At 41.8% G+C, this 144,179-nt stretch overlaps 1 protein-coding gene across 1 annotated transcript; it reads left to right on the plus strand.

The window, feature by feature from the left end:
- Positions 1-4,936: 4,936 nt before the first annotated feature.
- On the plus strand, positions 4,937-66,300 carry CFAP58 (cilia and flagella associated protein 58; the record flags this gene model as incomplete). Its single annotated transcript, XM_082002308.1, has 18 exons — positions 4,937-4,945; positions 6,730-7,011; positions 12,091-12,239; positions 14,021-14,177; positions 16,263-16,457; positions 18,681-18,818; positions 20,997-21,156; positions 22,866-22,948; positions 24,092-24,283; positions 28,630-28,791; positions 33,430-33,576; positions 38,004-38,144; positions 38,498-38,721; positions 40,730-40,841; positions 43,175-43,279; positions 60,199-60,318; positions 61,807-61,940; positions 66,180-66,300. 18 exons carry the CDS (start codon positions 4,937-4,939, stop codon positions 66,298-66,300), a joined length of 2,631 nt encoding a protein of 876 aa, XP_081858434.1.
- Positions 66,301-144,179: the final 77,879 nt, after the last annotated feature.

The raw sequence follows: 144,179 nt of genomic DNA on the forward strand, positions 1-144,179 counted from the left end.
GGGATCATGTTAACACGGAGAAAGCAGGAATGATAATCCTGCTGGAGTCAGGCCTTGCTGGGGCCATGCCTTTTATACTGCAAGTGGCTGTGTAAGCCTAAAGGAGACTGCAGCAGGACAGTACTTTAACAGGCACAGCCCAGCATGACCCAGCAGAGCAGGGACACGAGCAGGAGCAGACCGAGGGGAGTGAGGGACTCCCACCCATGAATATTTCACACCTCCTAGCTACCAGGCAAGGAAACGTGCAGGGAGATGAGGTCACCTTACAGCTCACCATATGGTGTCCTCATCTACCCCCTTACACCTGGCCTTATAAACATCTTAAATCTCTGTGATTTCTATAGCCTTCTCTGGGTATTAAGATTTTTTTAATAGCCTCTTCCTCTCAGAGGAATCAAGTGCCAAGTAGTGAATACCAGACAGATTTTCAGTTGAGGAAGATTTGGTGGTTGAGAATTGAAAGGCTGAAGAATAAAATATGAAGGAGGGAAACAGGAATCGGAGATTAGGGCCTGGATTCTGCTGCTGGAACAGAAAGGCTGTTGGAAAGCATGGGGAGGAAGTTGTTTCTGCTAATGAACACATGATGACTATAGACATATTTGAAACTCATTTTTAAATACACCCAAGTGTTTATGATTGGGAAGACAGCCATGGATCAGAACTGGTAAGCAGGTAATGGAAAGTATCCGTTGAAGAAACTGAGTTCTGTGCAGGGCCAGGTGTGTTTGTGTTACCTTGTAGGCTCTTTTTCACAGCCTCTCTAGGGATTAATGGTGCTGGGCAGCCAGGATGGGAGGGGTTCGCTTCTACCAGACTGTTCCTCCAAATACATAGGAAGAAGAGTGCCCCCAATGTCAATCTCCAGAGCTGGAGGTCAGACTGATAGCATAAACCGTAATACTGGTGGTGGTAAGAGCCCGCAGTGGGCAGCGACAGTAGTGAGGATCGGCAGAGCATTGCTTTCCTCTAGCGGTCTTGGGGAATCCCCATGTTTGGCTCGGAGAAGGGTGGAAGAGAAGCATTTTCTAACAAGCATGGCAGGCCATCATAATCCTAGTTGCAGAGCTGGGAGGAAAAACTGGGATGGAAGACTGTTCTGCAGTTTCAAACCATGCTGGGGAATGGCAAGTTCAGTTTAGTTCCAGGTATATTGACTTAATTTTAGTTGCTTTCCATAATTGTAACCTATTTTATTTTTTATGTAGAACATGTAATTGTACGTTATACAGAGCCCATTTGTCAGCTTTAGGTTCTGTCTCAGAACTAACTGAGCTCTTTATTTGGGTGTTTCTATTAATCAAAACATTTCCATGATTTAACTTTTAATGAAAATGGTAATGTTTCTTCCTCTTGAGATCATTGGCTCAACTCTAGTGCCAAACATGATCAAAAGTTACTGCTATTTGAGATCTGTTGTGTGATCTTTATCAACAAAATAGAAAGCCTCAATCCAATTTAAACTGAACTGTTCACATTATAAAACTATCATTTAGTTTGAAAATAACAGGAGGAGAGGGCATTAAAAAAGAATATATGAAAAATATCAGCTGGATAATTAAGTAACTGAGGACCGCATAGCGTTTCCTTGTCACTGGAGAAAAAGAAGTATTTTCAGTAAGCTCTTGTTCCTTTTAATACTGCAAAACTGATGTAACTCTGAGAAGGTAAGATGGCTTCCAGGGTACATCTCAGGTCGTCAGCCCACTGACAGCGTTTGCAGTGTCGTGGTGTTTGATGCCATGAGGTTGTGACGGATTTCCATATTGCTGGGGAAATGACAAGTCCTGCAGTTGGAGAAGTAATACTTATGTAACATATTTGTAATATATATAAAATAATATTTTAATATTTGCAAATTGTTAGACAAATTTTGCTTTCCTTAGTGGTACTCTCCCATTGACTATATTAACTGAGTAAATTGAACGAAATTGTATGCAAATACGGGACCTCATCCATGAACACATGTTCACCCAACCATTGTGTCTCCATGTATTAATTATTATTTGTAACACGTTTCTAAACCAGAAAAGCTTGTCAGGGCTGAAAAGAGCTCTCGGCTGGGGGGGGGCTGTGCGGGCAGTTTATGGAACCACTGTGGTGGTGGAGTGCCACCTGGTGATGGTCTTCCTCCTAACAGCATGGTGTGAAACGAAACCATTTCAACTGCCCCCCTCTCAGGCTTTCCATTATCAAGTCTTTTTATCGTCACCTTCCAGTGGCCACAAGTTTCATTTTACACTTTCCAGAAGACATGTGCTGTCGTGGTCCCTGCCCCAAATTGCTTACATTCTCCTGCGTGATGTTATGATGAGATTTTAGTTTATTTATTTATATCTCTGCAGTAGCCCATAAATCTTTACACTCAGGAAGTGATGGCTTATCATTTTCACATCACTACAGTTTGAAACTTGCATGAAATTAACTGCCTCAAATAAATAGGTGAGCAAATAATTCTTCTCCAGTAACCCTTTCTGCATGCATGCAAACACACCCCACTGATGTGAACCTCTCTTTTATGCAGCTCCTTTATGAATCAGGTGATTCTGCTTATTTACCATAAGGCACAGGTGTCTCTTGAACTAAGACAGATATTCAGGGGAATAAATAACAAAGCTGTCAATGAACTGAAACTTTCTGGGTCTGGCTTGTCCCTGCTGTTAATGGAGATTTATTTTATTTTTTTAAAGCATTTTTTTTTTTTTTTTTGTCTTGTGTGTCGGTGTGAGTTTTTTGCTCTTACTAGCAGAAAGGTTTTCCCACAGCTGGGAACACAGGATCAGCTTAAAAGGGAGCGTTAGTCAAGAGCTCCATCTTGTCGAGAGATTCACTCTATGACATGAGCACATCATTTATAGCCATGACAGACACAACACTATTGCAGGATGGCAGATGTGGTTATTTCCACTTTACTGATTAATATAAATCACAGGGAATTTTAAGTGGCTGGTCCCAAGCTACAGGAAATTCTTGCTAAGGTCAGAAACCCAGATGTCATCTTGAGTGTCAGTCCTGCTCCTCAGTCATGAACCTGCTGAGGCATTCTGTAGGCTTGTTGTAGAATTAATTCAAAGTAAATATTTGAGTCTTGTCACAGATTTGTGTTCTGTTTGCACTTAAAACTATGCACTATGAGTGGTGGTGTTTTAAGGCATGGTGGCTGGCTTATCAAACAGGAGCTTTAACGTGAGTTATCACAGACTCCTAACACAGTCACCCTAACTGTCTCCACTACAGTTAGAAGTGCAGCTACCGTGACAGTGAACTCATCAAATTTGAATGAATTTAGCTCAAATGGTACTTGTCATGAAGATCAGCCTTTACAGTCACCCTCGGAGGGTCTTACACGACACAAATCACCATACATTTGAAAAATGGCAGCTCATGGGAATGCCTCAATAAATGGGTATCACTTTTGGACACGTTTATGCTGTTACCCACAAGTGCAAACATGTACCTAAATCACAAAGGTAATTACCTCCCTTCATACTTTTCTACTCCTGTTCTGTTGTTAGAGCCTTAAGAAAGAGTATGATAAATATCAAGGTTATATATTTAAGATGTAAATTTGAAGGGTATTTTTGTTATATAATTTTTTTGTTGTTGTTTATTCTGAGCGTATCCCCTTCCTCCAGCAGTATTTTGGTAGCAAAATTAAAATAATGTCTTCTGGGATTTCTTTACACATGAAGCTGTTATGTTTCAAAGGTCTAAAAGCTTGGTCCTCTTGAGAATCTGAAATCCTAGAATGAAGGACTTTAGCTAATTATCCTCTCCCTGGCAATTTTATTGCATAAGAAACATCAGTAAAAAAGAAAGCGGGGAAAGAGAAGAGTGCAAAACTTAGAAAAGGAACTTTATTAATTATTAGACGTGTGCTTTGAAATGACTGAAACTATGTTTCAGCACATAGGATATTTTGTAACTTGTCATACATCTAGCGAATACGTTATAAAATGTGTATTATTCTCCAGTTGTAAAGGTAAAATCAGACCATTTGAAAGCATCCATTTGAAGTTGACTATTTTGCCATGTAATCAGTAAAACGAAGCGCTACAATTCAGGCTTCATTTAACCAGGAGAAGTTTTCCATCGTCATGATTCGTTTCAAGCGGTCCTTTAGGGTTACAACCAACATCCGTTCTGCTAGGGAGCGCACACATGCTACAGTACATTCCCTGCCCTAAAAAGCTCCCCGATGGCACAATCCCGCAGAGATGAAAGGCGCTGTTCCAAGGGTTGGCGGGGAGCGGGGCGGACAGCAGCAGCTGATAGCTGAGCGCAGCTCCCGGAGCGCACAGCCACGCTCCTGCCCCCCCGTGCGCTGCACCGTGGTTTGTACAAAACATTCACACGCACAGAGCAGCTGGTGTGAGCAGCCGGGCGCAGTGAAAGGACAGAAGCCAGGCTCCAAACGTGCCCCCAAATCCCCTTTTATCACCTTCCACAGGACCCTGCCTCCCTCCGTGCCTTGAGGGGACGTTTGACTCTTCCTGCTGAGCTCCTGCCCCTCGCTGACGCCCCGGCTCTCCTCAGGGAGCAGCTCCTGGCCTTTCCTGTCCGAGAGGGAACATCCCTCCGTGTCGCTGATTAACATCGCTGGCGGCTGACTTTCAGCAGCAAGACGCACAGATGCGGAAGAAAACCCCGAGGCCGAAGGGCCGCGGCGGTGACCAAGATCTTGCGCAGGGCCGCGGCGGGCCTCGCCGAGTAGCCTCTAGGCCGTGGGCCCTCACAGCGGTGCGGAGCAAACGGGGCCTCCGCGCCCGGCCGGCCGCCACCGCCCCGCCGCGCTCCGGCCCCGCCCGCCGCCGTTGCTACGATACAGCGCGGCGGCCTCTGCACCGCCGCGGTCTGGGGCCGCCACGGCACCGGCACCGGCGCAGGCCCCGGCACCGGCGCAGGCCCCTCCCGCCCCCAGCCCGCCGGCAGCATGGGTGAGGTGAGCTTCCCCCTCCATTCGCCTGTGTTGTGAGCAGGACGAGCGCTGTACCTCAGAAACAGCACGACGACACCACCTATATACTAGCTATACCTATATCCCGTATTTGCGTGTCGAGTTGCTTTTGTGAGCAGAGCTGAGTTAGATCCTTTGTTGAAAGTAGGAGCGATTAGGCTACTTGTACATAGGCAGTAATAACACTTAAATACACCTGCTACTTTTGGGTGTGACTCCCACACTGTATGCCATTACTGCTCGTCTTCTAACTCTGTTTATGATATATTTAAGATGTAAACGAGATCAAACCTGAAAGGTTTGATTTTGGAGAAATAAGAAGAAACCCAAATTAATTATGGTGAGTGCCAGAGCAGGTTTGAAGGGGTTAGGCACCAAACTTCAGCCCCTCTACGCCAGCAGGAGCGTGGGTTCTAATATTCAAGTTGCCTTTGCTGGTTTCCCGTTGAAGTTTCTGACACAGCAAAAAAACCCCACCTCAGATCAGAGCCTTGGCAAGAAGGAGGGGTGTGTTTTGAGCCGGTGCCTTGGTGCATCGCGCGGCCCGACCTTTCTTTCAAGTAGTAAGGTAATCTGGTTTTACCCTTTTAATTTCAGGTTTTCCAGGTAGCATAAACTTATGTACTCCCTCCCCCCCAAAAAAACCCCACCAACAACCAAACCAAAACAATGAAACAAATGAAACATGTCGTTATGCTCTCAGTTTTTTTTTCTTTAGAATTTTGAAAATTCTTGCCTTTAAACTGTTTATGTTCAAATGGTGAGCCTGAACCGTTTTTGAAACAGCTGTCTGTTGGTTTGTGGGGGAGACATGAGGGCAGATTTTTCAGGTTAGGAGAGCTGTGCATCCCATTGCCTCTCCTCTGCAAGGGGGGCTTGCCATACACACACGGCTGGCACTAGCAGGAGAGCTGTTTTCCTATCCAAGTGCATCCACCTCTGAGATGCGATTACAGGGATATACCTAGACTTCAGATTGCAGCATCGAGATGTTCCAGTCAATTTTCAGCAAGCTTGAGTAATGGCAGCAACATATCTGTGACAGTGCAAATCATCCTATCATCCTGTGTGCTGATGTATCTTGCTGCTTAGCAGATCAAGCTAAATCCTGAGAAGTGGCCATACTGCCTCCTCTTGGTATGATTGTGTTCTGTTTGAAGGCTATAGTGGAGGCCTATTTTAAGCTGTCTTGAAAAATATTGGTGGAATTTGGTGTCCAGCAACTGAGCTGGCAAAATTTGGCATCAGAACTGAGCTAGATCAAAAATGTCTCCTGTGAAAGGTTTAAGAGTAGCAGAGGAAGGGTTGACTTGCATTGGCATTACCAGAGCCTTCAGACATGCTTATCTGCAAGTGACTTGCTGGCACTATCTGCATAGAAAGCATAAACTCATCGGACTTTAGAGGTGTAGAGAACTGGGAAAAATGGAGGCTAAAATACTGGGCTTTCTGAATAGTTGATGTATTATTTAAACACTATCACAATGATGATATTTTATAGACCTGTCTTTAAAGTAGTTGTGGTACTCAATTACAGGAACTCTGACTGTTAAAGCACAAGTTATTTCAGTAGAGTCAGGGGATCTGTTTGAAAAATAGCCCGCAATGTGCATATCATATGCTAGCAAGAGAACTGTTATTTCAGAAAATTTTGTTGTGATTTCTCAGTAGTAGTTACACACTCAGTATATTGCTTTTTTATATTCTGGGGTCATAAGTGAGATGTTGAATTCCTCCTGTTTGTTGATTATCTATCTCATTTCATTCAGGAAAAGTCTGGCAAACCATATGTAGAAGAGACTGCATTTGAAGCACTGGAAAAAGACTTCCAAGATGTCATCAATCTACTTAAGGGAGATAAAACTCTGGAAAAATTCCGAATAGAGTATGAGAAGCTCCATGCTGTTATGAAGAAGTCTCATGAAAATGAAAAGCGTCTCATGGAGAAATGCAGGGAGCTGAATGCTGAGCTTGTGGTGAATTCATCTAAAGTAGCTGCACTCACAGAACTCTCTAAAGATGATCGGGGAACTATATCGTCATTGAAGACGGTAAAGTTTTGAATAGAATTAAATAAGATCTGAAATTGTTAGTGAAAAACATGGCAATAAGAAAAGCATCTACAAGAATACTTTATTGTATGTAGAGAACCAGCTGGAGGACTAAATATATAGCTGGCATCCCCAGTTCAACCTCTGCTTTGCTACCCACTGCTTTGTTTCCTCAGCCTGGTATTTTTATAAGTCCCAGTCAAATTCTGTGTTTATTTGCACTAAACCAGCTCCATCAGCTTTCAAGTACTTACTAACAGTTTTTGTTTAAGTTTTCCCTCTGTAAAATAGCACATTTTCCACTTAATATACAGTTTTTGATTAATTAATATTTTTGAAGGGCTGCTTGGTTATTAACTAATGCCAGAACATTAAAAAATATACTTACTTGCTGAAATATGGATTGTAGACCAGAGAAGTGTCATCAACTCATATAAATAAATGTTTCACAGTGTTTTTGAAAAGGAATCCTATATAGCATTTCAATGTAATTTTAGCAATTTAATCTGATGTGTTCTTTTTTATTATTCATTTGAACTCTGTGAAATCAAAGTGCTTGAGACTCACTAAAAATGGTCGATGTTTGTAGCCTTACAGTGAGGTTTGACTAGCAGAAGCCTAAAGCTGCCAAATGATCAGAAGACTGCATTTTGAACTTTTGTCCTTCTGATGGTTTAAAAGCTTAGGCTGTGGTACCTACAGGCTTTAATTTAGCATTTAGTTGAGAAACCTCCATGCCTTACAGTAAAGGAGTACTACAAGTACTACAACTACAGTTCCAGTGAAATAAATTCAGTGTAACAATCCAGAATGATCTATGAGCACTACAGAAACAGATGTTCTTTGAAATGAATTTTCTTGTCCTCAGAATTATGAAGAAGATAGATACACTCAGAGTAAATATAAATAGCAGTGCTGTCATGCTATGGCTGCAACTTGCAAGCCCGTGACACTGCTCAAAGCATCCTCAAGGAGGAGGAAAACTGGGTAGAGAATTTTGTTGATTTTCACTGCTGCTAATCAAAACCTGGTAGGTGGGTGTCAGGAACTGTAATGGTCCTGAGCATTTTCTTTCTGTTATTGCATGGAAGTACTCTGAGCATGAACAGTAGCAGAGGCATTCCTTCAAGGTGTTCTCAAGCCGAGGAGACATTGTCTTAGTAATGACATAAAACTGAGGTGTGGAAGAGTAGGAAAAATAAGAGCCTTTCCAATTTCAGCAGCTAATTTGAAGCTCAGGCAAGGTATGGCTTAACAATACCACCTACTATTGAACCAGCTAAGAGATTTTGTAGTGAAAAAGCTGCTTGACTGTATGATCCTCTTAGAAATGACGTGCAATGCACAACATGTGGTGTTTCAATTTGACTGGTGTGCTGTGGGCCAAGTAAACAGCACCAATACTTTTTTGGTTTAGTTATGAGAATTAGTCTTTCCCTTAAGTGTTCAGGAATTATTTGGATATTGTTTAAAATGTTCATATCATGTTTTGGGATTTTGTTTGGTATACCCTTCATATTTCATGTTATTTTCCTTTCTGAGGGGAAGTTCCATTACAGCTGTAGTATTTCACTACAATTTTACTAACATTCAAAAAATGTGTTTCACAAGTGCCCAAGACAAGTGTTAAGGAAAGTTCAAGTGCTAAAATAGTTGATATTCTTCAGTGCTAAATTAAAAAATCTGTTCCACTGTTTAATTATTTACAAATGGTAGGAGAATCCTGGTGGGGCTGTTCCTGTAAAAATAGTATAGTTGCTTCAAATTAAGACCCTAAATCTTGGTGACTTGATGGGTCATCAGGGTAACAGGTGTACAGCCTTCCTCTTCTAGGTCGTTGTTTCATATACAAATAGAAGTTGCAGAGGCAAAATTTTTCTCCCTGTGAAGCCTGGTTGTAATAAGTAGGATTTGTTTAGGGACAGGGGTTAACTACACAGGTCAGTGGCTGGTAGGACCCAGGTCAATAATAATCAATAGCTGTTAACTCTCTGATGGTCATTCAGTGTTCTGTTTTGTAGTTTTAATAAACCAGACATAATAGTCTGCTGTTTCCAGTGATATGAAAGGAGTAAAGGGCCAAGCTGGACACCAAGGGAATACAATTATCCTTTTCATTGATAGGGTTCCTAATCCACAAGGCTGCACTGGAAGAATGCTGGAAGGGGAATTTATAGGAGCTTTCACTGCCCTGCTTAGAATTACCAAGTTTTCAATTTCCAGGAGTATCAATCCAATATACTAAGAAAGCATTTCAGTAATTCTCAGTTTCTGAGCAGTGAAACTGATGTGATTTGCAGTATTTCATGAAAATAAAGTAAGGCATTCACACTTCATGAATTCTGCTTCACAATTTTCAGAGTTCCAGTACTTCTCCAGAAATTTTTGAATTATTCTAACTGCAGACATACAGTGTACTTCCATCTTTAATTACACAACAGAATGCAATGCATGTTACCTACCTAACAGTGTACTGCAATTATCCCGTGATGCCGACACACTCCATTCTTTCAGTTCCCATCTCCACTGAGTAATAACATGAACATTTTTTCAACGAAGACTTCCACCATTAAAAATTTCCTCCTCTTTACTTTTGATGTTAAAGGAAGCAATCTGTTGATCCGCTATTCAAAGTAAAAAACACAACCAAGAAACGACTACAATGAAGCCCAGTTTTGCTGATGCTGAAGTCTGTAGCAAATTCTTATTTAGATTTTGCTTATTAATGGGGCCATCATGTGTCGCTGCTAACCTTATTGATGAAAATTTGGTTTATTAAAGCAAATTCAATAAAATTGTATTTACACATTCAAAGCAAGATAAAATTCAAAAAGCACAGCTTAGGGTGACCTGAAATCACTGCTTATCTGAATGGCCTTATTGACTTCAGGGGATCCCTTTTAAAATACTCACCAGAACAAAATACTCACTGAAGCCAGTAAGACCTCTCAGAGGACATATTGATTTTATTCACCAATTCTATCCCCCAAAACTCCAATTGTAACAATTTAATTCACCATTTTTAATCACAGTCTAATCAGCCACCAGGAAGCTTTGATTTAAGTAATCAGCTTTAATCTTATTTTCCATTTGCATTTTTCTAGAGAGAGGTTGGCTGCCTCTATTGGTTGGCAAATGTGAAACATGTTTATTCACGTTTATATTTTATGCTTTTCTGCCAATCAAGATGATACACTATGTCTTCATACCATTATTTCAGCCTAGCATGCATTTATTTAAATTTCATAACTGAACATTTTTATGTAAGTTAATAATGAATGAAAAATTTATTATTTACTAGATGATATGTAATACTTTTTTGTGATCATTGCTGCATTTGAATGGAATTTAGAACTCAAAATGTATAGAATGTAAAAATTGACTTTAATATTTAAAACTGTTCAAATATGCTTGATACATAGGTGAAAAGCACAGTTTTCAAACTAAATTTTGAACTAAGTATTTTATTAAGTAATGAAAATACTGTTTGTGGGTAGTGAATTTAATTTAATTGACTATAATCTCCTTCAGAGTTTCTGAACAAGTAAAGCCCACCATTTAACTCTTTATTAATAGGCTGGGTAAAAAAACAGAAGAGCAAACATTTGTGATCTTTAAGCTCCAGATGGTTTCTCAAATTTGGATATGCTGAACTAATTGAATAAATAAAATGAAAATATATTCCCTCTCCAGTTTGAAGAGGCTACAGATGTTATATTTTGTGTTAGCTTTTCAGCAAATTCTGGTAGCCTGTTAATTCTGTTAGTTTGATAGCTTGAATTTTTATTTTAGGCAATAAACAGCTAAGTACTACATTTATTTGATTTAAAAGAGTTCAAGAGATATATTAACAGTATACCATAATACAGGTGTCATCATTTTGAGTTTAGTGTTAAATAGGGTTTTTTTAGAACCAGAGATGTTAATTTCAATAAAGAACTGCTGTAAACAATTTGATATAAATTAAATTATTTGATACTCTTCATTGTGGAGTGTTTTTAAATTTTTTTCCTCTGTCCTATTTTCATATGATACAAGTAGGAGTTGACAGGGATATTATGGCCTGATGTAGCGATGCCTCTGTCTGGCTTTGCTTGGGGAGACTTTAGAGCTAATGTAGAGTTGCACAGCCACATTTGGAGTCTAAATCTGTACAAGTCCATCAAGTCCAGAACTCCACCAGGAGCCAGCTGAGAAAAGAGCACAAGAGAGAGGACATCACACTGTGATTTGCAGCTCAGGGACTTCTAGTGTCAAAAGTAGTGTCTTCATTATTTACTGAGTCTTTGGGAACTTTTCTTCCAGTCTAGTCACTTTCTGAATCTATGCATTTTTTAAGCACAGGATTCCAGAACTGGTTTGAACTTGGCAAGGAATAAGCCTGCTGTGTGATTCTTAAGGATCTGATTCAAAGGAGGGAGATGCAGAGGAAGTTAAAAAATCAAGTGAACCCGCCTCCTCTATCCTGTTTGTGGATATCAAACCCTGGGCTTGTGAGAGGCACATGAGTCTGTTAAAGTAATTCCATGTGCTGAAATTTGGTATGAGAATTGTGGCTTGTCTAAATATATAGTTAAAATCAAAATATACTAGGTCCTCACAGGTGAAAATGAACAAAAAGGGAGAAAAACAGAGGGTAACATCTTTTTCTCATCCAGATCAAATTTGATGTTCATTGTCATAACAGCTAATAAGATTTTTACATACATAAGAGACATATTTAAGTAGATTGTACCTTTGTGGGCACTAAAATTTCAGTAAATTTTTAGGTATTAGTGGGACTCATGTGACCAAAACCTCATAGAGTGAGATTTGATAATGTATAGATCTATGTGTTAAAGACAATGTATTAGAGCTTTTGTGGTGTAAATTGACATAGCCTGAATGGCTCAAAATCTTTTCTATGCCCTTGTCTGAAAGAAAAGACAACCGGTGAAGAAAACTGTTGTGAATCTAAGCATGAAAAGGCATGAAAATCTATTTCCTTAATTAACCAAAATGCAAGGCCATTAATTTTTAATTTGTTGTTAATTTTCAACCCAATTTAATTTATGTAATTGTTTTCCATTTTGTTCCTAGGAGATTGAAAAGGCCTGGAAAATGGTGGATACAGCCTATGAAAAGGAACAGAAAGCAAAGGAAACGATTAATTCACTGCAAGAGGAAGTTGCACGCCTAACTAAATTAGTGGAGCAAGGATCCAGACTACCCCAGGGACAGGAGTACAGGTATGTTTTCCCCAGGGAGGGGGAAAGCCTGATCTGAGTTTCTATCATTCCACACCTTTTTTAGCCATTCGGACACTACAAAGGCACTGGAAAACAGAGAGAGGTGTCTTTTCTGCCTTTTACTTTTCTCATGAGTGCACGTTTATTGGTCTATGTGTTTATGCAGTGAGCAAGTACAGAATTAGGCTCTGAATGAGTTCATTCAGCATTGGATTAAACTGAGAGATCAAATAAAAATCAATATTATGCACTATCTCAGTATCTGTCATATTGTTTTACCTGACTAGCAATTCAACATACACTGTTTTTGAGAACAGGATCCTGTCAACATTTTTACATATGATGACAGCAGGGTCAAGCAGACAAATCAAGGAAGCAGGAGACTTGATATCTCTTTTGTTTCCGGCTTTGTTATAAGGAGTTATCACTGTCTGTATTCTTGTTTGCATTTTATATTTCTACATTTTCAAGACTATGAGGGTTTTTCTACTGAACGCTTATGCAGCCGCTAGCATAGAGGGACCTAGTCTCTGGTGGAGCCTCTAGCTGTTACAGTGTGCACATAATAATAATCCTCAGGAGCTGCTCAAAAGCCCTCCAAAAGCTAGTGTTTTGTAGTATCAGGTCCTCAGACTGTGCTTATGCTGTAAGATTAAGTGTAAACTTAAAGTATCTTGACCCTATGACCTGTGCACTTTCTATCAAGATTGCTGATGGTTGGCCCAGGTGGTTCTGGCTTGAAATTTTCACACTGTGTAAGGTATTTATTTATATTATGCATTCAGGATATGTATGGGTCATGCTCATCTCCCCATGCCCTGTGTATCCAGGCTGCATAAATAAGACTTGTGCCTGTGAGCAAGGCCTTTAGTGTGCTCAGACGTTTCCCCTCCAAGGAAAGTGCCAGCACGTAAACCACCTGGATGCATAAGAAATGCACTCCTCCTCCTTTTGGCCCTGAAATGTTTTGGACCTGTGTAACAGGTTTCCTTGGATCTAAAAGCTTGGTCACTAAGCCTTCCCCTAGTATAACTCTCCCTAAAGGCAGCTCTCTGTGGCTGCTTTTTGCATTTTCCTGCAAGAGCCAGGAGCTCACTCCTGCCATTGCCAGCTGCTGCCCTGGCTGCTGAGACCTGCCTACTAACAATTTCTTCTTAAAGAAGAATTTCCCAGTTTATTGCCCTCCAGTTCCCCGCTTAAATACTCTGTCTCGTAACAAGGCCATGGGACTAGACAACTCCTCCCTATAGTCTTTTAGAACTGTGAGGCTGGTTTTTAAGGTTGAGCTTGAACCCACACTGCTTGGACTTTCTTTCAGTTTGTAAGGGTGTCCAAACAGGGAGTCTGTTTTATTCTTACATTACATAACTGTAAGACTTAACCCAGTTAGGTGCCCAGTCAGGTAAGCTGCAGAGATACTACAATGTAGTATTTTTGGTCCCTGACTAATTTTGCAATGGGTGGAGAAGAAGGAATTTTGTTGCCTGTTACCTTTTTGGGAAACTGAAGGTTTCTTCAGACCCGTGAGGATGTGCAATAACAAGAAAGAGTGATTTACTGGACTAGATTAGCTTTGAAAGCTGCCTATGTCGATGGTGACTACAATCACAGTAGATAGAGCATATAATTCAATTGACCAGCAAAGCTTTAATCCAAGAGGAGTATAAAATAAAACAAATTACTTTTAAACTCCTGTTTCTCACAAAAGATTTTGTTTTGGCATAGGCAGAAGAACAGAAAAGGCCTGTGACTAAGCTTGACTATTATTTCCTTGCTTCCAGTATCCAGGATTTGCTAAAACTTAAAGAAGAGATAACAAAGGAGCGAGACCAACTCTTGTCAGAGGTTGTGAAGTTACGTCAAAGTCTAACTCAAGCCACGGAGCAGCAGCAGGATGCCGAGAGGGCAAAAAACGAGGCAGATCAATCTGTTATGCAGGTCTGTATAGATCACCAGGTGGTGATTTTAGGCTTTGTCCTGAACCATGCTCCACTCTTGCAATTGATCCATTGACTAGTATGTTACTACCTGTTCTTTCACACCTCAAACATCTTTAGGATTGCTCAGAAAGGAGTCTGTTGTGAATGACTTTTATATTTTTCTCTTATTCTAGGCTATGTCCTTTGCAGAGTGTGTTGTCATGTACCAGCTGCTTTCATAGCTTCCCAATACCCTGAATAAGACCAAGGTTCCTTTGCCTGAATCATAGTTCTCTTTCATACTTGAGATGTGTTTCTTTTTCTGCATTGTAAATCCTTATGTCACCGAAGAACCACTTAGAACATAGATCTGGAATGGAGATCCTAGGTCCCTTGCTGTTGGCAGTGGTTGTTATATGATGCCATACCATTGTTTTTAGGAATGTATCAAATTCTGACTTAAAAGCTAATTAAGCTATTTTCTCCCCTACTGCTTATGGGAAGCTTTTCCAGAACCTCACTTTTCTAACCGTTAGAGACCTCCTACTTTCTTCTTCACACCGATCCTGCCTACTGTTTTTCAGCTTAAATAGTTTTTCATCTCACCAGTGTCTGTAGAGCGCAGTCATATTCCATCTCAGCTTTACTTGTTTTGTCTCCTGTTTAAGTTAGGTTCCCTGTTTTTCTGACCGCCTGAGTAGACAGTTCTTTGACTGATCCATATGTATGGATTCTTTTAAATGTGTATAGCAGCCAGATAGATACAGAAAATGGAGGATCAATAGGATATACACTGAATGAAAAGAAAGTAGAAAAGGGTGGAAGATGGGATACAGAACTCTGATACATCAAAATACAAAATCATAATAATAAGGAGTAAAAGAATTTAAAGCAGAATATAAATAGAGGCCGGAGCAAGACAACAGGAGAAAGGAAAAGCAGAAAAGAACACTTACAGAACAGAGAAGAGATGGAAGCAGCATGTAGCTTACAGGTTTTTATTAATCACAAATAGGAAAGTAATGATCAGCCTAGGTTTCATGAATAGAACTTGTTTCTGTTTGTAAAGCTAGTGGTTGGGAGTGTATTGCAAAAGAATATAAACCTTTGCTTTTCTGACAGCATTGTGGCTATGGGAGAAAAGAGAGAGGATTGAAACTCCTGTCAAAACTCATTGAATCTTGCCAGCCTTAATCTTCTGATATTCACTTCATCAGCCCTTAAATTTACCGGATTGTTAGACTTTGTAACTACCTCCCATTCTTCCGTTATGAAATTATTCTCCACTTCAGACTGCTTAAATGACAATGTCTGTTTGAAGATCCTGTTGAAGACCCAGTCAGTTCTGGCAACTTTTCATCTGTAGGCTCAGAGGGAGAGGAATCTTTAAGCTAAGAACATCTTTCAGTTGCTGGTCCCTGACTGAACTGCATATTTCCATGTGGATCACCCTGCTGTGTCTCCTCTCTGCTGATTCTGCTCCATCACATTTTTGGGGAGGGAGAGAGCAGAAGTCATAAGGCAGTGTATTAAATATGAGAGAAAGCTCATCTTTCAAAGTTCCTGCAAAGGAACTTTGAGAGCAGAAAGATTGAGAGCAGCTGTGAAAATGAACACTGGTCTGACATCTCTGTCTTGTTCCTTTACTATCAGTGTAATAAGTGTTTCTGCTGGTGAGATAGAAAAATAAACATAAAAATTATTGCAATATAACATCAAGCCCAAATTAGTTTTAACACTGCATTCAGAAAGTATCACTTTACAAGTAACTCACAACTGAAAAGACATTTGTGCCACTGCATCTCCAGAGGAATGCTTTTATGTCTGAACGGTGTCATCAGACCCTTCTGTGCAGGTGAACTGACTGGTGCTTAACAAATTCTTGTCCTCAGTAAATAGGTTCCCTCATGCAGGACTTTTTGTTCAGCCACTAAAGAACATATTTACTTCTGAGAAGATCTGGCATATTGCATGTAGTAGTGGGTACAGTAGTATAGAAACTGTTGTTTTCAAAATCAAGCATAGTAGAAGCACAGGTGAGAGGCCTTGTTTTCCTGAATAAAAGGCAGCAGAACTTAAACTTTTGTCTTCTCTATTATTATAGCTTCAGCAAGAAATCCAGCTGCATCAGAATGAGGCATCACGAGAGGCTCGAAAGAAGGAAAAAATGGAGAAGGAGCTTAAAAATCTTCTAGCTGAAATGGATAACAAGCAAGCTGAGATCAAGAATTTACAGCAACATATACAGAGGAGCAAAGAGGAACAACTGAAAATGGAACAGCATCTAAAAGAGCAGAAGGTAGAGTACATGGCACACCATATTCATCAGGTCTAAGATTAGGGTCAGATGTCAAAATAAGAACAAACAGGATTTTCCTGAAGGGAGAGAGAGAGAGATTGTTTTAAGTCAATAAATTTTAATAAATATTTATTTTAATAGAAATATTACTTTACTAATAAATAAATATGTAAACCTTGCTGACATTTCAGATGGATTTCCTCACAGAAATCAGTAGTGGATTGCAATGATGTAGTTAGAGATCATCTTGAAAACATCACAGCAAATAAAACAAAGTCTGTGAAGTGCATGGATGATCTGATGACAGTAACAGGAGACTGCCAGGTTGGACTTCTGACATGTATTGCCAGTTTTGCCACTGATTCACTATAGTGGCATTGGTAAAGTCATTTTACCTCCGACCTCCTTCTTTCTTCTCTGTCACAATAGTTTTTATCTACCTCTCAAGCTTGTGGAAGAGTTTCTGTAAAAGAGCAGAGAACTGTCTTTGTAAACCTGTTTGATTGATTTTTCCCATTCTGTTTCTAAAACCTTTATCTGGAAATGTCCTAACATAGTGTTCTGCAGGTGTTTGAATTTTCAGGTTTTCATTCCATTTCCCCTGACTTTCAGAAACTCTCAGAGAAGCAATTTCAGTAAATGGCAGGGAAGATCTCATCACTGTAAAACAGTCCTACCTCAAGGGAAGCTTCCTTGGGAGTTGTGTGTATCTTGTAAATTTATGACTTTAACGGCTTTTTCTTCCCTTCAGGACCCTGAATTTGTGAAGGTAGAGGGGTCTGACAATTTTTTGTCAACATAGAGTCTTAGTAAAATACTTCACATAAAGAGTTACAGAGAAGACTTGGTTATTTCTCTGAATATCACTGATTTGATATAGCTTTTGAGGGCAGCTCGATGATCTGTGAGGACAATCACATTGTTTTTAAATAAGATATCTATAGTTCCTGGTTCTGTTCCATTCTCCCCCCTCCTTTCTATAAACCCTTTCAGCCTTTCTAAGTGCGGATATTAGGGGCATTCAATTGTCCAAACTATCCTGGAAACCAGTATTTCACATAAAGTGCTATGCCTAGGCTAATTAATCAGGCTACTGCACTGTCTTTGTTGCCTGTGCTGGCTTGAAGGTGTTTGTGGAGGCCTTGCATTGTTTTTTTGAAAAAAGTCTGTCCAAAACTCAGGCTATCTAACTGTGCAAGGGTCAGAGTAGAGATCTGCAAGAGAAAGTGACTCAGTTATTGCAATGTCATTGGGTTATCGTTTCTCAGTTGAATTGTAGCTGGCTGTGATGCCTGCTCTTATTCCACTGAGATTTCTAATAAAATATCCTTTCTTGCATGACAGTGAAGATGGTTTGATACAGCTACTATAGATTTCATCCCACCCATGTCCAAGTCTTAATAAAGAATCGCCTGAATCAGTGTCATCCTGACATTTGCAACACAAGAAACAAATTCCTTGGTTTTACATTGTCTTTGTTTCTGCATGCGTTCAGAAGAGGGAGATTCTACTTCTCTTCCTTTAATGTTTGTTAAGGGCATAGCACATACTGACTTAATCAGTTTATCACACGTTAATTCTTGAAGTGAAAAATATGATTGTTCTTTTCTCACTTATGGAGTAATATCTGTTAGGGGAAGTCCCATCAAGCAGAAGAAAAGACTGGCAGCTCCAGTATTGAAGTATATGTTCTCCATAGAAACAATGAAACTGCTGTTTGGGGCTTTTGACTGAAGACAAATTAGAGAGGAAAATGGTTGTGTCCTGGTCTCAGCAAACCATGTGCCCAGAGAAATGTTATCAGCATATTAATGTAGGATTTGCTTGCTAAGCAGCAGAGCTCCCCTGCCCTCTGTTGATTGAAGTAATTTGAATCTCATACTCATTTTCAGTAATTACATGTAGCAAGTTGTTGTGTTACGTGATGCTTGCCAAATGCCTAACAAATAGTACAATATTTATCTACCACCTGCAAAAGAGACCTGCTAAACTCCCGGAAAAAAGATGACATTGGCTGTGTTATTCATTAGAAATTATAATTCCCTGTAGTCAATATGAACATATATCCTATTTCACATCAGTAATTTCATCACCAGTGAAGAGCAGTTTCTAAGCAGACAACAATAGCAGCTTTTATCTCCTGGGGAGATGGAAGGTTTTGTCTTCATGTATATGTAGATTGTAATGAGATTAAAAAGAATTAATAGGATTGTTCTTTAACAGATCTTGAATGAAAGAGCTGGTAAGGAACTTGAGCAATCTCAGATGAGAAATAATAAGCTCATGCAAGAGAGCGAGCAGCATAATGTGATGTTTGAAGAGGTGATGCAGGATATCCAGCAAAAGACAGCAGAACTGAAAGTAAGTGCCAGAAGGTTCATGCATCCTATCAGCTGTATCCCTCTGATGGCAGTCTTACACCTGGGACAAGGATGACCCCAGTTCTTGTACCAGAAGTTTCCTATGGGTAGTTCTGGGGGAAATCTGAGGAGATTTTAGGAATAGATCTGGCTGTCACTGGATGCCTTTTTTTCTGTGGTGGTACCATGGTGCAGTCTCCAACCCTATCACCTGACAGTGTAGCACCTGTCCTGCTGCAGGAGCTGTGTTTCATAAAACACATAAATCCAAATGCTCAACACATTGTGTTCATAAAGGATGCATGGTGCTTTTGACAAGCATAAGGTCTTTTTTCAATTGTGAGATCTTCAGATAAGAGCAACAACTGACTTTCTTATAGTGATTAACATAATCAGAGTGTTGCCAAAACCCCTTGAAAAACATTAATGAATTATAATAACAGTGTCCTGGATAGCTTCCACTGAAGGAAGTTGCTTCCAACACTACAATTTTCCCCTCACAGTATTGGTTGTGGACATTAAATATAAGTAACCAAGATGGTGTTTACTTTCTGATCTAAATGGTTTTCTTGCCTGATTTTACAGTTGGGTTGTACCACTCAGAAGCAGGTGAGTTTCAGCTGGGGAAGGATTAAATGATTTCTGCATATGGTCTTTAGGCTACTTTGAGAGCATTTGTTATAAAGGGTAAGGTATAAGTGTTAGATGTTATTATACTGTCTACCATATCTTGCACTTTGTATCATCATTGGGGTTAAAACACTACATTCGAAAATTCAGGTGTAAAATCATTATCTTATCAAGGTTTAATCCAGTATAACCAATTCACCTGAATAAAAAGGTTATTTGTCAATGGAGAGCTTTTTTTTTGAAATGAGAACTATTAGAATGATAAAAACTAACCACTGACTGATTAAAAGATCAGTTCATAACTAATATGACACAGAAGATTCTGATTTGGATCCTTAATGGGCTGTGTTGTAGGAGCTTGTTTTCTGTTGTGTTTTGTTAGGCAGACTGGAGGATATTTTTCTTACCTATTTGAGAAACAAATTACTCTCTTTTCCAGGTTATCTGGAAAAGGTTATCATTACTTCTAGCAATACCATGGTTCTTTAAAACCTTACAAACAATGTGTTCAAATGTGATTTACATTTGGGGCTCCAGAGTGTCAAAAAGAGGATTTTGATTCTATGATCTTATTCTAACATCAAGAAAAGTTGATGGACCTTGTAGAGTCATACACATGGACTTCTGGGAACAAAAAAATAGACGATACTGCCCAGTTAGTAATTAAGCCAAATCACTAAAGCTTCTAAGAACCCTAGTCATGATCTGAGATGTCCTTTTTGTTGGCACTGTGCTTGCAGTTTCATCCTGCAGTGTGCTGAGTGCCTCCACTACGGTGTTGGGCAACGCGAACTGTCAAAGTACTCATAAATCCCTTGAAGGTTATTGTCAGTAAGAACTGAGGAGATTCACATCCTCCCAGAGGATATTCCCATAGCAGGAATCAAAAACCTTAGAGAATCAGTATCTGAGGATGTAAGTGAAACACTGTAGTCTGTGATGGCTCTGAAACCTAACAGTGGCATTAAATTGTACAAGGGAGCCATAGTTACTTCTTAAAAGGAAAGAGACAAATTTCTGTTGTGATTATTTGTTGTGTTTCCTGGTATCCAGTTCCTTAATTTTTATGCAGTGTTTTGATTGTAAAGCAAATGAAGCACACTCTACATTTTCTTCTTCTTTAAAGCCATAGGCAATAAAAAACATGGGGATAATAGATACCTGCTATTTAGGCACATGCAACCAGACCACACTGCAGATATCTTTCTCATCACAATCACTGTCCCTAATACATCAGAGGATATTAGAGCTGCCCGTGTTTGATATGCAGGACTAACTGAGTAGAGCTGGTTGAGGTTTGCAGCTGGGGATTCTTTATTGATCATCATCAGCCCTAGAGCATAAGATTTGATTATAATTTTCCTTGCCTTAGCTAGCTTTGTTTAAATTATGTTTAATATTGTTCCATTAGCTAATTATCTTCTCTCAGATGACCCACAACACTTATACCTTTGCTTCCTGAATTTCATGGAATAAGTATATACCAAGTACAGAGGCACTTTCTCTCTGTGGATACTTTCTGTCCCCTTTCTTTGTGGCTGTTCTGTAGGCCAGAGAGGATGAATTGACTCAGATGCGCCTTGAAATTTCAAAGCTGAACAAAGTAAGAGATGTTCTCCAGAATAAGCTGCGAGTTGCAGAGGAGCAAAAAGTTGATGCAGGACATGAGAGGAACACCCTAAAAAATCAAATATCTAGACTGGAGAGAGGTAGGTACCTAACCAATGGGTGGATCTGTCTTTTGATTCGTAATTTATTCACTCAGGGTACATCCTCCTGTTAGGATTATTCTCCTTTAGCGCCTAGGATGAGACTGTATAAATGACAGTTGGAATCTACATCAGCATTTTAAAAACCTTGTAGGCTTACAGAATTTTCATAATGTAGCATATGTGGGGTGAAAATATAACAGGCATACCTGAACTTTGTGGTGTGCCAATTTGTGCCATGTCACATGAAGAGTCGTCCCCAATATACCTTCATTGCCCCTGCACTGACCTGTGAGAAAGAAGCAATCTCAGAGCTTATTGAAATCAGACATTGCTAGGACACACTTTTTTTCCTGGTTTGATTCTTCTGAATAGTTACAGCCTGGAAGTGAATATGAGCATGTGAGGACTTCAGTTGGGCAGCGTGGATACTAGAGCTGTCCAAGAATTGACTGACCTGGTACCAGATCTGGAAAACTTTGAGAAGGAACTTTCAACTTTTTTTCCAAATGGAAATTTTGGAAGAAAATGCCTTGGGTCTAACAAAATATTTTGTTTAACTTTAAAAAAGAACTTTTTGGGTATTTTTTAGCATTTAAAATGACTTTTTAAAAAAATCTAAAATGCAAATAAATTTGAAAATCAAATATACTTTGAAATAAAAATAGACAAATTTTCAAAGTGATTTTCAGAAAAAACATTTTTTTTTCCTAAAATAATATTACGAAGTTGGAAAAATATTTGAGTTGGTGAGACTTCACTTTTTGGGGAAGAAAAACCCCTTTAGCTACAAAATTAATCTAGTTCAAGTTGATATATACTGGCATAAATGCCTCTCTGCTCTCGCTTGTTTCTAGCTTGTGTCCTGAAGAGACTGCATGTACGAGATCTGAATCCTTCTGTATAACTGTACTTATGGACAGTTGTGTTTGCTTTTCTTGCATCTCTGTGAGGGTGGAAAAGCTTTCCCACAAGCATTTTGCTAGTACTGCTTAAGGTCATGCTCTGTACTAGAAAGGAGAGGGGAACTTAGGAAATTCAAATCTGTACTGAAATGCCTGAGAATGGCTACTAATAACATGTCTTTTTGCAATACTTGACATATCTTAGCACTCCAGTGTACTGCATTTCCTGAGTTGCAGTGTTAGTGTAGCAGGTTTTAATTAATTTTAAAATATAGTGAAAGCACATGTCTTCAATTTTTAATATCTTTTTAATAGTATATGCGCAGTGTTAATTTTGACCCATAGCAAGTAGTTTTAACTCCACTGAAGCCAGGAGAACCTCACTGCTTCAGAGGAGAGCTGGATTTCACATAGAGGGATTAAAATAATTCCAAAAGTCCCTGTTTTTGTAAGTGCCTTAATTTTTGGATGCTCACACTGAAGCTTCTTAAAAGGCTCTGATTTTCAGTGTGCTTCATGTTTTCTGCAAACACAACTTCTTTGAGGTATCTTGGTTTGAACACCCAAATATAATAAGTTCTTATACCATTAATTACTGTGCCTGAGTTGTTCTAAGTTCTTCTAAGTACCCAAATAAGTATTAGCATCATTAGCTGATAACTGAGGTTGCAAAACCTGGTCACAGCTAATTGAACAGATCGTGTAATGTTAAGGCTTTTTAAAAAGTCCACTAAGTTGTTTGTGCATTTTTAACAGCTGTACAGTTTGAAGCCAGGATTTATTCTTTTTCCTCCTTTTCTCTAGAGTTGGAGGCTGCCAAAAAGCAAGTGGAGATTGACAAGAAAGCTATAGATGAGCTTGTGAGGGAAAGGGATATGCTAAGCAAGGTGAGCTTGCATTGGTAATACTGATAAACAAATTTCATAGCTTGAGAATGAAATGTCTGTAGTTTAAACACTCACAGCGACACAGAAATGTTGTAGAATAAATAATATTAAGTAAAGCATTCAGATTTCCTTAAGCAGAGGCACATAGTGCTTCTTTTCTGTGCATTGAAATAACGTTAGTACTCATAAATACACAAAAGGTTTTTAAGTTTTAACATATAAACCATCAGGGTGTTCAAACAATGCTATATGTGTTCACCTTTATTGCAAACCCGTTGTCTGATAACCAAAGACTTCATTACATCTATGCTTTTACACTCTGTAGCATATTAAGTTTAATATCAATCTAGGCAAACTAAGTCTTTGCTAGTAAAAGAACAAACCAAAATGTTGATGCATCACATAGCAGCTTGGCAGGCTGTGCTAATACTAATCCTTGCTTTTAGGTCCATTTCTCATACTGATCATTTTCCATCAGCCCAAGGTTCTTGTACTGCAGGATAACATCTCATGTTTATGGGCATTCCAGAAGTGTAATCTAGTAAATTCAATGCTAAAAGATGATTTCTGAGGTGCTTTACTTGGTATAGATTCACTGTCCCATGTATTGACTCTAGCAGAGGCTCAGATTTGGCGGTAAACAAATACCTGTTTTGTATAGGGAAATAAATTTCCAAGTGGGAGCAGAAGGCTGATTTTATAAAGATGGTATTTTGGTGTTTTCTGTTTAGTCCTTATGCAGAATTTTAAACCAAGCTTGGTTAATTTCCAGTTTAAACTTGCTTTTTAGGACATGAGAAGGAAGGGCGTTTGGCTTTATTATTTATTTTACTGGTCATTAATATGCTTTACAATCTAAATGCCTTAAAGCTGGTAAGGTTTTTCCAGTCATTACTTATATCCACTTGTAAAGAATCCTATCCATTTTTCTTTTTGTAATGCAGACACTAGTGTTTTAACTTCGAATCAGAAAAAGCACTATTTAGCAGTTCGGTTATGAGGCTTGAGTACTTCAACTGAACAAATTAGATAAGGGGTAATAACTTTGGGAAGTCCATAATCCACTTAGACAATGGCATGTTTTTCTCATAGTGGTTGCAGTGTTGCCCTTTCAGCTCAAGAATCATTTTGTGTTCCCTGTAGAACTTGGTCAAGGCTACCAGTGCCACTCAGAAGCAGATAAATTTGGTGAAGCTCCATGAACAGTCAAAGAAGAACTTGGAAGAAGAAATCCAAAATTATAAGAATGAAGCTCAGAAACAAAGGAAGATTATTTATCAGTTGGAGAAGGAGAGAGATTGTTTCATCAATGAAACCAGTGAGCTCAAACAGAAGGTAGGAATAGCTTTTTGTGCAAGTGGTTCTTCCCTGTCTTACTCTCAAAACTGTAAAGATGATATATTGGTTTCCTAATATGCCAGTGGGAGGGAAGCTTATATCTGTGTTCTTCACACAGTTTACAAAGATTTCTTCTTGTCAGTGTGTATTTCCCTCTACTGTTTCGGTTCTTTCTGGGGGACCCTCATCAATGGGTGTGTATTCTACGAGAGACTTGGAGTCCAGCCATGTATTTTTCTTATTCAGAAATCATTTGAGAAATGAAACTAGGGCTGGAGTTCAAACCAAGGCCTCTGACTTCTTATACCTGAGTCCCACAATTGCAACTCTTGTATGTAGTTGGAAATTACTTTTTGATTGTTCTGTATTATCTGCAAAGGAGCTTATCTTGCATACTACTGATGTCCTCAAATTGAGGCCAGTGAGAGCTGGCAGTACTCGACATCTTTGTAAGGGACTTAGCATTTTGAAGGATTACTCCTAGTATGAAAAACATCTGAACATGTTCAAACTCATCTGCAAAATAGAAGTTTTCCAGGAAGAGCTGCAGAGAAGCACTGCATAAAATTTGTGTTGCCTGCTTTCCATTATTATGTACAACTTTATTCCTGACGGTATACTCAGAAACATGGTTGTAACATGTTCCATTAATTGCTGAAGATCACATTGAAGGGCCTTCAAAGAAGGTCATTGATTTACTGGGATTAGCTTTCAAACTGTTTTAACTTACAAGTTATTTGCTATCTTTTCACTTTAAAATTATTCTTTCCAACTTCATGTGACCAGGTGCTTTTAAATCATTTTTAGAATGGTATATGCTCCCTTGTCTGGAATACCTTTTCTAATTTCCTTGGAATAATATTCCATGAAAGTGAGATTTGTCTTTGTTGCAAAGTCATATTTTGCATCTTTCCCTTATAGTGCATTTCTATCAGTATAGATATGAGTTAAGAACATTGTATACTAGGGGCAGGGAGTAATTCATAACAGTCAGAATTACAAGACTCTTGCTTTCAATTCTGATTAGGGTTGCTCACAATACTTTGAGGGAGAAAATGACAAATGTTTGCTTGTTTACTTTTTCTTTTTTTCCCCTGCCACTTGGGTGCAAATTTTCTGTCACCTCTTATAAGGCAGAGCCTCAGTAAACGGGTTATGACACTTGAGCTGTTTGTATAATGATGCCCGCGTTATGACTGCAAGTTTTTGAAGTACTTGCACACTTCTGTCATTCACTAAAGGGCCAATTCCTGACTCAGCTTGCAGGTGAAGAGCAGCAGGAGCAGTTCTGAGCACAGGAGTATGTGAGACAATAATCGTGTCCCTGCAGAGGTTCCCTACATGAAATTGCTCATTGGTTGGAAGGGCAAAACACAGGGTAGAAGAAAGACATAGGATCACGATTATTATATCCACTAGGTAATATTTAGGTTCACTGTTTAACCTATGCAAACTTTGGAAACTCTTGCAAAACTACAGGAGCCATTTCACAACTGGTGGGGAATAAACTACTGATGGGCAGTAACCACACGGCCAGTCAATGCTCTTCCATCACCTTTTACCATCCAGCCAGCTCTGCAGAAGCTCACTGCACACCTTCTGCATTGTGTAAGATCTGGGAAAGAGCAAAACCCATCTAAGTCCAAAGACTTCTTGGAACTCCTGCAAGGCAGACAGAGCCATGCTGTCTCTGAAAGCTGCCTGGTTATTTATAGCAGGACAGAATCTACAGAGCTGCAGAATTCCTCTTTCAAAATCAACATTTACTACTAACTGATGAACAGAGTCAGCAAAGTAAAATGCACAACAGTAAAAGATTTTAGTGGTGAGAATTCATGCTAGACTTGCTCTTCTAATTTTTGGCCTGTCTGACTGCTCATTTGTACCAGTTTTAAGCTGCCACCACTTGTTGAATAGTCTCATGTCTAGACTAGCCACCACAAATGAGAAAAAAATCTGACTCTTTGTTCTTTGTTGTGTAGTCTGTATTACTGAGCAACAAATGTTAGTAGAATATTTCTTTTTTTAATTGAAATTCTTAGATTATGAAATCTTAGTTTCCCTGTGGAAGGGTTAGGGTACTGAAAAGGAAACAGTGAAGCTCAGTTTCACCTGAAGTGTTCCCTGACTGTGCCCTACGAGAGGTCACAAAACCAGTCTGTAATACGTTGTTTGTTTTTTTTTTTAAAAAAGCCATTTACAATGTTACATTTACAGTTTAACACCAAATACAGGAAAATTAAAGAACATATTTCCTTTTTTAAATTTGCATAATCTTTTGGAAAACCTAATGCTGAACAGGCATATCATTAAGACCACGGCAGCACTTTTGGAGTGGTTAAATAAAAGTAAGCAAATAAGGATGGCGCGGTTACTGAGATCTTGAGTAGGTTCACTGAGCTAAACAGGTAACCAACAGTAGGTGATAGGTAAGTATACAGATAAAAAAACCTGTGAGAGTACAAGAGAAAACTATGAATATCTAATACTTTCTGCTTAGCTTTGGCCCCTCATTGCCAAATCTGAGAGGTGTAGTGTTCTATCAACTAAATCAGAATTGAGGATGTTCAACGTCCCACAGGGCTCTGTTGGGAAACATTGCATATATATTTTCTGTATTTATAAGGAAGAATTATTTGGGTTTAATCATTCCTGAAAAAGCAGAGTCAGCATGCAGCCTATGAGCACAACTCAGAAAACAGTCCACAAGCTTATTGCACTTATATTGTATCAAAACCAAGTAAAAGACTTACAAATGCAGTGACCTACTTTCAAATCTGGCTCCAGCCTATGATTGCCATAGTGCAGATAGAAAACATGCCTTATTGATTTCTTCTCCCTGCTATTACTATTGGCAGGTTGTTTTAACAGAAAAGGAAAAGGCAGGAGTAGGTTATAAACTGTGTTTTTTGTATTGCATTGTAAGCAGTTCCTGGGATCCTCTGCAGTCAGCTACAAATGTGCTGGAATTGTATTCCTGCTGCTGTAATAAAATTTTGTATATTTAGCTATCCCCCATCTTCAAAGTTGGTTGGAGGTGCCTGGTAGAATGATCAATTAATTAAGCTCCTGTCCCATAACTAGACCTCACAAGGCTTTACTGCTAAAACAAGGGACAAGTCAACATTGTTGCCTGCAGATTTTGCAGTTATTGACTATTTGATGTAAACGTTTTTGTTTATCCTTTTGCTTTGACATATCAACATAAATCTTAGTTCAAACTGCTACCTTCAAAAACAGAGTCATACCAGAACTGGGTATGAAATCAGTTGTAAATGGACTTCTCTCCTGGATTTTGTCCGTGTGATTTCTCAGCTTTTTCTTTAATGCTTGATCTTTTCCCAGCTTTAAGGGTGGCATTGTTTTCTCCGCCGGGCAGTGAAGCTGAAAAATTATGTTCTTGATGTGTGTACGCTTTAGTTTTCTTTTTATTTCTTTTAATCTTCTTTCTTTGTAATGCTGGATTCTGTTTAAATACTGCTTGTTTGTGCACCTCAGTTTTCGACTTTGTACAACAGGAGGGAGATTTTTACATTTAAAAGAAATAATTAGGAAGCCCATCAATAGATTAGCAACTATTTGTATTTTTGCTCCTTTAACATAGTAATTCTTAGGTATTGTTATGGTGGAAATTGTTTAATAAAGGTGTCTATAAAATTTTGTACTTTTGTTTATTAATACTGCATGTGATCATCTTCTTTCTACAGTCTACAATACTCCATTCTCTTTAGATAATCTTCACATCATTATTTCTAATCCTTCATGGAAGCAACTAATGGTGATTACCTGTTTGTTTAGATCAAGTGTAAGTTACATTAACTGACTTTCTTATTATTGCAATTATATATCAACAGATTGTGATCCTGTGTTCATTAAAAAAAGTTAGGTTCTTAGAATATATGAGTACATGCAGGTCCTCTTGGAAAAATGTATGTGTGTTTATTCATCTTATCATACAGCTGACATCCAAAACAACACACAAAGTCTAGCTTTGCTCTATAAATAACCTAAGGCTAGTCTTGATGAAAGCTGTTTATGTTGATTTTATTGAACCCACTCAATGGCAATATTTTCAGTAGCTTGTTTTTAAAATAAATATCTGCACATCTATAAGTTTTAGTCTTGAACAAAACCTAGGTATGAGATTAAAATATAACGTTGTGTCATATAAGCAATCCAGAAAGGTTAAACTTGTACTCGGAATGAAGTTATATTTAACTGTAGCCAAAACTTCTTAACACTTCTTGAACTTGTCATCTTAGAATAAAATCACAAACTCTGTCCCATCCTTACAGTCTTGTGATGATGGTTTAATCGTGTTCACGTCCTTCTTTCCACTCCAGGTCCTCCAGCACCTGAAAGATGTTGAAATACAGGAAATGCAGATCTGTGACTATGAGAAGAAAGTAGCAGAGTCTACAATTAAATTAAAACAGCAACAAACCCACTGTGAAGCTGTGAGAACAGAGAGGAACCTGTACAGTAAAAATCTGATTGAAGCTAAGGTAAAAAAGATACATTTTTCCTTGTGTTTTTCTCTCTGCTCTTATTGTTTTTTCTTCCTGATCTAATTTTAATTTGTTAAAAGGAAAGCTCACTGGATAAATGGCAGAAGTGGTTTCTTCATTCCTGTGTGTTTTGGAGAAATGAATGTTTTAGGTCCCTGACATTTTATCTGGACAGTTTGTATTTGGACTGGAAATAGGATCCACAGTCATCATGTGGCAATATCCCTGCTTCAAACCATGCATAAAATAACAGTACACTGGAGTTACAGAATCATAAAACTCAATCAGAGAAGAAACTTCTTCCTTTCCATCCTGACTCCACTCTGGTTTATCCCTTTAGGAGTTGTCTGCATGTATGGGAAATAGGATATAAGGGGAATAAGATTGTCTCCTTAGCTCTGAATGTGTATGCACATTACTGTGAATCATGATTTAGAAAGCAGAGGGAACACTTTCCCAGCTGAAGTGGAGTTTTCTGACAGAACTTAATGCTTCCATCTCGCTTGTTCCTTTCAAGGAGTGTCATTTTCCTCAGATAATGATTCTCTCCGTTCTCTCTTCCTTGAGGATCTCACTAACAATACTAGAGGAAGAGAACAGATCACTTAAGGATGCATTCTTTTATTCTGATGTAACGATCTAAAATACTACACAAATCCTATTGCAATTAGCAGAGATTGGGACCTTGCATAGCTGTGATTTACAGCCTTGGGTTATTTCAGAATAAGGATTTATAATGTAAACATATATAGTAGATTACCATTTTATACTCTGGTTTGAACAGGTAGGTGTTTTGCTTGAGGAGCAGGTGGAAATGAACTGTCCAAGTTCCTACCCAGTTGTGTGCTGAATTTGATTAGGAATGAACAATTTTGCATTTATGTGGGATGTTTTACTTGACCTTTGTCTGCCTCTCATCAGTGGATGCGGTGTTGGGATTCACTGCTCCCAAAAACTCTCACAGGAGAAATAAGGGTGAAAAATTGCAACGCTGGTGATTTTTATTTTTTTAATATACAACATAAATGTGTTTACTTATAAAGAACTGGCATCTATGTGCTGAGTTACAAAATGAACCAATGAACTCATCAGACTTTTCAGGTTTTGAATGTTATATGGTGCTACACACAATGCTGTTCACGGTTACAGTTGCTAGAGGCTGGTGTTCAGACTTCAATAGCTTACTTGGCTTACCATAAAACTTCTTTAGCAAGTCCTGTGTGAGAAGACAGCTGACCCCCAAAAGATGTTTTTGGCCAAGGCAATATTATGTGTAGCAGTGAAAAAATAGCCATTCATAGTTCAGTAACAGGTCAGCCAGCTTTAAAAAAAAAAAAAAAGAAAAAGAGGTTTGTGTTAAAAATTATGGTAAATTCTTTTTCCTTTTGAGAAGTAAAACAAATTTGAAGAAGCTTGTTTAGATAAAGCTAGATGTAAATGTTTTTGGATTGCTTAATGTGGAAAGATCCCCTGTTGTCCACCTAGCTAGTGGTCTCCAGAGTACCATAATGTTCAGCTCAGTAAAATCTCTTGGAAAATACATGCTGGCAGGCTGTTAATATGAGATAAATATCATCCTTGGGGTTTCTTTTGGTGTTAGGAGCTCAATTGTTTAAGCTAGTTGATCAAGAGGCATGTTGGCAGGAATTGTGTGTTCTTACTGTTCTTCATTAAGTACAGAATTAGGAATGTACTTGGGTACTTGTCCGAGCACTGTATTTTAAATCTCTCTCATTGAAGAGATATATAAGTTATTTGGCAAAGGCAGCTTTTACTATGACTTTTGCATTCACAGGAGTGACTGAACATGCAAACAGGTGGGCCTAATGGCATATTGCCACATTTATTTATGGTTTATTTAATTTGCCATGTAAGCGTGGAATCCACAGATTTTGTTTTTGAGGGCTGTCAGCCTACTATCGGGACTTGTGAAGACTACCATGACTCAAGATCTTGCTTAACTATGTGAAGCATTTCATGCAAAAAAAATCACTCATTTGTCAAGTAAATCCACACCTATGATGGACAGTGCTGAAAGGGCTCTAAGCTACCCTGGTTTTGTACTGAAACAGAATGTATTCACATGAAAGGTTATGATGTCTTCTCTGTGAGATGGCAGCCTCTTGCAGAGGAGTAATAGCTTCTAAAGCTACTTTCATTAGATCCAGAAGAGCATGTCTGTCCAAGCATTGAATTTACTAGCTTCCATTCCATTTCACAACATGTGCCATCACTGCAATGAGCAGAACAGTTTCTTAATTTTGTATGGGCAGAACCTTTCTGCTCTGAATAGTGTGTATATATATATATCTCCTCACCCCCCCCCCCAAAAATCATAATATATATATCTCATAATATTATTATATATCTATCTATATATATATCTCCTCATAATCCAACAGGGAACAGTTAAGGACCTGTTAAGCCATCTGGATACCCACAAGTCTATGGGGCCTGATGGGATCCACCCAAGAGTTCTGAGAGAGCTGGCAGAGGAGCTTGCCAAGCCACTATCCATCATTTATCAGCAGTCCTGGTTAATAGGGGAGGTCCCAGACAACTGGAGGCTTGCCAATGTGACACCCATCTACAAGAAAGGCCGGAAGGAGGATCCCGGGAACTACAGGCCTGTCAGCCTGACCTCCGTACCGGGGAAGATTATGGAGCAGTTCATCTTGAGGGTGCTCACAGGGCATGTGGAGGACAGCCAAGGGGTCAGGCCCAGCCAGCATGGGTTCATGAAAGGCAGGTCCTGCTTGACAAACCTGATCTCTTTCTATGACCAAGTGACCTGCCTAGTGGATGAGGGAAAGGCTGGGGATGTTGTCTACCTGGACTTTAGTAAAGCCTTTGACAGCATCTCCCACAGCATTCTCCCGGAGAAACTGGCGGCTCATGGCTTAGACAGGTGTACTCTTCGCTGGGTAAAGAACTGGCTGGATGACTGAACTCAGAGAGTCGTGGTGAATGGTGTTAAATACAGTTGGCAGCCGGTCACAAGCGGTGTTCCCCAGGGCTCAGTTTTGGGGCCGGTCTTCTTCAATGTCTTTATTGATGATCTGGATGAGGGGATCGAGTGCTCCCTCAGTAAGTTTGCAGATGACACCAAGCTGGGTGGGAGTGTTGATCTGCTGGAGGGTAGGAGGGCTCTGCAGAGGGGTCGGGACAGGCTGGATCGATGGGCAGACGCCAACTGCATGAGGTTTAATAAGGCCAAGTGCCGGGTCCTGCACTTTGGCCACAACAACCCCATGCAATGCTACAGCCTTGGGGAGGAGTGGCGGGAGAGCTGCCTGGTAGAAAAGGACCTGGGGGTGCTGGTTGACAGCCGACTAAATATGAGCCGGCAGTGTGCCCAGGTGGCCAAGGCGGCCAACAGCGTCCTGGCCTGTATCAGCAATAGTGTGGCCAGCAGGAGTGGGGAAGTGATTGTGCCCCTGTACTCGGCACTGGTGAGGCCGCACCTTGAATCCTTTGTTCAGTTTTGGGCCCCTCACTACAAGAAGGACGTTGAGGTGCTCAAGCGTGTCCAAAGAAGGGCAACAAAGCTGGTGAGGGATCTGGAGCACAAGTCTTATGAGGAGTGTCAGAGGGAACTGGGGTTGTTCAGTCTGGAGAAGAGGAGGCTGAGGGGAGACCTTATTGCTCTCTACAACTACCTGAAAGGGGGTTGTGGCGGCGTGGGTGTTGGTCTCTTCTCCCAAGTAACTAATGATAGGACTAGAGGAAATGGCCTCAAGCTGTGCCTGGGGAGGTTTAGATTGGATATTTGGAAAAATGTCTTTACTGAGAGGATGGTCAAACATTGGAACAGGCTGCCCAGGGAGGTGGTGGAGTCGTCATCACTGGAAGTGTTCAAAAAATGTGTGGATGTGGCACTTTGGGACATGGTTTAGTGGGCATGGTGGGGTTGGGTTAATGGTTGGACTTGATGATCTTGAAGGTTTTTTCCAACCTTAATGATTCTGTGATTCTGTATTCCTAGTGACCTGACCTCTCTGCAGTGCTACTAGGCTTTTTGCTCTGTATTTTGAGCTTAAAATATCTGCTAAATATTTTCATACCAGGGGCTTCTCAATCTCTGAGCACACTCTTTTCCCCCTTGCAACTCTGTGCAAGCTAGCATACAGGCAAAATGGAGATAAGCATTTCCTATGGTCCCTTGCAGGCATATAGGTATCTTATGGGTATGTTCCTTTGCACAAAAACAGCTTCTCTCCAAACATTGGTGCCCAACTGCATACAACCTTATTGAAAAACACATGATTAGATGTATGAAAACAGATGGATAGGATCAGTATCTTATTAATTTGGATCACCTTCTAGTTATTATCATGTGTCCAGCACTTTAGATTAAATGGCTTATTACATTAATAACTGGTGGTCATTATTTTTGTCAATGTATCTATTAAAGGCTTTTTTTACTGCAATGTCATGCTAGCATAAACAAAAAATTGTCATTTGATGAAACTGTTTTGATCTGTTTGTTTAAAAAATAATGTCTTGCGGTAGGTACAACAGATCTCCTCTCAAGCACCGTGGCTACATTTTCCAACATCAAAGTAGTCTGAACTCCCAGTCACAAACAACTTCTTTTTTGATCCCTCTCTGTGCTCACACTTCCTGTCCTACTAGGATGAGATAGCAGAAATGAAGAAGAAACTGAAAATTGTGACACATCAGGTGGATCAGCTGAAAGAAGAGATCACAGACAAAGAAGCAGCCCTTGTGAAAGCACATCTAGAACATCAGCGAACAGAGAAGGAGAAGGAATCACTGAAAGTAAGAGACTTTACAGATCCACCTTCTTAAAAAGAATGGTTTCCGTGATTTCACAGACTGCATTACGTTCCTGGTGTGTGGTAGTTGTTTTGCTGTATATTAATAAACTGTTCTGTAATTGAAGCACAAGATCACAGTACCCTTTAGAGGTATTAGTTACATAAATCTTCTGTATATCTGACAAATATCTTGTTTAATATCTTTATTGATGATCTGGATGAGGGGATCAAGTGCTCCCTCAGTAACTTTGCAGATGACACCAAGTTGGATGGGAGTATTGATCTGCTGGAGGGTAGGAGGGCTCTGCAGCGGGATCTGGACAGGCTGGATCGATGGGCAGAGGTCAGCTGTATGAGGTTTAATAAGGCCAAGTGCAGGGTCCTACACTTGGGTCACAACAACCCCATGCAACGCTACAGGCTTGGGGAGGAGTGGCTGTAGAGCTGCCTGGCGGAAAGGGACCTGGGGGTGCTGGTTGACAGCCGACTGAATATGAGCCAGCAGTGTGCCCATGTGGCCAACAGCGTCCTGACCTGTATCAGCAAAAGTCTGGTCAGCAGAAGTAGGGAAGTGATCGTGCCCCTGTATTCGGCACTGGTGAAGCCGCACCTTGAATCCTTTGTTCAGTTTTGGGCCCCTCACTACAAGAAGGACGTTGAGGTGCTCAAGCGTGTCCAAAGAAGGGCAACAAAGCTGGTGAGGGATCTGGAGCACAAGTCTTATGAGGAGTGTCAGAGGGAACTGGGGTTGTTCAGTCTGGAGAAGAGGAGGCTGAGGGGAGACCTTATTGCTCTCTACAACTACCTGAAAGGGGGTTGTGGCGGCGTGGGTGTTGGTCTCTTCTCCCAAGTAACTAACGATAGGACTAGAGGAAATGGCCTCAAGCTGTGCCTGGGGAGGTTTAGATTGGATATTTGGAAAAATGTCTTTACTGAGAGGGTGGTCAAACATTGGAACAGGCTGCCCAGGGAGGTGGTGGAGTCGCCATCTCTGGAAGTGTTCAAAAAATGTGTGGATGTGGCACTTCAGGACATGGTTTAGTGGGCATGGTGGGGTTGGGTTAATGGTTGGACTTGATGATCTTGAAGGTTTTTTCCAACCTTAATTATTCTGTGATACTGTGAAATTTAATCTCTGCCTATAATCATAATTGGAAAGGTCCTGGATTGTCTGTTGGAAGCTTTACATCTCTTGGTGACTGAACATTTTTACTAAAAGTTCCGTTTTGCTTGCAGAAATGTGGGTTCTGGGAATAGCCTGATTCTAGCAAACTTTTAAATATAGACACTTATAATTCAAGCTTTTATTTTAAAAAACTTATTTCTCTTTGCTATTTTTAAGTGCAAACCCCATTATATTACACGTCACAGTCATGTGTTTCTGTGTGACTAGCAAGCATTAGTCTTCTGGGAGTTAGTCAGTGCCTTTTAGTAGGTCCCTCTGCATAGAAAGTTATTTTAATATTGTAGTATACAACAGCAAGAATCTGTTTTAAATCACAGGAAATCTGAGCTTGAAGCTCTGGTTCTTCTCAGCACTGGCTGCAGCCCATCCTTAGATAAACTGTTAGATTTGTGGTGATATCTCAACCCAGTTTGCTGTGCTCTCAAAAGATTTAAAGAGTTAGTGTCCACAGCAGCTTATTTTTTCTCTTCGCTAAGCACTAGAAGAAAACCAAAACTAGGAAACAAACAACACCTCCCAAACCCAAAAGTCCCCTGCTGCTTTCCACAATGTTTTCTTTTGTCAGTTTATTGCTATGCTGCAATGACTCCTTGAGTTTTCAGCCCCTCTCAGCACATTACAGTTATGACAAGATGTCAATAGAGCTTTGTAAAAAGGTGATGAATTTGTGTTCTTGTACTTGATCTGTCTCAGAGTTGTTCTATCAGTGATGGAGAAGACAAACAGCATCTCATTTTCTGTGCACAGCTTTCTGCTTTAACTAGTCCCCAATTCTGCCTCATCACCTCAGAACTGTCTGCCATCCATTTGACAAACGTGTGAGTGCTACATGGTTTACCCACTCAATTATTCACTAGCAAGTATGTCCATACACTGACATCACATTACTGACTAGCTTCAGGGCATTCTGGTATTCTACCTGAGTTTCTCTGCTCAGAGAATACTAAGCAGAAGAGAATTCAAAGAGGGAGCTGATTGACACAGGCAGAAAAGAACGCAATTACTTGTGTAGCAACCTGGCTTCAATTTGTCCTGTTTGTGCTGATGTGAAGGAAGCAAGCAAGCTGTTCCGGGGAAAGCAGTTTAAAGAATGTGCTAAATCATGGAGGACTGGGATTCATAGGAACGAGATTATACAGACATTGGATTTATGGTTGCCTCAGCTGGCATAAAGGTCTTAAAAATGTGTAATCGTGGTAAATGAAACAGAGGACGCCTGATCCAAACTCCATTAAAGCCAGTACAATGCCATATTTTGGTTTCAGTTGGCCTTCATACAGGTTTGTGGATCAGACTGGCTTGAACAAAGCATCTGAATGCTGAAAAATACATGTCAGAAAGCTATAAGAACTATGGCCCTCCAGGTTGGAGCTGCTGTTAAGTGCTTTTGTATATTTTTGTAGATGTTCGTGCATGTCTTGTTTTTTTTTTTTTTAATTTATTTAGCATTTTCTAGAAATCTGGATGTAAAACCTCTGACTTGTTATTTCAGCGTTCTGTGTCCAGCCCCAGTTATACCTGTTATAAAATTAATATTTTCCTCCCACCTCTAGAACAAATAAAAAAACCTCTTCACTTACACCAATATTTCAGAAGCTAAACAAGAATTTGGTTTGAGTTTGGTTTGAGATATTGGCATAGGTCTCATATAAATTCTTCTTTCTTGCTGGCTATTCTTCAGTTCTTACAAACTCTCTGAACTAACTTCAGATGAGCTGTGCTGATTTACAGCAGTTTCAGTCCTGGCCATTTTTCTGCTTGCACAGTGACTGTGTTTATTCATTTCCTTTTCTCTTACCTAATGTACACAGACCCTCATACTGTAGTTTTTAGCATATTTAATCTCACTGAAATTCCCGTTAGCTCACGGGGCCTTTGTGTGACTTAAAGTATTTATGTTCTTTAGTACATAAGGCAGTTCAGATTTATTTTAACTTAGTGCGTTCCAGTGAGGAGATTTCTTTATATGAATGTTTGCTGCCAACATCTAATACAACTTCTTGTTTACAACTCATATTTTTCCTGACATAAGGAGAACATAGAATTTTGATATATTAAAAAAATATTATCCAGCAATGCCAAACGCATGAGCAGTTTTACATTTGTAGACGGCTTTTGCACAGTGTTGATTGCATTTCAATATGAAGTGGCTTGCATTTTTATTCAGCTGATGGATTCTGATGAACATCTAACAGGGAGTAAGAGAGATATGAGTGTTGCACATATGGGAAAATGAGAATTTTATTAAAGAAAATAAGAATGGCACAAGCTATTTTATTATTACGATGGAACTGTGTCTGTCTTAAATCAATGTTTTTGCAGGTGCAGCCTTCATCACAGCCTCATTCTTTCAGCATTGGATGATGCTCTTTCCCAAAAGGCAGCTTGAACATCATCCTTTATAAGAGTCAGAGTTGTGGCAAGTTCTTTGCGTCAAGGCTTGAAAGTTTTCCTATCTCTGAAAATGGACTGTAGTCACTTAGTTCCATCTTGGCTCTAACTAATTGCTTAGCGATGATAGAAGTTTCTAATAATCCAAGAAGACCTTATTAGTTTTTATCTGCATACATGCCTTGAATTATAGAGTTCATGACAGTGGGATAGAATTATTTGGCACATTCCAGTGTTAGTTTACATTAGTGGTGTGCAATCTCTGTAACAGTACATTACTTCTTCCACCTTTTCCCAGTCTCCCTCATCTACACACTCACTAAAAAAGTGCTAAGACTCTTTAATTTTGCTGTTCCATGTATGGTTGCCATCTTCTCTACCAATTCTGTTATTCCAGTCTGAAGCCTGACCGAAGTTGATGCTGATTTATATTACGTAGCATAGATGTAATATAGGTGAATACCATTTCTCACATCCGAGACTGGTTTGAACTTTGAATAACAACTCCATTGAAAAGTTTTCCAAGTATGACTTATTTAATTTTTAAAATTTTTTATTAAATGAGGTATCCCTGAATTATAACTTGGACGACTGTCATAGATAAAAATCTGTTCAAATTTCTATTGTGTATAACACAACGATGTTAAAATACTGTTTACAACATTTCTTTATGGGTCTTCATGTATGTTTGTCTTAGTGATTTGTTCTCAAAAACTAACAAAATATGTACCTCTCAGGAAACTAAAAGAATGTGTGAGATTTTAATAAAAAATCCTAATTCTTAATTCCAGGTTTATATAATGGGAAGTTGTTACTAAGTGCAGTTTACCTGTATTCTTTTACTCCATCAGTCTGAACTGCTTAAGATGAAAAAACAGGCTCTGGAAACCAAACACTTTATTGAAAATCAGGAGGCAGAAGAGAGAAAACTCCTAAAAATCATTGCTGAAGCTGATGCTGAGAGACTGAAGCAGAAGAAGGAATTTGACCAGGTAGGAATCTCTAATTTGGCTTTTCAAACACACTGCATTTGGTTCCCTTATTTGTCCAGTATATTTTTAAGATCAAGATCCTCAGCTACAGTAAATGTGGTACTACTGAAGCTTTATAGTGTCATTGAAACAAAAATGTTAAGATACTGAAGTGAATGGAATACATAGTTTAAACTATTCAGGTGACTGAACCCTTACAGGTGAAACTATTAGGCCCTTGCCATATTTCTTTCACTAACTATAGTGAAACCTCTTAATGCACATGATTTTGACTGATGCAACTATAGTCATGATACTTTGGGATTGTACTGAGGAACTGTAACTGAGATTATTGCTTTGCCCTGTGTCCTTAGGTTATCAACGAGAGAGATATCCTAGGGTCCCAGCTTGTTCGGCGCAATGATGAAGTGGCATTGCTCTATGAAAAGATAAAAATCCAGCAGTCCATCTTAAACAAGGGTGAAACCCAATACAGACAAAGAGTGGAAGACATCCGACTTCTCAAACTGGAGATCAAAAAACTTCGGCGTGAGAAGGGAATACTTGGCAAGAGTGTGGCTGATGTGGAAGAGCTCAGGTAGAAAAACTGATTGAATACATTTCCATAGTGACTGCATCCACGATTCTGTGTTTGAGACAGAAAATATGTTTTATACATGGTAAAGATTTGTATTGACAAACGTTATACCTTGGAGAAAGGGATTGTTTGGTTTGACCTCAAACACAGACTGGATTAAATTCACAAAACAACTTACCAGCAATTAAGAAAATTAAAATATAAGAAGGAGGAAAGGAGGAAAAAAGTTATCTTGGCCAAAGTTGAAATAATTTCCATATTTCCCCTTGTACTGTGAGTTACTGTCTACAGAATAAACTTGACAGACAGCAGCAGAAAAGGTGTTCATAGTTCAGTGAGCTACTTAGTAGTAGCCAAGGCCCAAATGAGTGGAACTGCTTTTTATTAGGCAGTCCACAGAGGATGGAGAACACTTGACATATTTATAACAAACCCCTGCACATTTTCAGAGCTCTCTTCTTCCAGGTTTATAAGCAGACTTGCTCTCTGAGAAAGATTTAGTTACATTTTCATTGAATGTTGTGTTTCTTTAAAACAGAAGTTTAACAGCCCCAGCTTGATTTATCTCCTCCTTCTTAATGTTTCCTTTCTTTTTTTAACCCTCCCGTATTTGAGGGGTATTCTTCACTGATGGGAAACTATTGTCATTTTCTATAGAATCAATCTTAGTTTGAAAGGTGAGGCAGCTATGTTTTTAGCAGACAACCATCATACTGATTCTATGTAGCTACCACAGTTTTGGGTGAGATCTTTAGCTTAGCTGTATCAGTATAATTCCATGGCTTTCACCGGGGCAAATGTACTTCAGTTCGTGGCCAGTCCCATTGACTCCAGTGGAATTATGCCAGTTTGATTTGGTGTAACAGAAAAGAGAACTGGGCACAAAACATTAGCAGTTGCAGTTTTCATTGACTGACTGCAGACAGGAATAGGATTTGAACTTGCTGCCCAAATGCATTCAGCTGAAAGTCTGTTACTGGATTGAAACTCAGTGATGGTATTGAAATATAGTACAGTGCATGCCATGATGGGTGGATCAATTCTTCCTAACTGCAGCAGCAATCACATACTTTAATGAAGTCCAAAACCATCATGAAAACTGCCTGTCGAAAGACTCCATTTATCACTTGTGCTGCTAATTAGCTTTCTTGATTTGCCAGTTGGAGATGTGGATTTTTTTCTTCTTCCATAACCTTGTCCAACCTCACAGTTAAAAAAGGCCTTTTTCTCTCCAGTAAGCTAAATGCAACTCTGAGCTTAGCAGGAAAAGATTCAGTGGCAGAGTAGGCACATGGTGATCCTCCACCCCCTTTCCCCTTGGAGAACTTACGGGATCCACCCACTAAAGTGATAAGGGTCTGACCATTGCAAAATATGCCCTTTTTTCCCTGCTCTTCGACCCCTTAATCCCACCATAAGACCCTGGTTGTCAAAGCATCTTGGGAGTGCTCAATTAATTTTAAATTCAGCAACAAATCACCACTGAAATTCCTTGAGGAGAGGTAGTAAAAGAAATCAAACCTGGATTCTCTAAAGAACAGTGTCCGTCATACTTAGGTCCTGGAGTGTGTTTTATTTACTCGATTGTGTGAGCCATGCAGATTTAAAACCTTCTTTCAAACATAAGCTGTTAGATTCAATACAGAGGTAACTGGATATGACTCCATAACTGATTTGTAGGTTACTAGAGATTAACTAACTGTCCTTCTGGCTTTAATGTACATGGAAAGATGTGGCAGTGAGATCCAGTAGGCTGTGGACTAGATTCCCAAGGAACTGATGGAAAGTCACTTTTTTGACCCGTTCTTACTGAAGTGAGTGAAGAGGACTGTGTTATCTTATGGTTCCACTTGTTTAGTAGTATCAGTGTCAACTATTAATCACAAGAGTAATTTTGTCAGTGGTGGAGTGCATGGAGAATGATTTGTTAATGTCTGTATTAGTGCCTTGGTCACATTGATGTGGTTTCAGTGTGGGTTTTTTCTTTTTGTTTTATACTGGTCTTAAGACAGGAGGTTCATCACATGCGGAAAGAACTATTAAGGGAACAGACTCGGTGCAAAGTTTTGGAAGAAGAACTGGAGAATCCCTTGAATGTTCACAGATGGAGAAAATTAGAGGTGATGTCTCAGCATTTCAAGTTCCCAAAGCCCATATTACCAAATCAGTGACACAACACAAAGCCTATTTCGTTTACTGTTATGCAAATTATGTGGAGGGGCAGGCAGACTGAAATTTCCATAGTACCAGTGGAATAGTTAACTGCCGAATGGTTTCTTCACACAATGCAATCAGTGTTATTTTTGTGTCACTTTCTCAATGAAAAATTGCGGAGGGATTTGTAAAGAGACAGTCAAATGCTAAAGGGAGTAAGAATGCATAAGGTGAGTTTAGAAGGGGGTGGTTCCTTAACATGGATGATGGGAAAGGATGATAGGGGAAAGATACAATCCTACCCTCACCACTCAGGGAGATGTGTGTGGGAAGAAAGCCAGAATTAGAAAGGGTCATAGAACAGGTAGACTGGGGAACGGACAGACATGAAGTCAGAAGGTAAGTTACGTTTGTGAGAAAAGGAAAAGGTCTCCACATAAGTGGTGGTGGGCTCTCAAAGATAGACATTCTAGGTAATGTAATTTCAACTGTTACATGAACAGCAAATCTAAATTTTCACACTGTTTGAACCTGCCAAATGAAGGGGGAGAATAAAAAATCCATCAAGCACAGGCCAAATATATGAACATCAATTGGCATTGCTAGTTATTTTCGAAGTAAGTCATAGCCAGCTGAGATTTTCTGTTGCATGGATCTCTGATCTGATGCCAGCCTGGGTTGCTTAGCTGCTTTAATAATGAGTGGTAACATGCTAGTCCCTACAGATGCAGAGATGAATATTTTGTCTGTGCTTACTAGCGTGATAGTTAATTTCTGATCTTTCCATGCTGAGCTTAAAGCTAAATGGTGTGCTTAGCTTTTCTCATGGAAGGGAGATAAAATGCAGGATGTTGAACTAGGTTAAAGACATCTAGGTACAATTTCCAGCAGCACCTTGTAACAAAGGAAAATCAGGCCAGTCAAAACATCCAGAGTTGGGAAAATAAATGTGTGAAAAGACTGATAATGGGAAATGATGTCTTTCACTGGTTTGTATTTGGAACACAGAAAGGCCAGCAGATGGCAAGATCCATGTGAAATAATCCTGATGGGACTTTGGTTCAATTCCTAATGAACAAACATTCTCATATCACTACAGTTGTCACAAATTGGCACCATGTTTGGGCAATGCTATAAAAAAATTAAGGACTGAGTGGGTCATGGGGACTGAACTACTTTTTAGCCTGTTTTCTCAGGAAATGATGATGTGTTGTGAGCACTGCATATGTATCTGTGTTAGTGTCCCAGTTACACTTGAATTGATTAGTCAATTTAGATAAAAATCTGACAAACGATTAAGAGCCATGAGATACCGAGTTCTTTATAAGCTCAAGCAAATATACAGAGAGCAGGACTTTACTGGAGCCTTTGCTGCAATGTGAGTTTAATCCTTATGAGATACCACATGAGAGAGGAGAAACCGTGTGGGAGAGAATTATTGTGAATCCCTGAGTGGGCAAAAGCTTCAGTCAGAGTTTGCTCCTTATTAAAGGATCCAACAAGAATATACAAAATGTTGGGAAAGTAAGCTTTACTGGCTGCTCCTAACAGAATTATTTGTTTGCTCCTTAGAGCTTCCTCCAGATGCAATGAAAAGGGAAGAAGGACAGAGAGGTATCTACTAGCTCCCAGTCTTTACAGGCTATGTAGATAGAGGGTAGCAGTATAGTACCTGTACTCTGTCACCTTTGTAAGCACTTAGTTCCACTAAGAATGAGATTCCACATGTATGGACACTTTAAAACCTCATAATAATTCATCAGTGTACCCCCATAATTTGTTCCTCTTACCTTCTCAACCTGTTTCAAGACCATATTGCAGTTACTCTTTTGTTCAAGAGAAAAATCTTCCTCTCCTTAAAACACGGTTGGCACTGCTTGAAGTTCTTAAAACAGTGGGAAGTACTTGCGCTGCCCTCCATTTTTCAGTGGGCAGTTTCAGTTTCTGCTAAAAAATTATATACTAACCTACTTTTCCTTACCTGCCACATGGTTCTACCAATCTTTGTTGGTTTGGGGGTTAAGCTCTGCAGGACTTTTATTCATATTAGTTGTTTTGAGGAGGATTCATGAGGGTAATAGTGTTAAACATAAACATGCTCCAACTAATCTTCAAGAGGCAGAGATTCCAGTTTCAGGATTGCTTGGATACATACCATTTTAAAAAAAAACAACAATACCTCCCCTGTCCCCATTTTATATTTGTCACTTTTGAATATATATTATGGTTTTCATTTTCAAGCAAGAAGCACTAACTTGTTATAAAGTATAATTTTTGAGACTGCTTTGCTCTTGTCTAGGCCAGTGACCCAAGTACGTATGAACTGATTCAGAAAATACAGAGACTACAAAAGCAGCTTATCAGCAAGACAGGTGAAGTGATAGAGAAAGAATTGCTCCTTCAGGTACTGCAGCATCATTATTTTGTTGTATCCTATTAACATATTTGACTTATCCTGCATTCTCTGTCCACTCAGATGTGCTTCCTGAATGTTATTCAGATGGACGACTTAGAATTTCTTTTGCTTGCCCTTTATATAGCTTTAGGTGGCAGCACTGACTCACTGAAAGAGAACAAATAACATGATTAGTTGATTTTTATATTGTGGTTACTGATACCTGGACAACTCTGGAAAATAATATTAAAGGTTTGCTTTAGTTTAATCATGTCATAGATTAATCTTCAAGTCAGTGTTAGACTTTTGGAAAGGCTTTTTTGTCCTTTTAAACATGCCTTTTATGAGCAGGACATGAAGGAAAATCCTTGTTTTATTCCATTTGTGCTTAGCTTGGTTTTTGGCAGAAGGGATCCTACAGAGTTTGTGTTATTTAGACATGTTGCTGTCTGGCCCATGCTTGACTTCAAGGTCTTTGTGCTGAACTTTGCCAAAAAAATACTTTTTCTGATAGCTTATCTTTTTTTAACTGTATCAGATCTTCCTTAACCCCTGTGATACCAATAAGATCAAGGAGAGACTATATTCCTGTAGTGCAAACATTGTTATCAAACATAACAAAAAAAGACTGTCTTTGGGCTTCAACTATAGGTGTAAAACTGGGAAATTTTTCTCCTCCTCTCTGGTGACTGTAGGGATAGCTACAGTTTGCCAGCTCTAGGTATGATTTTAACATCTTCATCTTAAATACCCTAATAGTCTTGATGCCTATGTTGGATATCACTCAATGGAGAGTAGAATGTGATCTGAATCCCCTTCTGTGTTGAGAAGAAGCTCAGCAGATGTTATCAAGGCAGGATTTGTCTCTCTTTCTTTATTGTTTCGTAGGAAAAAATAGATCTGCAATTTCATTTGAAGGTAATGTATGGTGTATTATGCCTTTGTTTGGAAAAAATGTAATCTTTGTTACATAGCTCTGAAATACTGTCAGTGAAATAGTTTGTTAGCCTAAACAAACCGTAGAAAAAATAGCTTCAAATTTACTGTGCTTTACCCATACACAAACACAATTCTGTTAGATTTTTACATAGTCTCTATTACGTATCTTGCCTTATATTTAGTGTTCTCCCATCTAGCTATTATCCTTATTTAGAAATGAAGAACTGAAATATAGAGTTATTAAGTTGCCTGCCCAAAATAATCTTTGAAAAAATAGGTATTTGAGCCTATGTTACGATACTAACCATTGGCACAATCCTCCATCTGTGCATCAGTCCTTCTATGTCAACTCTATGTTTTTTGTATTATTTTCCTAGATTTAAGTCTGAGTTTGGCTATATAAAATTGAATTATTATATCTAGAAATGTTAATGAGATCCTTTGCATCCTTAATTCAGGCACCAATTTCCTGTGCAACAATCCTGAAATGAAGGTCTTCCTCAGAGAGATTGACGGTAGAGAAAAGGCCAAAAATACCATGCTCCACATTCTGTTCGGGGTTTTACCATCAACATTTCTGGGATCTTTTCTGTTTTGCCACAGTATTTTTGAGTCCTCTACAATGGCTGAAATAGGGCTTTTTCATAGCAGGGTGTGGGTAAGGAGAGGTAACCAGAGATGGAGGAGACATCCTCCAGCTCATTTCCTCAAAGGGCTGTATGTCCTACTGAATAGGTCATTGGTGCAGGGCTTGCAATTTAAGTGTACTAGTTGAGCTTCTTCTGCTAAGTGTCTGGATAACCTTGTACAAGTAATTTTATTATTCTTTAGACTGGTTTTTCTTGGTATGATGGTAATACCTGTTTTGTAAAGTGATACTCTGATACTCACTAAAGCAAAATGCTCGCTAATAACTTGTGAAACTGATGATAGCATATTCCAAACTCCTCTGGTGAAAGAGAGAGCTTGAGGAACACCTGTCAGAAGGAAATGAACGGAGAGCAGTAGTGTTAACTTTCTGGAGGGAGCTGAGCTGTAGGCACCAGGAGGGTTGCTTCACCAGACCCCATTCTGGGTGGTGTATCCTTATTCAATAGGGAGTGTAGGGTTTGATCCTGACTGAAATTTAGAATTATGGGAAACACTAGCAATTTAGCTCCCATTTCTGGAATTTTTAATTTGTTCCCTCAATACAATTTGTCTTATTTAGTGAGCTTGCAGTCTGGTCAATATAACAGCCAGCGTATAAGGCGCTGATAAGGTGCCTTAAGGTCTGATCATTCGTGGCTTTTTGGGTTTTTTTTCTTCCTTCTTTTTTAAAATCCTGGTAAATCTCCTCATGCTTAAAGGCATTCAACATTTTTTTTTTTTTTTTGTGGGTCTCTCCTGGAATTCAGCTCAGTTCAGTTCAGTCTCTGGTCATTTGCAGGAGTGGAGAAGTTGTTGACAACTTCACCTGTGCCTAGTTGGTGTATAATCCCCTGTACTCAGTCAGAGCCTACAGGGGCTGAGGGATAAAAAGTTATTAGGTCAGAGAACTACTGCTTTCCCTGTGTTGTGTTTGCTTGTCTAAGTCACACCTCTTCACTCCTAGTCATCTTCATCCACATCTTTCCCTGTGACAAGGACATAGCCATTGTGTGTATCTGCTTTAAAACGATCTTAATCTCTTGCTTGCCGTACATAACCCTTTTAATGTGTGTGTAGCCATCATATTGGCAAATAGGGTATTTGTTGAAGGTTAAGCTTGCGAGTGTCTGTGTCTATGATTTCTGTGTTCTGCATATTATGTAACTTAAATGCCCTCACATCAAAGTGTAAGTAATAAAATAGAGTGCAAAAAACTATGTTGATTGAATACTGAGTGTTAAAAACACGTTTGGAATTTAGAAATAACCCATGTCTGGAAATGGTTGAGCCCAGTGTCAGCAACCTGCAGTTTTATTTGTAGGGTATTCACCTTGCTGCATCCTCATGCGGAGTCATAATGTTTATATAAGGAAAAAATAATTCAATTTGTATTGTATGCACTATAGTTCTGTCTTCTGATTGTTACCTTTTTTTTTTTTTTTTTGCAAAAGGTCTTTTAAATAAAAGCTGGTTTATGCAGGGAATAATGTTTCAGGATAAGCTGGATATATAAATGGAAATTTTTGCTAAGTAAGGATCACAGTATATGGATTCATGTAGAAAAGCATCTGCTTACTTTACCTGCTCCTGATGTGTATTTGATCATATCCTTTTTATTAGCTTTTTCACTATTTCTCACCTGTTAGTTCTTTAAAAATGATGCAGCTGTAAAAGCATGCTACAATTCATGCTATGTGATTAAAGGAATGATTCACTACATTTCAGTCAGAAAATTTTGATTGCTGACAGTACAGGAAGAACCCAGCTTGACTCTAAAATCCCATACAAATATATCTTTCTTAACCTGTCACCAGGGCACATTTTGTGTATCAGACATTTACTGGGAGGTATTGAACATGCAACATGAGGAATGTTGTTTTTTTAGAATGACTTTGCAGAGTTGAACATTTTAATAAAGGTGTAGAAAGATGTCCCGTGTTATAGAAATTCTTAAACTCTTTTCTTGTTTCTGATTTATCTGTGCCCTGTAGCCACAGCATCTTGGGTTATAACCTGTCAGCTTTCATACACCAAAGAAGTGTGGACATCCCAAGACTTTGAAGAGTAGCTGCAAAGCAGGCAGTCATACTTTTTCCTTTAACTCAGACATTCTCACAGTTGTAAGCTGCTGTGCTGATGAAAAATGCTGTCTTAAAAACCGGATCCAAAACCAAGGTCTTGAATACTTAACAGTCAATAAAAATCCAACGGCATTTTTGCCAACTTAGGAAATGTTGCTTCAGGGTTAGCCAACTTCCATGTTTGAGTCATTACCTTCCTTCTGAATTTGTGCAGTTGAAAAATACGGCATTTTTTCATTCTTTTCTGAACCGTTGAGTAATACTGCAAGGCTGTGTGAAGGAATATGTTGTGTTAACCAAGGGATTTCAATGATGGGTGAAGGTCTTTGTGAACACATGTGGTATGAACAAAATGTGTTGTATAGCCATAAGGTATAATTATTAATAAACAGAAGTGCTCTGCTGAACAAATTCTGACTGAAAAAAAAAATACTTGCTCACTCTATATGTGGGGCAAATCCCTCATGTGACTGAAGCTCCTACTGCTCTGCTGCACACTGAACAGTGATGTGGTAAACTCACAATGTAATGTATTGCCTTGTTAGGATTATGATTAGTGTGGTTTTAGGAACTTATCCCATTAAAAGTGAATTATGCACTGCTTTATTTATTTCAAATTTAGCTCTTTTTCTTCAGAGTGAACTACTCTAATTTGATTTTATGTCTGACTGAGCGGAATTTTATTCAGCTGCACGTCTTGAATGGATAACAGTGGGAAGATTCACATTATTATGTCAGTTACCTCTGTTGTCAGTCATCTCAGAAGATTGTTCATAAATGTAAAAGAGAGATGTGCAACCAAGATTATTTGTGGAGAGAGGCAAAGGCAAATGTGTCTCATTTAAACCTTGCATGTAGTAGTGAAAATATTGTTCTTCTGTGTATATATATTTTTAATCACTATTGCTTTAAGTCATCAGCAATCAAAGACCAGGACTGGGCAGTCAGATTGTGATGCTTCCAGGCTGTTAGCATCTTGAGCTCATAGTGTCAAAGAGCGCAAGGGCAAAAGGCATGATTAGCTCATATATCTGACTCAGAGATTACAGCCAGATAACACCCACATGTCCTTGTATTGAGCCAAGTTTTGAGTAAGTTTCAACCCCCCCAAAGAACTGATGGTCCCAGTGACAGAGAGTAGGAGGAGCAGAGAGGATGCTGCTGTCTCCAATATAAATTAGCAGAGTTTCATTTTGGGTGTTGTAAGATACAGGGAAGAGAAAGCGAAAGGGACTTTCTCTGTGACCTTGGCAAGTTACTTAGCTTTTGCATATCTCACATCAAGTAAAAAGGGAATAAAATAATTTCCACTGTTATAGTGGTGTGTGAATGAATATATTGGAGACATGACTCGATTCAGTAGTAACAATAACTAGCTAAACACTCAAAATAGGCAGATGTTTTATTTCATTTGCGCTAACTTGGTAGTAGAGCTGTTCTATCCAATTTGAGGGTCTTGTTGCTGTAGTGTCTGAACATAGCCATCTTTATTTCTCAGAGTTGGTACTACAGTTTCATGAAGAAATCTGCTTTAGAGCAGTGTGTTACCATGTGGGTTTATGCAGGCTGGTAGCTACTCAAATCAAAGTTTTTTCTCAACTAATGAAGGAGCTTTGGGATTTGCTTACATGTATTTGTTATACAAAAAGTTTCTGCTCATTTATTATCTAAATAATGTTTTTTTCATTCTTCTATCATTTTTTTTCAGCCTTATTCGTGATAGCCTGGTCCTCTTAAAAGTAATTTCCCTAGCTTGGCAGTTTCATGAAGCATACTTCTGCTAGGTTCTTCATTGCTCTCACAGTGCCCATGTAGCTTCCATTACACAGTACGTAATGCGGAAAAGTGGGCTCAAATGTTGAGTAAGAGGTTTTCTCCTTGGACAGCCTGCTAGGGAAAATAGGAGAATACACTCCTTTTACGTGCCTTTATTTTGGTATTCTTAAGGCTCAGTTCAATTTTATTTTAGGTAGTATATGTACATCTTCAAAATGTCTGAGATTTAATTTACCCTCTCAAATTTGGTATTTATATATTTTTGGTGCCAAGTGTAAATTCTACTTAGATTTGAGAGTATAACCTACTTACATGTTACATGTAGGGTAGAAAGTCTGAGTTGGGGATTTTTTTTGGCAGAATTGTCTATTTTCATAAAAATAACCGCAATTCACTTCAGGAAACTAATGACTGTAGAATCTCTAAGAGTCTCTTTTGACCTGCCCGTTATTGTTTCTCTGTCATCTTGCCTTTAGAGAGTTTTTAGCAGAGGTAGTTTGGGAGAGTGCTTTGTGCACACTGAAACTTACAGGTGAACTGCAAAATCCACTGCCAAAATACAGTCCTTTCTTTACTGCTCCTTTATTATTATATATAAAAGTCAGCCTTTTGAAAGGATTTTTCCATCCAAAAATGAAAAGGGAAATTTTCTTTTTGGCTTTTTGTACTTTACTAGGACTTGGCTCTTTTCTGTCTCTATTTCCTGAAGGATTTAACTTCCTCTGGAAGCACTGGATTAATGCCCTATCTTGTGGATGAAGCTAGCCCTCAATTAAAGGAGTGAGTATATTGAGCTTTAGGCCTTTTCTATGCTTAAAAGTACCATTCCTACTGGCAAAAAAGTCACTTTTCTGATTTAGCTTATACCAACTCTCAAATGGCAGAGGACTTTCTTGCCAGTATAATTGCATCTAATTGCATCGCCAGTAGCTGGCATAGCCGTGTCAGCACAAAGAAATTGCACGACTAACCGAGAAAGCTAAGCTGGCAAAACTTCTAACCATTGATCAAATGGTTCCCGACATGGAAAAAAAAAAAGCAGAAAAATGCTTTCTTGTCCTTATAAAAACGTAAGCGTTGTTATGTGTTTTAAGGAGGAGCAGAGAGAGAAAACAGTACCTTGGTAGAGTGTGGTTTTTGAGTTCATGACTCCCATTCTAAGTTGGTGGCCAGAATTTAAAGGGATTTATATTGGAATATAGACATGAGAAATACAGTAAGGACTCAGGCCCAACATTACTTTTTGGCTTTCGGCTGTGTATGAATCTTTAAAAAAAAGGTTTGCTTCCCCAGTGCTGTGCAGAATTAGGCACTAGTGTGTCAACGGCGCACTGTAAGAATTGCCATGATTTAGAATTGAACTCCAAAGAGAATCTCTGTTCTTTTTTCAAATTAAAAAATAATATATTCCCATGAACTCTGACTGTAACCCAGTTCTAACTAGTGACGAACAAAAAATATCTAATTATCAGCACAATATTTTGATGCACAACAGTCTACTGAGTTAGTACCATCAAGTTAATTTCAGTCCAGTGCCTTGTAGCTGATTTGAACTGGAGTCTCCAATGCAGTATGAAGTGACATATGGAAGTACTTAATGCATTGAGTCACCCTTCAGGACTACTCTGTCAGGTTCTTTCCTTCTTGTGCCTTTTATTTTCCTTTTGTTGTCCTTGAAATATTAATTGCTGAACTAGGACTTTGGGGATTTTTACTTTGACTGTAAGTGGAAATGTTTTGTATTTTAGTATTGGTGTTAAGTTGAAGGATTAGTGTCTTTTAGTGATTCTATGTTTGGCATGATTTCTCCATACAATTACAATTTCTCTAGTGCCTTTTGTTCTACCACTGATATTATTTTTCCAATTAATTTAATTATGTATTTTTAAAACCTGGTTGTGTATACAGTAGGATTCTGTGAGCAAGGTAGAACCATGCACACTGAACAGATTGTAGCATCATTGTGCTAATTCTCAGTGCAACTTACCTGGGCTCGTATGAAATCCTGTAATCACGTCTCATAAACAAGAAAGGTAAGAATCACTCGTGTGAAGGTCTATTGAGCATCTACATACTTACCTGAACATTTTGTGTAAGCCTTAAGAATTCAATAGGGATTTGAGGGAGGTTCAGTTCTTGCCCTAGCTCTCCTCAAAAAGCAGTTGATTTCTATTTCTGCGTAATTTGAATATGCTTCTTGGTGCATTATTTTATTTTAGCCCTTCTAATCTCAGTCTGTCTAGAATTAGATGATGTTCTATGGTATAGAAACTTACAGCATGATAAACTGCTCTTGAAAACACACTGACATTTACATTCTTTCCTTCCTCCCACATATGTTGCAATTTAAATGGAGGAGAATAAAGTTTTCCCAGGAAAATAGCCTTTTTGGTTTTTTTGTTTAGGATCTGTTTGTTTAAACAGGGTTTTGAGAAAACAGACAGGAAAGGTGCCTATCACTTTAATTTCATCAGGTGAAGATAACCAGCTGCTCTTTAGAGTAAGAAAATAATTTTCCTACAAAAATAGTGCAAATATTTCTGGCACTGGGAAATGGGAAGCAAAGCTGATTACTTAGCAATCAAACAAAACATTTTTGTGAAGAATTTTCTTAGTGGAAGAGTTTAATTTTTACTGAATCTTTGTGGAACTACATTGCCCTCATAAATAAAACAGATTTCCCATGATAAATGGTTTTGGACAGAAGCAAGGTGCAAATTTATCTGAGAAATTAGATGACAACAGATCAAAATATCTACTAGGAATCCACCATTTTTAGCTGCTCTAATGGTATTTTAACCAGAAATATTCAGATGCCATTTACAACGATGAGGAAGTTGCAGGTGGAGTAAAAATCTCTTAGGGTTTGTAGGTGGCAAATGTACATGAATGCATAATCTGTTTTTAAAGTTTTTTAGGAGAATTGATATATTTACTTCAGTTTGAGCTTGAAAGAGTACTCTAGTGGGTCATCAGATGCCATCCCTCCACATCATGCAAGATTGATTTAATTACACAAATACGATCCTTGATAGATTAATGTCAAGTATAGATTTGTTTCCTGTGTTCTAATACATGTACTCCTGTCCATGAATTTTAGCATGCATGAGAGATACTGTTGGCTTGAAGTATACTGTGGTTTATGGTTGTGACTTTCCTCCCAAGCTTCTAACCTGCTGCTGTAGTCTAGCCTTGTTGTTTCTGAAAAGCAAGGAGCAGATATATCGGCTTACTCAGCATGGTGGTCCTGGGAGCTTGGGAGACTGAGTTTCATTTCCTCCAGGAGTTCTAGTGAATTTTGGTGATTCATGTAGCAACTCTTTGTGTCCAGACTCTTTTGTAGAATGAGAAGAAGATCACTGCCCTGGCTGGAAGCAGTACTTCAGCATAAGTGCATTAAAGATTTAACAACATTCGGATACTGAAAGGAGGAGGCTATATAAGTACCCAGGGAGGTACTTACTGTTATCTGTAATATGTATCAGAAAAGCAGAAACAGTCATCACCAAAGTATTTTATTCAAATGCATTACATCTTGTTTGAAACCATAAATCCTGAGCATGGATACCTTGTGTCAGTAGACATTCCTAAAGTTCTTACTCAGTCAAAATTGCCATTAGCTTCAACCATAGTTTGTTAGAATAAAGCTTGAGTAAAAAGTTCAGGAATTGTTCCAGTAAATAACAAATAAATGAAAACAATCTTGTTTACTCCTCATTCCTGTCTTCAGCATGTATCTGGGAAGGAAATAAATCTGCCGCGCACCCCAGGGTAAAGTATATTAATCAACCAGTTATCTTGTTAAGGGAAAGTAAATGACTCGCTGTGCTGACTGAATACATTGCGATGCACAAACTTTGCAGTGCTGTTAGCAATCCGATACTGACTGTCAGCCATCCAGAAGCTGCTAGAGAAGTTAAAATACCGGAAGAGTGCAACAGCGGTGTAGCAATATGTTCACAAGCCCATATTATATAGTTTGGCCCAGAGCCGGCTGCAAATCTTTATTATTCAGTTGTACCCTTTGGCAGGTGCTCTTCCATTGAGGCAAGGGTATTCTGCTCCTCCCTCAGGAGCAAGATATGGACAATATACAGCATCCCTTTCAGTCATGGATTATCATTTTGTATGATGGTTGAACACCAACAACAAAACGCAACAAAAAAAGACATTCCACAGGGACAGACTAGATTTTATCTATTTCATATCACTTATTTTTGTTCTTGCAGATGACACATGCAGAAAGATGCAGCAGTGCTAAGGCTGTTTTGGAGCAGTTAGGGGCAGGCAGGCAGAGTCACTGTGGTGTTGTTTTTAAAAAAGGTAACTTAAAATTTTACACAAGGACACAAACAGGTGCAGAAAGAACCCTGTTCCTTGTTCTTCACACTGAGACAGCCAGACACAAGCTGTGAAGTGCACAGGAGCCACAGGTTCTCTGAAAAGTAGGGGCCATCGGTCAGCCAGTTGCTCCACATCCTCTAGGCTCAGAGCTCAAGTCTTCCCGTGCCTGTCTTAGTAGATACAGCTTTAATCTTAAACGGGATGGCACGCTTGGGCACAGCAGTTGTTTTTACACGAACATTAGGATTCGCTCTCTTTCGCTTTCTTTTAGTCCTGTTTTTGTTTCTTTGAATTTTAAGAAGCAGGCAGGGGGAGCTGAAACAGAACTCCTCGAAAGATAGCAGAGGGTCAGCTCTAATTACAGTGAGTCTGAAGGAAGCCATGTATTAAAGCATTGATATTTCAGAATTGCTGTGTGTGTTTCTTGGATGCACTGTTATTTCTTAATAGGTTCCAAAGTGTAACAGGGGACCACTCTTTCTTCCTTGAGGTACTTGACATAGGCAGGGAAACTCTGCTATCCTGTCAGAAAGATGTATGTAGGCTTTACTGCCTTGTTAGACAGGTATTTGTGGATTTAAGTGGTGGCTTGACTTTGAGACAGCTGTTCAGAGGTAGCAATTCCAGAACACCAAAGGACTTGAAGCTAAGTGCTCTCATCTTTCAGGGAGATCTAAAGGGCTAAGTGAAGCAGGTGATTAAAGAGATGTGGGTGCCTAACTTACAGATAGGTATTTCTAGAAGCAGCTCTGCAGTTTCTCTGACCCTTAGAGGTCATCTGTCAGGTCAGTCAGAAGTAAAGGAAGAAGCTGGGTCAGCTGGGAATCCCCATTCTAAGCCTCCACCTGCAGTAACAGCTAATAACTAACAGCAGAGTTGTGATAATTCTCCTTTGATTCATCTGATATTTGAAAATCTAAATGGCTATCAAATAGCTTAAATACATGCTGTTACATTGACATTAAAATATGGAGGTTTTAAGTCAAATAGTCTACATTTGAAGAAGATACTTTTTTTTTTTTGCTTGAAACCCTGTATATAGTAATGATTAGTCAGTAAAAGGTGCCCCTTTGTTTGCTTTGTAGGTTTATTCACTTAGAATATTTAGATTCCTTGTTGATAAGATTTGTATCAACCTCCTAATCTCCTCCAGAACACTTTAAGACAAGCCACTACTAGAATGTGAAACAAAGGTTTGTTTAGAGATCTCTTCAGTCCAACTGTCAAGCTGCAGGCACTGTGGAAATAGCTGGAATATTTACATCAATCCATGCTGTTCAAGGGTATTTCTCACCTTCAAGGAACAGCTCGCTTTGCTTTTGTGTGTACGTATCTGCATGTGTGTTTTTGTTCGCACATATAGAAGAACAAGGGATAATTAATTGATCATGTTCTGCCATGTAAAGTGATTAAATGAGCCAGTCTGGTTAATGATTTTATAAACTCTTGTATAACGTCAGTAGTAAAAAGGGAATTGCAGCTCTTATTTCAGCAAGAGGCATCTATGCCATTTTCTTCTGATAGATAGTTATCCTTGTGTCTCAGAGTTCAGGAGTTGAAAAGAGAGGATATGTAACCTATTTGTTTGTCCATTGGAAAAAAACCTCTGTTTTCCCACACACTTCCTGAGAAAGATACAATAGTACCAGTACCTAGCAATAATAATAAAAATAATAATAAGTTGCAATTGCACTTTAGCTGGAAATGTTTGTACTTTGTTGTTCCTGGAAGATGGTAATAATGCAGCATTCAGCTCTTACTGTTACAAAAAAGAGTCAAGGGTGAAGACTTTAGAAGATGCTCCAAGGTGTTTTTACCTCTCTCATTAAGCTGTTTTGAAAATGCCAGTCAATTTGGTGCAGTCTGCTCTATGCCAAAGGAAACAGATTTGCTCTTGAGAAGCATTATCATCAACTGGAGGGAAAAGCCGTAAGACGGGTTTAATTTAACTCCATCTAGAGTGGTGCAAATTTTACCAAAGACAGGGAAATGATCCCAGCCTTTCCTTCAAGTTGGTGGCAGCATTCTGACAAGAAAACCCCCAGCATCTCATGCAGTATTAGTGTTGCCACATTGTGAAAGGACTTCAGAGCCCCGTTTCAAATCTGAGTTAATTTGCCCAATAAAAAAACCTCAGAGTGGTCAGTTAAAGGAGAGTCTAGATGATGAAGACACAAACTATTCCAGGAATCTGCATGCTTGCAAAGGTGTCTGCTGATGGATGAGGAATAGACAAGAAAGAGCAGGAGCTTTTGAGAAGTGTTTATTGTGAAAGTTTATATTGCACATTTCTCACAGTGCTGGAGGCAACTTTCTTCTGTTGTTATAAAATTCATGAAGGTTACTGTATGCTCATTTTTTCTACACCTCATAAAACTTTTAATCATAGATGTCCTGAGCCAACAGCTACTCTGTTAGGTATAAACATACACACAAATAAGTGTGCAACCTACACAGGTAAAATTACTATGACTAGATATGTATGTCTATGTATTTAATGCAGATTTCAGTGTCCTGTTTTAACACTTCTAAAAATGGATCGCAACCCCTTAAGGATGCTCCGCTGCTGCCTGGCATCATAAACAAAATGGCTCCAGAGTTCAGCATAGTGCTGACATTTTGGTTATAATGCCAATAAACAAGAATCCCCCCATGGCATGTTGACTGACTTGTTTTCCTCACCAAAGTCATGAGGAACTGTAGTGTGCTTACAGAGTTACTGTGTTGCTTTCTCCATCTTACTAATTAAAATTAGGATTTTTAGCTAGGTTAAATGTTTTGGGCTTTGCTGCCATACATTACATTGCACTTTTGCTCTTCATCTTTATCTTGTTGGGTTTTTTTCTTCAGCTCAGTTGCTGGAGACCGGAGCTAACATAAATGAAATTTACTCTGAGTCAAAGGGTTTGGGATTTTTTGTGTGTAGGTTTTTTAATAATTTGTGTGATAGCAAGCTTTTGATGTACAATAGGATTTTTGTGGGTCTGGTGGAGAAGGCTGTTGGTGTGCTGCTGTGCTAGGTAAATTTGTTGAATTATCCACTTGGAAAGACAAGCTGGTAAAAAACGACAAAGCTGGGACTTCATGACCTATTTCTGCTGTGAATACATCTTCATTAAATGTACAGTCACCCATTGTCTCTGGCTCAGAATGATACCCTGGGCTAACTAACAAGATGAGTCATTTCAGGAGTTTCCTAGTGTCATGATGAGGGAGAAGATGATATAAAATGGAGTCTCATCTTTAGAGCTAATTCCAGGTGCATTGGTCTATCCCAGCATTGTGGACTGCCTCCCGCTCCTTATCAAAGCAGTGAACTGTCTTGGTGTCATTTTGGGAATGTGTCTGATGGGGCTGATGGTCACTCCGGCAGGGAACAATGAGCAAATTGGACTGTGCTGGTCAGCAGCAATAGCTTCTTTTGAAGTACGATTGTGCTGGCAAAAGTGATTCTTCTTGCTGTAGACTGAGCCAACTCATGACCACCAAGTCCTGAAGAATCAATTGATATGTGACAAACACCCACCAGTCCTCTGCAGAAGAAAATTATTTTTTCTCAATTAGCCATAGAGCAAGCAGGCCAGGAGAACTCTGGATTCTGGCTGACCCAGCAGATGATAGTTAAATTTAGGGGAAAGCAACAATCCCCACCCTCTCCAAATTAATAGGTGAGAGACTTAGGGATGCAGAAACATATTGTCATGGCCGAGCCTAAAGGCAGATCTGTGGGCTCCTTGGAGTTCCCCTGGAAAACAAATTTAAGACAGGAAGGGCTGTTCTAAAAATAATGTGGACTCTTATTTACACAATTTTTATGGCAGGTATTCACAGAGGTGCTGAAATTCTCTTTGGAATGCCTGAAATTTGACTGTAACCCTTAATCTGAGTCTCCCAGTGTGCTACATACACAAAATATATGTACCCTCATCTCTCCACCATTGGCTTGGCTTAGTTTATGCCATAAACCAATGAAGCTGGTTGACATTACGGGCTCAGTCCTACAGTCAAACACCTGCTGAATTTCATGGAATTTTGTCATGGGAAGGATCACTAAACCTACTAAAAAGCTTTGGTACTGGCCTAGACCTGATCTGAAGACATGAACAGTACTCTTACCCGTGAAGGCTTAACAGCATGGAGTTACAGAGAGATCTGATGGATTTTCCTTCACCTCCTCAAGAAGAGTAGTGCCTTGCAGCATGTTTGTGACTAACTTCTTTTCATCTCAAGAACGCATAACTCTGGCAAGATGTATGTTGTGATTGCAGCTTGGCATGAGGACGGAGGGGAATGTGAGTGGAGACAGTTTGGGACAAGCCAAAGAAACCCATCTTACACATGCTATAATGAATTGACTTATTCCTGCCCAATGGGTGTAGGATTTCAGGTAGCTTTTTCTCCAGCATCATCTGTACAGCCACTAACAGAAATAAATGGAGTTTACTGACATCTACTTTGGACAAAATCGTGTTAAATGACTTCCCACAGGCACCAAACAGATCAGCTTACCCTCTTGTTTTTGAATTACTGCTACACCACTGATCATAATTGCCGACATGATTTTCTTGTCAGTGTCAGGATATCTTCTCTTTGTCATACCCCATTGGGTTCTCAGATGTTTTAAAGACTGTACATGCATTTTACTTGTTTCCAAACAAAAAAAGCAACATAGATCCATCCTCTGGGGGTATTAATTTATGCACTACAACTGAAAACTGCTCTGAATACAACTCACACACCAGACAACCCTACAGGTCTTTCTACATGTTCTATGCTGCATTGATAGCTGGCAATTTATAAGATATCTGCATGTAATACACATTGTGCAGCTTGTCTGTCCTTTGAATATAACTAGAGTATTGTGGAAGACAAAATTTTTCTTCATTATTTTGTGCTGATTTTTTTCCCTGGGCATTCCTGATTTCTTATGTGTAGAGATAAAAGTACCTGCTGTAAGCAATGCATTTTTGTTGGTAGTGTTACATGTACCTTGTGACTGACTTAGATTTACTCTGGTGGTTGCTGGTTTAAAGCTAATTGAAATTGATTGATTTTTTTTTTTCTGGGGTAAAATGTCAGAAATTATAGAAATGCCAACCTGTGAATATAAACTTTTTCTGATGAGGAAAGAAGTATCCATGATTTTCTTTTAATGTTTTGCTGACATATGGTGCTTCTAACCCAGTGACAAATTGATTGACTAGACATAAAAGAGATGGACACCACTTAGCAAGGAAGGACAGGATACGCATTATAAGACAGCTGGTTCTGCCTCTGTTGGATTATGGAGACAATATACATTGGACAACTAATGAGTCTCTGTTGCATAAGATAGATTCTCCTTATAATAGAATTGCACGCTTTGTCTCTAAATGGGGTTATTATACACAACATTGCACAATGTTTGAAGATCTTGGTTGGCCATTGTAGAGGGTTAGGAGAGAAATAAATTGGAAAACAATTGCACATAAGGCCTTCAATCTATCAACAGCTCCGTATTTATCCAAATTACCATTACACTCTTCCAAAATACAAATCTGTGATACTTTCAGGGGTGGAATGTTAATACTGACTGGTGAGATTTTGACAAGGCAGATTTTTCTTTTGCTGTTGTTTTTAACTTGCAGTAAAATCTTGCTTCCACAGGAAGCAAAGGTAGTAGTGGAAACTGGTAGTGACATACGTAGTGACGTAACAACTCTCTGCTGAGAATGAATTCTCAATTTAATTTTTGCCACTATGCAAACTTCAGTCTGAATCTCAGGAGGTTTCTATTTTTTCAGAGGTAAACTGTGAACAACTTACTTTATAAGGAACTCTTTCTCAGTAATATTTAGAGTTTAAAAGCAATGCTTGCAAAAGTAATTTATGATTTTAAGTGCTTCCATTTTTGGGTCCCAACTTGAGACCATTATAGGGCATGGTTTTCAGAAAATGCTGAGGTCTAAAAACTCTGGATTCCTTATGCACTTGAAGACTGGACACCTAGAATTTTACATCTTCAAAATAACAAGCACCTTTTGAAACTCCTGGCTCAACCACTGAGAAAGACCAAATGTAGCAATTCTAGGTGATGTGATGGCACCGTGTCCCACACTGACAGAAGAATTCTGTGGTAAGAGTTGTAGACAGAGCTTATAAAAAAGACAGCAAAAAGGGGTTTTGTCAAAACCGGTGTAAATACTCACCTATCCTACCTCGTACTTGACATTTTTGTCTTCTTAAATCTTTTGCCTGCTAGTCCGAATTCCAGCCAAATAACCCGCCTTTTTAATTCCAACTCTCCAGTACTAGACAAGGATGGGATCTTACTAAATAATAACAGTCTTAGTCTGACAGGGTAGATACTAAAAGTGTTATAATGTGCAAAGATATGAAGGTGGCTTTGTTCAGTGCTTTATTCCTCAGACTAGAAACAAGTACATCCTCAAAACACAGTAGAAAGCAACCTTTCAGTACAGTGGGTCCATGGTGTGGTTTCTGTTTGGGCATGGCTATATCCAATTCCCACAAGTGTGCTGTTCCAACATGAAAGAAGAGGAAACACATGACAAAGAGAAATTACTTGGTGGTAGTTGTTGCTGTTTATACTTTTTTGCCCTTTCCCAATGCCCCTGCAGTTAAACTGAAAGGTTGTATATATATGTATGTATGTATATGTGTGTGTGCACATGTGGTTTGCAGGATTTTCTTTGGAAGAAGAAGTTATTCTTTTGTACAGTCTTTCCCTGACGCTTCTATAGCCTGCTCACATCCTGTTGGGTGAAGGTATGATCCTTAATGTAAGGCAATGTGGCTCATAAGAAGAGAGATTACAATAAGCACAGTTACTAGTAGTTGATTTCCCATCCCTGGATACTTTTCTAGAGACTATTTTATGTTCTCTGTGGTAGAGCATGCTTACTGATGACAGTGTTTAAGAGTATTTCATTCGTGGTTCGAAGCAGCTGGATGTTTCTCTTAATGAGCTCTCCCACTGCTATCACAACAACTTTAAATACCTTATGGCTAGTGGGGAAAGACTGACACACAGGCAGATTTGTTTCTGCAAATATCTTCCTGATTGAGTTGCATTTTTCAGTGAGGTTGATTTCGTCACAGGTTGTACTGCTGCTGTATTAGTTTTTGTAAGAGCTCTTCCTCTTGACATTTTCTTAGGAAAAGGAGAAGCTGTATGTGGAATTGAAGCATGTCTTGGCCCGGCAGCCTGGGCCTGAAGCCGCAGAACAGTTGCAGCTCTACCAGCACACTCTCCGAGAGAAGACTAAACAGCTGAAAGTAAGAGATGCCTTTTATCTCTGGCTGAGGGTCTGCCAGGATTGCAGAATGGCTTCCCCAGTGATCCTGGGGGATCTGTACACATGACTTAATATGTTAGATCAGGAAAATAAGATTAATACTGCATCTCCCCAAGGGAGAACCTATAGCAGTAGAAGAGCTTTATTTCACACTATGCTAGTTTGTTTCAGTAAAGTAGAGGAAAAGTCTTATTAGAATATGAGTGTGCAGCACAATGCTGTAAATGCTTTTTGTGCATGGGCATTCTGGGACATCATCAGTTTTCCATTAAGCTTATTCTCCTTCCCTTTTCTTGAAATGTTAAGATTTTTAATAAGCAAATTAAAGCCATTTCATTTTCTTTTTAACAAAGTAGTGGGAATATATTGATAATCCAGTCTTAAATTCTTCTTATTTCTCTTGCAATGTGTACATGTATATTAGACTAGCAACTTTTATAGGGATGATAGGAGTAACCTGTCCTAAGGCCTTGTCACTAGAAGAGAGGATTTCCTAGTTCTGAAGGAATCTTCTGGGAAACTTTGAAAGCATGATATTAAAAAGTGATTCTTTGATAGAAAAGGATGATCTTCCCTTGTTCTGGCCTGCATGAAAGATCAGTCTCCCTAGGAGTTCATCTACATCTACAGCTCCTCTCTCTGTTGAAGTCATCATCTCCTGTTCACTGCATCATAATCATGTCTATACTAACCATGAGGAAAAAAATGCAGGAGCAGATGGGCCCTTAGAAAACAAGAGGCTGTTATGCAAATCTTAGCTTTCCATGGAGAAGAAAAACAATGTAGAAATGTAAAATAGAAACCAAAGTTTAGCTAAACTGAATGTGATTTGAAGTTTTCCATACGGTTCCCATTTATCTTTAATGCAGTCAATTGCTACTGTGTATTCCAGGCACAGTATGCTGTAGCCTACTGGCTTGCATGCCATTTTGTCATGCCAGGTCAAGCTATTTTCATTCTTAAAGAAGGAAAACACAGTGTGCATGCTCCTACTTTTTTTAAAGTTTACTGATTCACATGAAAGTGTCATTGTATTGCTGCCTGGTACTACTTTGCCTGTGTGGTTTTAATTACTTCATGTAACAAAGTGGATCCCTGTGAAAAAAAAACATTGTTATTAAATAAATCCTGCTTTATTATTTTTTAAGACCTTCATTTTGGGTTTTCACCCAGATTTGTGTCCCAGAACATTAAGAGCTAATGTATGTATTAATATCATTCCCATAATGCTTGGGGCATATTTTACATACTTTATTGTGGTTAAATGGCATAACCTTAATTATGTAAATTGTCCTTAGGTAAGCAAAGGTGATCAAATGAAACATCATGATAGAAAATGAGATGTGGTGGAAAGTAGTGATGTCTTATATCGCCAAATGTGAAAGGAAATAGTGCTTGTAAAAGTACTAACTTATGTGTTAGTGAAACCAACATCTCCTGTTTCTGCTTTTTGCTTTTTGTTTGTTAGGTTTTGTCCTCAGAATTGAATATGTATGAATCACAGAGCCAAGAATACAAATATGAAATTGAGAGACTTGCCAACGAGCTTCTGAATGTGAAAAAGAAATATCTGGCTCAGAAACGCAAGGAACAACAGGCCAAGTATGGGAAAATAACAGCTTTGTCTAAACCACTTTCTGCATAAACCAGATTTTTTTTTAGACTCTGCTTTAGCCTTTTGATCAAATTGTGGCCAAATTTGACTGAGGTGATAGAATATTGTTGCCTAACTTTCCTGAATGTCATCCGTCATATTATTTCATTCTGATCTAGATTTACCATCATCTATGGCTAGGGCAAGAACATCCAGCAGAGATGTTGCTGACATGTTTTGCAGTCCAGTTAAATTATTCATACTAATGGGATGGTGCCTAGAGGACACAGATCAGTGTCTGGTCTCTCACGTTGAATGAGAGACCCTCGAGCATTATGAAGACCTCAATGCACTTTACAAGTTATAATTATAATGAAACAGCATGGGGGACAACGTTTCTTCATGTGGCAACTACATAATCCTTGTTTAAGAACAATGTTATTGTTGTTTTCAAAATGTGGTAGTTGTGACTGATAACTATCCCCTTCTGGAGGCAGATATCATTGCCGATGGTTGCAGAGAAGAGCATTCCCTGTCTGCTTCTTGTCCTCTTCCTACATCCAGGTGGAGGAAAGTGAGCAATGCTCAGAGTTTGGCTTTGTCTTACCCTTTTGATGGTAAAGTCTAAGAACTTTCCTGCGGGCAGTTGTTGTCGCTCCTTAGCCAATAGCAGTTTGATGACACCTCCTGGCTACTCTCAGTCCACAACTGAGCATTCAGCTGCTCCTCTTGATTAAAAGAAAATGACTAGGATCTTAGTTGCTCAATTTCTGGCCCATTAAAGTGACCTAATTTGCAGAGGCTGAGAGATGAGACTATTCTGATAATGAATTTCCAAGCTGGGACACCAAAACTATTAGTCATTTCTGAAAATGGAGTTACTGGACTTTCCTTTTAAAGAGAAGTTTCTTAGATTTCTGCAGTCAGATGACATGACCTGTTATCAAGTTTTTCTGTGCATGCCTTTTGTCTTTCCGCCCCTTTCCCTCCTTAGCCTGTCCCTTCATCACACACCAAAGCCAACAGTTCTCTATGTTGCTGAATATAATTCAAAGCTGCCTGTATCTATTTCTTCCTTAATCATATTTCATCCAGCAAATAGTTTTGATGACTAAATTAGCAAAATAGTCCATGATAAACAGTGACTTTTGTTCATCTGCAAATTGCATAATGTTACCTTAATGTCTGGAATTAGCAACAATTGTGCAGTGCTAATGGCCTTCCTGGAGCTTTAGGATCAATATGTGAGGCTACCATAATGCCTGATAATCCATTTCCAGCAGCTAAGTATCCTCTTCACAATAGTTTTTATGTTTCCGTTTTGGACACTGGCATCATATTTCTTTCTGTTCTTCAGATGGGAAGAAATTCACCCATGTTTTGTTGTTATATCCTACCTAGAATTAATTCCTGTCATAACTATTGAAAAAATCCAATTTATTAGGGGCATAACTGCTTTAAAGTAAAACAAAAATATTGTGCGAGGTGATGGTGACTGAACTTGGGTCTGTTCATCATACAAAGTGAATGGAATTTCGTGGTGCAGGTCAATTAGTGACTGACTCATTACACTGTTTATAAGTTCAGGATAGATATCTGCCATTAGTGCAGCTTGTCAGGTTGTTGTTCATGTGGGCAGGCATGACTGTAGGCCAGTGAGCATGGTGTCTTTGTGACATCTGTATTTTGGAAGTACATTCAGGTGCTGTTAGTGGTGCTTCTGCAGGATGATAGCATCTCATTGCTCCTACCTCAGGATCAGAAACTACCAGCACTGTAGTGTCAACCCTGACTTACACTTCTCTTGTCTTTGTGGCAGCTGAGAGGTGGCCAGGTGCTGGGCTTGGCTCTTCTCTGTCCCTCATTGTTTTGTTCCCCAGTCAAACCTGTTGGACCACATCCTGCTTTGAAGGATATGCACACCCCAAAGCATACCTGAGCATATCAGTCCTGGATAACTGCAGCTTCTGTAGTCTCTAGACTGTGCTTTGCATTGCCCAGCAGCAGTGCAAAGGAAACAACCTTGTTGTGCAGCCTTCCTTCTCCGAGCTGCCAATTGTGCATGACACGTCTTTTGCTTTCTGCAATAGAGAGAACCTGTTGTGCAGCCAGATCCTTCCCCAAGAATTCCTTCACCCATGACATACAGCCATTCCGCACTCCGACTGGGCTGGACAGGCACTGCCTGGTGTGTAGATGCTAGCCAAAGAGCCAGGGCCATTTGATTAGTACAACCTAAGGTTGCTCTAAATCTCAGCTGACACAAAACCACTGACTTGATCTCTGTCATGCTGGCTAATGTTAACATCATGTCTGAAATAAATGTGGCTGGTTTGCTAATAAAAAGAGGATCCTGTCAGAACAATAGCATTATTGACTACCCTGCTATGAAAGAGAATTAATACTCTCAGATAACCTCACACAAAGGTATCATCTAAAGCTTTTATTGATTTGCACAAGACAGTTCGGGTTTGTGATTTAAAGTCTTGATACTGAACTAATGCAGCTTTCCGTGTGATGCTGGGGGAATATAATGAGTGACAACAGGAATTTAGCTTTGTTTTGTGTTCAAGCTGAAAATTCAATGTTTAAGATTTTGGTTGCGAATTTGAAATTCTCTTTTTCTGCTCTCAGATTCTGCATGTTGTCTTTCTCAGATGTCTTAGGCTTTCTTTTTCTCACTCTTCCCCTTCTCTCCTTCTGTTTCTTGCACCTTTTCTGCTTCAATACTTTTCTTACTTGCTTCTAGCACCAGGGTTCTAGTTTGATCTTGATAAGGATCGGTGAGAAAATATGAAGCTTAAATCCACACCAGAGACCTGATCCTGAAGTCCTATATATGTAAATAATTGCACTGAGGGATGTCAGTAGTAACTGGAAGCTTTTGCACGTGGTTGCTTGCACATTAATTCTGCATAATATATTACAGTATTCAGCTGCACAGAGTTTTCCATACTGATGAGCACATCTGTTGGCTGTCTCCATGGGAGCATGAAGAAAGAATGAGCATGGACTCTGCATAATTTTTTCTCCCCAAAGTTGGAAGCCCAATAGTGGGATAGGATGAGCCATGTAAATGTAGTATGTTAGTTTTTAGTGCTGTCAACTGGCACATCCATTGGTGTTACACTGATATAATTAAAAACAATTATAAATGGTTTTCATGGTTAAATTCACCTGTGCCATCTTTTGCCTATTATCCCACCTCCATGTGGGTAAATTTGGAAAAGGAAGCATAACTAGTCATCCTAGAGGGTTTCTCTGAACTACTTCCTCTCCTGAACAGATATTTAGGGGCAAAGAGAAAAATATTAATTCCAGGAAATGTTTTTCTCTACTGAGTACTGAGAAAGGGTGCTAATGTGACAAGGCTAGATTTTGCAAAAGCCTGGTTGAACTCATATTTGTTTCACAGTCTCAATGACTATAAAATAAATGTAATGGCACTGACCTTCTTTGTAAAGCCTTGAGACCTCTGCTGCTATGATAAACTAGTACTTCATAAAGCTCCACTCGGTTAATTTTAAATACCTCAGGACCTTTCTCTGAAGCCTCCAGGTATATCACAGCGAGTTTGAAACACTGCCCTTTGTATTTGTTCTGCTGTGCTTACCTCCCCAACCTCATAAGACTGGAACCAGCTAACCCTTATTCCCTCCTCTTAAGGCCATCAAATTCAAGCCTTCCTGGATCCTCAGATGAAGCAACTTCCTGGGACTATCAGTGCACCCACAACACACTGTTAGTTTTCTGCAAATGTCACAGACAGGGTAATAATCACTAGAGCTTTGTTAAAACGTGAAGACAGATAACATCATTCATTAAAATTTAACAAAGAAAAAATATCTCTCCATTGTGCCTTTGATGAACATAGCTGTTTGTTTGAAAACAGGCATATACCTGCTAGAATGGGATGGTGATTAGAAATCTGAAGTCACAGAGCTCATGTACAAACTTTCTCTAATGAGGTGCTCCGACCATTTTGGAGAGTAGCACGAAGAGAGCTCATTTCTTTCTAAATTTTAATAATTCCAAAACCCATCAGTAGGCTTGTAATTAGATCCAAACAGACACCTAGTCTCAGCAGTTTAGCCTAACAGGCTTTAATCAACAGTTATTTTTAATGATCTCTTGATACATGGTTGCATCAAAGAAACTTTGGAGGACATAGATTTCCTTAGTTTGTAAACATCACTGGGCTGCAGAATGAAATATGTATTTTCCTTTTCTTTGTTTCTATTTTAAAGGGAGAAGGAGCGATCCTTGATTGACACGGAGCCCGAGTTTCCACAGCACAGGTCTGATGTTCCTCGCTTCACCGGAGGGGGCTTTGCTCTCAGCAGACCCCTTCCCAAAGTTACAGCTTAGGAATGGACTGATCACATTCCCATTCCCGGTTTCTTGCTGAAGTCTATTTGTGCTGGGTTGTTTGAGAAACTGTAATTTTAAAAGAAATTCAGAATCAACTTTCCCGCTGAAATCACTGTATTTTTTTCAGTAAAAGGCATTTTATAGTAGAATTAATGTCATTTTAGTTTACAAACTGTGGACCAAATCTGCCCATATGATGCCAGCAGAAGGCTGCACTGGTGTGACTGAATATTGGAGACCATGCAGATATTTCTTCTTCAATACTGTGTCTCTATTTAGCCCTGCAACACCACGAAATGCTTTAATATGTAGTTATTTCCCCTTTACCTACCTCTGTTGTAAGCACTGACTCCATTTATCTTCTTACTCAAAGCACCTGAAAGAAATGAGAAAACAGAAGAGAAGAAGAATTAATAGGCTGCTGTTTCAAGCCCTGCTGAGCAAATGCAAAATTAACAAGTCTTTACTTAGATGTACACATGTAGCAGTTCTTTGTGCAGGTAGTATATAATAGGGTTGATGCAGTGTTTGCTACAGTTGTTCATAAGATCAAGGAAGTTTGTGGCCACAATGTGCATTATTAAGAATGCGATTCTGTTTACTCTGGTAGACACAAAGTGACAGAATTATGTCTGTTCAACTGTGGAGACTGTACACACTGACTGGGACATGCTGTTCTCCCACATAAATCCTTCCAAGAGATTCAAACTTTGACTCAAAACATAGCAAACTTTGCTCTTTAATTTCTAGACATTTGGGCATTTTTGTAACTTTCAGAAATTGTTTTTATAATACAGCAGGAGCCCTCCAACCTTTTCAGCCAAAAGAGATTTAATTACCATTCATTAACAAGTGAAATAACAAAGTCACGGCATGAGGTGCTGAAGTATAGAAAACTTTCAGGCTGTAAAATAAAATGTTTTGAAACTGATTTGTACATGGAAGCTTTTTCCCAGCCTGGGGGATAAAAATACTTGTCCAAAGAGATATGCTGATAAATATTTCACATGCACAAAAAACCACTCTTTGCAAAGATTTTGTTCTTTCCTTTGGTGGAATACATAATTAAATATTAAAGCTACTGTGGGAAACTTTTAATGGAAGTGTTTAATTCAAAGGAATCAAGTTAAATACGACAGGGATCTACTTTGCTTTTACACTGGGGACCAGAACACTTAGTCATCAGATCCATTGTATTTTTCTTTTGTTCCCAAAATACCTATTATTGCTTTTTCTCTGTCAAGTACATTATGCTAAAGTTATCATTTTAGGGCAGTCATGCTGTGTGAATCATGTCTTTTGTGTACCTGATATGTCCTTATAGTTAGAATAATTGAGGATAGCTGACATGGGTGCTGGAGTTTGATGGGATCCCAAGTAGGTTTTACTGAAGCTTTTAAAAGCTGGTATTTGTTAAGGTCCTGAGTATCCAGCCTGGAGCTGGACTCTGCTATGCTTACTGACAGTGGGAAGTAGTTTGTACTGAAACAAATCATCGAAGTCACATGTGTTAATTCACATGAATGAGAGAGGCACAGTTAGACTGCCAGAATACCATCCCACTGTAGAGAAGCAACCTATTTGTTACACTCTGAACAGGACCGCATACCCCCAACTTATCCAGAGGTAGTCCAAGCCTGTGTACATCTTTCCCTCTGTTATCAGGGTTTAGGAGACAAGGTGTTACAGCGGTCAGAGCAAAGGAAGAGGAGCCAGGCAGCTGGAATCTGTTCCCTAATTGCATACCTTTTTATGAATACACTAATAGATTATTTTCCATCTTTAAATGTACTTAATAGTAGCTTGCATTGCACAGATTGGGCTATTTTTAGGGTAAGAAGCTCCATCCCTGAATGATTCTTGACCTGAGTTTTCCAGTCTCTAAAATGGGTGGGATAGTATTTCTCTAATGACTTGCAAATCTGAATTCATTTATGTCTAAAAAGTGGTTAGTTTTCTAGATTAAAAAAAACACAGAAGAGTGCAAAAAATCGTGATTTTTCTCATACAACATGTTCTTCCAGTTTGAAGGGCTGGGAAGTGAGTGCAGTAAATTCCACCTACAAAGTAGAGAAGATTTTACTATGTTCATCCACAGTTTCAGGCATCTACATGTGAATGAGTTGGCTATCTCCAGTTTTATCGCATTATCTACTTACTACCAGGGAAACTAAAGTCACAGGTTAATTTGGAAAAGAAGAAAAAGAAAAGAGCAAGAAAATACAGTCATCAAATTATTGCCAGTAACTTTCAGCGTAATCAGGAATAGAATAACTGCAGCCAGCTTAATTTGTAATGCCAGAGAGTCAAAACCATTTCTGAGTTCATATAATAGAATGGATTAAAGCACACCAAATCCCCCCCTCCTCCAGTCTATAAAAGTCAGGAAGCTTGAAAAATTGCTCTGGATGTCTGTGAACCCAACTGATGCTGAGGTGCTTTTAGTGTTCAAGGATTTGGCTTGCACAGCAGGGAAAGGCAGAGCGTTAATGAGAGTATCATTTGTTCAGTCGCTTCTGCATTGTGAGCAGAAGCTCTGAAGTGCTTCTCCAAGTTTTGTTGCAGAATAATGCTAATTGAATTCCAGTCTGTGCAAGATGTAAGCCTAGAACTAGCAAGCATATCTTTTAACTTCTTGTTCCTGTAAAGATGTGTGAAAAGATGGAGGCAAAGGGCTACGATCCGTGGCACTTAAGGTAGAAGAAATCTTTCTTCACTTTAATTGGTTCAGATTGGAGCTGTAGTAGCTTGCACAGTAAATCCATCCTGCAAACTTCTTTCAGTGAACAAAGTATGTAATACTGTTCATTTTCAGACCTCTTGCAATATGTAGATAATATTTTAAGTAACTTCCCATCTAACTTAAGATCTGATCTTGTCTGGCAGTGTGTTGTACAAACAAAACAGTGTATATTGAACTACCAAGCTCAAAAGCAGGAGCATGACCCTTCTGAGATCCCATCAGCTACCAAAGACACGGCACAAGAATCCAGTCCTTAATCTACACTCGCTTTGCAAATTCAGAGCAGCAGGAGCACACACTACACACCCAGTGCCATGTCCTGCTGCTGTAAATCTGGGAACCCTTTGAGGCAACAACAGTAAAAAACAGGCCGTGGCCTGGGCTTTGTTGGCTGCGAGCCACAAATTCTGGGGAGGCCAAAGGGAAGGGGGTACTCAGCACCCACAGACGAGAGCTTTTACCAGCACCACAGAGCAGAGGCTTTGCAGTCAGTGGAGCAGCACTAATGGGCCTTAACAATGCTGATCAGCTCCACCTGGGCCCAGGGACTCCATTTAACAAGCTCAGCCCTGCAGGTGAGTTTTTGTAGTCTCCTGCCCGTCACGGAGCAGCTAGCTCTTGCTGCACCCTAACAGCAGGACCTAAGAGCAATTTTAGTGCCATTTTCTAAGTACTTTTGAAGCGTGAGCTGCTGCAGGACGCAGAGGAGTGGATTGTACAGGAAAGAGGGCTCTGGGTGGCGAAAGCCCGGGTGAGGAGGAGGAAAGGGTTCCGGCCCGGCCGCTGCAGGTGAGGAGCCGCCATGGAGGCGCTCAGCTGTGTGTCCCGGTGCGCTGCCTGTGGCGGGGTTGCCTGTAGCTGTGTGAGTCCATGGTGCCAGGTCTCAGGCTGCTGTTTCATATCCTTGTGTTGGGGTGAAACTGTTGTGCCCTAAATAAGTTGTGAGAAAGAGTAGAGAGAAATAGATCCTTCATCTATTCCCTGTACCCCATGACAAGTTACCAAAGGGTAAAGTTAGCAGGAGAGTCAAAAAGAGCAGGCAGGCAGCAAACCCTGTGCCTGCCATCCCTGAGGCGTTAATGGCTCTTCCTGAAAGCGGGCCCATCCCAACTATCTTTACCCAAAATTAGAGTCTCTAAATCATGTACGTTTGTATTTAGGCACTTTTGCAATTGAGTATTATTTTCCTAGCAGGTGGTTTAGCTGTTGTGCCATCTCCTCTAGCAGAGTGTATTTTTAGTGCGTTTCTAAAAGCAGGAGCTTGATTTTGATGCTCTTTCTGTTCCCTGCTTGGGTGCTTTTTGAGCAGCCCCACACAGATCAGCTACTTATGCTGTTCAGCCTACAGAAAGATGGCAGGGTCTCATCTCATGGGCATGCTTGAGGAGCCTCATTTTCCAAAGGGAAGGTGAAGCTGTGCCCATGGCACACAGGGGTGTGAGGGAGTGGGGCAGGGTCCACAGGATGTGCTGCATGTGGCTGAGGCCAAAGCAGCTGCCGGCTTCTCCGCTCAGCCTCACGTGTCAGCTTGCTTCCTCCCTCAGTTGGAGCACCTGCGTAGGTTTATTGAACCCATGCACTTTATAATCCCTCTGCTGACCTCAGTGGGTTTATATACAGCACCACAGGCTCATAGAGCCACTCGGACAAGTCAGTATGAGTGAGGCTGTGGGAATGCAGCTCTGGGGCTGGAACAGGCTCTAAACCTGCTGAGACCCTCCCTACTTTACTACCTCTCTGCTGGGGGTGCTCATCTTTCTCTCAGGGCCTGCTCTGTCTTCAGCAACCGGGTCTGTGCAGACAGCCACAGGAGCAGGGCAGCTTGGAGGTGAAGCTGCAGTCTTGCCCTTGCCTCACCCTGATGTGAAGACACTGAGTCTTCAAATACCGCGCAACTATCATAAAGTGGCCACCCCCAGGGTAGGGGCTATGCCACTGCCATCTCCCGATGCAGCTCAGGAGGTGGTCATCCCACTGAGCCTTAACTGGGACCTTCTGCAGGTTGGCTGCTGTTGGCCAAGGCTGTGGCAGTATGGGGTGGGGGGGCTCACCCACAGAGATGGTTTTAACTTGGTTTTCAAGAGGAATTGGTATTGTCAGTTCTTTTGTGCAATAGCACAATATTAGCAATAGCACAAAAGACCCAATAGCCCTTGCTCTACTTGCTGCTGGGGCTCCTAGTTTCTCTGCTGGCTTGTGCGGTGTTCATCTCTCCTGCAGTGCCTCCTCTGAGAGGGCAACTATGAACCCAAATCTGTAAGTCAGGGGCAAATCGTGGAACTGTTTCTTAAGGAGGGTGTGTCTGGATTTTCTATTTGGGATCCTTGTTGTCTTACAGCCTGAGAGCTTTCAAGGAGACTCCACAGTTTCAAGGAGGTACCCCATCCTCCAGGGGTGATGACAGGCTGGCCAGGCTGATCTTGTCACGGCTGGTCAGAGCTTTCTCCTAACAGTGAATTTCCTGTTGCATATCCTATGCTGGCTTTAAGGGCAGTCTTGCTCCCTTTCTGTGAATCCCAGAGCAACCATTTTGTTCAACTTTAATATTCTTTGGTTTTTTTACAGATATTGTCAGTATTTTTTCTCCTTTTTTCCCCACCTTGTGCTCTTCAGCTTACCTAACATCCAGAGAGAAAAAAGGGTGTAAAGGTTGTTTTGAAGATGTTATTTTTGCAGGCTGGATTTTGGCAGATCTGAGTTTCCGTCCAAGGCTCCAGGAGCCTCCCTTTCTGATGGTGGGCACTTTAATCTGCCCAGGTGTGAAGTGGATAGAACAACTATGCTTTCAGCTAGTCTTGACTATTTAAACTTCACAGTTCTTCACAGCAAGAACCATTTCTCAGGGCTCTTTCTTGGCAGAAGACTAAGCAGTAATTTAAAGCCATTTTAATCTGAAATGAGAATCTCTACATGGGGTTTGAATGCACTTCAAGTGAAGTATGTATTTGCAACTTTTATTGATCCCTCTTAATTTTCCAAGTGTCCCTGCAGAAACAAGGTATGTTTGTGTAGTGGCAAAACACCCTGATCACTCAGCCTTATTGAGATCTGTAGGTTGATAAAAGCAAAAATAGGAAGGGACTGGTGTATTTGGGATCAGCACTGGAATGCAGGTGATTGATTGATTAACCATTCTTCCCTACAGAAATTATAAACTGGTCAACATGTGCTCCTGTCTCTCCTCCCTGGGCCCACCCTGAAATTTTATCCTGAGCACAGAGCATTTCTGGAGGCAAAACACGTCTTTTGTTTAAAAAGTAAAATAAATAAGTAAATAATTCTAGTGCTGTGCTCAGCTCCTGTGGGAAAGGACAATTTTCTAGGACTGCTTTGACGTTCCTGTGATCACAAGTGATCATGCCAGAAGCTACCCCATGGCAGTTGCGCTGCAGGGATCGACCACAGGTACACTCTTAGTTGGCCCCAATTGCAGAGTAAAATGTGTTTGCTTAAACCATCTTTGTCACTTCAGATGAAAAGGTGCCTGAAGCAGCAGTTTAAATAAGCCTGTTTTACTTTGCAATCAGGGTGGGCTGCGAGCAAACACATGTTCAGTTACTGCATCTCACCTGAAGGGTGGTAACTTGCAAATTTGTGAACATCCTCAGAATTGATTGGTTTTGCTCTGCAAAAGCTGTGCCTCTTCACAGCCCCCGTTGATGAAGGGTATGCAGAGGCATGTGGTGTGGCTGAAGGGCAGGGCAGATTCTGGGGGCTGGCTGGGTAATAAATGTTCTTGCTTCCAAGTCCCTGTTTGAGCTGCCTCATCCTCTGCAAGTTCTGTGTTATTGTTCAGATGTATTCCCTCTTGGCAGGTTAGGGAAACTCATCACTGGAGTTTTATTTTAACTGAGTGTACACAAGTCTTCCAGAAATTACCAAGTCCCTTGCTGATTCAGATGCTGTAGAGATCTAGGCAGACCTGAAATGTCTCAGACCAGCCTTCTTTAACAATCCTGCATTGCTTTATTTGCTTAGTGGTGAGCTATTTGCTAAGTCCTGATGCTTGCACCAGTCCTGAATTTGGAGCAGTTTCAACAGTCAGCTTTTCTTGCCAAAGTTACCTTCAAAATTCCTTAAAGCAACCTCTGTTGTGGTTTGGTTTTGGAGTGGCTCCTGCTGTCCTTGTTGCAGAAATGAGTGTTTCAATTGGTATGCGGCACAGCAGACGCATTAGAGCTGCGTGTATTAACTGGAAGAAGTGAGCAATTAAGTGAACTTTGGTTACACAAGTCAACAGATCTCTGCTTGAGTACATTAGCGGAGGGTTTACCGTATTTCCATTTGCATCTACTCGGGTGCAATTCCTTCTTTGCTTTTAATATGATGTGTGCTTACTGGATCCAAGTCTGATTTTATTTTATTCTTTTCTCTGACTCTTACCATTGATACTGAATGTTGATGGCACCCAAACCATTGCCAGGCCAATTGCTGTCCCATGGTCAGTAATACAGGACAAGCAGCCTGATGCTTTGGATGATACATTGGAGGTTGTCCTCAAAAATGAGACGTTTCTATCTTACAAGGGTGTGGGGGCTCCAGTGGTGGAGGTGTTTCTGGTGGGTTTAGCTGTTGGTAGATGCCGTGGTGGATCCTGCAGTGAGGATGCGCTTGGGGAACATGGATGTCTAAGAGACTACTTCTTTGGTACTGGGCCAATGTTTGAACACACGCTCCCCTTGACCTCTGCAGCTTCACCCAGCTCTTGTGATGTGTGGAATTGTCAGAAGGATCTGATTCATAACTCTGGGAGATCTATATTTCCGGTGGCAAACCTGATTTTTGCCTGTCTAATATGGGGCAGATGACTGTCCCCACAAGGCACTAGCTGGGCCCTGTGTGCCCAGCTGTGGGTGGGGTGTGCAAGGGCTGGATGGAGCAGGGGAGGAACTCTGTCCTCCTGCCCGAGGTCTGCTCTCCCTGCAGCACCGGCCAGCAGCAGAGATGGCACGGGGATGTTCGTGCCCAGGACGGTGTGCTCCTCTCCTTCTGCACAGGAACAGACACCTGCGGTTTCCAGAGCTGTCAGTCATGTACCCTTCACAAGCACTAAAATTCAAATCAGGCGATATCAAGGGGAATTACATGCCAGCATCGCTTGTCTGATCAAGAACTTCACCTTGTGCTCTTGAGGGATGCGTCTTGTAATTTACTTCAGGCTGAGGGATAACTGAATTTTTTTTTTTTCTTTTCTTCCCCCTTATCTGCTTTAGTGCAAGCTAAAGCTGGCAGCAAGCTACCCAAGCCCTCTGCCACCTGCTGTGTCTCCCTTGCCTCTCCTTTGCTAACAGTGTGCAGATTTCTGCAGGGCTTTGAGCTAGCTTTGCAGATGGGGCCTTGGCTTTCTTCACGCTTTTATTCCATGTGCTGGCAAGTCTGGTTTCCCCATCACCATCCCATGTCCCAGGACTGTACCTGCTTTGCCCTTCGTTGCCTCCAGCCCCTAAGCTGATGCATCCAAACAGCCTGGGGTCTGCCTGGGGAAAAGCGGTGGCTCTTGCTGCTGTACCACAGGACCTGGCCTCTGCTTCCATCCAGACACCTGCACTGCCCAGGTTTAAGCTGAATTTGAGGAAAGGAGAGACGCAGGACGTAGTGGCCATGTGCTGCCTTTGGTTCTCTGCAGGCACTATGGGCAAGACGGGTCACAAAGGCTTTTTTTGCTGGTGTTGCGGATAGGAGCCTGAGACTTTTATTGCCGAAGTTTGAGCTAAAGCTCACCTGAGCACAGCACAGAGGAGTATCAGGGTCTGTGTTACAGCCATGCTTCCTGACATCAGACAAAATGACTTTCCCCTGCTCTTGTGACACTGTAACCTGCCCGATTCCCTCCCGTCACCTCTGCCTGCAGCCTGGTGCGTGCATGGACAAATCCCCCAGGTGAGGCAGAGTGCCTCTCTCCTCCCGCTTCCCCCAGCTCAGCGGGAGCAGCCGCGTTTGAGCGGCCGGTGGGGTTAGATTAAACACGCCATGAAGTGGAGCCCAGGGAAAGGCTTCCCCAAGGCTGCAGTAGCGCAGGCTGGTGGCCTCGGGAAGCTGCCTTGGGCAGCCGCCTGATGGGAGAGCCCTCAATTGGAAATCCTAGGGGGAAAGATCACCCCTTCCATGGGTTTTACTTGACTCTGGAAAAAAAAAACCAAGACAACTGGGTTTGCTGACCAAAGTTTCCACTAGGAAATGCTGCCATTTAAAGCACGGTCCATATAGCGATGTGCTGTGGGCAAAACATTGCGCAGGGAGCAGGTGAGCATTGGGAGCAGAGATCCTCAGGACGGATGAGAGGCTGAAGCGTTGTCCCTAATTTGAGTGTGTGGTGCCTTCATCCCTCTCCTCTCCGAGAACCTGCAAGGCAGAGAAAGGCAAAAGTGTGTTACCATGCAAAGCTTCCAGACCATGGCTTACATCTTCCCTGATCTTGCCCTGGGCTCACACTGAGGCTGAAGGAGAAGGGAATTGGCAATAAGAGCATTGGGTTAATTGCCTGCTCGGGGAATGACTCTTGCCTAGGATCACAACATGTCATTACCACCAAGCTGCTCACCTGGCCATTGAGAAGCTCTTGAGCTCTACTGAGCTTTATGTGCCCCTTGGGGTGCTCAGGGAAACCTCCTCACCCCACTGTCCTCTGGTTCAGTGGTGCTGTGGTAGATGGTGGATTTCACAGAGCATGTTTGGCTCCAGACATGGTGAGGCGTGTAACAGTATTTCACCTTTCTCTAGCACCTTCCAGATGAAGACTACAAGGAACGGTGCCAACACTAACCATATCATAACAGCCCTGGTCAGGAGAGATACCTGCATCACGTCTCAGGCAGCTGGAAGCACGAGGTGATTTCTTCCCAGTCAAGTCTATGGTAGAGTCCCTCAGAGAAGTGTTTAAGGTGTGTAGGACCTTTGCGTCAGGATCCAAACCTCTCCCAGTTTCTAAGGGGCACAGCAGCAATGGGGACAGACCTCCTAGCCCCGGCACACAGACGGGGCAGTGAGGCAGAGCTGGGAAGGGCAGCTGGAAGATGCTTCGCAGCCAAGACCTGAACCAGGTCCCCCATGCCGAGCAACCTAGCCCTGGGCATTTTTCCTCTTTGATTTGCTCATCAAAAAGAACCCAGTTCCAGCACCAAGCCTCGGGCAATCCCTTGCTGGATTAGGATATTACAAGCGTAGCTGCAAATCTACCAAGAAGTTTTTCAAGTCACTGCTTTCCCTGTGGAGTCAGCACAGCAAAAGCCATGTCTAGGTGAGATGCTTCATTCCTTTTTTGAATTTTTTCATCTAATACCCTCGTCAAAGACTTGCAGGCAGCTCAAATCATCCTGCATTTTTCTTGTGATTGCTTTGCCTGATATTGTGGTGAGTATTTGTATCGAGTTGGTGCATGATAGATGGTTATATTTATGATGTATGTTGTGATCTGGGTATATAAATGTATTTAAGTGACTTATTCAGCTTAGACACCAGCACTGTCTGCTGCTCCCTCGTCAGCACTACAGGCGGAGAGAGATAAAATAGCAGTGGTAACTGGTGATGGAGTGTCACTGGCAAGTAATATGAGCACAAAGACCATTTCCAGAGACAGATGGAGTATAATTCCTCTGTAATGTCTCCTGAATTATTTTTAGAGTGGGACAGACTGAAAGCCCCTTGAGGAGAAGGGTAGCATCGAGGGTGTGAAGAGTCGGGAGTCTGAGCAAACATTGGGACTTCCTAAGACTTTGATGCTTACTAGAAAAACAAAGGCAAAGAGAGAAGAAACCTAAAAGCAAAAGATGTGGCAATCCCTGAAGGACAAGCTGTTTTCCAGGGAAACAGCTCCCAGAACTGGAGCAGGGTTTAGCAAGAGCCGTGTGAATGCAGCCGGGTGGATCACAGGTTTGTAACCACAGCTGAGAGCTGGGGCTGTGCATAAACCACTGTGGTGCATTTATGGCCCTTTAATGCCATCTCCTTTAAACTTAAATTACTGTGTAGATCAGGTGCCAAAGTCCCTTTGCCCCCAGCTTCCCAGTCTTTCCTGTTCTGCTTGTGAAGTTTAGGGCTGGCAGAGGCTGCTAGTCCCCCAAAAGGATTTCACCCCGGTTCTCACCTTGCCTCCAGGCTGGTGTGTCTGCCAGAGGGTTTTGACAGCCTTCTACTGGCAGAAACAACAACAGAGAACAAATAACCCCCCAAATCCAAATGGCGTCAACTGGGGAAATTAAAATAATGAATGAGAAGGATGGGTGCAGTCAGTCTTTCTGGCACATAGAATGAACATGAGGGAGCAAACATGTTTCTGTGATATGTAGTAGCTTTTGACAACAGGATGACATTTTGGCTTGCTTGGTGAGCAGGGGATAGAGAGAGACTAATGAGGAGCAAGGATAATTTGGGAGGCAAAGCCAAGAACTCCTGAGAGACCCACAAGGAACATTTGCATAATCTTAACAACTTAGTTTGGCTGAAATCCCCAAAGTCTCCTTCCTGGGAACTTCACAAACTTTTCCTCTGAACACTGCTGTTACAACACCCTCCCCATATTTTCTTGTAGTAGTTCTTATGGGGCTATTATTAAAGATTTGGTCCAAGCTGCCAGTCCCTGAGGAGATGGTTAAGGGTGTTTCCAATACAGAACTGTACTCCTCTTTTATAGTGTAATGTGTGAGTGTAATGATTGTATACTGCAGCGAAATTTGTTGCGGGAGAAAAGGAAGGAGGAAAGAGGTGTGCAGCAGGTCTAGTGCAAAGCATGGAGCATCTTTCTTTTGTGCTGGGGCTGCAAAGCCTTATCCCCTTTGCGATGTATTGGCCAAATGTACAGCCAAGAGGCAATCTCCCTTGTGAGGACCTTACTGTCTCAAAGATTTAAAATGATGCTCAGGAGGGCACGGGCTAAAGAGAATGAGCGGTGGCTGGCTCTGTCATGTGCAGTGACTGAGCCACCAGGACAGACTTTCCCCAGCCACAAACAAGTCTGAAGTGTCCAGATGAGCTGCAAGGACTCTGCTTTTTGAGTTGGATGAGAAGAGGATCACATTGCCCTTTTCTTCCAGAGCACCAGGCTCTGGTGAGGGCTGACTTGCAGAATTTTGGTAGGAATCGGATACCTCCATCCCATATGGCCCTTTGCCACTGTGTCCTGGCTCCCTTTCTGTGCCAGGAGGCCTCTGGTCCCACAGAGGATCTGTGTGGGTGGTTGGACTTTGAGTTATGGATCATCATCATGGATCTGCTCTACCATCTCAAGGCAGCGGTACAGAAGGATTCACTGCTTTGGAGGCCTCTGCAGGTAAGAACAAGTTGGTCTTTTAACACCACTTGTCTTTATTACTGATACACAAATGCTGTGATCCTCTCCTAGAGGATTCTCTCTCCATCCTCATTCAAGAGTGTCCCTACATGTAACCAGATGTTATGGTATGGGAAATAATAGAGAAGTTGATCCTTGAAGATAATAGCATCATTCTTTTATCATTAGAGAAACAATATTAGAGAGTCCTAAATTCTCTCATATGAAAGCTGCTGTGCCAGGGCAGCCTCTTCCTTAGCCCTGGGGTGCTCATCTCCCTGGTTCTTGCATGTGGGTGAATGGTGGCAGCTGGGGACTTTAAGGCACCCAGGACCACCATACAGTCTCAGATGAGAAATGACTGCACCATGTTGCCACTAGCAGGACTCCTCCTTCCCGGCTGCTAGGGCAGGGGCACAGCCCACACTTACCCTGAATGTCACTTTTCTTAATTTAACCGAAAGTGGTGTTAGGAATGCAGGAAAAATAGTGCAGCTGTGCCAATGTGCTGCTCCTTCAGCACTGCTGCATGTTCAGAATGGGAAGGCTGCTCTGACTTACAGATCTGAAGGTATATTTTCCCCCTTTTTCCTGATTTTATTTTATTTTGTTACATTTTTGCAATTATCCCCTCTGGGTCTATAATTTTTGTTTAATATCTAATTCATTTTTAAAGGCAAAGTCATTACTGTCTTGGAACTATGTGTAGGTTTTATTTTTATTTTTTTAATATAGCAGCCGCAAGCAATTTTAAAGCACTGATTTACTATATAAAATGATCTTCCCTTATGATTTGATGTTGATACTGCAGTTTGATTTATTTTGAAGGACTGCAGCAAGTGGCATAAATGCTTAGAAGATAATCGTGTTGGTGATGGACGTATGGGTAGCATACACACAGCACATATTTAAAATACAGGATGGCAAGGCTAGTATTGTTCTGCAGCCAAGATTTCCTGGTGTATACAGGGAACAGTGGTAACTCCTTCAGCCTGGAAGCATCGTGATCTTCCAGCCTTGATGTGGGTGCTTGACCCTGGGTCAGCCTGGCACCAGGTTGGGCATCTTTTGCCACCAGATGGGCAAAAATATTTGGATCCTGTCTCAGTAATGGGTTGTGCAGGTGGCTGGAAGGGTTTAGCTCAAGCCCAGATGTGGAGGATTTTGGGGAAGAAATGGCAAAGACAGGGCTGCAGGAGCACAGAGGAACAGTGGTAGACATTCAGGGCCTGTGGCAGGAGCAGGGGCTTGGTCCCCCGTGTCCTCCTCCATTGCCCATCTTCTACTCTGCCATCACTGTGCCACCTCCTGTGCAGCAAGACTGTCCCAGGGATGCTATATGAGGATCCCCACCTGTCCCCAGGCTATGTGTGGCCGCTTTGTGCCAGGCTCTTTGCGAGGTGCCTGTGCCGAACGTGATATATTTCAGTACTGGGACCTCAGCATGTTCCTTCTCTAATACAAAATTGGAATTTGACTTAGGAAGGTGAGTCTCTATCTAAGCATCAAAACCAATGAGGACAACCAAACAGGTAGTAGGAAAGCTTGCTGAAGCTCACCTAAAACTATTCAGAAACCAAATCCTGAAATCCAAAAGGAAGCAGCAGGTCTGGCTGGGCAACAGTGGTTTGGTTCAGGAGCCTTCCCACTTGATTCATCCCCATGCCTGTGGTGCCTGCTGCCTGATACCCACCTCCACAGCCTCCTCCAAGGCTCCTGTGCCCTCTTCCATCCCCAAGCAGTTGTGTCTCTGATGTGCTTTGCCAGTGCAATGGGTTATGACCCCTGCTTTCCTGCCAACCAGGGCATGGGGTGCCTCTGGGCTAGGTAGCCTGGACCACGGTGAAACACAGAAGTGTCAAAACCTGGATGGGTCTGAGGGTGCAGGAGGAACTGATTGAAGGTGATGCTCCTGTACGAGGTGGGTTGAGGCTTTTTGCCACGGTCCTCTCCAGCACACGTTATCTGAATGGCATCAGGCAGGACCTGAGTCCTTGTAACAACAGATTATTTGTTCTCCCTTCAGTTTTCTGATTTGCAGTGGAGGCAAACCGGGTTATGCTGTCTGGCTCTGCTGCAGTCCTGCTGCCCTTGCCCAGCCCTGTGCCTAGAGTCCACCTTCAACCATCGCCACCAGCCCTGTGCCACTTCTCTGACGGAGAGAAACGTGGGTGCAGTTGTGGTAGGGGTAGAAGAACAAAGAGGAGCATCAGGGGAAGAGAAGGGGGATGAAGACGTATTTAAGCCAGCAGGAAGGCTGCTTTGTGTCTTCACAGTCTGACTGGAGGGATGGTGAAGCAGACCAGACCTCCGAGGTAGGGCTGCTGTCCCTCACAGCGTAGGGTCGTGCCACCACTGCAAGCTGGGAGATGGCTGTGGACCAGCTCCGAAGGGTTTCACGGTATTGTGTTGCCCCTGATTGGAAGATCTGTGCAAGGAATTGGATGCGTCTCCTGCTGCTGACATAACCCTGGGCAAAATCTGTTTTATAGTCAAAGGGCACCTTTAAAAACTTTTTAAGTATGTATTCAGGGCTTCTCCATTGGAAAGAGGGAATTTGCATAGGACAGTAATGGACACTTCCCTGTCTTTGTAGAGAATTTATTTTTTTGTAACGCTTCAGAGTTTTACACTATGATAAGAGGAAGGACTATCGAAACAGAAGGACGAATTCTTGGCTGCCTCCCTGTGAGGTACTTCAGGTTCAGTACAAACCGTTTAAGTAATGGGACATCTCACACAACTGCTTCATTTTCCTGACTCCCAATGAGATGAGACAGCAAATACCTCACCAACCATGGAGGCTGTGTCAGTCTAACGCAAAGTATCTAAGGATGATTAATCTGGAGAAATAGCCTGGCTATTTAGCTAGCTCAGGTTCCAGTTGCTGTATTGGTTTGTCTGGGGTGTGCAAAATGTAGTGCAATGCCACTGTAGGCAGGGCAGGATGCTCAGCGCTGGTGTCAGCACCGCTCTGCTGACTCGCACTGGTGTAAACTCTAGAGCAGAAGGATGCTGGCCAAAGAGCAGGGAATAAGGGTGTTGCAGTGCAAGGTGGGCAATGTGCCCAATGTCCTGTCTGAAGACCAAGTCCAAGTCCAGGAGCTGGGGCAAAAAGTCAGGAGCAGCCCTTATACAGCCAAGGGGAAGCTTTTCTCCATCCTCTATCAAGCAGTGCCAAGGTGTGTCAGCACATCACTGTCCAGCTCTTCCAAATGCCTGATTTAGCTCAAGGGACTTATTTAACCCTTATCAGACTGAAGTAAAGCCTGTAGCTCTCCCTTGTATTGTCTTTCCCCCCTCTTTCTCCTGACTTGGTGCAACTGTACCATCCTTTCTTGTGATCTGCCCTGTATGTCTCCCTGAAAGCAGCATCCAGACAGAGGTGAACAACACTTTCTAAACGAGGCACCCTGAGCCCAGGCAGATCATGAGCTCTCTCCTGAAGCTGCTGTGTGCACACTGAGTGAACCGTTCACTGGAGCCCTGGCATGATCCTTCTTTGCCCAGTATGGCAGAAAGGCTGTGACACAGGAGATGCCCAGTATCTTGCTGTGGCTTCTGTGGAGGGTGGCTCATGGAGGGTTGCTGGAGCACCCTGAAGCCTGAGGTTGCTGCAGGAGTAAGAGGCACAGGCACAATTCGTGTTGTCCCCAGATGCTCTAGTTTTTTTTCCCTCCAGTGACACTGTGCACAAGCAGAGCAGACTGATGCCACAACAGATCTGCCTGTCCCCAGGCTCAAGGCAGGTGCTGATCCCACTGCTCCAGCAGGATCAGAGCCTGCGGTGCTGCTTTTGATGTTAAAGATGTGACAGGACTCATCACGGGGAGCCTGGGTGCTGCGAGCATGGCAGGCGGGGAACGGCTGGGGAAAGCCACGTGCTGGTAAAGAAAATAGCTGCTCTCTGTGCAGCAGCTGCTTTTCCCCTCAGCGTCTGGCTCGGGAGCTGCTCCCCATTACCACGCAGGGCAGTGGACACGCTCTGAGCTCACGTGCTGCGCTCACCCCACGTGCACGAAGGGCCGAGCCCTTCTCGGTCTGGCTGATGGGGAAAGCAAACTCCAAGAAGGCTCCCATCTTCTCCTAACTTTATTCTCTTATGTGCGTTGTGAGGGAGCTGTTAGCAGATTAAGACTGAGCTGCTAAAGCCGACAATTTTGTAACTTCTACAGGATCTTGCTCTTTACTTTGCCTTCCTCCACCTGAAATGGCTGTGTGGGGAGAGGCTATTCGAACCAGTGTTTTGTTCTGTTGTGCCAATGCCTCTGCTGGTACCTGTTATTTCTGTGATACGAGTTCAGAGAGAAAGCAGAACCACTCCTCTGCTTCCCTCTGCAACTGACTGAAGGAAGCAAAACGCCTCCATATAATTGCTAGATTATATGGAGGGTTTATTCTGGGTACTTGTGGGGGGTCTGTAAGCTTCTGAACAGTCCCCCAAATGTCTGTGCACTCGCAGAGACAGGGGAAGCTTAAAGCGAAATGGGAGCTGGGGTAAATGGAGTGTGAATCACAGCAACCCGCAAATGTGGGCAAACTCTGGAGAGGAGGCTTTGCCACTAAGCTGTGTGCTGGGGTATGAAGAAGGACAAAGCTGCTTTCTCCGAGCAGCTGGACTGTGTTGCTTCATTACTGGCTTCTCTGGAAGAGCCCACAGAAAACATTTGGGTGCAGACGGGAGCTAATTGTGCTGTTTTTCTCCCCAGCCCACCTAATCTTCTCCATTGATGTTTCTGCAGCCTTCCCCTTCTCTTTTAAAATTAAGGCTATTGTTTTTTTCTTATTGAGGAGCTGCCACTAAAGAATGCAATCTTAGAGGCATATAAGCTTTTCTCCATCACTTTCTAACTTACAAATACCGACAGTCTTTATGAATGAAAAAAATTTCATAGAAACATTGAATGCTATTAAAGCTGGATGGAAGTTTTCTAACTAGATGCTCTTTAGTGGAATATGCAGACTTGTTGAAACTGAAACTCTTCAAATACACATGCTTTTTTTCACAAAACTTGCGATGGCAAAATGCTTTCGGCTCCATGACAAAATTTCTGGCTAGAAATGGAGGAGCTGGGGCAGCCAGTAACACCCTGGTGCTGGGGTGTTTGCTTGTGATGGGGGATGCTCCAGCCAGGCCAACCACTGTAAATCTGGATGCCTTGAGAAACTGGTTTGGTGGTGGGAGAGGAATGTCGCCTTCAGCTGTCATTGAGCCTCAGTCCTGTCTCATGACTTGTCTCTTATGCGCAGCACCCATTGCAAGGTAACGCTGAACCAGGATACATCAGTCCCTGGAGTCCTCACGGGTCTTGTGGAGGGAGCAATCAGCGGGTCACGTGCAGCTGCTTTGCTTGTTTCTATAAAACAAAGACGCTTTTTTAAGTCCAAACTAGATCCCCTTGTGAAGGAGGGGTGAAAAGGAGGCAGGGGGCAGCTGCAGAGAGAATGCCACCGGAAAGGCTATTCTTTGATTCAGGGTCAAAAGCAGATTTCAGCGCATTTTGGATATAAGCCCTGTTAAGTGCAGCTCTAGGCAGTCTGGAGCTCTGAGACAAGCACTAATTTTGAGAGATTGTTCTTTGCTGGTGGACAATTACACACCAATCACAGCAGGAATCTGAGCATGGCTAATCTAAATGGCCTGGCATTTTGCTATTCAGGAAGTAATGTTTTTTGATTTGTTAATGTTATAGAGCATTTACCCTGTACAATAAAAGTTCAAATGTTCTCCCCAGGTTTCATTATTTCTCAGGTTTACCCAGTAAAAGCAGGAATGAAATACACGGGGACCAACCTTGTTTGCGATTAGAAGAAAATTGCCATTTTACTGTAGCTAACCACTCCTGTGCATGCCACCTATAGCACTTGGAAGCAGACAGGCTCTTGTCTGAGACCTGTTCCTGATGCATCTTGAATTGCTAAATCCCTGTGCTGAGCTCTGCTGGGTCCCACAGACCAACAGGACCCGCTGATGGTCGGGAGCCCAAGGGACCTGCATCTCAAACAACAAACTCTTTGGGAGCACGGTGTCCTTGGGACTGTACATTTGTCATCGTCAGATGGAAACTGTAGGGTAGGCAGTGAAAAGAGAAATTAGCATATACTGAGGCATATTGCCCAAAGGCCAGTGCCATCCACCATGAGTGCAAGACCTCATCCAACTTACGATGTCACTGGTCAGTGCTGTGAATTCAGCTACAGAGAGATTGTTGGTATTTGGGAGGTATTTGGCTGGACAGTTGCCTGGAAATCGGTCCCTCTTCTCTCTCCAGGGAATTGGTGCTTGGATCAAATGTCTGAGAGCTTGGTTTGAATTGCTCCTGGTCCTGCTGAAGGCGATGATGACACTCGGCTGTGTCCCACTGCTGAATTGTCCCTGGATCCTCTGGTGGCAAGTGCAGGAGAAATGTCGGAAGTGTCTCAGGGTGGCCGCTGTTGTGCTGTGCAACATGGTACCTTGTTTCTATTGTTGCTGCATCCCAGTGCTGGATGAACTGGGATCCAGCATCACCATGCGCAATTAAGTGGGCTAGTCAGTAAATCTTTAGTTAGTGTAAAACAGCTGACTTCAAGGGAGTTGCACTTCCTCACACCAAAGGATTCAGCCATGAACATCCAAATCCATCTGAGAGCAGCTTGTTAGTAACACCTAGATACTACAGTAAATGGTGAGCTATAAATACCAAAGGCAGACATAATATTAAACAGGCTGTGTCATCAATTAGCTAATGACAGAAGCATAGAAATGTTGGATAAAAATAACCTGTAATAGCACAATCCTTTCTTCTTGCACCCCTCCTACTCTCCCTCGCCCAGAAATGAGCAGCTCTGGGACACCTCCTTTTCTCCTATTAATAATGTAGGAGCTGTAACATTTTGTGATGAGCAGTGTCTGATCTGCAAAACATTCACTTTTTCAGATTGCTTTACACTTCCAGTCATTTGCAAGAAGCAAAGCTGGTAAAAACAAGAGGATTTGATGCACAAGACTCTTTCAGGTAATGAGGTGGAGCATGTGGCGCATCTTCTAAATGAAGTTTGTTTAGTTCAGTGACATTATTGTGATGGCAACCGCTGCCCATTGTGCCTCAACGTGGAACAACAAAGAGTGTACACAGGCACAAGGCATGGAGGGAGCTCCCAGAAAAGAAATCTAGCGTGATGTTCATTCCTGGGCTTGGATTTGCAGCTGTGGATCAGGCCCTACAAATGCAACTCAGGTCCATAAAAACCTGGACTAACCCTGTCAGAGACGATACAGCGTCAGAGTCTGCCTCGTGCTTTCACCGCACGCTGCGCAGCAGGGCCCCGATCCACCACCTGGTGCTATAAGCGAGCGGGCAGATGTTGTTACAGGTGGAGAAATCTGGCTCCCTGCAGAGCACCAACAGTAGCCCCTGTGTTTTTCCTTGCTCATGCCCATGCCCCTGGGCAGAGGACGAGGCTGCAGTCCCCACGGCAGCCCCGAGCAGCCCCGTGGCAGTTTCTTGGTCCATAGAAGTGCAGAGGGGTTGAGCAGACCACCCTGCCCACCACTAAGGAACAAAGCCCCTTTCCCTCTTGGCATGCCCGTGGTAGCTGAGCACGGGCTTTGTGTGGGGCACGGGTAACCGCCGTCATAACTGCACAGCTCTGGTAAGGGCAGAGAGCAGATGTCCTTCATCAGTTTTGTTCAAAACTGACTGCCAAGCTTAAAAGGTTGTGGAGGAGGAGGATACAAGGAAAGGGGGGTGCAGACAGGCTGACCCGCAGTAAGTATGAGCATGCAAACCCTGCTCCTGAAGTCTATCAGCCTGAGAAAAACCCTTGGCAGGTTTCCAGAAAAAAATGGAAACACGGAGCGCTCTCCTGAGTCCCAGCCATTAACCCCCTTATCAAGCTTTTTCTTTTTGTCAGGGAAATGTTCTGGATGTGAGAGGCTGACCTGAGAGCTGGAGTCTGGGAACCTTTTTTCTCTCTAAGTTTCTCTCTGTGATTTAATAATAACTGAGGATCCTTTATATAAAAAAGCAAGACAAATGAGCCCTGAGTTTCCATAGGTTTTTAAGTGGGCACGGAGCTGAGTGGCAGGTTGCGAGGTTGCTCCCTGCCTCTGAAAGCCTTGGTGCTGCTGCGTGACTATGCCATGCCGAGCTTGTCCCCGAATTTCACCTGCAGCCTGGGCCCCCCGGGGCAGGGAGCGCAGGCGGCTCTGCGGGGCACAGAGGGCTGCTTCTAATGATGCTTTAACTCAGATGGTGCCTGGCACTGTAAGGAAAGCAGTTCCTGCTACTCCCTGCTCTGCCCCAGCTATTTTTGCTTTGTTTGCTTGACAGTGCTTGCAGCAACGGTCTAAGATTTGGGCTACGTGGATTAAACCCTGAAGCAGACTGTGGGAATGGGGATTCACAGAGGAAAACTTTCTGATAATCTTTCCAGTTCCTTTTGTAGTCAGAGAGCAGCCATCTCCTCTGCAGGGTGATTCAGAGAGGCTAAATTAAGCTCTTTCTCTGAATCATCCTCCTGGGCAACTCACTTTGCAGTTCCCATCTTTACAACAGCCTCAAGCACTACAGCTGGGCCAGGCTCAAAGCCCAGAGCTGGCCAGAGACAGCTGTGAGAAAGAGTGGTCTTGGGGTGCTCTGTCTCCATGGGATTGGGGCTGGACTAGCCCAGGGAGGCAGCTGCCCCCCAAGGGGGAAGGTCTCTCCACTGCCGTTGTCCACGTCGCATGCTGGTGATTTGGGGAATCTGGAATTCCCAGAAAATCTGTGATTTGGGGAACCTCCTGATAATCCTGCTTTATACCTGGGAGTAGTTACGAGTTGGGAAACCCCTGCATAGCCAGTTGCATGGTCTACGCTCCCCTGAGCTTAGCAACTCAAGAGCCAAATGATGGCAGGAGGGAGAAATGATGAATCTGATCTTGAGCAGAGAAGAGAAACTGTCACGATGCAGCTCTTGTCTCCACTGAAACTTCCTGCTGTTTTTTAACACAGTCAAAACCAGTTTGTTTCTATTTAGATAACAAAATTGTATTGCAAATGTTGAAATTCAAACATTTTGACTTTTCCGATTTTTTCAGGTTCATTTCCTACCTTTTTCTTCACCTCATTTTCTCTCTTCCAGGTTGTGAAGATTAGAATAGGGTTTGATGGTGATATCCTGAAATACATCAGCTTTTGAAAATGGAAACAAAATGGATTTATTGTTTGTTTGTTTCCTTGCTTCTTTGGGAACTTTTGTTAGTCTTTAGAGAAAAAAGAAAAAAAAGTAACTTCCAAATATTCCACATTAAATGTTCTGTTTCTTCTTTTTCCTCGGCTGTAACACATTCCTGTGTGCAAGAAACAATGCCCTTGTCTAGTTGCGGGGAGCTTGTGCTCACTGATGGGCAGGCTGGAAAAGCCTTTAAAGAAAGGCTCTGGCTAACTTGTGCTGTTGGGAATACCCAGGCTCGCAGCGGATCAAACCAAGACAGTGAAAACAGCGGTGGATAAGCAGGAGGAAAGAGCTGTGATGGGCACCGGCAGTGAGGATGAGGGGATGGAGCCAGCCTGGGGATAAGGCTGGGAGGGGGGCGAGGGGCCGCCGGGACTCACCTGGTGGCAGTGGGAGCTGCAGCTCCTTCCCAGGTGAGCTGGCGGTGACGCCTCTCTCTGCATCTCCTTCCCACTCCGGGCTTCTGTGAGGCTCTAGAAATGGCAAGCCGGGGTAATTTAGCATGTCACTGCCGAATGCGGGAGGATTTGTGGTAATTAGCTTACTGCTAATTAGGAATATCTTTGGGTATTTCTTTGGAAGAAAACGCTGATCCATTTATAACAAGCCACCACTTGCAAAGCAGTTACCTGAAAAATGTTTTTCCCTTTCTACATAAAGAATTAACTTGTTTTAATTTTTAAATCCAAATATGTCAAAGATGCCTGTTAAGAATGATTGGTCTTTGTAATTTAAGCGTTGTGAATGTATCCTGTGAGATGTCTGCAATAGGTCTTGGTTTTACTAGTTTTAAAAAAACCACAAAACCACAAAACCAAGCATGGCTAACTCTGAGACACGTTTTATTTTTCTAAAACAGTGACAAACTTCTGAAACCTGAAGGCCTCTGTGCACACACACTTCCATGTAAATACTGTAATACTCATGGATTTCTGCCTCGTTCTTTTTTACTGTTGACTTCCCTGACTGGCTGCATGTACCAGTGATGGAGGTGACTCTGGTCTCTTCCTTGCTTGGTTACGAGAAACAGGTTTAAGACAGGAGTTGCTCAGGTGTGATACCTGTGACCTGTGGGTGCTCAGCTTGCTGCCTGCTATGAATGCTGGGCTGCTAAACCATGGATGCTTTATATGGAGCCAAAAGATGGAAATAGAGCTAGTGCCAAAACGATCTTATATGCAGTGAGTAGAAATTATTTCAGTGAACTCTTACGGTGAAGCAGGAAGCAACGGCTGAAGTGAAGGACCAAGACAGACTTTAAGCAACAGAGATTCACAGTAGCGCTGAAAACTGATCTGAGATGCCGTGTGCAGAGTGTCTGACCCTTATTTATTCTCAGATATCTCGGTTATATTACAAATGTCCTAATCACAGAGGTCTCTGCCTTGCAAGTCAGCGCGGTGTGAGGGCAGCCACGCTGCTGTGGCCACTGCCAGTCCGTGCTGCCTCCTGTTTTCTGCGCATTCACAACCCACCTGATTGTGGCACCAGGTTACTATTTCTCATTTTGTTCGTGGGCTGCTGAGCCAGTCGGAGCAAGGACCGAGTCTTAGGTGCCACCACCCACCCTCTGCACACTAAGCTGAGCACGAGAGTATGAGGTGTGATGGGGTCAGAGAGGTGTACCGTGCTTCAAGCTCTGCACTGGAAATGCTGCTCCCTGAGACTTGAAGGGAGGAAGCTAAATGCCATCTTGTTTTCCAAACCTTTCTAACAGTGATGATGGTCAGTTTGGCTGAATAAATTAAGAGACTTGAGAGGGGGATGAAATGTTACTTGTGTTTATTTTAAAAAATACATACTACTTTATACAATATTTTCATGGCTCATTAAGTTCTCTTTTATTTTAATTTCCTTCCTAGAAACTGTATGATGTGCTACTCATTGCTCAAACTCAAAATGGGATTTTTATCATTGGTACTATCTGCTTAAAATATGTTTGACAGATAAGTTCCTCTTATTTCCCCTTTTCTATTCACCCCAAGGCTTAAATAGCTCATAAACAACAACAACAACATCAACAAAAATTGTTTTGTTATTCAAATGAGACTTCTTTTCCCCACTGCAAATTTCTTCCTCCCTGCAAACTGTGTTTTTAACAATAACAATTGCCTAAAGCCTTATAATTTTTCTTCATAGGCAATCTTTCTGGCCAAAACCAAACAAAATAGGGACCCCATTAAGCTAGAACCTTTTGTGCATACACCTGCAATAATTATATAGATATGCACATCATCATGAATAAGCTGTTGCACAACATAACTGGTTAATTTTAATTATGCAGGAGCATCATCTTGCTGCATTGATAAAGGAAGCTCTTGCTTGTAGGCTGGACAGTCACTAATTAGAGATGGGCAGGATATTTCCCAAATACAGGACAGGTACCTGTGAGGATGGAGGGGCTTTGCCATCTGTCCACAGATACTTTTGGTACTTTCCTGCTTGCTAACCATCTGCCAGTTGCTAGAGACTTCTTGACATACTCAATCAATGTCTGGCACTCACAGAATTACTGATGTTTTACCTACGTGTGAGCATATAACACAAATCTAGAAATCTTCAAGTGCATTAAAATAATTAACTAAGCCTCACTGCAACTTAGTGAGATATTATCAACCTCATTTGACAGATTGTTGAATGAGGTGTGGAGAGTTCAACTGATTTGACCAATGCTGACTTGCTCTTGCAGCAGACTTGGGCTCAGAGCTGCAGTGTGTTATCGAGACATCTGCCATCCCACAGCATATTTCTGTGCTTCTAGAGCAGAAAAAAATGAAACAGTAATGTGAACCTTTTGCAGATGGGCTCTTCTGGTGGCCAGTTGGTGCCGTGGCAGCTGAGAAATGGTGTAGGAGAGGGGAGGTCCTTGCAGGCAGCACTGAGGAGAGCAGGCAGATGGGCTGGCTGCTCTGCTCGCTTGGCCTCTGCAATGGTGTTTTTTGAGGGGTAGTGGGTGGCACAGAACTGGTGTTCCCAAAGGGAAGACCCTGTTGATGTTATGCTGTCCACACTGCTCTGGTCCCAGGTTGTCATCAGAAGCTGGGGTATGGCACCAGGTGGCATAAGAGGTGTCCTCAGGTGGTAGTTGTTGGTGTTAGAGGTGGGGAATACAAGATGTTGATGTGGGTCTGCATGGGGATATGGCCATGGGGAGGCTTTGTACCACAGTCACAGGCAGCAGAGAGTGAATGGGTTTCATCACAGCCAGTAGTCTGAGGAGGGCCTGAGTCATTGTTTTCCAAACTGCTTGAGGAGTTCAAAGTGTCCTCTGAATAGGGAAATGCTTTCCTTTACATCTGCTAGTCTGAGTGGAAGATGCTACCCACCTTGTTGTCTGCCCTTTGGAGGGATGTGACTGCCCTAGCCCTGATGATGGAAGGGCTCACTTGAGCCCTTGCTGATCTGCTCCATGGAAAGTCTACCAGCCTGAGTAGTAAATCAGGCTGATGATTTTCCATCAATTGAACTAAGGAAAACTGCAGAGACCTCTCCGCTGGCAGTATTGCGCAGGTGGGAGAGCTGGCAAGCAGCAACTTGGCCATGGGATGGAAACCTTTATAATCAGCACATCTGCCTGCAGAGAGCACCTCTGTCTTTCCCCTCCATATCTCCTATAACCACCACAACTGATTTCTTGGCAGCTGGAAACTTTTGAACTCAAGTTCTTAACAAGCCAAAGGAGAGCACAGCATCCAGTAAGTGCTGTTGATTGACCAAACTATCCTTGGGCTTGCTATAAGAACAGCAGTCATTCAGGTCTGGCCATAAAAGCAACCCGATTACCAAGGGGTGAGGGGAGCCCAATCCCCAACAAAGTTAAGGCAGTTGATAAAAAGGCAGCAATGCTAAAACAGGCAGTGAAATCAGTGACTATAGTTCACTGATGTTTGTCAAGTGAATAGAGTTTCCCATCACAGACCCATCTCCTGGGATGGAGCTGTTTGATGGGGTTAGGTGCTGGCTGGTCCAAGGGTGTCGTGCTGAAGCCCAGCTCTGGGCAAGGTTTTGGCTGCTGTTGGGCAGAGGAGCAGGTGACTTCTTTGTACCTGTGAGGGAGGTCTGGAGGCTCGGATTGAGCAGATCCTGAGCAGGGAGAGCTGAAGTACATAGTTCACTTTTCCATGCATTTACACCCTTTTCCCTTTCTTTGATCTGTTTTTTGCAGAAGAGGTGTCTCACTCTGTGGGCAAATGACTACAGCTGCACACGAACCCAGGGACTTTTGGGTATCCATTGCCAAGGCCTTCCGGAATTGTGGGATGTGGGGACAGGCAAACACACACAATCAAGTGACTGATTTACCAGCACAGTGATTTTCACTGTATCTTTATGTTCCCACCCGCAGTGGGTGTTATGAGCTGGGACACATGGAAAGCCTTTTCCCTAGAGCCAAGGGGCGTGTTTTGGCCCCCCAAAAAAGTAATGGCATTGCTGAAGGGATGGAGAAAGGGAAATCTTGCTCTGACTTGCTGTATGTGTTGTCTCAGCTGTGAGGGACATGAGACAGTCCTTTTAGTCTGGGCTAATCTGTGAGAAGAAAGTCATGTTCTGCGTCTCTGTAAGGTACTATTTTTGCCCCAGTTGTCAGTGGCATGAAGGGGAGGCCTGGTTAATGAGAGAGGAGGGCTTTTTGATGGCAACCCAGAAGGCAACTGCTGACTCATGCCATCTTTTGTGTTTTGGTTCTTAAAGCCACGTGTGGCAGTGGGGTGGATTGTGAAGAGGATGAGCATCTGGGAAGAGAGCTTCCATCGGATGTTGCACCAGCTGCTGTTGAATGCACACTGTGGAATTTGGGAAACAAGAACTGGGAAAGGGAACTGAAATTCACCAGGGTGCATGCTGACCCCACAGCATAAGCATCTCTACGCAGTGCTTTGAGATTTCTCTATTGACTATTAGCACAGCCCTGGACCTTGTTATAACTCTCTTTGAGCTATTCTGTGTAAAGTACCTTGATCTATGGCTAAAAAGCACTATTTAAGAGCTAGGTATTAGCATGATTTGGTTTTTTTTTAATGTGCTTTAATCTTCTCATGCTGAAGTGTAAGATTTGAAGTGTGACATGAGAAGTGGTACTGCAGGAATTACTCTCAACACGTCTGGATTTGCAGAAGAGAGCATATCTGGACAGCTGAGCCCTGTGGGCTTCTCCAAGGGGAACTTTTAGGCTGTCTGAGGTTTTCCCACCACTCTCTTGTTGGACTCTTGTTCACTGCATGGTTAATGCAGCAAAGATGAGTCTTTTCTTGCAGTTTTGATCATTGTGCTTCCCTGTGAATTTTGGGGTGGGGTGAGGGGGATAAGACTTGAAAAACCTGCAATAAAGGTGTGTAACAGGAATCAGACTCTGTCCTGGGAAAGCAGAGCTGGCTCTGAGGTATAAGGGATCATGGGTGTGCGATCCTTGGGGGCATTGCCCCTGGGAGTTAGATGGGTTTTGCAGTCTGGCAGGGAGAAATGGCTATTTTCTCTCTGCCTCAGCTGATCCTACCACTGACTCTGTTGCAGGAGTTGTCCTTATGTTTTCTTGAAGGGGCTGGCTAGTCTATCTAATTGGCACAGTGGGAAAATGGCACAGCCCATGACTACTGAAAGAAAAGGTCTCAGGTCAGGCAGTGGAGTTTCATGGCCTGGGAAATGGAGCCCTTTGCCTTTATCCGTGCCAGCTGGCATCTTTTCCACTGCTCCTTTTCTCTTTAGTGTCCCAAATCCACAAAGCAAGCCAGCCTGTCCATTGTCCCATAGCCTCTAACAACTGGCATGTGCGCTCAAAGCGATACATGAAGCCTGGTGTGACTTGAGGATGTGGAGCTACATGTGCACTGAAGGGCTTTGATGGAGCTGTGAGTCCCAAATGGCAAATTCTAGTCCGCTGCTTGGCAGCTCTCTAGATTGACTGTAGCATTCAAGGAGGGGGTAGTGAAAGGAGAAACAAGCCCGGTGTTTATTCCAGAATTGCAGAGAATAGGGCTGGAAGGGGCCTTGAGGGTCATCTAACTTTTCCTGTGCAGGATCAGTGTGACCTAAAGCATCAGCTATATCTGAACTGAAACCAAATCATGTTTGCATATAAAGAAGCTTGCTGAGAGCCAGAATTTCATTGTCTGAAAGTAGGCAGAGACCCAGATCTACTTTGCTGAAAAAGGCAAACTGTATTTAAAAAGATGTTCTTGGAAATTTAGGCAATTTTCTCAATGCTGTGCAATGTCTCAGTCAGTGTTACTTCAAAAATCAATTACTTTCTTTTACACTAAACAATGATTAAGCTGTTCAAACCACTTGGCAAACAAACAGCTGCAACATCCAGGGAGTGAGAACTTCTGGAAAGGTCCATAGTGGTTGCTTAGATACTTGCCTTTGATTAAATTAGAAATACAGGTTGGGGTTTTTTTTCCTCCTCCTTTCCTCCAGTTCTGAGACGGGTTATGCAGGAGGCTCTGAACTTATATTTTACATTCTTGTGCCTACCTCTGAACCCATCTTGTAATAAATATTTGAAAGTTTGACTTAAACGGCTCCAAATGGTTTCTAGATTCCCAGATGAAACGCTAAATTGCCTAAAAAAGGAGCCTGAAGATGAAACAAACTCTGCAATAGCAAAGCAGACCTGAAGATTACACATTTCGGTAATTGATAAAAGTGCCACCTTTTCAGACCTTTCATAAAAGAAAGAATCTGTGTATTAAAGTCCCATATTATCTGGGCAGACTCTGTAGCCATAGAAATCAAAGGCAAACTGTCAGTTCTCCCTCTGTTTCCCTCTCCTTTCCAGGTGGTGAACCTCTCTTCAAAAGGAAAAATTTTTCTATGGGAACCTGGAAGGAAATCCTGTAAAACAGGTGGAGGTTAGTATCCTTGATGTGCAACAGAAAAAGTGGGGGCAGAAAGCAAGGTATTTAACTCATGCAAGGCTGAGTAGTCTGCAGGCAGCAGGGTGATGGTTTGCCCAGACATCAGGAAAGTAACTCTTAATTCTTGACCGTTTAGGAGAGGACCTGTGTCTCTTTTCCTTGTGCAAGAAGCTTGACTCCCTGCATAAATCAACTCTATCCCTCTTTGTAATGGATTGGTTTTTATGAGCACCATGGTTGTGTTCATTACATACTGGGCTACAAACTTGGGTTGAAAATTTAGGTAAAGCAGCTGCACATATAGGAGACCCAACAGCAAGTAAAAGTGCTGCCACTGAGGGGCCAGGGCAAGGCCTGGGCTGAGGGATTTATTTGGAGTAACCAAGAGGGGATGTGTAAGTTGGCATTTGTGTGACAGGACTTGTCATTTTTAACACGCAATATGGTCTCACCCACGGGCTTAATTCTTGCTAAGGTGCAGGGTCTGCTTTAGTCTGGGCATTTTGAAAGCCCTGTTGCTGCATACAATCTTCCTACAGAAATGTTTGGGAGTGGTTTTCTGTTATTTTTATGATCTTGCTGGTCTCTAGCTGCATGGGATGTCCTGGCTGTGGGCAGCAGGGGGTCACTTAATGCTCAGCATCCAGAGGGGCCAGTATCCCTGTGGGGCTGGCTGCTGGGGACAGCCAGATACCTATGCTTTGCACATGGCAACCCACCTGGTCCTCACGCTCAGCCCGTTTGTGGATTCAGGACACCTTTGTGCCTTCCCTGCCCCGGCGTCAGCTGGAGGGCTGTCTGCCCTTCTGAGCAATTCAGAGCAACCTTAGTAGCAGAGCACGGCCGCGGTAGGGACCTGGGACGGTGTAGGAGACCCAGACCCTGCACCGTGGCTCAGCAGAGCGGTGCCTGATATCTGCGAAAGGCAAACGTGGTCTGATTGTGCATCCTGTGATGGTGAATAGCCCCCGAAAGCTTATTCTTTTTGTCAGTTCTTTTTTCCCTCTGGGTTTTAACTTTCTGCTGCTACTTAACTGTGTAAAATAATAAATGGTAAAAAATATGTTCTTAGAAATTCATGCCTGAGGCTGGGGGTTTTTCTAAGTAGTTTTGACTCTTCAGAGGGAAGCTACTACTAGGCAAAAATTACCATAATTAACTATAGTAAACTGCCTGCCATTTGATGTCTGAGACTTAAAAGCTTCTGTTGGGATCCAGACAGTTTTTGAAAACAAGGCCTCAATGGCCTAATTAAAAAAGAAAGGGGGGAGAGAGAGAGGGGAGCAGGAAAGACTGGTGATAAATCTAAACAAATCACAATGAGCTGACAAGAGGAAAAGTAAATGCAGCCTCACGTCTTGGCCCAAAAATATAGCTTGGGAAGTCTGGATTTCATCTTTTTTCATCAACATGCCTTTCCTCTGAAGTGAATGGTCCCTGTTGCTCTGGATTTCATATAGGACTTCAGTGGAAGGGAATTTTGGACCAGGGTGCAATGTTTCTCTAAGCGTGCAAAACGGACACATCCCCTTTAAGATTTCCAATCTTGGGAAAACACATTAGATTTTGAGTAAGTTCACCCCAACGCAAGAGCATCCTTGTGATGAATGTGGGCAAGATGAATATTTGTATAGCAATTATCTGTGCAGTGCAATGATAATAACACAAATATGCTTTTAGTAAGATAGTGCTCATAGCAGTTTAAATCAAGGGCTGTAAATACATTGGTTTCCTGGGAAGCAAGGGGATTTACACCAGCAGCTGTCTCTGAGCTTGTAAGCTGTTATACTGCTTCTGAGGCAGGTTTCAAAGGGGCAGTGCTGATCACACAGGCACATCTGCAGCACGGCAGAGGTCAGGCAGATTGCACCAGGGAAGGGTCTTCCCTTGCTCTTCTGCATGCTGGGACTGCTTAGCTGCCCAATGAAATGTGAGGAGATGAGGCTGTATTTCATCATCCGGTGCTGGAAGAAGCCTGGAAAATGAGTCTATGTGGACAGCAAGCCCTAGAAGTGAGTGTGGTGGATTCCTGTTGCCTTCTAGATGCTTTCCAAGGGCTCTGACTGATGAAACCAGTTTGTGTTCTGGTGTCGGAGGGGGTTTCCATCCCAAGGCAAATGGAAAAGCTTGCGGAGTGCTTCCTGAACTTGGCTCTCAGCCCCACAAGGCAACACCAGCTGCATCCTGGTGTATGTCTGTGCATGGTGGGAAGCATCCCTCGAGGCCCTGAATTGAAGTGTCACTACAGTAACATTTTGCACCTCCCCCAAGAATGTGGCCAGCTTTCCAGCAACAGGGCTGCTGGAGAAGCTTTTCTGCTGGGATATTTGGTGCTGAGGAGATTTGGCAGTGCTGTACAGCTGTAGTATGGGTGCATGTCTGGCTGCTTTGCAGGCAAAGTGCATCACAGTGGGAGTTACCACAAAAAACAAGGGTGTTCAATGGCTGGGGACCTCGTGGTACCTGCTCATACTGCTGTGTGTGAAGGGAGCGCATTTACGGACTCCTGCCTCAGGAGAGCAGCCTGTATCTAGCCCTACATGTGTACCAGCACGGGCTGATGGCAGTGACCTTGCAAGGATGAACAGAGCCACTGGCTGCTGTTGAAGGGGAAGCACTCCCCAACGGGGCAGCCAGGACATGGCTGCCCTTCTCAGCTGCTGCACCTTGTACTTGGTCATGCAGCACATGCAGGGTTGTGCTGTGAGTGTGTCATGTCACCCTTGTGAGCTGAAGGTTGACACAGGTGAGCTGTGTATCGCAGGCTGAGCTCTACCTTGAGACCCTCTTGCAGCCTCCTTCAGTGCTGCTGCAAGCAGAGATGCCAGGAGGCAGGCAGGGCCCTGCCTTCAGCCTCGCAACTTCTGGCTGGAGAAAAGTAAGGAGCAAAGGGAGAGAGTTTGCACTTCTAAAAGAATATCAGACTTTGCCCTCAAGGAGGAAGTTCACAGGATTGCAACTGCCTGCGTGCTCTGACGGTAGCTAGGTACTTCCCTAAGCCTTTTAATGAGAGTAATTGTGCCCACCGTTCTCAAAGCCCTGATGCGATGCTGGGTTTCCTGCCTGTCCCTTTTGGCATTTTGTGCGGTGAGAGAAGAAATTTCTTTTCCTTCTGATGTCGTCTCATCTCCATGTGTGGCTGTCTGATGTACAAGTGAGTGTTTGAGTTTGGCTCCATGAATCCTGCTGTTCTCCCTAAGCCCACGAATGAGGCTGTAACCATGGCAATTCTGTTGCCGCTCAGACAAACCATCAGTGTGGAATACTTTTGGTCTGACATCCTTAAAGGGAAAAGCAAAGCTTGCTTTGCTCTGAGAACTTAAAGCAGAAGAGAAGGAAGGAGTCAATAAAGACTTCTGGCCACGGTTTGCCTGTGGCTGCAGTGTGTCTAGGCTAGACGTTGTCGGCCCTGGTGGGTCAGAGCAGACATCTGTGACAATGCTGTGCTGTCACCAGCAGTGACCAGCAGCAAACACCTGTGCAAGAACAGGGTGAGCAAAGAGTGATCTGCTCTCCTCACCTCTGTACTGTGCTTCTGGTGATCTCAGAAGCTTCCAGAACAAGATGTGGTGTCTCTGTGAGCAATAGCCCTATAATATGGGCTAAGTCCCATTCCAACTACAGCCAGTTTGCAAAAGCTTTGACAAATGCTTTCAAGCCTCCATTTATTTATATGCTAAAATCCTGGGCCAGATTATGGTTTCATTAAGGCTGTGTAAGTCCAGTGTAATTCCACTTACTAAAACAGGATCTCCTTGGCAGTCCTTTCCCATGCTGCTACCGTTACAGATGTCATAGCTACGTCCTGCCAAACTTCCTCAGGGCAAACTCCAAGTACAAATGAGAAAAAAGCTACTTGGCCAGTAGAGCCAAGCTATCCAGCAACTAGAATAAACTAGATGAGTGAAAATATAATTTCTTATATCCTGTGGGCTATAGCAGAGAAATCACCTACTTATCTAATACAAAGAAGTCTACAATAAGATGCTCCTTGTTTAATGGAGGGTGCAGTTCAGTAGTGCAGCTGAGCTGATCCAATGTCTTCCTGATCCTGAACATTTTTACTTTCTATTTGTATGTTCATTTGTATGTCATATAGGTACAGCTATTGTCAGCTTTGATTTTGGTTTTGCTAGTCAGCTCCTGCTGAGATGATGCAACTCACTAAGTTGGCAGAAAAATAAACTTGGGGCCAAAAGTTTTCCCCCAAGGATGGAATAAAGAACTTTCTGTCAGATTAGTGAGCTGAACTGGCTCTATGAAGGGTCTGATACAAGGACAAGGGAGGAAGTGGGACCATGTGGCTGATAATCAGGTTGGGGAAAGGGAGGAGGAGGAGGAGGAAAACTAGGGCTGACTTCTGGTGGCAGAAAACTTTTACAAAATCTTGTGTGTGGCTGAAGCATGCCGTTAACTGTGACACCTAGATTTACAAGAGATTAATCCTGTCCACAGATTTTCAGCCACAGTGATTGGGTCTGACAGTCTGTGTTAAATACAGTGCAAAAGCCCAGCATGAAGACATCATCTCTGCTTTCTGGGAGATGGATGTGCTTAGAGTTATGAATGATTTTGTCTAAAATTTCTCCCAGAAAGCCTCTACAAGATTGTTTACATGATTGTGCCTTCTTTAACCTAATTATTCATCAGGAGCCCCACGTGGAGCTGCAGCGTATGCTAGCAGAAGCAGAGGCACTGCTGGTAGACCTATTTTACCTCCCCAAACAGCATTAGACGTGGCAAAGAAAGCAGCTGTCTATGCTACAGTTGTTACAAGCTATTATTCCCGCCTCCTACCTACTCTTTGAGATGATAATGTCTGCAAAAAGCTGCAGTATATATACAGTATTTATGTAGTGCTTACTGTGGTGATGGAACTCCCTTTTCTCATTCCTTGTCTATCTGGGAGATGTATTGCACAGCTTACACCTGCAGCAGAAATTTCTCCCAGGAAGCCAGACACAGCTTTAGCTTCCGTTACAAGTGACTTGGTAGCTGGAGAAAGTACTTTGGGGTGATGGTGGTAGTGGGAACCACTGGAACCTTGTAATGGCCCTGGGTCTTGGAGACCACTCATCTTTTTATTTGGATGGGTCAATCCTCCGGACCTGTCCCTAGCATTGCATGGAAAAAAAAAAAAAGTGGTCTCCTTGTTGCATTCATGCTTCTTTGTGGTCCTAACAAACTGTCTGGTCAAGAAGGCCCTTCCATGAATAGTAAAGTTAGTGCTTCTCATTCTGATCCCCCTTGCTTGCTGCAGAAATGAAGTAATAAGGAGACCTTGCAGTGTGATGCTATTGCCTGAGGAAGGATGAAGGGAGGGATATAGGCTGGTAAAACAGTGGGCCAGGGAGCTGTACAGGCAGAAGAGGTTTAGTGTAGTTGTATCTACAATCTGGGATGATTTGGGCATTTTTATCTGATGAGCTCCTTGATGTTGGAGGGAATTGGATATGGGAGTCGGCACGGGTCTTGCTTTCTCCTACCATCTTCTGGGGGCTGATTACATTTCTGTGGCTTTTAGTTTCGCATACTAACAGTCACAAGCTGCCCAGCAGGTGATGGGCAGTGTCGTGGGCCCTGTGTGATGTCTGTGTGTGTGATCTTGCAGGCTAGATGTTATGCGGACCTGTTCATAAAACCCAAACAAGGTGCCCAGAAGTGGAAATGTGGTTACCACAGGCTCCATATATAGGCAATGGTGGGAAAGGGCCATACTTTCAGCACTTTGGTCAGGCATCTAGACCTGAACAGGCATCGTATGACTGCTCAGTATAGCAGTGTTGGATGTTCCTGCAAATGCAGTGCTTACTCTGTGCCTTACTGTTATGTCCTGCCCATGCCTTGCCTTGGAAGAGGGACCTGTCTTGTGCTTCATGCCAGCAAGCCCCCAATTACAGCACTAACACAACATAAACTGGAGGTTATTAATGTCAGCTGGCTGCAATTTCACCAAATTTGAAATTTCAGGAGCCAGGTGGTGGGCTGCCTTCTCCACATCACTCTGCCAAAGCACCTGTTTCTGAGCACCGTCTCCTGTCTTCCCAGGCACCTCATGCCAAAGGCCATGCTGTCTGCAACCCCTGCAGCAGCTCCCTAAGGCACAGACTGTATGTGGTTCTGTCCTGACACTTCCTCTTGCTCCTCTTCTAGCTTTATGCAACTCCCTACCCTCATCTCCTTTCACATGGCAGCTCCTCTCAGCAGCTGAAATAGCAGGAGCGAGTGGTTTGTGAACTCTGGCTGAACTGATGGGATCTCTCCATAACACTCCACAATTTGTTTGTTTTGTTTTGTTGGTTTTTTTTGTTTTAATTTAATTTTATTTATTTTTAATAGGCTCTGCTCCCAGATTTACTGAGCTGAATGCAATTTCTTAGCTTCATTATTCTGTTGCAATAGGTCTGCTAGCAAGTTTATTAAGCAATAAAGGAATGAAAGGCAACAAGTTTCTAGGTGGTTATAGTGTGCATTGTGTAGTGTTGATAAGGTACAAGGTCAAAGGCTCATAGCTTTAATCACTGGAGAAAAATACCCTGGAGAGACAGGATCTTATTGGTATAATGACATGGAAGTGAGTCATAAAAAAGGAACTGCTATAAAAACTGCCCATTCCTCTTTGCCTGGAGAAACTGATGCTTAGGAGAGATTGTTTGTAGAATTGCTCTAATGTCACATCTAAGCCTATCTTTCCCCTCAAGGATTATGGACCAGGTGTGAACTTGAGATGGAAATCCCCTGAACCAGCTCCTTTCTCCACCTGCTAGTCAGAGAGTGCTCCAGGTTTGTTGATGAAATTCATGCTGAGGGGCTTTCTCTCCCTGCAGAAACCCTGGAGCTCTCTGTGTCTGTAGGAGACTTGTCAGATCTTGTGAAGTCTGGCAAGATGCAGCTGGTGGCCCTGCCGGTGTGGTTGTGGCTTCACCCAGTGGTGCTGCTGCTTCTCACCCGCTGGAATCCCATGGGTGTCCTACATGATTGTAAAGAAACAGCACCTTCTTTGGGCCTGAATATAGGTGAAGCCACACCATTTTGTGCATGAGGACTTTGTTTTCCCTAAACAAGCAGGTCATGTACTGCTGTCTCTAATTCTGTCTTATCTTTGCCTACTGGTGTGAAATCCAACTTTAAAATAGCTGCTCGTGCGTCTACTTTGTCATTGGTCATCACTGGGTTGTTTGGCAAGTCGCGTCATTGCTACCAGACTCCTGGCCTTACACACGCCCTGTAAATCTGGGCTAATACTACATCCCAACACAATACAGTAATTTCAGGGTGAATTAAAACATTTTGGAGGATTAGAGACATATTCTTTAGAAATGCTAAGTAATAATATCGTCTCCCTGTGGAGGCTATTAGAAATTGAAAGATGATGTCTGAGGGAAAGATACCATTATAACAACGTAGAGAAGCCAGATGGGCAAGTGATCCACACAGCTTATGTCAGGAAAACAGGAAGCATCTTCCTCTGTGGGGACTGGAAGAAATAATTAATGTATCCGTGTACAGCCTGGAAGATTGATAGCTGTAATTTAGCAGTGGCTGTTCAGCGCTTCTATCAGCAACGACAAAGTGGCCTGCAGTTGTTACCTGTTTCTTAATCAATCTCTTGATTGCAGTATGGAAGGGGCTGGAGTTACTCTCTGAAGAGAGAGATCTTATAAAGTGAAGCAGCAGTGACACACAACCATATGGGAGACCATATGTGAGGACAACATCTGCAGAGGGTTTCACCTTTTTTTCTCTTTTTCCCCCACCCTGTCTCATCTTATTTAATTGCAAAGGGTTTTTGGATTAATATGTGCATCAGCTCAACAGCCATAGCTGAAGAACCCAGTACTGTGAATCTGACTCCTGTGGCAGGGAAACCTGAGCAGTAGAGCCCCGTGACGTCAGAGAAGTAGTAGATTGCTGATTTAACGCCCCAGTGCACAAAGCCTGCCCCTGTCACAGGGGATGGAGGCTAGAGGGGAGCTGTGAATTGCCTGGTCTCCAGGATTAATGCTGGGTTAATGCTGAATGTTGTTGTGGGTCACCACTTCGGGTCAATGTAAACTGCTGGCTTTACAGGACACCGTAAAGTCAAAGTGCTTGTCCTCATTTTGTAGTTCTCTGTCAGACGTGTTGTAGCAGCAATGCTCTGGTGGCTGGAACAGCATAAGCCTTTTGTAGGTGGAGTGATGTGACAAGGGTCAACATGCTCAAAACCTCAACTGTTCCCCCCACCTTACATCCCAAATGATTTAATATGAGAGATTACCTCCGTCTGCTAGCGTTGCCCCATCTGTACAACACCTTGCAGTGGACCAAGCTGCCTACAACATGCTGCTTGCTCAGAAAGCAGAGCTCCCAGAATTTTCGTCCTCCTAGGCTGCAGGAGGAAGCAGGATATGGCAGAGCTGGGTATCAGCAATAAGGAGTTGTAAGTCTGGTCTTGACCCCGGTTGCCTGTGGCAGGGCCCTCAGGGCGGGGGGTTTCCAGCGATGCAATGGAGAGAGGCAGAGCAGGAAGATGAGAGAGGGGTGGCCAGGAGGGAAGCACCCAGTGCCATGAGGCCCAGTCCCTGGACCTCAACTGAGGATATTTTTTCCACAGATATTCCCTGATATAAGTGCAAGGTAGTCCTGAAGGCTGACTGGTTAAGACACAACCTAAAAGCCCTGCCGAGGAGTAGCTGTAGTAGAAGCAAGGGTGGACCCCAGGCCTCTGAAATCCCATACCTGTTCTGCAGTCTGTGGAGCCAGCTTTGCATCTGGAGAAAGGCCGTAAATGATGGGCTGAGGTGACGGGGGGGTTAGGCCCATCCATCTATGAGCCATGCCTCCTGATACAGCAAGCGGGTTATACCCGACAGGGCTCATCATGCTACGTCCCTGTTTTTTTGTGTAAGTCAGCAAACAGGGGGCCTTGCTTTTCACATGGCATGGCCCTCAGACTTGAAATCCAGTGTGGGAGAGAGATTTACTGTAAGGACAGAAGATTGTGTTTTACTGTTTTGTAAGTCTGATTCTGTTTATAGCCCTTTCTTGTTCTGTTCAACTCACTGAAACAGATTTTCATCTAGAGTAAATAATGTAAGCGTTCCCTCCGGTGGAACTGTGATGATTCATACCAGGTTGGGTTTGGTTCCACTACCTTTAACTCCTCAATGTAACTAACTAACATAATTGACCTCTCATACCCATATTTCACATCGTTGAGACTACTGTGAAGATTTTATGTAACCTGGGATAAATTCAACCCTGATAAAACTTTTTAAAGGTCACCTTGCTTTTGTAAGGGATGGAGATGCTCCTTTGCATGATGATCCTCATGATTTGTCAAGCATGATTTTCATGAGTCAAACTGGCCGAGTGCGTAAGTTTTTTAGTAGCACAGTGGGTACCTGACATCTCTTTGCTTTAGGAGCCCTGATGCCACTGGTAGTTTAGTGTGGCGCCTAGGCTTAGCACCATTCCTCCAGTGAGAAGCCCAAGGGAGGGCCGTGGTGATAGCTCTCTGGCTGAGCTGTACTGGAGACAGTTGGGTGGAAGGCAGTTTGGAAACCATTTCAGCACCTGCATCTTTTCCTTCAGTATAACACTTTGCTGCTGTGGTTAAACTGCAGGGATTTCTGGACAGGGGTTATACAGGAATGTGGTCATTCACCCTGCACCAATCACAGCAAGATAGCTGGAGCTAACAGAGGGTAATGGGGAAACATGGTATTTTCTGGCTGCAGCTTGAACAGCAGCTGAACTGTGTGAACAGTGAACCATCAGTTCACTTTTCTTTAATGTCCTGAGTCACTAGGGAGGAAGGAATATGAAAGAAAGAGGGAGTGAATTGACATTATTGCAATAGATACTTTATTGCCCCATCATCTGGTTCCTGCATCCTCCTCAAGGTCTGGTTGCTCATCACACAGCCCTTTAACTGAAAGCTCTCTCTTGCCACATCCTGGTGTGACGGCTTTGTTGTACAGTGAGGAGGTACAAGGAATCCTTCCATGGCTGCTGCAGTGGCTCTGGCCAAGGACCCTTGCCATGGGCCCCTCACCCCCAGAAAAGATTAGAGTGAGCCAGGGAGAGGCAATGAGCCCCAGTAAACTGAGCCTGTGATGCGCTACAGAGCTCTCTTCTCTGAACATCCTCCCTTCACTGAGGAAGGCAAAATGGTTTGGTGATGGATTTTGTGGAATGGGACACCTGAGAACAAGAGCTATTTGAGTACAGAGGTGTGCCTTATGGAGAGATTATATTTTTGTTTAAGCTTGCTTGAATGTCGAGATGACAGCTGTGTAGAGACTGTGTGGACAAATGAAGTGAGAGCTAATGCTCAGCAAGAGGGATGCAAGCTTCCCAGGGGTATGGATTTGCAGTACAACACAAAATCAGATTTCAGAGATCAGCCGTGCTGAAATGATATCAACTGAAGATAAAATGCAAGTACTTACCTGCTCATTTTCTGCACTGCTTTATTGCTCACTTTTGTTTAGTTTTGCACTATGAAAAGGGATCTTTGTCTTCTTTCTCAGGCAAGGCTACTCTTTGCAGGCCCACAGAGATCATCACTCTTTCCTCATAAAGGAAAACCTGAAATACAAAGGAGAAGGCAAGGCTTCATTTTCTGAGTATACTAATGAACAAAAATATTCATGATTTGGTCATATCTGCTGTGGGTTGATGTGACCCCCTTCACCTGTTGAGGATTTTTGGCCTTATATCCCATTATGGGGTGAGAGAAGAAATGAGGACAAGGAAATGATGTGAGCATGTACTACCAGCTGTACCATCCCTGGCAGTGTAGGGGACCGTCTGGTCCCTCACCCACAGTTCTGACCCTGGGCAGGTGCTGCAAAGGGAGCTGTGCGTGTGCAAGCTGTTCTTGCCATGTAGGCCCTAAATGTTTAAGTTGGTTAAAATGAAAATCCAAATATCAGGAATTCTCCATAGGGCCCCAGGACGATCTGCTGAGGAACCTTTCTTATGCCATGAGCAACCACAGACATGTGGCTGTTAGCCATGGACCACCCAGTTGGTAGAGGCTGGATTGCTGGAGATCCAGAAACCAGGAGAAATGGACTGACAGAGGGACTGGGGAATTTGGGCTCTCAGGTTTTTAGCCCCTCATTAATACTCAGGTGGGTGAAAACCAGAAAGTTTTTGAGATCTTCCCTGTTCCCATCACAATTTATCTGAAAATAGAAAAAGTGAACTGTCTGGTTGTGATGAGCAGATATATCTTCTGGCCCTATGCTGCTGGATTGCATGAATTCAGAAGCAAAAGTCACTGTGTTTTAAAGCTTTTCTACAACCTATATGGTTCCAGTTCAATTCCTTGTAATGAAAGTTTCATTTCCAAACACTCTGGGGGTTGAATGGGCATGGAAATTGAGGTTGTCCCCATCAGTCAGGGTGGATGGACAGCATGGACTAAGGTTGACCCGTACCCTTGTTGTGAGGACAGGGTCTGATTCCCCATGCTTTCAGCAGGTATCTTCCACTGACAATGAATTCCCTTTGTGAAACACTGGAGAAATGCAGGCTGGTTGCCCCTTCCTACGGGCTATGAAATCAAACTGACTCCGCTGTAAAGGAAAGCAAAGATATGGGCACAGGTGTTCAGGTGGCTGAAACCTGCTCCCTGTCTCTCCCAAGGACTCTAGGTGAGAAATACGCCAGAAGAACTGCAGAAATCCAGAGCTGCTGAAGCAGCTACAAAGGAAAATTTGTGTCTGTGTGTGTCTGCATTTATCTCTCTGCATGTCTGTTTCTCTGGATTTGTCCTTCTCTTTCTGTGTTCAGAGCCGCTTGATTAATTTAAAAAAAAAAATTACAAATTATTTATCTTAAGAATGTTATTTGTCTCTTTGTGGAGCTAGACAAATTGCTGGAAAATGGATTTCCCATGAAATTAGTGACCTATCAACAGTCTAAATGCAAGTGGGGACACCACTGGTGAGTGCCAGCAGGCAAGATGTTGTGCACTGCTGGTGAAAGGAGGGTAAGAGCAAAGTAAAAAAGAATCAGGTGAGAGGGTGTATGATGATGTGCTTAATAAGTGATTCTCTCACTATTATTCTTCCTGATCTTTTTAATGATTCCTTTGTTTATTTAGTATATAATCCTAAGGTACCAGATATATATAAATGAATGCTTGGAAAAACAATATTAAGCTGTAGGAATCTGCCTGCAAAAACTGTGGACAAGTTGCATCTGGCATGTTGAGCAGACCTCTGCCTGCTAGAAGTGTGGCAGGCAAGGCCACATTATCACATAAATGTGGCTGTTCCTAGTAATGTATTAGCTTATACTGTACAAGGGACCCGTAAATCACAAAATGCCTGGGACAGTGGTATCTGCTGGTAGCGTTCCTGTCTGGGACATGGCGAAGTCGTGGCTGAGTCTCGTTATCAGCAGCATCCTGCCATTGATGGCAAAGCTAATGAGTGGCTTTAGGTCTTTTCCCCTCTCCCCTTTGCTTTCCTTCCCCGGGGACCAAAAATGCGTTCATGAGGACTATATCACGGGACACGGTCTTGCTTTGTGCAGGGAGGGAAGCCTCTATGTCTGTCTGGACCATGATATCTCTCACATCAGGGTTGCTTCACAGTAAGAGCTATAAGGTGTTCTGGGTAGCCTAAAAGATGGGTCATCCTCGACATGCTCACCTGGGAAATGTAAGATCCTGCCTACGTTTCTGCATTTGTTGGTCCCCTTTAAATCCCAACGGAGCCGACAGGAAAAGAGGGCCATGACTCTATTTCCCTTGAAGCTGAAGGAAGGCTCCTGCTAACCCTGGTAATTGTGGATCAGGTACTTCTTTGTTCTGTCCCTGCAATCAGGGCTTCCATCTGCTTTTCCGTAAATAGAAAGCACCAACCAGCTCAGAACCCCCTGTCCCCACTCCTGACAGCTGGGGTCATGCAGGACTCATTAAAGAAAGTCAATAAAGGATGTGGGCAGGCCTAGCAGCAGCAGCAGCTTTCTTGTTTCCAGAGCAGGACCTCTGCCAGGTGAAGCTGGGCTCCCAGTGAGAGGTTCTCAGAGCGCCTTTGGGATGTGTACAGAAGAGTGCTGTGGTGAGATGAAATATTTAAAACCGCTTTGGGTGGAAGAGAGGTGGGGAAGCAGCAGCCTCTTTAATCTCTGCACAGTTTAAGACTGTGTGTGAATCATTGATGAGGAGGGCAGGGAGTGTTTCTAAAGCTCTGGCAGGTCATTAAACCTGGTGATGGACTCATTAAACAGGGAGCTGCATGGAAAGCCCTGGACAAAAGTACTGGAGTATTTCACAGGTGTTGCCCTGTGGAGCGCCAGCACTTTTTATGTGTGACTTTCAGGGTATTATTGCAATATTTATTAATAAAGGAAAATGTTTTGGGCCAGTGGATTGTGTTGCATAAGAGGAAATGTATGAAAGAAACTCTTTGATCTGTCAGGCAAAAGCATAAGAAGATACAATAGTTGGAATTTGGGACTTGGGGTGTTTCTAACCATCAGATCGTATTGCACATGGGGGTTGGGTAAATCACCACTGTGAATTTTCTTTAACTGGGATTTAAATGGGGAAGGGGGGGCGAGTGTTGTAGTGTTAAAGTTCCCATGGCTGCAGTGGAAGACAAGTAGAAAATGCCACTTTGCCAAGCAGTGTTTTCAAACCCCTGTGTGTTGGCAGCTTCTGCTGGCCTCAGTGCACACAGCATGATGCTGTTTGACCTCTACTGTACCTGCTGTTCTGTGCCTTAGGCTTTTTCTGACCCACCTGCAAAGATTGTACATGCTGTTCAACGGGTTGGATAATTTTCCAGCCATTGCAACGACAAATGTAGTGTCAGGTGATCCCTTCAACTGGTTTGGATTTTGTTTTCTTCTGAGAGAATTTTGCTTTTCAGTAAAACTGCTTACAGAATTTTATTTTTCAGTAAAACTGTGCTTATGTGCCGGTCATAGACCTGAGTAAACCTGGCCTTATTGCTTATGGTCCCTGTGCTTCATCTCTAATTGTTAATTACACAGACCTAGATACTTGGATCGTGTAAACTGGCATTACCCTCTTGGCTTCAGATAAGTTTACAGGATTTGAACAATATCCCCTGTTTGTCCTACATTTACATAGCTGCATTACAACACACTGTGCAAATGTTACGCGGAGGAGATGCCTTCCGCAGGGTGCTGGACATTGTGCCTCAGCTGGCAAGTAACTAGCAAATGCCCTTTTCTGCAGAAAGGCCACAGCTGTCTGCCCTTGCTTCCCTGGCCCTCGAAAGAGAGTGGAAACAGCTGCAAAAGAAAAGATCCTTCAAATTTGCAATGTGGAGGAGGAGCAAGGGCTTAGCAATGTGGAGGGTGCTTCTGAGCTGAGAGCTCTGAGTTCCTCTTCCGTCTGTCTCTTGGTTGGGCTGAGACTAGGAAGGAGCTGGAGGCAGCCTGGAGGAAGGTCTTGTCCAGCATGGCAGAAGTGTGGGGATTTTTTGCTCAGGTAAGTCCATACGTTGCTTGAAGCCATAGGTGGTGGTGAGGTGGTGAAAGCGAACTATCTCCCTTTCTGGGTGTGGGAGGTGCATCTTGATGTTTATTCTTTCTACTTAAACTTTTGTTGGGATATCTTACTTCTAAAGTGCAATTGCTTCTGGCGGAGTAGAGAGCTGATTACTACTTACTATTGCTTAGGAATCCAGAAGAGAAAGAGAAGAATAATTAAATAGGAAGTTTGCCTTCTGCTGCACGCAAAGGTAACAAAGATGCTCTAGTTTTGTCCTCAAGTAAACAGTAATTGAGCTGTTCCTTTTGCTTGCTTTGGTTTATTGCTTGAAACAAATAAGCTCTCCCTTGAATGATCCATTTCCAGAAATTCTATAAGCAGTGTGCTCAGTGGAGGTGGGATGAGGAGTGTGTGCGAGTTCTTGGGAATGCACAATTGGGAACAGGGAGTGCAGTGGGAAAGAACAAATGAATTCTGACACTGTAAGTGAAGATTAAGCAGTGAAGAAAGTGAGGCTTCTGTTGACAGTCATTACATTAACAGCTTGGATACTTCAATAATTAGTTTAAAGTTGAGTTTATCACGCATGCAAAAAGCTCAGCTCTTCAAGGTGTGCAGTTGTAGCTCAAAGCCGTTGAAAGTCAAGAGAGGTTATGATGGTGTGGTGTTAAAATACATTAATGAGATGTCTTCCACCCGTTGGAAGAAGAGACAGAGCTGGCATAGTCAGGAGCAGATTTCTGTTGCTCATGATCCCAATCTCCTGTTCAACTAGGAGCAGAGAAGGAGGGAGCTGTTATTTAACCTCTGTAGAAAGACCAGTCACCACCTGAGACTGGACCACCTCTGGACTTTCCCAGTAGCCTGTGGCTTTTCAGTCACATGAAATGTGCCTCTGTTGTCTGTTCCCCTCCAGCTGAACAAGGTGGCCTGCAGTGGACATACACAGCTGCACGAGTCCATTATCCTGCTTGTCCTTGCCCAGATGTGCTCTGACTGGTGCACACCAGTCCCTCTGAAATCAGTGGGTCTGTGGGAATAACCTCTGTGTTTGTGGTCTCCTGGACAGACTTCATCAGATATAAATCTGCACAAGCTTCTGGCTTCAGCGAGGCTGCACTAATTTGTAGTGTGTTTTGCAATGTTTCTACTTGGGCAAGTCAGCGGGCAATTGCCTTGAGAATAACTGGCTACCTTAGGAACCTCCACCTGGGGATATCCAGTGGCTGTGCTGTCTGTGGTGCTCCACTGCCTGTAATTACAGACAGCGACTCTGTTAGATGCTGCACTCAGAAATTACTCTTTATACCCCACTTAAGCAAAAACATCTTGTAAGAACTGCTAATCCCTTTTTGGGGCTCTGTGCTGTGTGAGCCCTCTCCTGTCTTCAGTTCCTCTCTGAGTTCCAGCCCTCAGATTGGAAGGGACTCTGTCTCTGATGGTTCCTCCAGTGTGTAGCCAGTATTTGGCTGTGCTTTTTGGCATCTAGCAAAGGGCAGCCCAGGCCCTGACTGCTGTCAGCTGTCCCACAAGCAATTACTGCAGCTGCTCTCCACTTCAGCGCATGGGGAGGTTGAGACTTGATCCAGAGGCAGGAGTGGTGTTTTCAGATCCAAACCTCTGCTGTGGCTGGATGTAGTACTACTGTCAATATGGGACATGCTTGCCTGGGATTGTTTTTTCTGTGCTCATGCTTGCCTTTTTTTGCTGTGCCAGAGGTTAGCCTGGTGCTTCTGCTGGGCAGGTAAAGCTGCATTCGAAGGATCGTTCTTACAGTTAAGAGGAGTAAATAGCCAGCCAATCTCCCACCCTATTGCTTCACCAGCAAAGAAAAATATTTGTGTTTATATTTTCCCCTCTGGAAGGAATTTGCTGCAATTGATATAATTCCATAGTCTGCTGTGTCTTTTTTTGGTCCTATTTCTTTCAGCAGATCAGTGTGCCCGTCTGAGCTTTTCAAATGCAGTGGGACAACAGAACATAGAGACAAGTGGGAGGGAAGTTCAGGGGGGGAAAAAAAAATCCCAGAAGCAGCTACTACTTTTCCCCAAATCTAAAGGGCTGGAAGAAGTTGTGTTTGGAAAAGATAGAAATGCTGAATATACTTTACATGGATAGGGGATAAGGAAGGATGCATGCACACGTACAGAATGCGTGCTGGGGAATGGCCTACAAAGCAGGCCACAAAAGGTTGCTGAGAGCAGTAACATCAAATTAAGAGAAGGGGAAACTGTAGGCTGGAAAGAATTGAAATTGTCCTGGTGAGAGATCTTTAACAAGCTGTGGGTAATTTCCTCAAGGGAAGTGAAAGGTTCTCCATTGCTGGGGTTGTTTAAAAAGTAAACTGGATGAAACAGTAAGAAATATGCTCTAAGGACTAATCTTCTGTCAACTTGATGGATTAATGACCTAATTGGTCCATTGGTTTCCTTCCATCTCTCATGCCTATTGTTCTGTGAGTAGCAGCTTCTAGTAATTAGGAATAAGACTAAGTGAAAAGAGGAGTGTTACTGGAAATATTCATTTACTTTCAGTGATTTGGTCTTCTTCCAGACCTCTTGGCCATGAGAAAGCTTTGGTGCTGTATGGTAGAATGGGTGCAGGGCTTAGAGTCCCAAACTGAAACTTGCTTCCTACTTTGCCTATAATGCCTTGAGTTGTTCCTGTCTCTCAGACAGCATATTCTAAGACCTGGCCCAAAGCAAGCTATTCTCACAAAGCTATGGTAATTCATTGTCACTCCTACATCTAGGTTGTGGCACTGCTCTTTCTGCATGCTCCTTGGGGCTTTTTCAAGGCACAAATAGGCAGAGAGATTGTTTTCACATCAGATCTCATGGTTTTGAGCTATCTGGTGATGCAAAACATGACAGGAAGTTTTGTGAGCATCCTTCTCCCTTCCCCATGTATTTTCCAGCTACCAAGTTTCCTGTGCTGCTTAACTTCCCAAATGTCCCACCTAGGAATTGGGCACATGATCAGGGAAAGAGGAAGGGCATGATGGCTGTGTTTTGGTATTCTTTGTGCCCGGAAAATACTTTCCATGCATTGGAGGAAACTTCAGGATACTCAAGAGACCAGAATATGCCCTGCATTGAGAGAACATGAAGGTGGTTGGAGGTAAACACAGTAAGACACAAATACAGCTGGGCTGAGTCTTGCATCCATCTCATTTCATCCCAGTAATGAAGGGTATACTTTTTTCTTCCCATTCTCCTTCACTGTTTACCCTTCCCTTTGCTTCTTTCTGTACCATTTAGGAGATGTGGATCATAGCTACATCTACTGTGCTGTTATACTCAGGATATCAAGTGCTGAGAAAACTGTCTTGCTGTAGTTTGCTTGTCATCCTTTCCCCTTTGTACATCTGCTGGTAACATCTTTAAATACATTAGAGATGCATTTGAAGAAGGAAATAAAATATGCATGTTTCATCATAATTCAGACTTGCAGACTGTTTCCACATTACCCTCCTGCAATCAAAATTTGACTTTTTAAAGCAAATTTAATCACTGTAGGTTTGGGGTTTTTTTTGAGGTTTAAATGGTGGAGTTCCCAGGGCATTCAATGAAAACTTCCTCAATTGATAGAGGTGATATCTGGATTTCATGATTTCTTTTTGGAGTATTCAGATCTGGTCCCCCTGAACTTCAGTTCCTCTAACCTTGCATGGGGTTACATAGGCTGAGCCTTAGTTGGAATTGGTCCCAGTATTTTCTGTGTGCCTGAACTCAGTCCAGCCATATTTTATTTCTTACCTTATTTTCAATGGCTTCTCTTCTCAAACTGCCTACAGGTGTCTGTTCTCTTGGAGCTTCTTAGCAGATTGCATTTACTGCTTTTAACATGGTCAGCACAATCTTGGCAAATGATACTTAAAGCTGCAGATCCTATGACCCCCTCCCCTTGTGTTTTACGTTATTTCAGTGCTTACATGTTCTGTTCAGTATTATTCAGTTGTAAAATTAACAGAAGGAAACAGTACTGGAGAAGGACTGCTGATCTTCTGCCTACAGTTCAGGCTAAACTTAAGTTCATTGGCACATAGAGCACAAACTTTATGCCGAATGGAGATTTCTGCAGACTGCATCCCTAGGTTTTTCAGTGCAACACAGTATTTATGCACATGTGGGAAGGGATGTGACCACACACATGAAGACTAGAGTGGGTCTTGGAGTCTTTTGAGAGAAACAGTAGTGGGGTTTTTAGCCAGTTAGGATGAATGATGGAGGGAGATGAAACTGGTGAATGAGTGATCTGCTAATATCAAATGCTGGAATATTAGAAAAATCACAATGTCTTCTGGGGAAAAAAAAAGAGTCACTTGGAGGGGAACGGTACATACACTGGCTGTGGGCAGTAATCCCAGTCTTTGTTATCTCCAAGTGACTGGGAGGGAAATTGAGGAAAGAGGTCCTATTGAGGGATGAAAAAAGCTACTTTAATAAATCTGGAAATGTTTTGAACACCCAGGTATTCAGTGCCCATATGCAGTCCTTTCTCCAGCTGCTAAAACTGAGGGGTGGGAAAAAGAGTAGGAAGGCTTTCAGCAGATGTTCATTGGCAATTAGAAGGGAAATATCCACTGTGCTGTGTCTGTTTCTGTTTCTCTTGGCCAATTCCACTGAATGAATGCCCTTAGAATAGCATCTTTGCATTTGAGCCAAAGCAAATTCTGCACCATGTCGGTTAGTTATGTGTGTCCTGAGGACAGAGAACAAAAGTGCTAATGCATGATTTATGTATCAAACCAGCACCGCAATATTAACTAGCGAAGCCATGCAATGTGCCTGTTGAATAGAGACTGCATCTCCATAGGCTAAAGCGCTTCTTGCAGCAAGTGGTTGTCACCTTTCTCTGGCTGGCAAGGCGTGGCAACAGGATAAAAGTCAGGAATGATCATCTGTATTGATTTAACATCTGTTTAGCAGAGAGCACCATTAAATATAGATATACAGCTCTTCCTGGCTGCTTGGTCCTGCCACCACTTCACATGGGTGATAATGAATAGGAATATCAATCCTAGCTGTCAGATTGCTTTCTCTTTTCAACCTGTGCCATTGTGCCATGTTTTAAGTGCAAAGGCTGTTCTTTAGTGTCTCTGGTACTGTGTTGGCTCAGCTGGAAATCCTGTCTTTGGGAGTTAGCCCACCTGTAAATGGAGAGATTGCAGGAGAAGGGAATACCTACAAAACACCTTCCTCTTGTGGTTTGAAGATGTTCTCTGCTGTGCTGACTTACCACCCAGGATTAAGTAGTAGACTTGTTCCCAGCTGAGCTGAAATGGGACAGCATTGTGCAGAGCTGCTTTATCAAGCAGATCTTCTTTGTATCAGTCAGTGTTGGGATGTTATGTTTTGAATCTCCTCAGTTTTATTTCCTAATGCCCTTATGGCTGTCCCTGCATAAAATAAAAAAGCTGTGGTGTGTTTGGAACTGGTACAGTGCTTTTCATGATCTTAAGTGTGTCTATTAAAATAAAAAAAGGCCATATTGAAAATCAATTTTCTCCTTGCAGGTCTTGGACAATTTTGTAAGATATAACAAGATGAGCAATCTGGTTCTGGCAGTGAAAAGAACAGATGCCAAGCTATAATTTCCCTCACCAGAAAATGCTGTGGAGTCACTTTGTGTTGCAGAAAGAAGAATCTGTGTTATTAATAGAGGACAGTTAAAATTTGGAGTCCTGAAAGCACACACTTCATCTGGTCTGTGCCATATGGAGGATGGTAGGCAGGGATACAACCTGGTCAGCCAGGAGAGAGATGACAATGTCTTGGAGCAGAAGAGGTTGTCTGTACCTTGACTGAGTAGCAGAAACTGTTGGGTAATGCATCCCATAACACCAAGGGGTCATGTTTCTGATTGTAGGAAATCTTGTTTGTAAATTTTTTTTTTTTGCAGGGCCAGCCTCCATGGAAAATGCCAGAGCAAATCTGGCATTGCCCATTTGCACAGAGCTGGTAGCTGTGGGGCCCTGACCGGGTCTTTTGCATACTTCTCAGCTGGGACAGATTAAAGGAATGGGCAAAAAAAAAAAAAAATCTGAGTGCTGAAATTTGCCTATGTGAATATATTCCTTAGCTCTTATCTCTAGAAATATCCTGGATCTGTTACCGCCACCTCCTTGGCAAGGTCAGACATCAACCAGATTCTGGAACACCCTTGCTCACTTAATCTGTGAATTCAGATGGGCATCAGTTTTAAAGCAGCTGCTGGTTTGTGCAGGGTCACAGGGGTAAATTCACACCTGAATTTACTGTGTTTTTAGGCCCCTGGGAGAGCAAGCCCTAACTCATCTAAACAGTCTTTGACTTGTTCCCTATTCTGGCCAGCTCTCCCATCTCCTTATTAGAATTAATTGTGTTAAGTATTGGATCACAACAAACTTTTTTTTCTGGAGGCTGTGGCAGAGGTAATATTGCATTCTCAGCATCATCAGATTTGTTCTTCTCCATTAACTGATGGGCTTATGGTTTTCTTTGCTCTTCTCTTACTTTAATATATTTATAGAGCCTTCTTTTTTGCCTTTATGTCCTTGTTAGTTGTAATTCATCTTATGGCTCAGCCTTTCCGATTTATCCCTGCATGCTTGTGCTATTCCTTTATACTCTTAGTTGGCTGTCCTTGTTCCCACTTTCTATAGAGTTGCTTTTTGATTGTTTGGGCTTTAAAGCGCTCCGAATGTAACCATGTTGGTTTCAAGCTGTTCACTATCTTCTGTACTGGGATAGACTGCTCATTGTGCTTTTGATACAGTCCCTTTCAGCACTACCAGATCTCCTGCATTCCTCTCTACCTTAGATTATGCCATGCCTCACGGTTCTGAATGTGTTGAAGTCTGCTTCCCCCCCAGCCCTTTTCTGAAGTCCGTTGTCCTCATTCTCCTGGTCTCCTTTCCCTTCCTCTGCTGTCTCACGATCACTTCCACCTGCACTGCCTTCCACCTTTCAGTCCTTAATGGCTTCTCCTTATTGGAATAAAATCTAAAATGCTCACCTACTTCCTATAGTTTTCTTCACGTTTTAAAACAAAGACCTTTCACTGTCACAAAGAACTTAGACTCTCTGTGTCCTGCTGTACTGTTTCGAGTAATCAAAATCCTTCAGGAAAAGTGATATTTCTGCTATTTACCCAGAAAAGACTCATCAACATGCTTCTCTTTGGATCATCCCCTCCTCCTCACTTTCTCTAGAGCAAGAGATCTGGCATAGGGACAGATATTTCTCCTGTTTATGAGCTTCAAGCAAGCACTTTTGCCATGAAGTGCAGCAGCACACCCTCCCTTTTTCTATGTTGTTATTACCTTGAATATGTGTATTTATAACTTTCCTTTTTTTTCTGTGTGGCCCTATTTCTGATAACATTATTTTAAGTATGGAAAGGACTCAAAGTTACACACCAAGTAAGTGACAGCAGAGTAGGATCCTTTATAATCTATTCCTGAAATTGCTCAAAGCTCACGGTGAAGGAAAAAGCTACTGTGAAACATCTCTACTTGTTATTGGGAACCAATACGAAAGCTGGTAAATTAATGCTGGCCTATTACAGCTTTTCTTTGAATGCTGACTTCCCTTCTCCTTCTTAACACACTGAGTCAAAGGGTGTGTTTACCGTGCAGTTTGAGGTCTCTGATGCTGCTTGTTTCTCCAGAGCAGAACTACCTGGTCAGATAACTCTGGGAATAAAGAAACTTCATCAATTTTCACTTGTCTGTTCCCCTCACAGTGTCTACAGCTGGGCCTTTCCTGGCTCTCTGCAAGGATAGACTCAGTCCCTTTTCCAAAGAAGATGTATTTACAAGCTTGGCTTGTCTCAAGTGAAGACTTATTGCCACTGGTTTAGCAACAGGAACAGATAAAGGTGGATGTTGAGGTGAGCATTTGCAGTAGAACTGATGCACAGTTAAACGAAGGAAATACTACAAATGCAGAACAATAACAATGTTTCTTGGACCTACAACCCCCTCCGCTATTTGTTATATTTGTAAGTGCTACCCACTGGCATATGACCTATCAGCTAGGTATTTACATATATAAGACCCAAGAGTGTTTGTGTAACATCTAGAATTTTTACCACCAGAGCAGGAACGTCTACTGTTACCATCTTTGGTAGAAATAGTAAGTGATTATTCTGGACCAGTAACAAAGGGCGGCATGATGCACACCTTACTAATGAGAGCAAATGTATTAAAATAGGAGAGATGAGATGCTTAAAAGCCTCCTATTGCCCTGTGGTTAGGGCTGAATGCTGGTGTTGTACTTCATTTTTTTAATGAGTCAATTTTCAAAATTATTCTACCGATAGGAAAGTATATACAACACAGTTCGGACTTGGGTCTGGAAGGTTTACATGCAGAGTTTCCTTTTTTTTCTGGTTCCCCTCCAGAGTTGCTTCCACTTGTAAGTCAATTGCCAGAAAGTGAGGGTAAAAATGTTTTTCCACCCTCTGCTCCAAATAGCAGAGTTTACAGATCTGCCCTGTTAGTAAAAAATTGTATTTCTAGGAATTTAAACACTTTACATATTTCATAATCTTAACAAAACATAAAGCCATAAACACATGTTGTTTCAGTGCTGTTTATTACAGTGCCTTTGAAACAGCAGAACATTTAATTCGGTGTTTTGCTCATTTTGCACAATTTCAGAAAGAATCGTCTGTCATAGGTCGTGTGCTATGGTTTCTTACTATCTAATTGTGAGTCATAAAGCACCCAGAATGGGTTGGTTATATAAGTGTTTTGGCTTTTGTTTCATTTGGCAAAAAACAAAAAATCACAGATGCACAGAGAAGCTTGAAATTAAGAATTCTAACAGGTTCAGAAGTCAAAGTGTAACAAGGAAGTTGGGTGCATTATCAATTTTTAATCCCATTACTTTTGAAAACCACTTTTTTTTTGCATTCTTAAGCTGTAAGTATTAACTCATAATATTAGATGCTGCTGCAGTCTTGCTGACTTAGGATGGCTTCCAGAAGGTTGTTTGCCTAAAGTGAGAAAGAAATGCTTCCATCATAAAAAGCTTAGCAGATCATTTGCCATTCATATAGGTTCATTGATTCAGTTAGTGCAGACCACAGATGAGCAAATGATTTGACTACCAGCTGGGATAAGAGTGGTAGGTTCAAGTTTCTACTCTGTTCTAGAGTTAATCTATTACCAAAATCAGAGGCGTTCAGTAGCATAACTCTGAAGAAAGGCGAGAGATGCAGGTATTAGTTTGGATACTATGGTCTCTGAAGTCCCCTCTTGTGAAAGGTGTATGTAAATGCCTCTTTCTAGTGTTTGGAGGCTAGAAACTTTGAAGGTTCTTTAGTAATAAGTAGCTGGGGCAGAGCTTGTCTACAGAAGTAAACTCGGGAGGTACAATGTATCAACCAATGGAATAAATTAGCCTCCTAAGATCCCATGAATGCCCTCATTCAAAAATAAAGTGGCCTTAGATTAGAGGAATGAGTGGCAGGGCTTGAAAAACTTCCAGAATGATGTTGTCCATTTGGGAGTTTAAAGATATGTGTTGCCTCCCTGCCACTTGCTGATTCACCTCATTTTTTCCTCAGCATTCCCATGATGAAACAGGCCACAGTTGAGTCTCATACTCAATTATCTAAGCGTAATCCTAAGGCTTAGGTTTCCTTTGCAAACACTGGTGGCAACAAATTCAAAACTTGTTCTCCGCAACTGTAACCATTATCAATATTTCCCCCTCTTTGGCAGCATTCCTGCCCGAAATCTTATTCCCTCCAGCTGTGCTATGCAGCTGTCTGTGTCAAGTTAAGAGGAATTCTTTGCATCTCGCTCTATCTGTATGTCTCTGCCATGCTGACATATTTTGAGCCTCATGCCCTGTTTCACAGGGTGATCCCAGTGGTGCTGCATACCTAGGCTGAGAACTGCAGCAGTAGGTTGCATAGATGTTGAACTGAAGTGCAAGGCGTATGGATTGGCCTGTTCCTATGGAAAAATTAAGCGAACTGCTCTTCATATTGCCTTTTGCAGACCTGGTAATTTTTAACCTAGACGTGAAAACAAAAGCTGCTTTCACACACACCCTGAACAAACTGAGGTCAGCATTCAGCTCTGGGGGAAATAATTCTCTGTTAATGCTACAAGTTATTAGGCCTGTATCATCACATGAAGTATAAGCCTGCCTTCTGTGTGCAACAAGATAACAACCAACCATCCTGAGATCTTTAACCTCCAGAGTTGACAGCATGAGGATGAAAACAGAAAAGCCTTCCTGTTGGAGCAGAGGGATCAGAGGAGGCCTGTGTAATTACTAGCCATTAAATAAAGTATGCTCCTATGTCTTCAAATGCCAAGGCACATGTATAATTAACTGATAAACTGCAAATGAATAATTATCCAGCAGCAAAAGCCTGAGGGATGCTATTCGCCTTCTCTCTCTTCTTGCAGGGAAGAGTGCTATGTAAATGCCTTTATTTTAGCGAAAAGTTGGTTATTTGATGTTAAATGGCACAACGACTCTGAACTGGGAGACAGCATGTCACAGCTGGCCCCAGGATTTGCTGTTTTATGAACTGCTGGTGAGACTTACATAGCTTGGAGATGTGTGGCGGTTGTAACTTCAGTTATTTCGTGTGGGCTGTGTTTGCCCACAGCCTGAGGGATCTGAAACAGAAGTGATTGCTGGGCTAGCTGGTAGTCGCTCTGCCCAGGGAGGTTAGCAGCTTGGGGGTGTTTGCAGGGCTGGAGATCAGGTCCAGGTATGCAGGATGGAGGCTGGATTCTCAGCTGCTTTGTGCTGGTGCAGTGCTGATGATGTGAGGATTGCTCTAGTTGACACCACCTGTGATGTGGCTGTGAGGTGTGATCCTCACTCAGGTTACTGTGTTGAGTTACTACACATCAGCTGAGCTGCAGTAACTGTCCCTGACTGCTGGGTCAAAAGAAAAATAATGCAATTCATTTTCATCTCCTTTCATTGCAGTCTAAACTGTGCCAGATAGTTTCACCCTTTCTGTGACGTAAGAGTGTTTCCATGGATGTTTACATTACCTCAGATATGTCATCACTTGGATGCCTGTATGACCCTCTCCTATCTTCATAATTACTGAATCTCTAAAAATAGTTTCCTTATAGACACGTCAATGTTTCTAGATTTGGCAAAAGTGGGAATAAAACAAATAGAATCAAACACAAGGAACTGAAATTAGATTTTCTTCCAACTAGCTCCCCAATTCAGGAATTTTCAAATCAAAGAATATGGATAAAAAGATATTGATTGTCCTGAGTACTTCCAAACCTCAACAGGTTTAGTAATGTAAATCTGTGCCTGATGACCTGAAGCATACTTACTGTTTTCTGTTCAAGGAGTGGGCTGCTGAATGGAATTACATGTTTGCTTGCAGTATGTTACTCAGCCTTTAGATGTCTCCTGCTGCTGAAAACAGTTGGAAAAAGGGGCACTCCATGGTTAACAAGAACAGGAAATTTAGAGCATAAGTTTTGCTGAAGCCTCTTTCTGTTACCTTTGATGGGTGGCTTTAAGTGTTTTTTGAGAAAACCTCTAATTCCATATACCATGGCAGCTAACAAGGGTGGGTAGTGATGCTTATAGTTTCCAAATCAGTTCACCCATTTCTTCCTATAGCAGCTTTTTTGAATTTTGAAGCATACAATTAAGTCTAAATATAACACTTCAAATAAAGTGTGTGTGTGTATATATATATATATATGTATTTCTGAAGTTTGAACACACAGAAAGTGATTCATGATCGTAGAATAGCAAAGGTGGTTTTTAGCATTAGTTTAATTTATGCTCTGGAAGAAATAGCATTGACATGCTGGAAGTGACTTTAGAATTTGCTTCTTTAATAAGTATGTACATAAAAATGATTTTCTATGCATAAGCTTTTCCTCTCAAATAATCCCACAGCATTTTGCAGATGGATGTACTAACTAGAGATAGTGAAAAATCAAACATTGAAATGCCATCTTGGAAGTGCTAGGTTTCAGAAAAGTTTTCAGATTTTGAAAAAATCGAAGGATTGCTCCAGCAATTGTTTTAAAATGAAGTGTTTTTTTATTTTCCTGTCTCTCTGGTTCGCATAAAACTATTCCCACCAAAAATACACTTTTTTTTTTCTACAAAAGTTTTTTGAGAATCTGTTTTGTTTGATTTTTTTTTTTTTCTTCAGAAATACACCAAATATGAGATAATGTAAAGCTGATAGTGTTGGATATGGCAGCAGCTGAACAGTGAGCACCTCCATCATATACATTTAATTCTGGGAAAAAAGGCTAAGAAATAACAAGTCAAAATTGGAAGAGATTGAGAGCTGTGGTTTGGAGGGTTAAAATCTGTTCGGGAAAGAAAGGTTTATGCCCTGTTTCTTTCAATCTGTGCACTGCTGTCTTGATTATCAGGATTAATGATCTTGACTTTTAACTCTCAATCAAAGGGCAATGTCTGCAGTGCAATTAATTTCTCCTACCAAATAGTTGTTTTAGAAGCCATTAAATTACCTTCAGAATCTCCAGTGTTGCTAGAAGCAGCTATGATCGAAGTTGGGAGATAGTTTCTGGTTGGAGTTGACTAGATAACTTCCTCATCCTTCTACATTTTTAGAAAGTTCAAAAGCTTTTTGCTTTGAGAATTTCTGGATCTTTTGGTGACCCTTTTCTACAACAGAATGACCAGTGTAACTTGATGGAAAGAGGTGTGTGTGATGGGTAGCTGAGAAAGTTCCTCCTTGCAAATCATTGTAGAGTGTGTGACTGGAGCCCGTGAGGCTTTAGGTCAAAGGCTTCAGCTGCCACAAGGAATTTGGGTTCAGCATCCCCCATACATGATTCACTTGTGAGGACATAGTTTCCATGTCTCTGCTTCTCACACTCTTCTTCTTTGTACAAAGAATTAGGCAATCCCTATACTAATTCTACAGGCCAGTAGTTGAAGTATTTACCTGCAACAAAGATGGCAGAGGTCCAGGTCTGAAATGGACACAGAAGAGACCTCAGCACAGATTTCCCACACATTCCTCCACTGGTAGGTTATGAGATGTGTTGCGTTGCATGCACATCCATATCTAGACACTGACCAGAAATCCCAGCCTTGTCAAGATACGTTCCTTCTTAAAAGAAAAAAGTTTGTACTGACAATTTCTTGTGACATACAGGTTTTCACTCAGACTCCTGCCCTGCTCTAGTTTTAACCCTGCTTAGCTTGTGATATTTGATTCGATCAAAGTATGTACCGACATGGCTGCAAGCACAATATACTCTGTGACAAACCTTAAAGCGTACAAAAGAAAGGGAAGTGAAATTCATTTTCTTCTCAATAGGCTTCCTGGAACACTTTAGTATGTAAAACACAACATTGTTCACAGTCATTTCTTATCCTCAGGGTGTCAGCTCTTAGATTCTGGAGGCCTTCAGAGACACTGCACAGCAGTGTTTGATAAGAGACACCTCCTTAAAGTTTTAGCTTGGGCTCCTCTTAATTCTCATTTCCATTATCAAGTAAAATAAAAGGAAGGGGGGAAAATCCAAGCACTGAATTTACTGGGGCCAGAGATGAAGTAATTGGGGAGAGCTTTACTGTGAAGCCTTTTGCAACTTTTTGAACTGTGCCCAAATAGGATGGAGAATACTTGGTCTTACTCAAAAGTATCTAAATTAATGTTCTCTCTATGCTAGCATTCAGTATGGAAGAAGAATATTCCAGAGAATAAGGGGAATAGAAATAAGACTGTAGTACACTGAATAATTTCACAAATTAAGAATTGTGTTTTTTGGATGGTACAAAATAGCATTGTCTGCTTTGTATCCACAGCACTGCAGTGAGAATTGGCTGTCACTTATTCTCCTGTCTGTTACTCTTCTTTGGCTTTGTTCAGTGCTAAATGTCTCTATTTATATGGGGAAGTTAGGGATGGTACAAGGGAAGTTTCTAATGAACCTTGGTGAAAAAAACAAGAAGAAATGTTTGTAATGAACAGAGGAATCATTCACTCTTACAATCTTTCATATGATGTTTCCACTATCGGTTGAACCTCTGAGTCTTTACGAACCACTGAAACCACTCCACCCTCCTTTATTTTATAGAATAAGGGACTTCTTCAAGGTCATGAACTGAATGCTCTATATTCTGACTTGGTTTTGAAGAAAGCTCTTTTTTCAAAATGCCAATCTTCCCTAGAAGTATAAAATCTTACTGGAGGGACAGTTTTTTAAAGGTCTCTGATCTAACTTTTAACTTCTAAAAGCTTTGGAAGAAGACCTGTTTTTAAACAATTTAAAGGATGAGATTTTTAACACACTTAAGAAAAATTAAGATCTGTTGGGATTGGTTTAGACCAAAGTGGTCTTTCCTGAGGGTGTCAAAATAGATTAGACAAAGTCTTTGGCTGGCTGTATCTTCTGTAATTGTTTGATTACCTCTCATTTCATACTGTATCCTGGAATGTGAAAATATTGGAATGTTTGGATCTTCTCAGTGATGTTTTGCTCATTTGTGCTATGACAAAATTAGTACTAAGACACACGTTGTTGGAGCATGTTACATTGAGATGTTAATCAGCTGACCTCTACAGAAGACACAACACATGTTATTCCTATTACACTGTTGAAGTTATGCCTAAGTTTTAATTTGACTGATTTATTATGTCTTAATGTCTCTTTAGATTGTTCTAAAATTAAATGCTAATTTTTAATTACAGAAGCAGAGATGAAAGTGCTTAAGTATTCAAAGAGTAGCTAGCTTATCCTCATGACAGCTTGATCTTTTCTCTCAGATAGTACTGTCTTCCTAGTAGCTTTGACTATACTGGAAAACTATTGTTGATTCACTTGCTGAGTTTTTTTTCTTATCGAATTGCTCTGCACAGCTTGGGGGGAGAGAGAGAGAGAGAGAGAGAGAAGGCTTCATGTTTAGAAAAGTTCCCTTTAAGAACTTTGGTTTACACTTGCCTTAAGGACTTGCAGGCCAGCATTTTCAGCCCAAGGCTCCTAAGATCATCGAGTGTGTGAGACTTGTGACTATGAATAACATCAGAAAAAAATTAGGGAGTTAAAAGTGAAGTTGGGACTGTATTATTCTCTGAAGTCATAAAAAGGGAAAGCTTAACAGATCTTTCAGGATTTTACTCTCAGATCAAAGTGACACCAAATCGTTGCATAAACAAAGTGGCGGGACAACCAGGTGCTTGATGGATATGGTGAGCTGTATCAGGTCAACACAATTGTTTCTTCTTTGGTGTCATGCAGAAGTGAGAATTAGTGTAAACATTTTTGCCACTGGTTTTCTGCATGATGCTGGACTAGTCATTTAAGCTTTCCCTCTCCTAATGTGGAGAACTGAAACTGCCCTCTGTGTCTCAGCTCTTTGGCTAGAAAATAGAGGTTTGAGTTCAGATCTTGACCACATTCATGAATGTTCCATACTGATTCCTATGTAATTCTCTTGAAGCAAAGATGCTTCATCTGTTGGTAGATTACCTTTCTGTGTCAAAATGGTGGACAGAAAATTATCACAAAACAAGCTCAGTCAGTTCTGGTCTCTTCAGGATCAAGTTTCATTCAGGGCAATAATAAACTTTGTTGTCTTCAGCTGCAGAGAGTCATACTCTAGCTGAATCGTAGCAAACAATAGGATTGCTTGGGCAGTAGAGAGAAGGATGTGGAAATTTTGGTGTTACCTGTGTGTAATGCATTGATTCCATCCTTAAAAGGAAGCACTTCAGAGTTTGATTTAGGGGAAGGCATGAATAATTGGGAGAGGATGATGTCCCTCCTGAGCAAAGTCAAGAAAGCTTGGCAACCACAGGCAGTCTGAGTGGGAGTGCAAACAGCTTGTAGGCAAGCGTCAGGGCACTAATGAATATTATATGTGCAGATATGCCAACAACAGTACTCCAGAAGTTGATGGGGGCAGACTCTCACCTTTGACAGGTAATGGTCCACAGTTTTTTGTAGACCAAGTAATACTTAAATCAGCAGTGGGAGCAGGACTGGATTCTAAATATCTGGCCTCCTGTAGACCCCAAATTATGAAGGATGAGAGGAAGATAAGGTTTTATGTTGGTCTTATCTCACCCTAGCTTTGTGCCATAGCTAACTCCCCAGTTTCCTTAGTGTACCTTGTCAGTTTGGTTATGCACCACTTCACAGGCTTCGGGTCTCCTAATCTCATTTTCTGACTAGAAGAAAATCCCATATTACTATTTTGTTCCTCGCTCCCTTATCTGCCTAGCTGTATGGACAATCAGGCAAGCCTTAGGTAGAGCTCAGCCTATGGTTGCTATGATTTGCCTTAAAACTACTTTTCCTTTTAACCCCATCCTGGGCATCTCAGATTGGCAGTAAACAAAAGTTCCCAGGTGAGGATGAAAGTCCTTGGAAGACTTGAAATGACTTCTTGTCAGTCTACACTAGGATGTCTTTAAAAATTAGGCCTCATGAGGAAAGCAGGCTGAGAGATCCAACATATTAATCTAAGCAAGTGCCATGCTTAGGGAATATGAGTTCTCTGCAAATGGTTCTACTGGGGACTGAGAAACTAGTTGCAGATCACATAATGCATCATACATACACTCTGCTGTTTGGCAACACAGCAGTTCACAGGGATGGCCCTTCTCTGCCTGTCCTCCAGAGAGGCACAAACAGGATAGAAAAGCACTGCATCACGAGCTACTTAACAGAGGCCCAAAGCTCCAGCTGCCGAAGGAGATTGCTCATCTTTGCATTGCAGCAGAGTGAGATTTGTATTACAAGGAAAGCTCTCAGAGGCTTCAAAAGATGTGCTTCCATGGAGCTCCTTACAGCGTTTCCAAAGCAAGTTGTCCTAGGCTATTTCATGGGTGCTCATCAGCCCACAGAAAGGTTCTGGAGAAAGATTTCTGCCTAAATTGCTGCTTTTGTTAGTCTTTCAGTTGCAAAAGTCTTGTAAGAATCTCCTTGGAAGGCTTTTCTGGAGACAAATGAGGCTTTAAAATCTCAAAGAAAATGTACAAATTTGTAAATGAAAAAAACTACCAAAGACTTCAGATAGCTTATGTGATTGGACCTTATAAATACACTTTATAACAAACCCCTGTGGTGGCAACAATCCATCATGTAATTTTCTTCATGAATTTCTGAGGCTGTCTTTGGAGCTTGGTGGGCACCTATCTGGTGGCTGAATCCCTTCTGAGAGACTTCAGTGACTTGTTTTGTGTCCACAAGCTTTTGACTGCTACTAATGGTCAGACAGCAGGGAGTTAAGAGTAGAATGGTGAGGAGGGTGCAGAGGAAACGTCTTTCACCCTGTGTTCCTGAGGTTGTCTTAATTAAAGCATAAAGGGCAAGCAGGTTTTTTTCCTCTTATGCACATTGAAAACAACTGTTTGTGTGTGTCAAACATTTCATTTCCTTCATGGCCTTATCTAGGTATCGATTTACTCAATTAGTGGTGCTTGGCATGTTTCTCTTTTTAACAAAACCATGTGGGTTTTTTGACATTTAAAAGGGTTGGACAAAGCACATGAAACAGATGCTGTTTAAGACAGTCTTTGGTGTACAGATCCCTAGGTCTTTTTTCACCAAATACAGCTTCTACAAAGCATCCCACCCTTCCTGTTTTTACAAAGTATTTATGGTGACAGAAACATACTTTTTTTCCTGTAATTGATGAGACCCTTATAATGCCACTATCTGCAAGGAAAATAATGAATTATATAGAGAAAGGGGGAAAAAAAAAAACCAAAACAACTGTAGTTGTCTTTTTTTTTTTTCCCCTGAAGTGTTGATATTAAATACCAGAGATCAAATGAAGTGAAACAAAGGCCCTAATGTCTTGGGGTTTTTTCCAAAAAATATAATGATCTCTCCCTCTCTAACAGGCAGTTTATTTTTGGTCACCTTCAAAGCTCTGTTTCCTCTGCTCCTGGTAATGGGAGGATGTGCCCCTGAAATGTGTCTGTATGGAACAAGGCTGGATTTTGAACTGAACATTTTAAGAAGGATAATCAAACACTTGTGCTGTGTGCTGCTGTGTTTTTCCCACTCTGCCAATTGCGAGCCAGAGACACTGCTTGATCAGGGCACAAGGGTTGAGGTCTGGCCTGCTTGCCGACTTAGAGTGCACTGCCGTACTGACTGTACCTTACTATCACTTTGTGCCTCTCTTTTCTCTTGTAACGCTGGGCTGCAATTTGCCAAATTCCAGAGAAGCTTTCTGCCTTCCTCTGTTTCATTTTCATTGCCCAGAGCTAGATGCTTTATAGGATTAGTGTGGTTTCAAGCTGGAATGGGCAAAACGTTTAAAGAAGCTGTAACAAATGTTGGTCACTCACTTTTTCCCTGTTGCCTTGCTGTATACGTTGCTCACTTGGAAACTCATGTTAGTGGAGGAATGGAATCTGGATGTTTTGTCTCTGAGATGGCAGGCACTCTATCAGGCTAAAGCAGAAACTAATACATCTCTTAACAATATGAGGGCTGTGATATTGTTGGCTGTAGGAAACCACGCTGACACTTGTCAGCTTGGCATAACTCAGTGGGACAGGCCTTGTGTAGTTAAAAGTCCATGCAACTTGCTAAGCAAATTTTGCCTTAAGGTTAAAGTGCTGAATTCCAGTAGAATTTAAATATCTCTGTGTGGGCATCTTTGAAAATCTCAGCCTCTGTGACCTGCTGGGTAGCTTCCATTTATTGTACATTGTTCTACCTGACCTTCTACTCTAGGTTTGTGTTTTTTTTTTTTTAAACAAACTAGGCTGATGCTCATCAGAAATGAAATATCCAATATCCAGTTTCTCGATGGAGACATTATGGTCAGTGTTTCATACATTTTCATTGAAAGGTGGGTGGGGGAAAACCATTTTAAAATTTAGTAAGCCTTTGTTAAACACAACACAAAAATACAGGTGTTGGGGGAACTTAGCTAGTCTGATTTGAGTCCTGAAGAGCTCATAAGATGTTTACTTAGTTCAGATTAGTCTACACCTGGGTTGCTAGTTCCTGATTTGATCAGTGTTTAGTCAGTATTTTAAAGATTGTTTAGATTAGGTGAAGAAAATGCTAGTGAAACCAAGCACTTTCCTAATATAATTACATTCATCCACAGTGGCTGTATTCAAGCCTTTCATTCAGTCAGCAGTCTGCCCCAAAGCTCCCTCCTTCTGGCATACATATTCACTTGCAGAGCCTCCCTTGGTGGATATACAGTCAGTCTAGTTTCCAGGTCATGACTTCCATATCTTTCACTCTCACTAAACAAAGGAACATTTCATGGTTCCCTCATTCCACTCAAATGGAAGAAAGCTACCAAACCAGTCTCCTGGAAAGTCATGTGAGCACCTATAGAGCAAAACAAGATAACAGTGGGACAGAGTATCTCAAATATAACGATATTTGGACCTTTGCATGCAGAAAATTAACTTATTTCTAAGGCTTTACTTAGATGGCATATAACAAATATTCCTTTAGAATACATTTTGTCTCATCCATTTTTTAATGGATTTAATTTAATTTTTAAGCCTCTGCTTTTTGTCACAACGCCTTGAATAATACACAGTCCCCAGCAGAACACAGGACAGAGTTCTGTTGTCATATGAGCTGTGAAGGAGCCCTGAAATTAAATTATACAGTTAGGGCTGTTGCTGACTGCTGATTGATTTCTGACAGCTTGCTCAGGAAAGGAGTAAATTTACTGAGATGCATTAAACTCTTCATCTCTACCTTCCCCCTCTGTTCTTTGAAAGGGTGGTCCCCTTATGACTGCTGGAACACAGCACTGTGAAATGAGGGTTTTGGGTGGGTGAGGCAGATATGTGCCCCGGCTGTCCACCTGACAGCAGCAGAGCTGCTTGGATGGGGTTCTCTCCTGCTGCACATCCCACGTCTCAAGGGGGTTCCCTTGTGAATTTGAATGCCAGCAGCTATTGGTTTAAAGCAGAAGGGCTGAAATCCTATACCTGCCACTGCTAGGGTGCTTGTAGCAGGACTCTGGTCTGTGTGCAGGACTAAAGTGGCCGTCGGCATCTTACAAGGGTCATAATCCCAAACTGCTGTAACTTTTTGAGAGTCGCTGGGTCTATCTGACTTATGAGGATCCAGCCCACTCTGTTACCTGAGGATATTTTTAGCCTGGTGAATGTTCAGAACATGGCAAATTCATACAGAAGCCATGAACTGTTTCACCAGAACAAGTCACGTTCTAAAAACCAGGCTGTCCCCTCTTTAAGTGGCAGACCTGATATAACACAATGATCCTGGTCCTCTTGGGAAGCTTCACTCAATCTTCTGCTAAAGGTGACTATTCATTCACTCTGCAGCATAATTGCGCTATTCAAGGCTAGAGCTACCTTCCCTTGGGACAGGTTTCACCTTTGCTCAGCTGAGCATGTGTAGGAGTGATCCACAGGAGCACATGGGAAGTAATTTAAAGCAGCAAACTCCCTGCTGCTTTCAGAAGCTGTTAAATCAGGTAGTTCTGGAGTGAAGAGAGGGTACAATGCAAGAAATTCTCCCATTCTGAATAGGCTTTTTGTTATTGTGAGCTGACATGGCTATTTTTCTCCAATGCTAAGTTCTTCCAGCATAAATTTTACACGGATTTTCTTTTTTCCTTAACAGCATTAAAAACAAAACAAACCAAAAAACCCACCTGTGATAAAAGTGGGAATTTTTATGAATATGCTGTGTATTTGTAGCATGGTATTTCCTCTAGCTCAATAGATCTACGATTAAAAAAAAAAAAAGAGGTATGGATACAGAGGACTAATATTTTTCCCACTTTTTTGGCACTGATTGATGGGAAGGCTACATCTGGCTGTATGTTCTGTCTGGAATGACAGAAATAGGTTATGAGACTGTATGAAGTTAATAAACGATAAAGAGTACTGGTCAAATTTCTACATGTCTCCTCCCCAGTAAAAGAGTTCTAATTCAGGCAATAAACAACCCCCTTTTATTTGCCTTTGGCTTCAGTGGGCTGTGCTGATGCTTGACCTACAGAATCGGGCAGCTTATACTACAGAAATGAAGGTCTTTGTTCTGGAGCCTGCTATATGGTCCAGTGGAAGTGGTCCTCAAACAATGCTATGGTGAACTCTTTCCATCCCTTCAACTGACAGAGAAATTTTTAACCACTTTGATGGCTTCAGCATCCTTCACTTTGGGGTTCTTGTGCAGCTGAGATTCTAATTGCTCTTAGTCCTTCACAACACCAAATAAAACAGACCTGGGTAAAACACCTTTCAGTTAAAAATTGTCTTGCTACCTGCTGCATGTGCAGAAAAGCCACAGAGCTGATTTTTATGGCCTGGTGCGTTTAATTGGTTTGACTTTCTGGGTATCTTTGAAAATTTTTACCAACATGAAGTACCTCTTTCTGCTCTCTGAGATTCACCACTGTTTGTGCTTGGGAGAAACACCCCAAATAATTTGAAAACAGCTATTCATGGAGGACCAGTTTTGGACTGGTTAATATTGTTCATCTGTGATCAAAGGCTAGACAGCATTTTGCAAGTGAGTACACCCTGTGCTACTTCTAGAAGGCTGTAGAAATCATCTGTTGGATTTTTTTGTTTGACCTATTTTACATAAAATTCCCAGGCAATTTAACAAATATTAAACCAATAAAGTTCTGTGAAAATAAAATACCATAAATTTCTCCCAACTTTAATACAGAAGAGAATAATCTTTGGATTTTTAATTTTATATTTTGTTAGCTGATAGCACTTATTACCAATGTCTCTTTGCTCTAAAATTGGAGAGAAAGATCTTTTCTTTCAATTATTTTTTAGTCACACTTTAAGTTGCCACTTGCAAACAGTTCATAAACAATTTGTTTTAATTAAATGGTTATTAAAATGTTATCTTCCTCTCCAGCAGATCAATAGGACCTTCTCCAGAGATGTGTGTAGCCAGCTGTAACACACAATGTTCATGTTCATAATAAGCTTGTGCTGTCCATGGCTCAGCTAGTGGTTAAAACCTACAGCAAAGATACCAGATAAAATCTGACTTCTGTTCTCTAACCTATTTCTGGTCTCCCGTTTATGCCATAATTTTCCTCATCTTCATTTCGGAGATAATCATATTAATTAACCCTTTATAAAGAAAGCATTAGTAGAAAACTAAGAATTATTATAATAAATTACATATGGAACATTAAGAAATACTGTGTGATCTTAATCTTAATGAATTTTATATTTCTCACTGAGTCATTTCTCTCTCTAATACTAGTTTCAATGATTAATATACTCAAGTCATCAGCATCTTGTAGTATGACAGAAGGATTAGCTTGAAAAACTCCTAGCTACCAGGGAGTGGAAAGAGACAGGCACAAGACTTTAATTAAGGCCTACAGTAGGTTCTTGTTCATCATTCTTTCAATTTCAAGAAACTTCAAGGCTTGCTTTGGTGCCAGGGGAGATAGTATGAACAGGGGCCTGTGTGACCCACTTACAAAATGCCCATGTTAGAGCAAGGAGGTGAAACTTGAGAGATCAAGTCCTTGACTGATGGGCTAACAACTGGGAACTTGCACGCATTTGTGTCCACAGCCAGCTTGGGTTCCTTTTTCCATCTTACAGACAGCAAAAAGGGAGTTTCACAAAGCAAAAGTAATTGCCCCAAAACACTTAAAACGTCAATGGCAGAGCTGGCACCAGCCGCCAGCCTCAGAGAGCTTTTGATGGGAGGTGTTGCCTTGCTGTTTTTAAACAATTAAATCTGCCTTGAGCTTAGCACACTTCTTTTTGCCTCCATTACGTGCAGCTTTCCACTGTAACTGCTATACAAACTGTCAGCCTGACCTCTTCCAGAAGCTGCTCTATGTGGAGGACATTTTCAAAAAACCAGCCTGTAAATTCCTGCTTGCAAAGCCCTTGGAAGCAATAATGGAGTGATACCTGCCCACCTGTCTTCCAGACACTCAAACCAGGCAGCTTGCTGCGAGAAGCCCATGTGCGTTTGAGTGTGCTCATTCCTCTGCGTACTCAAATCCCAGGCTGAAGTTGCGCCTCTGCAATAACTCATGCTGAAGGTGTCTAACTGTCAAGAAGTTGCACCAGTTGCAGAAGGAATGAAGACCACTTTCTGCCTTTTTCATCCATATGACTGGGGCCAAGGAGAGGAAGGGCTCCATTTTCTGATGTCTAATAGAAAACATTTCCCAGGAGGAGACATTAGTTTGGGGACCTCTCATCTGTCCTATTGCTTGTACTGAAATTCTTTTGAGGGAGTTCATATGTCTGAAGCCTCCATTGATTTGTGAAACTGGTTTGAAAATGACCAGATAATTCAAAAGCCATAGGGTGGGTGGGAGAGACAGCTGGCCAGGTACTCCCTAAGGGATTTCCAAATTGTAATGAGCGTGTCAGAGTGCACGTAGGTGAGTGACTTACTCCAGGCAGTGCAGGTTAATGGTATTAAGACTTGTATGTAAAGATTACGTTCAGAACCAGGGAATTTTCTGCAGATATACTGGTATTGGACTGCACACTTAGACTGGAGATGCTGGGATTTACTGTAGCTGTGTTTGCTTGACACTTGGGTTGCTGCAATGCATTTGCTGCAGACATGTTACAATAAATTAAATTGAATTCTTGAGAGCCTCTGCTTGCTGGGATGACATGAAAGTCAACCCTGGCTGTTGTCCCAGGAGATATATGTGGGAGCAAGTTTGTCTGTATGCTTTTACTCGTTTACTTTGAATTAAGCACTGGAATTCTGTTCATTTTGCTAAAAGCAGAACATGTTGTAGCACTGCTTTAACTTGAGGTAATAAACAGGCTAGCTCTCAACACTGATTGATTGGGAGGTCTCTTCTCTGAAAAAGCAGTCTTTTACTGTGCTGATCTGGCTGCCTTGCACCAGAGGGGTCCTTGTTGGACTGTTAGACTGACTCTATTATCCCGGAGTAATTCGCCAGCCAGCCAGTGATGAGTTTGCTTTTGTGTGTAGTATTGGTGGAAACAGTGGAAGCTGGGAGACAGGAAGGACTTAGCGGAAATATGCTATGCACAGGACTAAACCTTCCCCTTAAATATAGGGTTTTGATTATGGTCTAAGTAGTAACTCGATTCAACTCAGACACTACGTAGATGATATGAGTACAATGGTGATATTTATAGATTACTCCAAATGTTCAGTGGATGCAATAAAAATGAGGCCCAACCCCTTCCAAAAATTTGGTCCTGCCAATTTTTTAAGAGTTGTCTGTACTTTGACAGCAGATGTCATTATAAGAATTTCATTTATCTCTATATATTCACTTTACAACTGACACCCAAGATAGACCAGGCTGTACACATAATCTACTCACAGGTTTTTAAAAGACTTGTTAAAAAAAAAAAGCTTTTGGTTCTTGAGGTTCTCATGCAGAGCAGAAAGGCACTTCTCACTTGTCTTATTCTCTGAGATTTGTTTCTCCGAGCTTTCAGAGTGCTTTTCCATTCTCTACTCACTTGATATGGAATGGAGTAAGCTTGTGTTAACTAGTCATCGGTTTTTTTAATCTTTTCCTCCTCATCTGTGTTACTTTAATGTGGACTCTCTCCATTTCAGTTATTCAACATTGTTTTATAGTGATACAACTGTTAATCAGCTGTTTAACCAGGGGAACCAGTTCATCATTTTCCTCCTGTATCTTTAGGGGATAAGCAACCTGGTTTGTGTTCTCTGCTCCAAATTTCCTACAGCAGGCTTCTCTCTCAGTAAATTTTTGCTGTGTTTTCACTACATGACTGCTTTTTTTCTAAATTTTATTAAATTTTATGTTTAATGGGCATTCTTTTATTATCAGCACTGAGAATTGGGCTGCTTTACCCTAGGTTAGGGACAGCATTTATTAAAAACAAAAAAATTATCCAAGCAGAAGAGAAGTGACATATTCACCCTCAAAGAGCAGAGACAGTTGGCTAACTAGTTTTGCTTGGCACATGGAGTCCTTCTGCCTGCCACCAGCCTGTACCCTGCCCAGAAATAATGATCTTGCTCCCAGGTTGCATCCTGATTTGGCTCTGTGGCTCGATTTGGTAAGATACTGCTGGAATATCTGATGCCACTGTTGAGCCTGGGACATAACACTCCTGTGTGAAATCGCTCTTATTCCCAACTCTTGCTGGGCCTGGTCTTTGCTGCCAACCTATGTGCCTGTATTCTGCAATTCACTACTAAGATTTGTTAATAAATATAGAACTTTCTGCTTATTATCCTTCACATAATTATCTTCTGAACTGTTTTTTCTTCAGTGTGTCTCATAAATTACATGCCATAAAAGATTAGGGGGACAAGTTTTAATCTCTCCCTGACTTAAAAGCGAAGGGTGATGCACCCGGTGGTGAACAGTCCTGACTCTATTAAATTGATCCTATTTTACTTCCTACTGTGTACCCAATGGGTAATAAGCACCACTTCTTGATCGGCAAAGCTGAAACTTTTATGATCATACCCTGGAGGCGTGGTGCTCTTTAGTTTCCCATTAAGAGTGGTGTGGTTATTGTGCCAAGTGCATGTAGAGTCTTGTGGTTTCAGAATAGAGGACTTTATGAGGTATCTCAGCAGCTGTGTGTGTCTAACCAGAGGAAGCAGGAGCTACTGTAGCAGTGGGGTTTGCTGAAGTAGGGCAAAACACATTGAGGGCAATGGTTCCTTCTAGTCATGGCAAAGGTGTTATAGCTATGTGGTATTCAAGGATGATGGAAGACCCGCTGCTCCTCACCACCACATCTCCACAATGACTCTAGTTCATTACAAAACACTTCTGATACTAAATACCTAATTTTTTGAGTGACAAATTACCACAGAACACAGGAGACATCAAGGGCTTTGCTAAAATTCTATGTCCCTGGAAAAGCCAGGAATTGAAATTGTTCAGAGGACTTCAGGATGAGGACTGAACCTCTTATTTATTGGGGATTCTTTCTGGCAAGGGCCTGAGGAAAGTGGAACATTCAAGGGCTGAAGACCATAAGTTTCAAAGACTTCCTTTCTGTGTACTTCAGCAGATTCTAAAAAGTTTCTACCTGGACTATTTTAAATATTGTGTAGGACTGGGCCTGGGTCAGCAGTTCTTCTCCTGCTTTGTTGCTTTGTACAGTTTGAGGAGCATGCAACTTGATCCATTTTCCAGGGTATATTTTTCATTCTCAAACTACCTCTTAATTTCTTAGTTTTGGAGTGTTTTTGAGGAAACTCCCTAATTCTAACTCGTGTAGCCAGTCACCAGTTAAAGGACATGGATGCAAAATCTATATGGAAATTGTCTGCCAGCTGACTCCTTCCTTTCAGGCACTTCATTAAGACTCCAGTTCTCCTACAGATATGGTCTGCACCTCTGAATTGCTCAGATTTGTGTGAGGGTATGTTGTGAATTCTGTGAAGCTGGAAAGCAGCTAGTAAGGGAATATAAAATAGAAATATGTTTGTAATTAAGTGTTTCCAGTGTAACCAGAATCTCAAAAGTGATCACATGCATTCAGTGCAGAATTTGTCTGTATCTGTAACAGCTGAAAGTTGCTTTTGCAGTTCAGGTTCCAGCCGGGGCATTCTTTAACTGTACGAAACTCTTCAAAGCAAATAGGAATGGAAACATTACATCCTGGCTTAAAAAATTCATTCAAAATGGGTTTCTACTTGTAAAATATTTAAACAATTGCCTGCAGTCATAGGAATACAAGCAAAATTGCGCTACTGCATGAAAATCTTATGAACTAGCACAGAAATGGAGGTCTAGATGCAACTGCAGTTTAGTAGATGACTCATATATATAACAATAAATTATTCTCCAGAAGAATTACTTACTGACAAACATTTTATGCCAATTCCATAATGGTCACATAGGAAAGAAATGCATGTTTCTATACACATGCATATTATCATATGAAATATCCTACAGCAGATTTTTCAACCTGCCAAAAGCAGACCAGGGCTCTGCTTTCACTAACCCTCTCTTTGCCTTTCCATCCTCCTTTGTTTATCTTTTCATCCTTCCATCCACCCCTGCCCCTTTGACCAGGACTGTAGCCTGTGTGCTTTTGTGATGTGTAAAATCTATGATTTCTGTGCTGCCAGCAAATGAAGACATTTTGTGTTCAGGAAATTCTCTATGTACTGTCTGCCCAAACCCCTTTGCAAAAGTTTTTTTTGACCTGTCTGGGTTTTCTTCCAGCTGCTTTCTTGCTGCCTAACATGAACACAAGGGAGCACCAGGGCATTTTTTTGTTTGTTTGGATTTTTTTTTTTTTTTTCAGGGTGGTAGTGGTGTTTGGTTTTGGTTTGTTCTGTGTTGTGTGAATTTTTTTGGTTTTTTTTTTAAGGAAAAGAAAAAAAAAATCAGTAAATGGGTGTGTTGAGGCAGGGAGTATGCTTTGAAGAAGGGATGATCTGGAGGGGAAGTGTGGCCAAGGCAGACAGTTAAAGACTATTTGTTATGGTCAGTCCTCTTCAGATCCTGGTGACCTGGGCCATATTACTGCCCCGCTGCCCTCCAAAAGCGATGGCACCCCTTGAGGGACATCTCCGCAGCTGCCACCACATCCATTGGCCTCATGCAGTTTAGTGTTGGCCTCATGTGGTTTAGTGGTGGCCCAGGGTGCATTAAGAGTTATTGTGTGGCTGTTGCATTGATGCCAGACGTGTGATTGTGGTCCTCAGGGAAGGCAGAGCAGGAACCCTTTCCACCAAGGTGTGTGTGTATTTGAAGCTGAGAGCCAAGACTGCTGTGAAGCTCTGCAGGGCAAGGAGCAGAGCAGAGCTAGGTGCATTAACATATTTATGTTGTTCTACAGCCCAAAGAAGTGAAACTATGATGTGCTAAATCTACTTATCTGTTGCTTGTGACTACTGTACTACTGTGTAACCAGCCAGAAAAGTATATTAGGAAGCCCTATTTTGCTCTTCTTGATGTTGAGAAGAAAAATTCCATTTACAGCAGCGATACAGAAATAGGAAGGAGCAGATGCTGGAAAAAAAAAATCATTTGAAAACTACCTTAGGGAGGGAGGGCACAGAAGAGACTATAGAATAAACTTACCAGGTTTGATTAGGTATGTGACATAAAAAGAGCAGAAAATAAAGCAGCTTGTTAAGAGGGGTGCCTATATAGGACTGTAAACACTGAAGATTAATTCCTGAGGACTGACATTACGTAGAGGTCTGAAATGTAATGAATCTGGGTCCTCTAGCAGGTGTTGCTGTGAATCTGGTGATTGTTCAGTAATGTTTGTCCATATAAAGGTGCCACAAGGCTTAACGTCGTCTTCTCCCAATGCACGCGGTGATCCCGTGTGTGAAGTGGCCAGTGAGCTCCACTAAGGACTATAGCAGGGCGTTTCGAACTTCAGCCGCTTCAGCCCTGGACTGAAAGCTTTGGGATGGAGGCAGCCCCGTGCACAGCTGTTGGGGGTGCCTATGCAGTTGTCTGCTATTTGTCTCCTAGCAGGTAGGTCACTCTGGAGTGGCTCGCTGACCTTAGTGCTGTAGGCAGCGGTGGGGCTTCTGGAAGAACAGCTCTTGTTATGCAGACAGGTCAGCTTCCAGGCCGTGTGGGGAATGCTACACTTGTCCTCACGTGGCTCCAGGAGAGCCTCACTTCTCAGGAGCTGCAGCACACTGCTGCAGATCTGCATTGTGTTGATACTGTTGTTTCTGTCTGGGAGGAGGCAATAGGAAGGGGCCCTGGTGAACAGCACCAGATCTGTAACCCTTAGTGTGGGTATCTGTAAGCAAGTCTGCAGCTTTTAAAGAAAACTCCTGTGTTCTAGGTTCAGCCCCTCCAGTCAATGCTCCCATGAAAGGGGGTGTTACTTGAACAGCATCCAAACAGGGTGGTTAGTGAGGATGCATTGCAGTCCAACTGTCTGCAACTAATGCAATTCTCCTTGTCATTCTCCAGGTTTCTGTCCATTCTTTACTTTTGGGTTGAAAGCTTGTAGTTGGAGTTCCTTGACCAGGAGACAGCATGTGGGTGCCTAAAACCATGCAGCTCCATCAAGGCAACAAAACTGTTACTGCTATCAATAATGGCCCGCTATCAAGCTTATAGGCTTCAGTTGGGTCCTCTGGTTTGGCTGGGATGGTGGAAGGCACATGGAATCCACCATGTCCCTCTTCTGCCATGCGACCTCATGCAGTCTGTAGGCTTGCTGCTGTGTTTGATGATTTGCTTGCACAAGACCTGCATGTGGCCAGTTCCAGGGCTGTGACTCTGGCTTTAAAGAAGCTGTCTGCTGGAATCGTTGCTCCTTTGATGCTACCACACTCTGTCTTCAGTGGTGCCAAATGCACTGATACATGCAGAATTAAGTGACTGCTCTTAGCCAGATTACAGCAGTTGGTACAGCATGCCAGGTTCACAATTACACTGTGGCCTGCTGTAAGCTTGAAAGAGGCATTAACATTGTCACGGATCTCTTTTTACTGCAAGAGCATTGTGCCCTTGTATCATCTGCCTGCTCCTGGGAGCAAGGAGCAGTCCAGCTGTATTTGTTTCATTGTCTGTATTGACTTATAGTTAACACTTCGCAAGGCTTTTTAAATACAAGTAAAATGTAACTTCTGTGCCTTCTGGGAATACATGTCTGATTTTTCAAGTTTTGTCTCTGTCATTGATCCCTTTCCAGTTACTTCAGCCAAAGGTGAGGAAGTGATGTGTGAATGACAGAGTAGCTCTTCTTTGTAACTAGGCTGTATGAAAGAGCCAGCTGTTAAGCCAGGATTCTTGCAGAAGCCCCAGAAATAGGTTCCCTCTGCTTTTGTGCAGCCAAGACAATTAGTCCAGGGAGAAAGCTCTTCAATGCACTGAATTCATCTTTTTGTTCTTATACTTTTTTCTGTTCCCCGCTGGAGGGTGAACTGGACAAAGACTACAAAAGGGGTGTATCCTGTGAGGTCAAATCCATTGCAGATATTTAGTATGGCCTCCATAAGCAAGAATTGCTCAAGTCAAGTTGCAAGAAAGTGACAATAAATAATTCCTCTACAGCATTTACTTTAAAAGCATCTGAAATTCATTCTGAGCTGACTTGAAGTAGAGCATAGAAAAGAACAACCAATGTTTAGTTTCATGTGATGAAGGTCTTCAGGTCATCGTGACATAGTAATGAGCCTATAATTAAGTGGTGAACACTAACAGAACAGAGTAAACCCCCTGTCCTTAGTTGTCAATGATACTCTAGCATTGTTTGTAGTTACTCTGTTTCTTTTTAGGTAGTCATAACTTGGGCTGATAAAAGGTCTGGTAACCTGGTGGACCAATTAGTGGGAGGAAATACATATTTTTCATGATGGAAGCTGAAGAGGAAATGAAAATTCTTCAAGAAATTTTCAGGAAATGTTATTTCCAGGACATTATTATGCTATCTGGAACTATTATCCTTCTTACATGCTTCCTAATTCAGAGAAAGGAGCTACAAATACATATGCAAGAAGGTTACCATTCAGTGGTAAGTTCCAGGTTTGTTTCTTTGGTTAACCAGGTTTCACACTGTCTGGACAATATTTTCTATAAAACCATCATTTCAAATCTAGAAAACACAACTGCCAGATTTCTGAGCATTATAGAGCAACGTAGATGTACATAGCTGATCTGCTGTTGTTCTGAGGTTAACCTTCAAAACCAAATCTATCCTTGAGAGGGAACGATCTAGACATGTTAGTTTTCTGGTTTTTGGTGGAACAGGCAGATCCACATTTTCCTACTAATAAAGAAGACCACAACCGTTTAAGAGGTGCAACTATGGGATAGAGGAAGGTCCTTGAACCCAGTGACAAGTTTTTCAGCAGCTGACAAGTAGTTTTCAGAGATGCATGAAATCATGTCAATGTGCACTGTTATTACCTGCTCCCTCTGTAGCACAAACAGAACATATTTACAGCAAAGCTACAGGTGTGATGTGGGAACATGTTAAATCTAGTTATGACATGGCTCTTCATCAAGTGAGTTTCTTGCAGTGCATAGCTACATGGACTGCCCCATGTGTTTGGTCTCAAATCACAGATTGCTACTGCCTGAGCAGAAAACATAATTCTGCTTCTCAAGGCAAGATTCACCAGACTCTGTCTTTGGCCTGCAGCAAATGGAGACATACTACTAATGGAAGTCCTTTATTAAAAGAACCTTTTGGAAAGTATAGGCAAGGGACAATGTATTTAACTTCCTCCCCCCCCCCGGTATGTAAGTGCAATGTAAATGCAGAGCCCACCTGAACAAGGAAGGTGGCAGAGTATAATATCATGAGGATCTAGGTGTCACACACTTGGGTAGAAGTGCTCACACTTGGATAGAAGTGCTCATTCCTGAGGAGACAAAATCAAGTCTGCTTTTGGCTACATGTCTTGGAACCACTCTTGCAGGTCCAGGTTTACTGGAGTGTAGATTTAATGCTCCTTCACTGAGCTTTTCTGCCGATTGATTCATGAGGTAATTGATGGACTCTTAAGAAGGAGCTAATGAGTAGAGATGCATGGCAAGGTTTCCCTGTTCTGTGTGGGTGGGAATGCCATGTGGGGCAGCAATGCAGGAGATGAGTGCTGGTGACAGATGTTCAGCGCCGGAGCTTGCACTCCAGGTTCAGGTTCCCTCACACACAACAGCACACAGGGCTTCAAGGACTCAAACTATAAATAGGGTACTTGGGATAACTTGTTGTCACCTATTTGGAAGATCTTTTTTCCCCACCTACCCATAAAAGTCAAGCTTAGACTGAACAGTCTCATCCTTCAATGCTTCTCCATTGCTCTTTAGGCAGTAGTAATTATACTGGTTGCTGTATGGTCATCCGCCTTGTAAAACATTCTCTGATACGGGTGTGAGGGCATAGTTGAACAGAAACTTGTTTGTGAATTGTAGGCAATCTGTGAAACTGGATCTGAGGTACTGGTCCGTTGTCTTGAACAGTGAAGCTGGCTGGCAGGATTTCTGGCCCTTTTTCCCCTCACAGAAGGGACATTTTTAATTAGGATAATTTACTTGTCCAGTTTCCAGGAGAGCCCCACAAAGCCTTATTAGCATACCTCAGAAGAAGGTGAACCTCCTCAAGAACTGGAAGAGGTAGAATTGGTGGGGCAAAGGTGAAACTTTTAAGCTGGCATAAATGCCAAAGATGTGAAGTTACACCCCAGTATCTCCACAGAGTCTGTGGAGAGACATAGATGCTTCAAGAGATGTAGAGCGCATTAATTCAGCACCTACAGTAGACACCAGAATGTCAACCCAAATGAGTGTCTGACTCATTCCTGATTTTTCAGTCTTTGTGCCTGGTTCTCTAGGTGCCCTTTAGTTTTTGAAAGTGCTTGTAATTTGATTGCTAGGGCCACCTCCAATCCCTGTATTCTCCTTTATGTGTGTGGAGTTCTTCCACACTGATTTGTTCCTCCCACCAGTCCCTTTGTATAGAAACAGGGCGATCGGCCCCCAACAAAATGTGCCCAAAAAAGGACTATGCAGTTGTAAGGTGCTTGTCACCATCACACCTCGTTCACAGCAGGGAGATGACTCAGCTGCCACCCCACATGGCTGGGATGTGTCACCAAGTGAATGATGATATTTTCAAATGCAGTCAAATTTGGAAATAGAGTAGAGGGGAGAGGAGGAGTTGTTCCCCAACGTCCTTTCATAGATCATCAATGTGTCCAACAATCTGAAGCTTTTAGTTAAAGAAATATGCAATTTAGAGAAGTATATCACTGTTGCCTGAGGACGTTGCGATCTATTTTATTCTTTTATTTTACAGTGAAGGGAAGGATGGTCTGGTAGTTTGAGGTTTTGCATATGACTTGAGTAATCTAAATTCAGCTCCATGTTCTGCAGTAAATTTCTTGGATCTCCCTACCCCAGCTCTAAAACAAGGTTGAGAATAGTGCTCCTTTCAAGAGACCATAGGGAGATTTCAGTTACAGTTTTAACATGAATGTGAACAACATACACTGTTGTCATGGAGGAGATATGATTGATGGACACCCCTGATGCATCAGTGTTTGTGAAGCATTTGGAGCTCTTTTGATGGGTAAAGCCATGAACGTGCAAAATTTTATTTTAGCTATTCTGGAGGACAAAATAGATTCACTACTTGTGGTGGCATAGTTTGGACTAGAAGTAAATTGATAGTGTTTAGGTGGTACATAGACAAATGAGTCTCGAGGCTCACATGGAAACTAATGCATGGAGACAGCTTGCTTTAAAAGGACAGGCTACTTGGGTGCTTCAGATACTTGAGATGGTGAAATAGATGTTGTTGAAACTGAAGCAGTTAGTCTGGGCCTTTCTGTAGAGACACTTTATAAGTATGGCAGTTTTTCACTCCCATGGATAAACCTCATATTTATTCTTCATAGCAATGGGCAGCTTTGTGAACAGCTAAAGGAGGAGCAACTGGGATATAAACTGGGGTTCAATCCATCACAGACTTCCTTTGCTACTGTGGGAAAGTCACTCAGACACAGTGAACCTTGGTTTATCTGTAAACTGGGAAAAATATCCATATCCTGCCTCACAGTGGTCTTAGGTCCTAATGCTTATTTATCAGATTTTCTTAAAGACCATTTATGTGCCATTCTGCTGTCTGGGACGTTAGACAGTCTCATTTGGATGTAGCCTAAAACAAAGTTCCCTGATGGGACCATTTGTTGGTGTTAGACATGAAGTCCTGGCCAGAGTCCAAGTTTAGTGTAGTCCTAGCCTGTCTACCAGAAAATCTCTTTTGCATGTTCAGTAGGATATGCCCTTGTCTGTTATTCATGTCTATTGTCTGCTCTTAAAACAGCTGACACATTTCACCCTAAAGGAACTACATGCTATAATTGGTAAATCTTTTCTTACAGTAAAGCAGTGCATGGCATTTAAGTGTTTTGAGATTCCTTTTGGGAGAGGGAAACATATAAAAAGATGAAAGAGCATTCTGTTTAGAAGGGAAGTGCCTAAATATGCTCTTTCTTTGGTAAAGCTGTAATCCCATATTCAGTGCTTAATGAACAGATGACAATGCTAAATGTTTGAAGAATACAGTTATTGAACAACTGTTTCAAGCCAGCAGGTGGAAACATGGATTCAGTTAGTGTTTAGGAGTCCAGAAACATGAAAGCAAAGGTGTGGAATGAATGTTCTGTGTCAAGAAGTCCAGGTCTGTGCTGTCAAAGGCATTAACTCTTTCACTAACTGATTAAACTCACTTTAAAACAAGCTAGGGATCACTGTTACCAGAAAGTTGTTCTATAGAAACCTTTCTTTATTCCCCACCTTAAATGTCAGTGCATGTTAGTTCTTTTCTTATTGTTAATCACCTAAGGTTTTTATGGAGAACAGTCATATCCCTTTTCCCTCTGTTTTTATAGGTTCCCCTTTGGGATAGTTTTTTTTCTCTTTCTGACCATACTGTTAGCCTTATTTCATACCACTTCTCATCTTGGTAGATCTTTGTGACTATACAGGAACTGTCTGCTTTATCCCAGGGGAGAGTTCTTGTAATGGTCTAAGCTTTCTCTCGTACTGGAAAGAAGGTACCTCACAATGATGTTTTTTTCCCCATTCCTGCATTTTGTTGGTCATCTGCTGAGCAACTCATACAACATGCTGTGTCTTTTCTTTTGATTAGCTCCTGGCTTAAAGCTGCAATTCTTACTAGTCTTTAACTGCTTGCCTTGACTGGGATCCATCAGTGTAGCCATGATTCCTCCATTCCTTCCTTTGGCCATTTTCTGTTATTTTTTAAGTGTAATTTCATAAGTGGAAACAGATTACTAGTAAATTCCCCCCATCTTCATATTTCCCTGTTCAATACTATCTATTGCCATTTCCTTTGTCAGCAGTTCTTTCAATTCCTGACCTATCGCCCTTTTTTCCATCTTGACTAGGAGCTTACAGTTTAGCACCATGACAGCTGCTTTACTTGGAGTCCAGGTAGATGAGATTTATTCCAGTTCTTCTGCAGAGGAAGCGGTTATCTTGTCAAACACAGTTATTGTAATATTCTAGATCTACCTTTGGGAAAGTCTACCTTCAATTTATCTCTGTCTTGGATTTTTTTTCCCTCTTTGGAAGATTGTAAAATCCTGCACGTGGGTGAGGCCAAAATAACTGGCCTGCAGCTACCTAGATAAAGTTTTTTAAGATCTTTTGAGCAGTTAGATAATCAAGAAACCAACTGAAAGTCCTTGAAGCCAGGTCTGTGGATTCATATGTGGATTTCTTGATCTCTCTGACTGGCACAAGCAGAACAGGTGGAGTTTTACTTCTTTTCCATGGAACTGGTAATATCATCTCCTGCATGTGTATTTCCAAACATTGTTTTGACCCTGAAGTAGACTACTTATTCTGTTTGGAGGTCCTATCTCAATCACTGTGAATCTTTACCTCACATTTGTTCTGGACCCATTTATTCCTTTCCTGCTTTCCTTTC

This window comes from Phaethon aethereus, assembly GCF_964289735.1.
Source record: "Phaethon aethereus genome assembly, chromosome: 7".
NCBI lineage: Eukaryota > Metazoa > Chordata > Aves > Phaethontiformes > Phaethontidae > Phaethon > Phaethon aethereus.